This window comes from Phocoena phocoena, chromosome 7, assembly GCF_963924675.1.
Source record: "Phocoena phocoena chromosome 7, mPhoPho1.1, whole genome shotgun sequence".
NCBI lineage: Eukaryota > Metazoa > Chordata > Mammalia > Artiodactyla > Phocoenidae > Phocoena > Phocoena phocoena.
In genome coordinates, this window is record NC_089225.1 from 49,094,964 (window position 1) to 49,218,919 (window position 123,956).

The window sequence follows — 123,956 nt, forward strand, 5'->3', positions numbered from 1 at the left end:
ATACCAGGAGAATCCCCAGCAAACTAGGATGATTGGCTGCCCTACACATCAGGTGAACTACAAGTAACTAAGTGGTTAGGAAAAGACATGGCTAGGCCTACCACACTGAAAATTTGAGAACACTCCATGGCAGCAAGCATTGCTTTGTTACTAGGGTAGTTTTTTGAGTTTCAACTTAGATTGCCACCGATCCTTAGACCAGACAGATCTCATTCCTTGTATGATCTGTGAAACCATCAAAATTTGAACATGCTTCTATGCCCCCGTGAGGTTTAAAGGGCAGAATTCACATTTATCTCATATAATACCTTAATTGTATTATAGAGGAAACAAACCTGGAGAGGGCAAATTGCTTGACCGAGGTGCCATTTAACTTGACTTCTATAAATTACCTTGGAAGTGAAAGGAATAGGAATAGATTGTTTATCCTCTAAATTAAATATTCTTAATACCTGGTCTAGGTTCAAAGGGTGAACTGTCAAGAATATAAGAGCATAGGTCTCTTTCGAGAAGAAAGAGAGAATATTTCAAATCGGTGGTACTGAATGAAGAAATACATAATCTATAATGTGTGCTTACTACCTTGTTTCAGAATACTTAATTAAGCTATAGAAGACGAGAAGACAAATGGGATGGATAAAACTCAGAAGATGATTAAGCATAGATTAAGTAAATAGTAACCTGTGAGATATGTTAAATACAAATAGGGTAAATAGAGCATGTGCATTGAATATAGATAGAAAGGAATGGAAGGACAAAGTGACATTAGCTATACATCATACACTAAATATATCTGAGTTGTGTGAGGCACCAAATAGTCACATTACACAAAGTATATGATTTACCAGGGTAAGCACTCAGAAGAGTAGCTCTTAAACCAGATGTGAAAGGGAGAGTTCCTATAAGGGCTGATACCTGAACTGAATTATAAAGGCTCAGAGGAGGTGCAGTGGAGAGGGGCATTCAGACAGAGACAATCAGTAGTTGGTTGAGTATATAGACCCAGTTTTAGTTGATTCTATGGAAATAATCAATGTCAAGAGGAAAGCACAGACTAGGCAAGTACCCAGGGTGGAACTCAAGGGGCTCCCAGACTGCTGAGGAAATAGATAAGACAATATATAACCTTTGACTTGCTTATATTGAAAAGAGCTCAAAGCATATATGAACGCCATCAGTAATACTAGATCCAGGTTGGGCCTTGGGAATATATGTAGATTTGAACTTATCAGAAGAAATTAAAGTTCAAAAATGTTATGAATATGTTATCATAGATGTCTTTACTGAAGGTTCTAAGGAGTTTTCTTTTAATACAAATAGAGTAACTGGAAAGGGCAAAATCCTGACTAGTGCTTCTCAAATAGCTAATATTATCACCATTGTTCTAGTTGTCATCATCATTATATTATTTAAATGAATCTGCATTGCACTAAATAATTAACATGTATTATATTACCTATTAGGAAACACTGTAAGATAGGTATACTTAAATTCATCTTAACTGAAAATAAGGCTGAGAGAGTGAAATTTATACAGCTAACAAATGGCTAACCTGGTATAAGCCCTAGTGTTTCTGACTCCAAAACCTTACTGTGAAATACATTCTGGTAATGAATGTTTTAACAATTAGAGTTTAGTTCACATACATCAATAAAAAATTCGACAATGTTTGATAGTTACAGTTGTTATTGCAAGTGCTTTTCATTATTATATGACACTTTTACTTTCCTCACTAGCCACATGCAAGAGGTAAAAAATAATCTTAGTGCCAACCCTGCCCACAATGTTCGGTAGCCACAGGTTTTCTTTGATACTCCAAATTACCTATTATAGACTTACCTACCACCAATACCACTGTGAAAATTTATTTAGAATCTTCATGGTCTTTGCATTCTTCTCTATCAATATAACTCTTTGTTAAAAACTTCTAACTTCTCGCTCTGTGTATCCATTCTTCTCCGTAGTGCTTCGATCATCTTTAAGATCCCTACTCTGAACTCTTTCTCGGGGAGGTTACACTTCTCCACTTAGTTCTTCTTATGGGGTTTTATCTTGTTCCTTCATCTGGAACATATGCCTCTGCCACCTCATTTTGCCTAAGTTGCTGTTTGTATTTTTATGTACCAGGTAGGTTACATTTCCCAACTTTGGAGACGTGGCCTCCTGTAGGAGACATCCTACGCATCCCAGCAGTGCACTCCCCCTTGTCAGCTGAACTATATACTCATATAGCTTCCCCCTGTGAGAGCTCTCTTAGATTCTCTCTATGAAAGCTGTGTGGGTCCTTCTGTTGTGGCAGGCTAGGTGTGTGTGTGGGGGGGGTCTAGTAGGCTTGGTTGGCAAGCCCCCAGTCTGGTTGGTTGCCAAGCCCTGCCTTGTGCGGAGGCTTCCAGCTACTGGTTGGTGGGACTGCGTTGAGAGGCGGCTTGCTGCAGGACCCCAGTGGCTCCCTGGGGCTAGTGCTGACTCACTGGTGGGCAGACTCAGAGTCCAGAAGGATCCAGGGTTGTTGCCCACTTACTGGTGGGTGAAGCCAAATTCTGGTGTTAGTGCCAGACTAGTGGCAGGGAGAGCTGGGTCCTGGAGTCTGGTTGCAGAGTCCATGGATCCCAGAGCTGGTGTCAGATGGCTGGTTGGGGATGGGGAGGGGCAGCTCCTGACACAGTGGATCAGGGTCTGAAGTGTCCTGAAGCTCGTGTTGTCCTGCTAGTGGGCAGGGTCTGGCTTGTGGTTTTCTTGTATCTGGTGTCTGTCCTTTGGTGGGTGAGGCTGATCCAGTGGCTAGAACAGGCTTCTTGAGGACAGGGCTAGGGCCCAGGGGATTCTGTGGCTGGTGCCGGCCCACTGGTGAGTAGAGCTGGGTCCTGAGGGCTCTGAGGGCAGGGCCATGTCCAGAAATGGCTGTGGGTTCAGGAGGTCTTTAGGCAGCCTGTCTGATGATGGGAGGAGCTGTATCCCTGCCCTGTTAATTGCTTGGCCTCATTTGTCCCAGCACTAGTGCCTACAGGCTGTTGGGTGGGGCCAGGTGTTAACACTAGAGGCAAGATTTCAGAATGGCGTCCGCCAGCCCCAGCGTCCACAGCTCCGGCGTCCACGCTAGGATGAGCTCCCGAGAACGGCTGCTGCCAGTGTCTACGTCCCCAGTGTGAGCCACCGCTGACCCCACCTCTCCAGGAGACTCTCCAAGACCAGCAAGCAGGTCTGGCCCAAGTTTCATGTCAAATTATTGCTTTTGCCCTGGGTCCAGAAGCATGTGGGATTTTGTGTGGGCCTTTTAAGAGTGAAATCTCGATTTCCCCCAGTCCCGTGGGATTCCTGAAATTAAACCCCACTGGCCTTCAAAGTCAAATACTCGGGGGGCTCATCTTCGCTGTGCAAGACCCTTGGGCTGGGGAGCCCAACGTGGGGCTCAGAACTCTCCCTCTTTTGAGAGAGCTTCTGCCATATATTTGTTCTCCAGTTTATGAATCACCCACCTAGGGGTGTGGGGCTTGACTATATTGCCTGTCTGCCCCTCCTACCCATCTCATTGTAGTTTCTTCTTTATGTCGTTAGTCGTAGAGGATCTCTTCTGGTAGGTTCCGGTCTTTTTCATCAATGGTTCTGCAAACAGTTGTGATTTTGGTGTGCTCGTGAGAGGAAGTGAACTCAGGGTTTCCCTACTCTGTTACCTTGGTGAATCTCAGGGCTGGTTTTTGGAGCCAAATCTTTCCACTATCAATATTAGAAGGTAAAGATGATGATGTCAAACCTGCAACTTTTTTTTTTTTTTCTTTTTTTTTTGCGGTACGCGGGCCTCTCCCTGTTGTGGCCTCTGCCATTGCAGAGCACAGGCTCCGGACGCGCAGGCTCAGCGGCCACGGCTTACGGGCCCAGCTGCTCCGTGGCATGTGGGATATTCCCGGACCGGGGCACGAACCCGTGTCCCCTGCATTGGCAGGTGGACTCTCAACCACTGCGCCACAAGGGAAGCCCCAAACCTGCACCTTCTCTCCAGAGTAATCTATGTATCATTAAGTGGTAACACATTATATCAAAGGAATATATGCTTCCAGTATTGGAATTTTAATCATTGACAAATATCCTTAGGAGAGCTTTTGTGTTTTTCTCCCTTTTAAAGCAGAGAAGGGAGATAGGGATAGGATGACAGGCTGTTGAGGTAGAGAGTAGTTTGAAGGAAAGGAAATCAATCCTCTCTTGCCAAAGGCCTCCCACTTTATTTGTAGTTAATGACTCTACCTGTGGTTCAAGAGTTCTGTGGAAAAATTGTTAATGAGTGTGGATTGTTGTAAGTGAGAAAAATAGAAATTTACGAATCTTAACCTTTATCTATGTATCTACCTACACATATGTATGTGTGTGTTATAAATTTGCCACTAAAAATATCAAGCATCCATGGGGACGGTTATCTGTCTCACTAGGTAAGATATTACTATCTGTCAAGGCTAAGGGCCTGGAGTGCTGGGAAATGGAGTGGGGTGGCTTCATGGCATAGCAGGAGAACTCCCACGATTGATGAAGGGTCTTCAGCTGAGTCAATTCCCATAGCGCAACCACATTCAGTTGAGTGGTTGAAGCCCTTGAGTATGCCACCTGAGATTCGGCCGTTTCAAGGGCCAATTCCACTTAGAATGCCAAGAAAAATGCCTCTATATCTCGCTTACCTGCACAGAGCCCAAGGAGCTGCTCTAAATGAAAAGAAACATCTTCCTTTCCAACCTGAAAAGAGCTAGCTAAGAGTAGGCCAGTCATTCTCCCTACACTTGGTTTTCTCTCTTACTTCCTAATCAAAGGAAGTTGGAAAATCTAGGAGCACTAAAGACATTTTGTTTTCTCCTAGTCTTGGGATAAAATGATCTGCTATGGAGGAACGGTAAAAGGAATGAAACCTATTAAGGGCTTTAGAATGAAACCAAATATGTGAAAACTTCTTAGCACCAGCTGGTTATTCTTTCTGGGATTGGCCTGAAATTCAATTAATCTTTGAAGACAGAACTTCATTTGGTCTCCAGGATGAGAAAAATCTGGGCTCATTCATTTCTTTATTCAACATAATTCATTAATTATTTCAATAAATATTTACCGATGAACTTGGAGGTAGCACAGCACTTCCATGTCCTTTTGTTGCATGTTAGCTCAGAAAGTGAGTGGGAGACTAACTCTGACAATCCAGTGGCTGACACCAAGAAACTGGAAAATCGAAACAGAGATGGGATTTGGTTTTTGTTTCCTCCCAGTGTTTTGAGAAGTCCCTGTCCCTCCTGCCAGCTGAATTTCCAGATGAAGTTATAGAAGTTTCATTGTGCGACGACTAGGGAATTCCTGGGTCCTTAGACCTTTAGAAGAAATGATCAGGGCCATGGGTCACCGTGGTTCCCACATGCTTGTAGTAAAAAGCTTTGAGTGGGGAGGTTAGGGAACCATTTATTTCCTGAGCTTCAAGTTCCTCAGGTTTCAAATGGGCATCACAACAAAACAAAACCGACTTCATTTCACAAAGAGTTGTAGATACCTTCCACCAAGAACCTGTTTGTCACATGTGAGATAATACATCCAAAATCACTAGGTCAGAAACTTGAACCAAGTACTGTCTAGTTCAACTTATAAGGAATCAAAAGTGTCATATGATAGTGTCCAGCAAAATGTTTCACCAATTCACAGGGTGAGATGATTTGTTTCTCCCTGGAGCTCCCCACCACTCAGGGCCTATTGGAGGTGTTTTGAGAAATGATGTTACAACAGTAAAATCAGGTGGCTCAGCCTAGCCTTCTTCTTAGAGTCAAGCCCTAGAGATGCCCCTTAGTGTTTTTGCTGATGAGAAAGAAAAACAAGTTCATGGAGAATTAAAGCCTTACTCTCCTCTTTTGATAAAGACATTTGGCAAAAATCACCATACAGTTCCACAAGCATTAGTCATTGAGGGATCTAAATCACTGAAAAATGGGAAAACCTGTTGTTACAAGTTTCCTGACTTGGACTGACCAGTCTGGCTCTTCCACCTAATCTGGCTGCTGGTTCTCAAAGATGTAAATTTTCAGGGGTGTGCTTAGGTCATGTTTAGCTTTAAGCATATTGAACAGCCCCACCGTTTTGACAAAATTGAGGAAATGATTTGTATGCGTTTGTCTATTGTATCTAATGGGAAGAGAGACAGCAAGCTCCATGATAGCAAGAACTGTGTTGTGCCTGGTGCATCACAGGTGCTCAGTAAGTGAATAAATAAGTAAATGCCAGCAAAAACCTGAGACAAGATTAATGTGATTATATTTGGGGGATTTTTTTAACACCTTTATTGGAGTATAATTGCTTTACAGTGTTGTGATGGTTTCTGCTGTATAACAAAGTGAATCAGCTATATGTATACATATATCCCCATATCCCCTCCCTCTTGCATCTCCCTCCCACACTCCCTATCCCACCCCTCTAGGTGGTCACAAAGCACCGAGCTGATCTCCCCATGCCAGGCAGGTGCTTCCCACTAGCTAGCTATTTAACATTTGGTAGTGTATATATGTCAATGCTACTCTCTCACTTCGTCCCAGCTTACCCTTCCCCCTCCCTGTGTCCTCAAGTCCATTCTCTACGTCTTTATTCCTGTCCTGCCCCTAGGTTCATCAGAACCTTTTTTTTTTTAGATTCCATATATATGCATTAGCATATGGTATTTGTTTTACTCTTTCTGACTTACTTCACTCTGTATGACTGACTCTAAGTCCATCCACGTCACTACAAATAATTCAATTTCGTTTCTTTTTATGGCTGAGTAATATTCCATTGTATATATGTGCCACATCTTCTTTATCCATTCATCTGCCCATGGACACTTAGGTGCTTTCATGACCTGGCTATTGTAACTAGTGCTGCAGTGAACATTGTGGTACATGACTCTTTTTGAATTATGGTTTTCTCAGGGTATATGCCCAGTGGTGGGATTGCTGGGTCATATGGTAGCTCTACTTTTAGTTTTTTAAGGAACAGCCATACTGTTCTCCTGGACCGGGGCACGAACCCGTGTCCCCTGCATCGGCAGGCAGACTCTCCACCACTGCGCCACCAGGGAAGCCCCAATTTAACATATCTCTTGAACATCTTTCCATGGCAATACATATCCATCTATCTCATTTTTAAACACCTTCTAGGAAGTCATTTAAACGTTTTTACTAATTAATTATTGTAAAATTATTTGTAAAACAAAGGAGATTGTCCTTAAAATAATAGTAGAAGCAACTTCTTGACATTGTGAGGATCCATTAGATAATTCAGGAAAGTGCTTAGCAATACGTCTGCCACACAGTGAGTGATCAATAACTACAAATATTAGCTGTTAAGAATTGATAATAATGTAATTAAAGTTGACCATGTTTTGGACCTCAGTCTCAATAAATTGCTATTGTCAGAAAAGTGGTTTTATATATATATATATTACTCACTATATATAATATTACTATAAAATATTACTCACTATATATAATATTCTTCATCTTATACTTTCATTTTAAAGACCCCACCTGGGCTCCATTTTATGGAGGAAGTGGGCGTCATGTTCTGGAAGGATTCTCAGACTCTCCAGGATCGGCCCAGCCGTGACTACCCAGTTCAGTGCCAAAACTGAACAAAAAACACAGTCCATCCATCTGCCAGCTGGTGAGGCAGCGAAGAAGGCATTTAGCTTCTAGGGCATTTGGGAACTTGAATGCTTGTAGGAAGGAGAGACGCCTGCTGGGTGGAGCTCACTGGGCCTTTGAGACCGTTGGGGATTTAAATAAGTCAAATTACTCCTGGATAGCTACCAGGCAACCAGTGACACAGCCTGACCTGGGGAGATAAATCACAGGGGTATCTGGGCTTTCAAGAAGGGGATTGACTGCTGATGGAGGGCTCTGGGGCAGAGGAAGGGCTGTGACAGGAGCTATCAGTCAGAAGAGGAAAATGATAAATTTACCTCAATAGATGGTAGGCTTCTCCTTGTAAATCTGATAATTTTGCCAGTCCCCAAATGTTTTAAGTGTAATTACATCAGAGCCTGAAAAAAGACTAGGTAAGGGGAAAAAATGAAATAGAAATATTTGAAAATATACAAATGTATAATCCTACTTTCAAAAATGTTAGGTGCTCAGGTAAATTAAAATAAAATAAATCCAAGAGCACCTTACTTCCTATACTGGAGCGCTCAGGAATTTACATGGATCTGAGGTGGGTTGTGACAGCAAACAAATCACCGCCTCATCCTCTTCCACCACATTTCTGATATCTTGTGAAGCTGGAGCTTTGAATGGTCCTAACTGGATCAGAAATAACACCAGACTCAGTACCATCGTATACTTTTTCCTCTCTGTCCGAGGGCATCTGAGGCCCTGAATCCAACCCTCACTGCTCTTGAAAAGCACTTGTGCCTTGAAGAAAAGACACCTTTCTGTAAAGCATCCACCAGAAGGGGGAGCCTTTTAATAATTCACACAAAGATTTTGCTAGTGGAGGTCTTACCTGGATTGGCTGGCTGACCTGGGCTTGGATCTCAGCTAAAGTGTCCTCCAGCACCATCATTTCTGTTTATGTAATGCCATTCTCAATCATAGAATCATGGAATTTAGAAACAGTTAAACATCTTAGAAATGATAATCTCCAACTCATTTTATAAATGAGAGAAATGAGCCATAGAGAAGTCAAGAGTTCTAAGTTTAGATAGCTAATAGTAATTTTTATTCAACAACATTATAATCTTTTATGAGTTTGTTCATAAACTCATTTTTACTGATGCATTGCTAAAACTTAGGTACTTAATTTTTAAAAAATTTTATTGGCGTATAGTTGATTTACAATGTTGTGTTAGTTTCATGTGTACAGCAAAGTGATTCAGTTATATATATATATATATATATTCATTCTTTTTCAGCTTCTTTGCTCATATAGGTTATCACAGAATATTAAGTAGATTTCCCTGTACTATACAGAAGGTCCTTGTTGGTTATCTATCTTATATATTGTAGTGTGTGTATGTTAATCCCAAGCTCCTGATTTATCCCTCCCCGCCCCACATTTCCTTTTTGGTAACCATGAGTTTGTTTTTAATATCTGTGAGTCTGTTTCTGTTTTGTAAATAAGTTCATTTGTATCATTTTTTTAAAAGTAGATTCCACATAGGAGTGATATCATATGATATTTGTCTTTCTCTTTCTGCCTTACTTAGTATGATAACCTCTAGGCCCATCCATGTTGCTGCAAATGACATTATTTTGTTCTTTTTTAGGGCTGAGTAATATTCCATTGTATATATGTACCACATCTTCTTTATCATTCCTCTGTTGAGGAATATTTAGGTTGCTTCCATGTCTTGGCTATTGTAAATAGTGTTGCGATGAACATTGGGGTGCATGTATCTTTTCGAATTATGGTTTTCTCCTGATATATGCCCAGGAATGGGATTGCTGAATCATATGGTAGTTCTATTTTTAGTTTTTTCTAATGTACTTAATTGATTGAGGTTTAAGCTATAATTTCAAGCAGACAGGTGAAAATACAGTCAATTCTGCTTGCTGTTTAGGTCACAAAAAATGTTTGGTCCTTAGTATAGAGTTTTACATTCTGCTCTTTTACTACTATTCTAGGTTTTTAACTAAAATGTGGTCACTTCCTCTAAGAAGTTTTTCCTTTCCCCTCCAGAACAGTTTGGGTATTCCTCCTACATGCCTGCCCATCACCTTGGGCTTTCTGGCTGATAATATATGTGACACTATATTATAGTTGTCATTTATAATTTTGGTTCCCTGTAATCTGTAAGCTCTGTGAAGATGACTTACTGGGTATTTCTTTACACCATTGTATCCCCAGTATTTAAAATAGTTTTTGGAACTATAAAGAGGGCTAAATAAACATCTGCAGAATGAAAGAGGAAAGGAAGCAGAAACAGAGGAACTCATGTAGAAATTGGGATGAAAAAATGGAATTTATAAAAAGTATGTTTAGGAATAAGAGTTAGAGGTAAATATAAATGTAAAGAAAAAAATAGTTTCCTAATTTGCTGGCTTGTTGAAATAAGCCAAGGGCAAGCCCATATGGCAAGGAGTTGCAAGTGGCCTCTAGGAATCGGGGTGGCTGCTAGGAGTTGAGGGCAACCCCCAGCCAACACTCAACAAGGAGCCAGGACCCTCAGTCCTACAACTGCAAGGAGATGGATTCTGCCAACAACTTGAATGAACTTAGCAGTTCTTTCCTAGTTTAGCCTCCAGCTGAGAATTCAGCCCAGCTGACATCTTGCTTGCAGCCTTGTGAGACCCTAAGCAAAAGACCCAACTAAGGCATGCCCAGACTCCAGACTCACAGAAGCTGTGAGATAATAAATGTGTGCTGTTTTATTAAGACATTAAGTTTATGATGATTCATGACACAGCAAGAAATATATAAGTTGTTTGTTAGGTTATAAAGAAGCTATAAAAATAATTAATCCCCCACTGGGAGGGAGGGAGGAGGGAGGGAAGGAATATAGCCTTAGTTAAACTTCTGGATTTTATTTTTTGACTTAATTTGGTGATTTTAAAATCTGTGTAGAAAACATCCAAAGAAATTATCTTGTAAGATTTTTTTTAAATTGCAAACATCAAATATTCATCTGACCTGAGAGGGAATGTAAGAAATCTGACAACTCATTGCCACTAAGGTTTAAGCAAATTTATATGTGTGAATTCTATGAACACATAGGACTGGAAAAGAGCTTAAGAAGACAGGTGATCCAGTCAGAAAGAGAAAAACAAATACTGTATGCTAACACATATATATGGAATCTAAAAAAAAAAATTGGTTCTGAAGAACCTAGGAACAGGAATAAAGATGCAGAAGTAGAAAATGGACTTGAGGACACAGGGAGGGGGAAGGGTAAACTTGGACAAAGTGAGAGAGTGGCATGGACATATATACACTACCAAATGTAAAATAGCTAGTGGGAAGCAGCTGCATAGCACAGGGAGATCAGCTCGGTGCTTTGTGACCACCTAGAGGGGTGGGATAAGGAGGGTGGGAGGGAGACGCAAGAGGGAGGGCATATGGGGATATATGTATACATATAGCTGATTCACTTGGTTATACAGCAGAAACTAACATAACATTGTAAAGCAATTTTACTCTAATAAAGATGTTTAAAAAAAGACAGGTGATCTATATTTATCTTTAGATAAGGCTTTTCCTAAACTCTCCCAATATACAATGATGATGATGGCATGAATACTATGTCAATAAAATTCTCAATAAATGAGAATTTATAATGAATATATGAGAAATTTTCTCAATAAATAAAAACATGAATGAAATAAATAATATTCTCAATAATAAACTCAATAAGTGGGCTTCCATTTATTGAGTTCCTCATATATGTCAGACAGAATAGGAAGAAACTGACCTTATGGAGCACCTACAATAGTCCATGTACAGTACCACAAACTTTATATAAATGATCCTAAATTAAGAACAATAGGCCTTTCATAATAGGCCACAAGTATTATTTCTCCTATTTTACACACACACACACATGCACAGACACACACACACACACACCCATACACTTGCAACCAGAGACATACAGAGATAGAGTAACGTTCTCCAAGTCAGCTAGCAATTAAGTTGTGAAATTGTGATTGAGACCCATATTTAACAGTTCGCACTATCTGGAAATTCTCCCAAACAATCTGATTTCCAACTTTCATGCAATATTTTAAGCCCAAGGATATACAGGCAACTATCCCAATTCACTCCTATCATTTTGTATTAGAAAAAAACACTGAATATGCTATGTTGTAAAACAAATTTAAATATTGGGAAAAGATGTGAAAAGGCAATTCACAGATGAGAACTCCAAATGGTTAATAAGTATGCAGTAGAATGGTCATCCTCACTAGTAATCAGAGAAGCACAAATCAGAATGAGATGTCCCTTTATACTCATCAGATTTGTAAAAATTAGAACCTTCAAAAATACCAAGTGCTAGGTAGACGTGGGAAACTTTGTACAAGGTTAGTAATTGTTTAGAATTGATGAGATCAGTCTGCAGTATTTGGAGAAATTTAGCCCTTGTATACCCAAGACCCAGCACTAGATTCTACTACATAGTCTGTAGGAGCTGGGAGCTAGGTGTCAATCTAGATCTATTGTTAGGGGAATGGGTAAGTAAAATGTGTTGGATACATACTGTGGAATAATACGCAGTGATTAGAAGCAATGAATTGGTACATATAGCACCATCTTAAAATACATAGCATTGAGTGAATAAAAAAACATAGCATTGAGTGAATAAATTGGCAGAGAATGGGGTCTGTTGTTACAGTACCACTTATGTAGATTAAAACATGCATACACATAACAAATTTATTTTTCAAAGATATTTACATATTTAATGATATATATCAAACTCATTAAAATGGCCATCTGTAGGGAGGGGAAAAATGGATGAGGGGGATGGGGGTGGAATGAACTGAAAAAACACGTAAAGGAAAACAAGCAACGGGCCTCGACCAGACTGATGATTGTTCATTATGAACTAAAGGGTATGTTTAACTCATCTCTCAGCCCTTGAGGTCCCCCAAAAGATAACTAAAATTGCTGTGGAATGAAGGTCTATTATTATTGGCTAAAGACCTTATGCCGACCTGAGATACTAAATAAGGGTACCCAACTTTTTATTGGGAGAGGAGACACATCAGGATAATGCACTCTCAAAAGCTGAGGGGACTGGAGGGAAATTGTTTCTAAAAATAAAATGGGTAATTTCTTAGGTTTGTATTTAGAGAAGACACAATGACTAATGTTTTGGCAAGGTATTAGAACTTGTGCATTAGTCTTGTCTTAATGGAAGGGAATCTGTTTGACAAAAATTTTCCATTTGAGCAGAGCAATCTTGTGGTAGATCATTACTCTGTATAAACAGCCAAAAGAGCCCTTCAGCCTGGATTTTATGGTGCATCCCACTCATATTCTCCAACCAAAGGCTATGGGACTGCGTACTCAGGTCTGTGTGGATACCCAGCTCAACAAGGCAGGGCAAACCGATGGAATTGTTTTGTTTTGTTTTATACTGGTCAGTCTGATTCCCCAAGGAATAAATTACTAGGAATCGTTGATATATTCCTTTCCAAACAATCATACACATTTGACATTATTTAGACATCAGGCTCAGAATATAATTTCAGTCTAGTGTTTCTAAAACACTAGACTGAAATTATAAATGAATTTCGACATGAATTGGAAATGATAAATGAATGAACAAACAAATGAAAGCAAACCAAACAGAAAAAAATAGGATATGTGTCCTTGCCTTAAATATAATTATCACACTTGGCTACAATTTGAGGAAATATGCCCCACAATAAATGTTATCATTTGGCTCAAAATATTTTTTGCCTATTTGTATAAGTAGCAGATAGATGGAGGAAAAAGAAAAAAATGAAGTGAATAAGAAATTACTTCATTTATCTGTTCCTTTAGGAAATGATGATAGCCCTAAACTTCTACATGTTTATAAACCCAATGCACCTTTTATTGGTATCTTCTCTCTCTGCCTTCTGTTACTTCTTTCTGCTATGATTTTTTTTTTTTAGCTGTTCCACCCTTCCTTGGCCATCCCCATGCCTGCTGCAGACACATCCTCTCCTATGGGAAAAAAATCCATGGGTTTCATGACAACCGTGGAGAGAAATTATTTTCTCCTTACTTCCAGGTATGGGGGTGTGTCTGGTGCACATACCCACATACCCAAGGGAAACTCTAAACGCTTAGTGGTATCCTTTCTGTTCAAAATTATTTAAATCAAAATGTCATGATTTTTATTAGGATTTTTCTATCTACATATGTATATATATATATATATATATATCCTATTTGGAGTTCATAGTTCATTTGGTTCTACAAGGTGATCAACCAAAAGTACTGGATAGAATTTTAGTAGTACCTATTTTATTGTGCAGTTCCTGTATTTTACTAATGAGTTCAAAGTAAATATTTTCTTTTCTCTCTTCTGCTGCTGCCAAAATTTTCAGAGACTAACAAAATCTGAATTTTATTTGCTCCTAGTTACAACAACAGCCAAGTTTAGCGTTGGAAATTACAAACATTACTTAATTGAAGAGATAGCAGTAGAACTTCCCAGGCATTTTTCTCATTAGAATGCTACTCTCCAGATATAGAGTAAGTGTCATGAATGAGACTATGTCCACAGACTCAGCAGAATTGTATCAAAATTACAGTGACCAACTTTTCTTTGGAGGTCCTCTAAAGTGGCACTATTAGCATGGCTGAGAGTATCTCAAAGTCAACCTGCAAACAGAAGCTTTTCATATACCAAATACAGTGCCCTCTTCCCTGTAGATAGTCTATAAATTGTAGAGCACAATATCCCTTCCCTTAATCTCTCCCCAAAAGCCTTAACTAGTAAACATTTTAATCTCATTTTTAAGAATGAAAGAAAAATAATAGTAATTACCATTTGGCCCCAGTTAGTCACTATGAAAGAAGATAGAACTGACTACCCAGGCTGGTCAACAGAAGCTCAGTGGTGAAACCATTTCTGCATTGGTCTGAATGCCCCCAACTTAGTCTCCCTTAAGCATCAGACACCATCCCTCTTTGCAGAAGTGCAACTATTAGAGTTGAGGAAGGGTTGAGTGGTCTGGGCTCTGCACCACATCATGCACTGCCCGTTCAAATGACCATCTGAACAGCACGAGGACCACTGAATGCCTCTGCGAGTGGTTCTCACTGTGTAAGCACAGTCAGAGGGGAAACAGGAGAGTGACACAAAGTCTAAAAAACATAAACCGCAATATGCTGGGCTGCTACAATCACTCTCTTCTAATCCAGTAATGTCCTAAACCAGTTTAATGGAAGGTCCTTTTTCAAGGGTTCACAGGTTATTTTTCCGAAAGGAATGAAAAATGCTGCAAGATTATCTTCCTACCTATTATAGGAATAGGTAGGAATTATAATTCCTACCTTCATTTATTTAATGTTACTAAATAATAATGTACAGTCAACTCTGATGTCATACTAAGACAATATTTTTGTGTAATTCTAACATATTCATTACACTCACAAGCCACAAATATTGTATCACAAATTTACATGTAATACATAGTTCCCCCCCACCCCCAAAAGAACCCCATTCCTTTAAAAGTGACAAAGCATTTAGGCATATTTCTGAGCTACATTCAGATAAGATTACCAACAAGTGATAGGTGATAATTTTCAAGGAAGAAAATTATCAAACATAATCGAATCAGTTTACTATTTGTGACAGAAATTAAGTAATCCATACTTGATGCATTTCGTAGTACCATAAAAGCTTTTCAATAATGGTACATGCGAAAATAAATGTATATCTAATTTTTTTCTTCTGGTATACATAGAAATTAGAAGGACTATAATGGTAATTAAAAATGTAATGTAACTTTAAAAACTTGATTTCAGAATGTCCAGTAGAAAGCCACTATTAAAGCATAATATGACAGTAATGAAAATATCTACAGTCCATTAAATTCAAAACATCATCCTTACATTTTCCACATTAAAGGTCAACAACTCATCTATGTTACCATAATTTATTTTGTAATTTATTTCAATTTAATACTTTCAAGATTAACTTGTCTAAAACTTCCCTTTAATATTTTAGGTCTCAAACTTATTCCCAGGTTTCTGAAAATATTGATATTTTCTCCCCCTTGATGTATAGAAGGAGTTGTTTTAAAAAAAATACATGTGAAATGTGAGTGGGCATTTAGTTATACACTATCTTAGTTTAAATTAGAAGGGTACGGAGGGAAAAATACAAAAAGATAACTATCATGCAGACTCTTTAGTTCATGGTGTATTCTCTTTTTTCCTTTCTAATGAACAAGAGGAAAATAAATCTTTGGAATTCCAAGGATGATTCTGAGGTGTAACCTCCATCAGATCATCTAGATACACAACTGTCTGACATTATAATAAAGGCAGTAAATAATGTTGTTCCAAAGACCAGCTGAAAAGCTGGAGTTTTCGTCAGTGACAGTGACGGAAGCTCATGATTTGGACACTATAGTTGAAACCTCAAAGACTTATGCACTGAGCAACAGTGACGATACTGTATAATCAACTAGGAGTACAGCAAAACACCACCACCAAAAAAAAAGTGCTTTCAGCTCATAAAAGAAATTATTATCATGAGGAAAGAGAAGTGACTGCTGGATTTAAAAGGCAATCAGGGAGAATTTTTTAAACTAAATATAAAGAATCACCACCTTACCCCAGAAGATGTTAAAACCACAGAGAAAACTGTCTAAGGGAAATAAAATAAGCTCACAGATGAAAAATCATTTACAGGATACATTTTAGGATGTACACTTTGCTAAATGATCCACAAAATTAGAAAAACGGATTCACTGTAGAGGTGCATTATCTGAAGAGGACACAGTGTCCAGAAATTCTGTTGCTGCTTTCATCACGATCAATGTGAGGTTTGCATTAGTAAGGATGCGAAGTTATTTAAAGAAGGAGAAGGCAAAAAAAAAAGCTACAGAACTAGTATCAAGTCAAGAAGCAAAAGGCAGTGTCAACAATGTTCATTTCCCAATGTGATGGGGAATTATTAAAATATAATAAAGTACCATTTTATCCTTCAGCTAATATATACAAATTTAAAACCTCAGTATGCTTGAAAAAAGGCTTTTTCTACAAATGAGGTGCTTTCTCAATACCATTCAATAGCTGTTGTTGAAATTTGGCTCGTGAAAAAGCTGCAGTTATATTTTTCATATACCTCTATGCATGTAAGTTAATTATGCAATGTTTTGCCACTGTTTTGTTTCATGTGCACTTGCGTCAACAGTTTGTAACACTGGTTCTTTACTTTTATGCTTCAGTACACCTGATGTAAATATTATTTTCCCATCAGTGACAGTGACTCGTTAAGTAATCATGAAATCTTTTGTAGGAGACAATGTTAAGTGTTAGAACCTCTCTCCAGTGGGAAGTTTTTTAAAAAAATTTTTATTTTATATTTCAGTATAGTTGATTAACAATGTGTTAGTTTCAGCTATACAGCAAAGTGATTCAGTTATACATATACATATATTCATTCTTTTTCAGATTCTTTTCTCATATAGGTTATCACAGAATATTGAGTAGAGTTCCCTGTGCTATACAGTTGGTCCTTGTTGGTTACCTATCTTATATATGGTAGTGTGTGTATGTTAATCCCAAACACCTGATTTATCCCTCCCCACCACGTTTCCCGTTTGGTAACCATAAGTTTGTTTTCAATATCTGTAGGTCTGTTTCTGTTTTGTAAATAAGTTCATTTGTATCACTTTTTAAAATTAAATTCCACAGATGAATGATATTTGACTTTCTCTGTCTGACTTACTTCACTTAGTATGATAATTTCTAGGTCCATTCATGTTGCTGCAAATGGCATTGTTTTGTTCTTTTTAATGGCTGAGTAATATCCCATTGTATATTATATATGTACCACATCTTCTTTATCCAGTCTTCTGTTGATGGACATTGAAGTGCTTCCATGTCTTGGCTATTGTAAACAGCATTGCAATGAACATTGGGATGCATGTATCCTTGTGAACCATGGTTTTCTGTAGATATATGCCCAGGAATGGTATTGCTGGATCATATGGTAGCTCTATTTTTAGTTTTTTAAAGAACCTCCATACTGTTCTATAGTGGCTGTATCAAGTTACATTCCCACCAACAGTGCAAGAGGGTTCCCTTTTCTTCACACCCTCTCCAGCATTTACTGTTTGTAGACTTTTTGATGACAGCCATTCTGACTGGTGTGAGATGATATCTCATTGTAGTTTTGATTTGCATTTCTCCAATAATTAGCAATGTTGATCATCTTTTCATGTGCCTCTTGGCCATCTGTATGTCTTCTTTGGAGAAATGTCTATTTAGGTCTTCTACCCGTTTTTTGACTGAGTTATTTGTTTTTCTGATATTGGGCTGTTTGTAGATTTTGGAGAATAACCCCTTGTCAGTAGCATCGTTTGCAAATATTTTCTCCCATTTTGTGGGCTGCCTTTTTGTTTTGTTTTGTTTATGGTTTCCTTTGCTGTGCAAAAGCTTTTGAGTTTAATTAGGTCCCATTTGTTTATTTTTGTTTTTATTTCCATTACTCTAGGACATGGATCCAAAAAGATATTTCTGTGAATTATGTCAAAGAGTGTTCTGCCTATGTTTTCCTCTAATAGTTTTACAGTGTCCAGTCTTACACTTAGATATTTAATTCATTTGAGTTTATTTTTGTATATGGTGTTAGAAAGTGTTCTAATTTCATTCTTTTACAGATAGCTGTACAGTTTTTCCAGTACCATTTACTGAAGAGACTGTCTTTTCTCCACTGTATAGTCTTGTCTCCTTTGTCATAGATTAATTGACCATAGGGGCATGGTTGTATTTCTGGACTTTCTGTCCTGTTCCATTGATCTATATCTCTGTTTTTGTGCCAGTACCATACTGTTTTGATGACTGTAGCTTTGTTGTATTGTCTGAAGTCAGGGAGCCTGATCCCTCCAGCTCCATTTTTCTTTCTGAAGATTGCTTTGGCTATTCGGGGTCTTTTGTGTGTCCATACAAATTTTTAAATATTTTGTTCTAGTTCTGTGAAAAATGTCATTGGTAATTCAATAGGGATTGCATTGAATCTGTAGATTGCCTTGGGTAGTATAGTCATTGTGACAATATTGATTATACCAATCCAAGAACATGGTATATCTTTCCATCTGTTTGGGTCATCTTCAATTTCTTTCATCAGCATCTTATAATTTTCAGAGTTACAGAACTTTTGCCTCCTTAGGTAGGTTTATTCCTAGGTATTTTATTCTTTTTGATGTGATGGTAAACGGGATTGTTTCTTTAATTTCTTCTTCTGATCTTTCATTGTTAGTGTATAGAAATTCAAGAGATTTCTGTGCGTTAATTTTGTCTCCTGCAACTTTACCAACTTCATTGATGAGCTCTAGTAGTTTTCTGGTAGCATCTTAAGGATTTTCTATGTATACTATCATGTCATCTGCAAAGAGTAACGGGTTTACTTCTTCTTTTCCAATTTGGATTCCTTCTGTTTCTTTTTCTTCTCTAATTGCTGTGTCTAGGATTCCAAAACTATGTTGAATAAAAGTGGTGAGAGTGGACATCCTTGTCTTGTTCCTGATCTTAGAGGAAATGCTTTCAGCTTTTCACCATTGAGTATGATGTTAGCTGTAGGTTTGTCATATATGGCCTATATTATGTTGAGGTAGGTTCCCTCTATGCCCACTTTCTGGAGAGTTTTTATCATAAATGGGTGTTGAATTTTGTTAAAAGCTTTTTCTGCATCTATTGAGATGATCATGTGGCTTTTATTCTTCAATTTTTTGTGCACCATGCTGATTGATTTGCAGATATTGAAGAATCCTTGCATCCCTGGGATCAATCCCACTTGATTATGGTGTATGATCCTTTTAATGTATTGTTGGATATAGCTTTTAGAATGAGTTTAGGAATGTTCCTTCCTCTGCAATTTTTGGGAATAGTTTCAGAAGGATAGGTGTTAAGTCTTCTCTAAATGTTTGATAGAATTTACCTGTGAAGCCATCTGGTCCTGGACTTTTGTTTGTTGGGAGTTTTAAAATCACAGTTTGTATTTCAATACTTGTGATTGGTCTGTTCATATTTTCTATTTCTTCCTATTTCAGTATTGGGAGATTGTATCTTTCTAAGAATTTGTTCATTTCTTCTAGGTTGTCCATTTTATTGGCATATAGTTGCTTGTAGTGGTTCCATATGATCCCTTTATTTCTGTGGTGTTTGTTGTAACTTCTCCTTTTTTATTTCTAATTTTGTTGATTTGAGCCCTCTCTTTTTTTTTCTTGATGAGTCTGGCTAAAGGTTTTTCAATTTTGTTTATCTTTTCAGAGAACCTCTTTTAGTTTCATTGATCTTTTGTATTGTTTTCTTCAACTCTATTTCATTTATTTCTGCTCTGACCTTTATGATTTCTTTCCTTCTACTAACTTTAGGTTTTGTTTGTTCTTCCTTCTCTAGTTGCTTTAGGTGTAGGTTAGGTTGTTTATTTGAGCTTTTTCTTGTTTCCTGTGGTAAGAATATATTGCTATACACTTCCCTCTTAGAACTGCTTTTGCTATGTCCCATAGGTTTTGGATCATTGTGCATTAGTTTTCATTTGTCTCTAGGTATTTTTGACTTCCTCTTTGATTTCTTTAGTGATCCATTGGTTGTTTAGTAGCATATTGTTTAGCCTCCCTATATTTGTGTTTTTTACAGTTTTTTTCTTGTAGTTAATTTCTAATCTCATAGTGCTGTGGTTGGAAAAGATCCTTGATATGATTTCCATTTTCTTAAATTTACCGAGGCTCGCTTTGTGGCCTAGCATGTGATCAATCCTTGAGAATGTTCCATTTGCACTTGAGAAGAATGTGTATTCTGCTGCTTTTGGGTGGACTGTTCTATAAATATCAATTAAGTCCATCTGGTCTAATGTGTCATTTAAGGCCTGTGTTTCCTTATTGATTTTCTGCCTGGATGATCTGTCCATTGATGAAAGTGGGGTCTTAAAGCCCCCCACTATTATTGTGTTGCTGTTGATTTCTCCTTTTATGGCTGTTAGTTCATTGGGAAGTTGAGAAGGGATGGTGGAGTTTAACACATTCTTCAGGGGATTCTGACACAACCCCCAGGGGTTATAAACCCCTTCCCATTTTGAAAATCAGTAATCTTTGAACAAAAAAAAGAATTTATATTTTTACTTCATGCCAGGCTAACAAGCTTCTAGAACATGGTGTGTATAGGCTAGATTCACCAAGGGCATTTATGATCCCACATTTGGTAGGGCTTGCACTTTGACTGATACCTGTATCTATATAATTGATATCTATATATTTTTTTCTTATAGCAATGAAGTAGTTATGCCTATCCACCACTTGGTTGTGATCACTAGCATAAGGAGGCTGTCTGGGAATAAGGGTCTAATCAGGCCATGGGATAGAAAAGTTTCACTTTAGCATATTTGCTCAGCAATTCTAACCAAAGCTAATAAACCATAAATCAAAGCCATATGTTGACAGTAGTATTAATGGCAGACTCAGGTCCAAGTAAATAATCTAGACCTTTCACTCACATGTTTGGCTGTCAGGAAGGTGGAAGGAAGAGGTCAGGCCAAGGTTTGGCTGTGACCACATTCACTAGCATCTGAAACAATTAGCTTTAGTAGCCACACAAGTGCTGCATGGCTATCTTTCTATCCCAATGAGGGAAAAACTATGTGACAAAGCAACCTCCTTATAGGTAGGCATCATCATCCTGCCAGTGGATGCTGTGGTAGGTCCCATCTCCCTATTCAGGATCAAGGTATTACTTTCCCCAGGGGCCAGTAGTGTTGGCTGCAGATGGCTTACAGCTTACAGCTAAGCCCCAGGAATGATCCTTGGCCTAAGATCGTCTCCCCTCCTGGAGGGAGGGGAGGGACAGCCTGCACACAACACATGGCCAGTAGGAGAGTGAAGCAAGTGAGGAATAGGCCTCAGTGCTAGATTTAAGGGAGTATCAAAAAACTCAAATCAAGATAAATAATATTTTAATGTACTATTTTTAAAAATCAAAAATGCAAATAGTTCATAATGCTCAAAATATCACAATTTTAAATAAAAACAATATCAGTAATGACCGATTCATCCTTTTGCTTGAGGATCATTTGTGACCCTGCACAGCACTCTTACTTATACTGTCTTTACTCAATATGTTCAGTATTTTGTTCATTGTGGAATTTTGCATTAACTTAGATTTTTAAAAATACTGCAATAAAATATCATTTATCTTGGTTACAGAGTTTTTGGCACCCCTAAATTTTGTCCTTGAGGCAAGTGCCTCCCTCTCCTCACCCTTGTCCCAGCCATGGCAGGTGGTAACAATGCCTGGCTCGTTTGCCCTACAGGGAGACAATGCTGAAGGGTCATCCCAGCAACAGAGTTCCTGTGGGACCAGCGGGAGGCTGTCTTATGACTTCATCCCAGTCCAATCCTGCTTCCCTCACTCCCTTACCAGTGTTACTCCCAAGAGCACTCATGTGGGCAAGTCTCTGTCTTGAGTCTGTTTCTCCTAAAACATCTCATAAAAGAGGTGACAATTGAAGCTCAGAGAGGCCAAGGGGCTTGCCCAAGTTCTCAGAGTTCCTAGGTGGTGGAGATGAAAACCCAGGTTAGTCTAACTGAAAGCCAGTGCTCCTCATTGTAAAACCCTATAGTCCAGGGCCAGGATTTGGGACTATAGTCAAGTAAGCCAAGGTCAAACCCAGACACCAACAATCCCCATGCACTCCTCTGACTGAAATTCCTAAGCATGGACTAGAAATCAGTCTTTCTGATTTCCAGGAAGTAAAGCCTCCAATTATGTCAGACCATGTGGCTGACAGAGAAATCCAACCCCCACTCTGCCAAGATATCAATATCCTAATCCTCAGAACCTATGAATGTGTTAACTTACATGGCAGAAGGGACTTTGCAGACATGATCAAGTTAAGGACCTTGAGATGCAGAGATTATATTGTATTTCCAGGTGGACCCAATATAATCACAAGGGTCCTTATTAGGGAAAGAGGGAGACAGGAAAGTCAGAGGAGATGTGATGATGGAAGCAGAGGTCAGTCATGTGACCATGGTCCAAAGAATGCATACAGCCTCTAGAAGCTGGGAGCATCGAGGAACAAATTCTCCCCTAGAGCCTCCAGAAGAAGCACAGCTCTACTGCCACCTTGATTTTCTCCCCGTATATGAGACCCATTTTAGACTTCTGGAAGCCAGAAGTCTAAGAAAATAAATTTGTGTTGTTTCAAGCCACTCAGTTTGTGATGATTTGTTACTACAGCAATAGGAAACTAATACTCCTAAGGCAGGGCTTTTTCCCTGACATCACGGCATCACTCACATCACTCTGAGTTGTCATGGATCCCTAACAGAAATCAGACAGAACCACCAGAGGAATTTGACAATGTCTTCTCAGTTGCATTATATTTGTTAAATTAAAAAAAACGTAACTTGGATGTGTGGAAGGATTGATGATCTGTTCTGACTCCAGATGGTCCTGTTCTGCTGATGACAGATAGAAGTCCAGGTCAGGCAACGCACATCTATCTACATGAAAGAAGGAGGGAAATGATTGATGTAGGAAGGCCAGCATGACACAGGAACTCTTCAAAGCACACTTTTTACTTTTCTGACTCTTTAGTAATATCTTTTGAATTGTAGATATTCCATTCCTGTTACAATTTTAATTCAGAACCAACTGTTCTGTTCTTCTTTCCTAACTTCACTCAACGAGTTGAGATTTTAAGCTGCTACTTGAGCAAAAGTAGACATTTTTTTGTTGTTCACGTCATTGATTAGATTTGGGGTCTGATGTGCCATCAAGGTTTAGTATTTAAAAAATCTGAATATTGAAGAGATTTTCTTTTTTAGATTAGTTATATGAAAGAGGACAAAATACTTTGGCTAGAAGCCAGAACAAGAGAATTTGGGGCATCAAGAAAATATCTTGAACAGAAACAGAAAAAAGCACAGGGCTTCACTCCAGGCAAGGAAGAGGTTCTAGGATGGGGACAGACAAGAAGAAGAGAGAGGAAAACACCATGTATAAATGAGTAGGGGGGTGAGGGAGAAGGGGCAATGGGTGGTGGCTATAACTATGCAGATGGGACCTTGGGCAACCTTGCAATATTCTTGCCCAAGTGTGTGCTGGCAAGATATGGTCCTACTCATAGGAGCAGAGATATCACTGTCTCTGCTCACTGAGCAGACCAGCCTTAAGTTTTATCCAAAAGAGCATCCCCTGCTCCTGGGGCTCAGTTAGCTGTACTTGCCTTCTGCTTCTCCTGAAGATTTCACTCCATCAGCTAACATCTTGTTTGGGTCCTTCCTGAAAAAATGATTCCTATCCATTTCCTTAAATTTTGCTTGGTTTCTAACTTACCCTCACCTCACAATGCCCCAGGACACATGTAAGCTCAAGAAACAGAAGGCAGGTAATGATGAAGTCTTTGGATTGTTCGTGTTAGCAATGTGTCTGGGCTTTCCCTGTCTACCAGTGGCACGGCACATTTTGAGTTGGCTGCAGCTATATGTTTGTTTTGGATAAACTGTGTGCAAGGGAGGTGATTTGGAGTTGGGGTTAAGAGCACAGGCTCTGGAGCCAGGCTGCCTTGGTCTTAACCCCAGTTCCATCCATTCCTACCTCTGTGGCCTTGGCTGAGTTACTTGCCCTCTCCTGACTCAGTTTCCTCAACTTCAAAATAGAGATCATAGCACCTACCTCACAGGGTTGTTTTGAGGATTAAAATGGTTAATACATGTAAATCTCTTAGAATAGTATACAGTTAGTACTACCCAAGTTGGACATTCTTAAAAAAAAAAAAAAAGAAACAGAAGGCAGGTAGGGGGAGAGAAGGGGGAGTCCTAGACACTTAATGGGATGGCATAACAAGGCATCCTACAGCACTTTATGGATCCAGCCTGATTTATTCCCCTCCCAGCATCTCCCTCTCTTTCAATGAGCTGGGATAATGGTTAATGGCTTCCTTTTACCTGATAATAATGTGTAAATTTAAGAGTCAACTTGCACAGAGGAAGGAATATAAAGGTCAAAAGTCTTGTTATATTATCAACATACTTTTTGAAATAGCTTACTAATCAATTTGGAGAAACACGGGTCTTTATGGAGCCTTTCTCCCTGATTTGGAAAAGTACTGGCCTAGGCAGTTACCAAGTTGTTGAGACTCTTGACAATACAGACTCCACTAATCTCCTGGTTAAACTGAAGTAGTACAGCCCTTTACATGTCCGGGTTTGGGTTTTTTAGACATCTGGTAGAAAGAAAACAGGTGGAAGAATGATTTTGAACGAATAATTTACCACATTGAAAATTATTTTATTAATGAAATTTATTTTCTCCATTTTTTAACTGAAATTTGTGCTTTTTTTGTGTAGTTGGTCAGCTATGCTAGTGCCTGGGTACTTTAAAAAAAAAAAAATACTGGCTTAAGTACTTTGGAGGGAGAGGTGCAAAGGGATCAGATGACATGCTTGTAGAGGAGCCTGTGGGATTGTCTGCCCAGCAACTTTCCATAGAGGTAGATCTGAGCGACTTGTTTCACTGGGTGCCCACCCTCCTCCCCAGAGTGAGGTGGGGTCCGGGCTAAGGGACTGTATACTTGAGTCACTGCATATGGCTAAATTTGTAACACGAATGGGAGCAGTGAAATATCTGTGAGAGCTGAAGAACACGTCTGCTCAGTGAGGGTTCAACGTCGGGCACAGAATCGGTCTTCAGTGAGTATTTGTTGAATGACCTGACTTAGTAAATGGGTGAACAGATGAATACAGAAATGCCCAAAGCAGCAGACATTCCAGCCCCTGGTTCCAGTTGCTTCCTGCCTCTTAGCTTCCGTGCAGATCTTAGTAAGCCTCCATGATCCTTGGGTTTTTACACATAACTCAGGCCATCTTATGTTGGTTTCTGTTACTTGCAAATTATAGTCACTATTAATAATGAGGAGCTTGGAATTGACTTTGAGATAAACAAGAAAAAAAATCTATAGAACTTATTCTCTCTTTATATATATGAGTGTATATTTATGAGTGTGTATGCACGTCTGTGTAGTGTCATGTGTGTATGTATTATGCATATATACACATATATCCATATGAACTGGATAAATCAATCAATGTCCCTGAGCTCCATTCCTTATGTCTAAAATAAAGGGGTTAGACTAATGATCTGAATTAAGAGGTTATACTTTTAGGAATTATGTCAATGATTTGTTAGTAAATCACCAGAAGATATATCGTTGCCAGAAAAGAGAGTCCAAGATAGGCACTTTGGGAGTTCACATACTTTCCATGTTGTTTCATTGCTGAAAACAGTTTGGCAGATCTTTTGGAAGTGCATTCTCTGGTGGTTGCCTGTTATTTTAACTCTGCCCTTGGAAGGTGATCTCCAGTCTATGGTGACTCAGGGTGCTGGTAACACCAGTTTGGGTAAAATAGCAAAATTTAACTGTAAAGTAGCAGTGAGACTTTTCCCCGTGAATTGGCCCTGGAGGTAAACCATGAGGAGTGCCACGTCAGTATGGACAGAATATTGGTGGGAATGATGTACTAAATTGAAGTGTCCACAGGGTGAGTAACCAGCAGTTGGCATCCCCAAACTTGGCTGCCTTCTTTTTGATGGGACCTCAATATCCCTCACACATAAAGCACAATGCTGGGTGTGGCCCAGGTGTTCAATAGTGACTGAACACTCACTGTGATTGATAAGCCAAGTTCATAACGTTAACCAGCTGTCATCAGTGTTTGAATCCTTATAAATGCCAACTGTTTTACATATTTTTTTACATGTATTTTCTTATTTCACACTGTCAACAATCCTCTTTTTAGTCCCATTTTAAATGTTAGGAAATCGGGACTTAGAGAATGAAAGGAACTTTCCCCAAATCACATTGCTGATAAGTGGCAGAGAATGCTAAGCCAGCTTGTCTGACTCCAAAGCTCACTATGCTATACTGCCTCTCTCTTCTCAACCATATTTGGAGGCAAGTGAGAATGGCACAAAGCATTTTGCCTTATACCTGATTTAACTATCAATTATAGACTCTTCACAGACCAATATGGATCTGAATCGTAATGTGCTCCTGAATAGCATTGGCTGCCTAGCAAATAAGTTCAGGGGGTCATAAACCGTTCAAAAATTGTACATCAGTGTTTTTACAATGTGGAAATACATGGATTTCTAGCTGTTATTTTTGCTGTGTATTTTCAGAATGTCTGAAAGGGCAGCTTATCTTCTATAGCACTCATCTCCACGTGGCTCAGCTGTTCACATGGACTCTACTAGCATGTGTCATTGTTCTCCCCTTTTCCTATATGCCCTAAGGTAGGGCACTTCTGCCACCACTGAAGTTCACTTCTAAAAAACTAACAGCTTTGGGGGAATAGCAGAGGGGTTATTTATTTTTTCAAGTTAGTGTGGAGAAAAAGGAATAGAGCAGATTCTTCCCAGATGCCTGATTTCTAGTCAGCATGCTGCTTGAGTCCCTGATTGAACACACTTCAGCCATCCTGTGCCTAAGGAGAAAAATACTCCTGCCTCACGTCGCTATGGTAACTGATGCTCAGCAGGCAGTTGCAGTTTCATTTAACATAACTGGCTTTTAGAACTTGAGGGGAAAGTATGCTTTCATGTAAGAAAAGGGATGACGAGAGATTTAATTAATGTGTTTCAGCTTAACGTAGGGATACAGGTCACTTCCACTGTTTGACCGTAGCGTGTATAGCTCCATTTTATATCTGTATCAGATCTAAGGCATCAAAAGGTGGACCATTTCTCTCATCATGTGTGAAGTGCACAAAGTGGGCAGAAACGGAGAGACAGGGGTTGTGCTGAAGCCTTTGCAAAAGGTTTTTCACTTTATAAAACCATCTCGGCTTGAGAGTGTATGGGAGAATTGCTTCCTCTTCTCGCATCCACAAAGGAGGCCTGAGTGATGGGTTGCTAGGCAACCTCACACTGAAGACTGGGGCACTTTGAAATTAACATAGCTGACCTCCCCATCATCTCTGCAGCTCTGCTCTTCAAAAGCATTTTGTGAGGCCATAGGACTCAAGAAAATAGATATAAGATGTAAATACAAAAATAAAGAATAGGGGAAATAAATCTGAATTTTTCAACGACCAGGATTCACTCAATGAAAAAAGGCAGCAGTTTGAAAAAGCAGGTTGAGGGTAAAATGGTGTTAGTTGCTATAAACCAGAAACTAGTATTTTGAATAATCTAAGAAGAAAATTTCCCTATGTTTTTAGAGACGTTTATAACTGCCATGTAAACTATCACAGCAAGGGGTCTGAAAATACCTAAGGGCAAACAAAAATAAATCCATTTATGATCATATATATCTGCTACATATTTTTTAAAAAATCTTAACTCTCAATCCTCAGCACATGATGTTTCGCTTAAGCTGCAGAGTTTCCGACTCTTTTTCTTGCTACTGCATCATTAATATGATACTGGTTGGTGTGGGAAGGGATGGTATTTATTTTGCAAGTAGATGAATATTTGGAAGGAAACTGCAAAGCTGGTCTATGGAGCAGACACACCCTCCTGTCATCAATAAATTATTTAGTTGGATTTTTAAAATATCTCATACCACTGGGAAAGGCTTATGGTAACATTTTAAAATATGCTGTTAAATTTGTAAACATCAAAATCAATCAAAATTGGTGGTACTGGGAAAAGTGGAAGACAAATCCTGAGTTCTTTTTGGTAGGTTTTTTTTTGTTGTGAGCATCTGGGTGAAGCAATTTTGAAACTATTTTAGATGGATTATAAGACTGAAGAAATGAACAAATATGATGAAGTTGTTGGGACTCAGGGTCTCATTGTGGAAGAAGGGACATGGGAACACAAGAAAGAACCCTATGGTGATAAACTGGATTTGGAGGAATTGGTGTAATTTTGTGATTTCTGAAACATGTTTCAGTATGTGTGTATTTACACCTGTGTATGCATGTATATGTGTGCACATATATATGTGTATATATGCATGTGAGTGCATATATACATGCATATGTTTTCTGTTTGCTGAAAGGGTTTAGAAACAATTCACCCTAGTGGCAGTGAGCACACTTTACACTAAGTTTTTGATCTCTAACACCTTTGCCCCACTAAAGGGAACCAGGGCTCCTCAGAGAAATGGCTGATTCCAGGGCTGGGACAGGGTAATTAGAAGTTGAACCTGGGATATTTTGTTATGCTAGGAATGTAGGAACATGCTAAAAAAAAAAAAAAAAAAAAGGAAAAGAGAGAAAGAAAAAGATAGGGGTAGTCACAAGGACACCAAAGGAGCCAACTTGAAGTGGTCCTGCTGGCCAAATCTGAAACCATTTGAGCACCAAAATAATTAAAGGCATTAATGAATTATGAACCAATGAAAAAATAGGAATTCATGAACACATATGATATTAAATAATAAATATGTAAAAAAAAGTAAAAATAATAATAAATAAGCAAAGGAGGGGCTCTTGTTTATAGTAAAATGCTAAGGGCTGACTGGTTGGAACATGTGGAGAAAGTGGTGACGTTAGAATATCATCATTTATAATCATCATGGTGAATATTAGATCAGGCAGGAATCAGGCTAATCTAGGGGAAATTTTTTTTTTTTTCTTGCGGTACACGGGCCTCTCACTGCTGTGGCCTCTCCTGTTGCTGAGCACAGGCTCTGGATGCTCAGGCTCAGCGGCCATGGCTCACGGGCCCAGCCGCTCCGTGGCATGTGGGATCTTCCCGGACCAGGGCACGAACCCGTGTCCCCTGCATCGGCAGGCCGACTCTCAACCACTGTGCCACCAGGGAAGCCCTAGGGGAAATTTCTGAAGGAGCAGAATATTTGTAAGATCTTAAAGTGTCTCCTCATAGATTGGTTATTAGTTGCAAGGGAAAAAATAACAATTATATGGTAGAAAAGTTTGACATGTGTAATCAAAATTAATGTCTCCAATGAGGGCAGGTGGACATTGTGTTTCCAGATGTGATACCATGAGGACACCACATCACTTATATAGTATTATGGCCAGAAACACTCAACTCAGATTGAATCTTAAGGAAATATCAGGCAAACCCAAAACAAAGGAACACTCAAATTAAAAAAAAAAAGGGGGGGGCAGAGGACTGTATTTTCAAAAATAGCTATTTTATAAAAGACAGAGGAAGGCTGTGGAAATGCTCTGGGTTAAACAAGACTAAAGACATGACAAGTAAATGCAATACCCAATCCTAGAATGGAACCCAACTGGAGGGAAAAGATGCTGTAGAGGATATTATTGGATCAGTTGGCGGTAAATAGTGGCAGATTAAAAGTTTTGTATCTATGTTAAATTAACTGATGGTCATAACTGTACCGTCATTAAACTGGAGAATATCCCTATTCTCATGAAATACACAATGAAGTACTTTGGAGTACAGAGGCATGTATGATGTATGCAACTTACTCTCAGAATGTTCAGAAAAAACATTTTACATATAGGTGTGTATATGTGTGTGTGTATAAATGTATATACAAAATTTGTATATACAAAGAGAAGATGCAAATGAGGTAAAATACTAACAATATTTTAGTATGTATCTGGGTAAATGGCATGTGGGTGCTCTTTGTACTTTTCTTATTCACGAAACTTCTTTAAGTTTGAAATGATTTCTAAATGAAAAATCAACCAAAAATTTAGTGTGTGGAAAAAACCCAATTTTTATTGGAACTAAAGCAATGAATATTTACATTTTAAGAAATCTGTGGAAACAGCAGTAAGCTAACTCACACAAAAAAGATACTACACTTCATAAGAGACAGTAGAGTTACTTGTTCAGCACAGAGAACTGATATCAGGACCCAGACACATCTCATTGGTCACATTTCTTCTCCTGAAATCTGTGTGGTCTGTGCTCCATCATTTTAACTTTGCTCTTGGGTGTTCTCAATATCCTGGACTTTCCCCAATCCCCGTGTCCCCCTCAAATTATCCTCTGCAATTTGTGACAATGTGAAAAATTGGCTGGAAACTTGTCAAGAAAGTATATGTCAGGGAGTTTTCATTCATTGACTAGAGCAACTTCAAGTATTTAACTTAAATTGTTTGAAAAGAGCATTGTTGTAACTCCTTAGCATTTTAGCACACTTTTTCCTCCAGTGTTCTTTAAGCTTAGGGTGTTTTCCAAAAAAAGTTTAATCTCTACCTGTGAAACAGGACCTATTACTCATGATAAGTGAGGATACTACTGAATACTTCACAGCCCTGTTCTTAGTGTTTCAAGTTTTTGTTTTTGTTTTTTAAGGTTCTTACATCATTTACCCATTAAAAATAAAACTAGCCTGCCTCTGGCGGAAACTGAAATAGTAATTACTTTCTTAAAATACACTTGTTTTTTTAAAACAGAGTTTCTATTACATTGCCAAAAGAATTTGTTTGAAGAAAGATAAAAATAACATACACACTATTTGAAAACAGCCTCGTTTAAAGGTTGCCATAGATTCTAAGGTTATACCACTAGAAGGAAGACATTTAGAAGCTGCTCATTCCTCAGCTTTCCTCATTTATGGGATCAAATTGTTTTATGGGCAGCGTGGCAGATTCATTTACGTGCACTGTAAGACAAATTGTAGAGTCAGGCATTTCTCTAGAAAACATCTGGTTCTTAAGAGTATTAAAAGGTGGGTAACACTTTTTTGCTCGTAACTATGATTTATGATGTTACAGTAACCCCCCTCTAATCTGGCAGGCAGACTTCCAGCAACCACAATCAGGAACCTGGAAGTAAGTGAAAATACTTCAGAGCTCAAGGAAAACAGACGCCCCCAAATTCCATGCATATGAAGGAGTGGTACTGCCTTTAGGTCAAAGTCCACTTCATTATAAAACTGATGGAGCAAATTAGCATAAGGGCTCCTAAGCCCACCTTTATATATCTAACACCTCTTTCTACAGTTACTTTGTTCCTTTACTCCCTTTACAGAAATCACACATCCCTCTCAACTCTAATTCTTTTAAACCATCCCCTGGACCCCCTTTCCTCCTCAGGCTTCCCCCTATACCTTCAGTATCTACTGACTTTTCCCCATAAATATTCCAAGATACTCAAGTAGCTCCTGTCTTGAAAAACAGAAAACAAAAACCCTTTCATAAACCTCTGTAGCCATCACTCTATTGCTCCCTTACCCTCAGCCCTATAGCCAAACATTTTTCTCTTCTGTCTCTAATTCCTCACCTTTCATTCAAACTTTGTTCCAATTAGTAAGGGATCCTCTTCCTCCAAGGGGGTGCAGTTGCATTTGTGAGACCCAGAGTGCTAGCTTCTGCTCCTCTGCTACCCCCTCGGGTGGGTCAATCTGTCCAGAGCTCACATGACACAACTACACGTTGTGGCCCTGTGTGATTTCGGGTATTTCCTCCGGCTTCTTATTAGTTACATTCGGTAGGATCATCATTAAAACTCGGTTACTAGTAACAGTGAACTCCTATTACTGTTGCTATTGCCATTCTCCTATTGCCATTTTCTGGCAGTCTTTTTCAATCTTCTACTTCCTGAATCTTTTTCTCTGACAACTGAAATAAACCAGATTACATTTTGTACAAACCATTAAAGTGTGGGTGTTAAGAGTTTTTCTATTCCTCTTTAAGAAAGCTATTCTTTTTTTTTTTAAAAAAAGGGAAAAACCCTTATTTTTAATGTGTGTTCCTTGCAGTTAACTTGAAAAATGGCAAAATTTTCATCACTCAGATATAACTACTGTTAAAAATTGGGTTAGTTTCGTTTAGTTGTGTATCTTACATATACATCTATTTATATTCTTTTGCAAATTAATGTTATATGAAGTTATGTTTCTTGTATTTTCACTTATTTTGTGAAAATCTTAGCAGTTAAAAATCTTTAAAATTTCTGTAAAAAATAGTAAAAAAAAGAAAAAATCTTTGAAAACAGTTTTTGATGACTACATAGTACTCCATTATTGGGTAAACTAATATATTTGACCACTTCATTTATGCTGAATGTTTTGGCAATAACCAAAAAACCCAAGCCTTTTGCTTCGACAGTGTTTTAAACCAAAAACCTTTGAGGAAATTTCTGAATGTCCCCTATGATAAATTTCTCTAAGTGGGATTACTTGGTCAAAGAACAGAATCTTAAATCCATACTTCCAAATTCCCTTCCGAAAGGATGAATGTGGTGGTTTTCTTGCACTGTTGCCAATCTTTCATTAAAAACGAAAAGCAAAATAAAACATACAAGCATTTGCTACTTTATCAGCACTAGCACTGTTAATATGATCCTGTTATAAGGCTCTTCACTTATCTCCAGACCCAAACTAGGAGAGTTCCTGTCGGTCTTAACTGGTCTTTTGGTTTCCATAGTGACTCTATTATCTGTTCTAGTGCAAAGTTAACCTAGCTTCCTCAGCTGTCCATACATAAAACCCTTCCAGAATTGCTCTAGCTTCTTGACTAATGGGAAAGAGAGCTGTTTCCTTTTGGGACCCAGTTCACCATACTAGCTGGCCTAAGGTCAAAGGGCATTGAACTTAAAAATGCTTCCTTACTATGAGGGTGGTGGTATTCAAACCCCAAATGCACAGAAAATTGATTCATGTTGTGTCCCTCCCTCCCCGTCCTCCGTGTGGGCCCCAAACTATCATTGAACATGCCATGGGCACTGATTCCTTCAAGCAGTTCAGTTTGAGTTCCAGCTTTCCTGGATGTACAGTCTTGGGCGTGTGCACAAGAAAAGCGTCAGAGATTAGTTAGTGCTAAATAGTGTAACAAGGGTGACAGGGTACAGACTGACGTGATGGCTACTTTAGAGTGTTGGCCTGGACATGGACAGGGCCTCTGAGAAGGTGATAATAAACTGGTACCTGAATGAAAGAATAAGCCTAGAGAGGGAAGCTTGGAGACACTAAGTGGGGATTAGGGGGAGAAATCCAGCAGAGGAGAGAAGGTCAAAAGTCTGTTCGAGATGAGGTGAGATTTATGCATGCAAAGCGTGCAACATAATTTCTGGTGGGGGAGGGGAGCGAGAGAGGGAAGGAGGGAGGGAGACAATGAATGAGAATCTTGACTCCTGTACGGCTGTGCTTCTAGGGGAACTGACTAGTCCTCTCCATCTCTGCTTTGCCTGCATTGTCTTTCTTCTGTGAAGGTTCTTCTCAACTGCAACTACTACTTGACCCTGTTCGGTTTATAGTAAGTAAGTAGAGCTACTATTTATTAAGAGCCCAAGTGAGTTAGATTCATTAGGTTTTATGTACGTTCTTTCACTTAATCCTTACAACAACCCGAGGAAGGTTATTATCCTGATACATTACTTTATGGCTAAGAAAAGCAAAATGAGGCTCAGAGAGCCTGTGTAACTTGAGAAAGTAGTAAAGCCAGACTTTAAACCTAAGCCGGTCTGACTTCAGAGCCGTGTTCTTTACTGCTACACTACACTGCTCCTCCCTTACACTTCTCGGTGGCAGCTGCCACATGTGTAAGAACGTTCATTCCACTCAGTTCTTCTTATTCCTCATTACCTAGCCACCTCTGTGACAGGACACTCAGTTTCATCTGCTAGCCACATGCAGATAAAAGAGTTTTTCTTATAGACAGTGTCTCTCTTAGTTATGGAAGGCATCTTAATATAGGAAAGGCTGGTGTGGAATCCAGGTTCTGAAAATTTTTCTCTGACCTTGGGCAAATCACTTAGTTGGAGCCTCATCTCATCATCTGAAAAAATACTATTTCTCTGGAGAGCTGACTGAGAAATAAAAGACCTAATTTAAAGAAAGTTTCTAGAATAGTATCTAACAAATGGCAGAATAAGTGGCTGCTTAAGAAACAAAAACAGGGCTTCCCTGGTGGTGCAGTGGTTGAGAGTCCGCCTGTTGATGCAGGGGACACGGGTTCGTGCCCCAGTCCGGGAAGATCTCACATGCCACGGAGCGGCTGGGCCCGTGAGCCATGGCCGCTGAGCCTGTGCGGAAAAAAGAAACAAAAACAAACTCCTCATTTTACAGATAGGAAAACTGATTTGGAAATGTCTTGCTAGGAGAAGAGATGTTCTACTTTCTCTATCCAATTTCCATGATTCTAGCATTCCATGATGCAGGCTCACTGGAACTACTAAGGGTATTCTGTTATATCACGTCTTTAACAATGTCCATTCAGGCTGAAAGGTTATAGCTAAAGAGATAATCTGTCACAGTGCCAGGACTGTAAAACAGGGATAATAATGTCTATATTATAGGACCGGGGAATAAATGTAATAAGACATGTGAAAGCATTTTAACAGGCATGACATGTTTCATAAATGCTCTACTTATTAAACATTTTCATGGAATACCATACATAAAAGAATGACTAGAATTTTATAACATATAATTGGAATTAAAAGGACTTTGGAAAATTGGAGAAGTGATCAGAAACTAGAATGTAGCTCAAAAGAAATAAACATGAGGTACTTAAGGAAAAGCAAGAGACTTGGAAAAATACTGTTTATTGAAAATGCAATTAAAACTGAAGACTGTTTATTGTATTTTTAAAGGCAACTGAAAAAGGTATAGATAACATACAAAAAATGATGTTAAGAATTGAGTTTATGAAGATTAGGTTAAATTCAGTGTAAAGAGTGAGTGCTCTCCCAGGGTGGTGGCAGGGATTCTAGGGAGAGCGGGGTCTGCAGCTGTGTTCACACGGTGTGCTTTGGGAGTCCCTACTGACCAGAAATATTCTCCACCAGATGTTACAGTGTCTAAAGTTACACCAAAAGACCTCGTCTTTGGGCTGAGGTTAAATATTGCTATAAAGGTTTACCTATTTAAACTAATTTCAGGTACTGGTTATTTCTTAAAAGGGATCACATAGGCATTGGGAGCAGGAAGAATCAGTTCAACAGAGAAGGGAAACACACGCACTCTATACTTTTCCACAAAGATTTTTCTAGGAAAGCCACATTTTCTGTAATACTACGCATTAACATGGGGAGCCTACCCTGATTTTGCAAAACTCACCATGTCTTTTGAGTTCCAAGAGGAATACAAATCATAAATTTATAAAATCTTTATTAAAAAATATATTTTCTTTTTCATAAATATTTACAGGGAAATTTACTCAAACCTTTGAAATAACAGAGACTATCAAAAAATGTTTAACAGAGAACAACAATTTTGTAAATGTATTTCCTGAAAGAAACAACTAATGTTCCTTAGAAAAAATATAGGATACTTAACTACCAAGATTTTAACAAAATATTTTTTATAGAAGTGGGTTATAATCTTTACCAGAGTCACCAAATCTGCACCTAATCAAGAGAGTCAATTAAATAAACCAGCTCTCATTCACCTTCTCCATCAGGAGACATCCATTTAACATAGTGTTTCTCTTTATATACAACAGCAGCCTCTGCTGGAGAAAGAAAATTATGCTTTCTATTACAAAGTATTAGCTTAAACCTATTTTGAACTGGAAGAACTCAGATTCTTTTCATTTCTTGCTTAAAAAAGCTAAAATAATTTTCAAGGTCTTAAAGATGTACGAGCCTTATCAAGTATATCTTTTCTGATTTTGGGGTAAGTTGGATGTGCTTCGAGAACCTGCAAAAACATACACACAAACAAAAAAACAAAATAAAACAAAAGCATAAGAACTTCTAATTCATTATCAAGAACTGCCGAGTCACAAAACTTACTAGAAACAGCATTACAGTTGAGATTTCATTATATTAAGACTACAAATTTAACAACACTTTTTAAAGGTGATATCTGAGATGCGTGTGACATGATGACTCATTTCTATTAACAGCAATTAAATGAAAAAGGTAGAATGTAATACTACATGTGGAAAATACAAATATAATTATTTCCTTAATAGATCAGTTACAGAAAACAATTATGTATCGATGATTTAAGATACTTTAAATAATTTAGCTATTTATGCATGATATTTAATAAACCCTTAGTTATTTTTACCCAGGAGCACACATCAGATTTACCTGGAATGATTTTGAAACATACAAATTTCCAGGTCTACTGAGTCTAGGAGTAGGGGAAATTCATTAAAACAAACAAAAAAAAAACCCTCCATAAATGATTCTAATGTATAACCTTACATTAATGTACAACCTTAACCTTAATGTGAAATGCTGCCTTACGCAGAGACTCAGTAATCAATAGCAGTCACTGGGGCCAAGTATTTACTATAATGATGCTCACACAGCTATCCGGGATAAGGCACATTACATGTGCCTCTGCTAAGGAGCTTTTCTTGGAGCTCCCAACAATGTTTAGTAAAATGCCTTATATGGAATATCAATGTGACAATGTACATAAAGAAACTGTAAATTCTAAAACTGCAACTTAAATATTTGTCATTTTAACAAGGGATCATTTAGTCAGGAATCAATTCCAGAAGTATAATTGAATGACTTCTAAATGACAAAAATACGTCTTCAATTTATAAATCTGAATCCTCTAATAACCAGAGACTTAGACACATACATAAGAACTTCTATTCAGAACAGTGATGTGGAGAATCTATAACAATCCTGAGATATCTTCTGACTTAAGGATTAAGTTTTATTTAACATGCTTCTCTAGCCTCTTTCTTTAAATTGACGTAAACATTTTATTATTTGAGCCCAATTAAAAACATATGTTTTTTCAATTTAAGTAAACTTTATTTTCTAAACTTTGAAAACTGGTAGTATCTCCCAGATATATGTGATGAGTCATTTAACCAAAATATGACATCTTCTATCTCTATTCATGTACATCTTGACATTAATTAAAAGTAGGAAATAGTGCATCTGAAAAATTTTAAGAAATCTAAATTTAAGTTTTACCTGGTGACATACGTCAATTGCATCCACAAATCTTTTTGCTTTTAAGTAATTAAATGCCAGTTTGTATCCTGTAAAGACAAAAAAACCAACGATGATATAGTACTATTTATAGAGCATACTGTTAATATTACCTTTTTTGGCCTCCTCCTTTGTTTGCTTACTCTAATATTAGAGAACTCTTAGTGGAGGCTGGTGACTGTACTATGATAGAAATGATAAGATAATAGAAGGTGGAGTGACATAAAAGGGAACAGGTAGGAAAGAAAATGGAGTTGTAACAAAGGACCACAGTTGGGTTAGAAGATGGCCGGCCATCCCACAAATGCGGTTTTGCAACTTACTAGAAAAGTCCCATTTGTTTCAGATTATGGTAAAAACTCATCATAGGGCAGTAAATGATAACACAGCTATTCATTTATACAGTACAGATTTACTTAACACGTCAGGCAAACTGGTTCCTTCAGTCACGAGGTTTACACTCCATTAGGAAAGAAAGTACCTTATTTAAGTAATTATGTAAGTATGTGAATAATTTCAAAACTGAGATAAATGCTGTGATATAAAGGTACAGGCCAAGAGCACTGTAATAAGAAACCTGGTTGGGGAGGGGGTGGGAGTCAGGCAAGGTCTGAAATCTGAAGGAAGAGGCATAAGGTAGACCAAGGGGGTGGGAAGCAAGAACACTGTTAGGCAAAAACTGCACACGGAAAGGCCAGTGGTAGAGGGAGACATAGCAACCAAATGGACCTGGAGTGCACGAGCCGAGCGCAGAGCAGGGGGGAGAGCGGCTCAGAAGACACTGGGTTAGTCATTAGATAGCCACATCAGCGATGAGTAACAAGCACCACAGTTGCTGATAGTGAAATGTCACATTTCAAATACTGACAATTTAGAGGAAAGTTTTAAGACATTCTTAACTGACTGTTGTTCTGTAACAATGCCGTAATAGTAAGCAAACTAAGGAAAAGGACAAAAAAAGTGGACTCAATAAATAAGATACAACACAATGTAAAATAATATGTAACTAATAAATGAAATATCTTGCTTTACCATTTAGAAATATGAAAAAGGGAAATCTGAATGTTGCTCTTAGGCCTTAATCAAAGTACCAAAGCAAGTTTTTAGAATTTCAGAACAATGTTTTAAAAGAATTGCTGGCTAATGCAATCATACGGTAGCAAAAAGGAAAAAGAATTATCTAAAATTCATTGCATTCGATACACACACACACACACACACAAATGAGAAATGTCCAAGATGAAAAAAATAAATGTCAGAGAGGTAAACTTGGTATCATTAGAAAATAATTATAAAACAGATTAATAAATAGAGTTTATTAGAGACCTGGACTCAAGTCATAGGTTTCTTTCAGTCTTAGTGTCACCTCAGAAGAGTTATCTGAAAACAAGCCTTCTGTACTTCAAATTAGTTGATTTGAAATAGTTAAGAATTGCTAATGATGTGTTTGCAAACATGTGAAGTAAATTGAATTTAATGTTGAATACTTTCAAGCATTCACCTAATAAAGCCACTGTTAAGCATTGAAAAAAAAAAAGGAACATTTAAAAGGACATTTAAAAAGGAAAACAACATAAGATGTCATGCCAAACATGGAAACTAGAGCCAAAAACACCTAGACTTAACTTTTGGTTTCTGGCTTCCTGACTAGCTTTGAGACCTTAGACAAGTCACCTGAGCTGTCAATCTCAAGTTTCCTCATCCAAAAATGGAAGGATAACTCTGCTCTTAGTGTAAGTTTAAAGATCAAATGAAATACCTGTTGTGAAATGCTTTTAAAAATTTGAGTACCACGCAAATATTAGCATTTTTTTTCTGTGTAAACACTAAATTAGAAGCACAAAGTTTTCATATTGAAAGAAACCTGATAGAATCATTTCCTTCAAAAAACTTTAGAGAGGAAATGAAGAGCTAGAAATGGCGAAGAACACGTGTACCGCAGCTGCATGATACCTGTCAGGCTTCTAAGAATTCAACTCTTTGTAATCAGGAAAAAAAACGGGGGAGAGAGAAAGAGTGCGCTCGTGAACACGAACCATGTGAACAGCCTAGTGACTGTCACGTAACCTGGGAATGACTGAAGGAGAAACATGACTGTGTTCTCCCCTCAGTGGATCTCAGTTCCTGGTGCCTTTCACAGTTACAGTACTCACGCCTGAATCCTATGAAAAGAACACAACCATGATTTGAAGGATTTCCTGACAAGTGAAAAAGTGAAATAAACGCATCATTAACTTGGCCAGGCAGGCTGCGGGTACTGGATGCAATGATAATCTTAAGGAAGAAACTGTGAGAATTAATTTAGAGCCTCAGAGAAATGCCAACTAAGGAGAAGTCAGAGGAACTGAAAAAATCACCTATAAAACACAAAGATAACACAGCGAAGGAACTACTGACTTGAAATCTCTTTATTTGCTGGTCTTCCAAGGAACAGAGTATTTAAATAACTGAGCTTCTAACTGTATTCCTTCTGGGGAAAAAAGCACCAAAATTAAATATATTTTAAGGATTTTAAGGAATGTTCATTTTACAAGCTGATTTTATTCTGTAAGACGCACAATACCTGAGAAGGAAGCGTTAGTTCCTGGGCTCTATACAAGTCTAGTAAAATAACAGACCTCAGAAAAATACAAGGTAGGGGAAGTCCTGAACTGACAGCAGTAAGTCTAAAGATGACCAATCTGACTGCATATTAAATCTGAGTCATCACTGTGCCACGGCTGCTAAAAAGACAGATGCCATCTTAGGTTGAACTATCAACTACTAAATGTCTAATTTAAAAACATAGCTTCGTTATACATACAATTCGTTCTTAAATCATACTTAAGAACTTGTCTATTTCTGGCACAACAGGTCAAGAGGGACATGGACAAATAAAATTGCCTTTTCGAAACCTATTCGGCCGTGGAACCTCATCTCCTCACGCTCAACTCTCTGTTTTTAAAGAAATAACTATTAATATCTCAGCCAGTATTCCAAAGCAAAGTTTGGGAAATACTATTTGAGAGTTTCCAGGAGACAGCAAGGAGGGTGAAAGACTTAAAAGCAAGAATGGACAAGCACCTGAGGATGGTTTGGAGAGAAACTGAGGAGAGACAATGACAGAGTTTGCAGTTAGAGGGCCATTATGCATAAGGGCGGAAGGACTCTGTGGGTTGCTCCAGAGAACAGACAGGGCAGTGTCAACGAAGCCTATTTCAGTGCAACACAAAGAAAGAGAGGCCTGGGGAGGAGCTCCCTCACACTGTGGGAGACAGGAGTCACTAAGTATATTCCAGATGCTGCCCATCTGTTACAGATACTGGAGACTAGCCTTCCTCAAACCAATGGGCTACCACTGGAACCAAATGATGTTTATAGATGCTCAAGAGAAAAAAAAAGTTCCGTAGTCAAACTACTGTGGGAAACATGTCCCCTCTGTGATATCCATCACAGTATATATAAGGGTTTAGAGGCTTTGAGAAGTTCTGCAGTAAAGAAACCAGGAGGACTTGATTTGATGCAATGTCTTCCCACTTCCTTCACAATGGAACACCTTCCCCCCACAGCATCACCATTCTGGAATTAGAGGGTGAAGGGAAAGAAAGGGCAGAATTAGATCGGATGTCCTTTAAGGCGACTGAGGTGGAGTTTGAATCTCAGGAAACTACACCTAATAACTTAGTAGCTAATAATCTATTATAAATATAAAATTTATTTTTCAGACGGTCCGACAAAGGATGTTGGCTCTTAATGTGTATTTTGTCCTTAAAGAGAAAAAACAAATGCATTTAAATGAAGATTTACATATAAAACCCACGTTTCCTGTGAAAACCTAGTGTCTAAATTTTAAACTCACCTACTGCTGGATTTGTCTGATTGCCATGTTTCCACGCCATCTCATAGTTTAAGGCAGCATCTGTATATGCTTGCTCTTTTTCCATAATGTATCCCATATATTCATAAGCTTTGCAGCAAGACTGAAGAAAAATGCAAGATGTATCAACAGATTATACTTGATATCACTAAGATTTTATGGAGTGCTTATGACTATAGAGGTCAACCATATCAACTCATTTAAATGGCACATAAAACAGTGGTTTTCAACCTTGGCTACGCAATCCAATCATCTATGGGACTTAGAAAAAGATTCTGATGCTGAGCCCCTATCTCAAACCTACAGAATCAGGATTTTTGGGTGAGAGGGAAGGAGATGTTTTATACATATACATGTACACTTTTTATTACAAATAATTCTAACACATATAGAAATTACAGTATGATGGACCCCCTGAACCCATGTCTTCAACGATGAACTCCTGACTGATACTGTTTCACTACTCCATACACTTGTCCTTCTGTATTATCAGATAAAAAACCCTCAGATACTACATCATTTCATCCATAAATATTTTAGTATGCCTTTTTGAAAATAAGGACTTTCTTTCAACATAACCACAAATTATCACACCTAAAATGTAACAACTCCTTGATATCACCAAATATCCAGTCACTATTCAAATTTCAAATAGTCTTAACATACTTTTTTGTTTGCATGTTAGGATGAGGATTCAAATAAGGGCCACACACTGTGACTGGTTGAAATGTCCCTAAACTTCCTTTTGATCTATAAGTCTCCTCTCTGTCTCTTTCCTTGCAATTAAATGTAGAAGAAACAAGAATGTTCATCCTAGAGTTTCTCACAGCCCAGATTTAGGTGAGTGCATCCTTATAGTGGTTATATAATATATTCCTATGTCACTGATATTTCCTGGAAATTGTATTAGATCTAGAGGTTTGTATCTGATTTTGACCTAAGGGGAAAGAGGTGAAACTACTTACTTCATAGATCAGTGCTCAACCGAGCCACACTGCTCCTTATGAAAAAGCAAAAATGCACAATGCTGTGTACATGTTTTTAGGTATTTTTTAATTGCTATTTTTTCCCAGAGTGTTAATTTTAAAAAATAGAAAAGTAGGTATATTAAAATTCACTGCGTTATTTTAAGTTTGAATATTTTTTCTCTTTATCATAATTTTACTTTCCTTATTTTAATGCAAGAAGATACATCACTAATATTTTCATGAAAACTATTAACCATTAAAAAATACACACAAACATGGATCAGGGCACACATTTTCCCTTTTTGCTTCAGGCTTCAATATAGCTCAGCACAGCACTGTAAGATCCTACCTGTTTTACCTTTTGATACTTTGTTAAAAAAATACTGCATTAAATGTCATTCATCCTGATCACTACATTGGACTGAGTGTTTATGTTCCCCCAAATTCATATGTTGAAATCCTAGCATCCAGTGTGATGGTATTAGGAGGTGAGGCTTTGGGGAGGTGAACAGGTCGTTTGGGTGGAGCCCTCCTGAATGGGATTAGTGACCTTATAAAAGAGACCCCAGAGAGCCCCCTTGCCCTCTTTTTCTGCCATGTGAGGACACAGTGAGAACTCATTAGTCTGCAACCAGGAAGAGGGTTATCACTACAACCCAACCATGCTGGCACCCTAATCTTAGACTTCCAGCATCTAGAACTGTGAGAAATATTGATAAATTTCTGGTGTTTATAAGCCACCCAGTCTATGGTACTTTGTTATAGCAGCATCAGTTAACTAAGATAATCACTGAGATTTAAAAAATATATATATATATATTTATTTATTTGGCTGTGCCGGGTCTTAGTTGCAGCACGTGGGATCTTCGTTGCTGGTGCGGGATATTCGTTGTGGCATGTGGGATCTTTTTAGCTGTGGCATGTGGGATCTTTTTAGCTGTGGCATGCGGGATCCTGTTTTTTTTTAGTTGCAGCATGTGAATTCTGAGTAGCAGCATGTGGGATCTAGTTCCCTGACCAGGGATCAAACCCAGGCCCCCTGCACTGGGAGCACGGAGCCTTAGCCATTGGACCACCAGGGAAGTCCCGATAATTACTGAGATTTTAAGTGCTCCTTTAAATTTCGGACCTGGAGTGAGTGTTTCACCTGTGTCACCCCACTCTGACCCTCTCATAGATGGTGTGTTCTTCCATCACGTGACACATAATGTCTTGTGATGTTATACCCATTCATTAATTCATCATGGTTGGAAAATAGTGACATTCTATCACTCTTTCTTCATTTATTAGCTGGGAAACATCTATAATGAGAAACACCTCCTTTTCCACTATTTTGTTTCCCAGCAGTATTGTTCATACAGAAAAGGCAGGATAGATGCTTAATTCTTTCCCTTTATTTGCCAGCTTTAGAAATAAGTCAGTTTATTAGCATATTTCAGTGGTGACAATTAGGGTTGTTTTTTTTTTTGGATCTTTGTAAACTCATGGACTTAGACATATTTGGTGTGTTCCAACTCAATGCAGTTATTACTGATATCTAAAGTGTCTCAACTTTGGCTAGTGGGAGTGTCCTCAAGTTGGCTCTTGAGTCCCTGACATGACTCCAATTATCACTGATAGCTTCCTTGCCATCTGGTATGACAAGATGGTCTAGTGTCATCTTGCACATTTCCTGCCCCAGATCTGGATGATCTCCATTTTTTAATTATATAATTCAAAGTTTCTAAGCTCTGGTTCCTGAATTTCATGCTTCCACTACTGTCATGCCTCAGCAGTAGGGCTGACGCCTCTAAAGCAACCGTCATGTTCAATCATGCAATGTATTGCTGTCTGCATTCTGGCAAATTGAAATTCTATCTGCACTGAAACCTTAATTCCCATGAAATCTTGCTTAATCCTAGATTAGGCATGTAAGGGTTAGTTATTTGGCAGTTTAGATTTTTCAGAGCCTATTAATAAGTATTCTGTTTTTTAAGGCCAATGTAACTTAAATTACATGTATAATTACATAAATTGATAAATGGCTTGATATTTTAGGTTTTTAAAGTCCCCAAGAAAATAACTTAATAGTATTAGACGATCATGACTCCTCTTTGAAAAACAAATGATCTATTTTGTAATCTAACTGGCTCAAAGGGAATAAAACATAGATTTGCTGTGATTAAGATTTTGAAGTAACTGGTAAGTCTCTATAAAGATAAATATCCTCAAGTTTCTAAGTTGAGCACAATTATTTCTCAATAAATAGTAACAAATTCTTAACTTAAAACATGTTATAAAAAGACATCCTTTTCTGGGCAATTAAATACCAAAATGCACTGTTAGTAAAGAGCCTTAAATTCTAAGGACTTGAAGATTTTCAGTTTTCTACCTAAGATACACACTTTTCTACCTAAGATACACACTTTTCATTAAACAAATCAAATTAAATGCTTAAAACACTTTTCCCTACAAAATATATTATGCAGAGTGGATTCTAATAATGAGAAAACAACACGCAGCTGCAGTCAGTTCATCAGGAGTATTTAACAGGAGGGACAGACGTCTGCAATTAATGCTCTTCTGCAACTTTCATTAGCTCTGGGATGAGATGGATAATCACAGGCAAACGCTTGACATTCCAAAACACTTTCTGTAAGTAGGGCAAACCACAGCTGAAACCTGAAACTGCCATCTCTCTTTCTTTATTTTCAAAGGCAAATGGCTTCTTTTTTATTACTAATATTTATTTCCTGATTGTGGTAAAAACAAACATTTAATTCTCTAAAAACACACAGAAATCCCTAGAAATGGACCAACACTCTATAAACACTTATATAGAGGGCTTCCCTGGTGGCACAGTGGTTGAGAGTCCGCCTGCCGATGCAGGGGACACGGGTTCGTGCCCCGGTCCGGGAAGATCCCACATGCCACGGAGCGGCTGGGCCCGTGAGCCATGGCCGCTGAGCCTGCGCTCCGCAACGGGAGAGGCCACAACAGTGAGAGGCCCACGCGCGCAAAAAAAAAAAAAAAAAAAAAAAGCCTATATAGAAAGCTTATACAACAAAGGCTACCAATTATTTTTCACTCCTCAGTCACCTACCCTATTATGACGCAGGCACCTTTTTAACAGCTCTTCTGCCATGTCGTACTTTGCTGATTGAATATAAATGTCAGCCAGCAGCAGCCAACTCCTCTCAAAGTCCTCAGCATCAATAGGATTCCAGTTCATTTTTGCAATCCTTTTCAGCTGGTTTCGGGCTCGTGGAGTTTGTTTCAAGATCATATAAGCTGTTGCCATTCCCAAAAGTGCTGGAATATGATCCTTCTATAAGGAAACAAGAGTTGAGACCCCCAGATACACAAACATAAATGTGCCATGTTTAAAAGAAAAACACATGGAAAGTAGCAAGTGCTACATAATATAAGGACCGGCCTGTGGATTCTATTGCTGGCTTCACTTAAATACTGCGATATGGTCATTATGTAACACATCCAGTAACCTCAGGCTACCAGGAGGAACCATCTGGTCCAGGTAGTTCAGTAAGAATGCAGGTGCGGTAACCACGCAATTCCAGACAATTAGGAAAACTTCTTTAGTGAGACTGACTGGTTGTTTTGGTTTTGTACAGAAACAGAAAAAATAAAATTCTATCTCATTGTAGTCCTAATTGAACATTTATGTTTCAGATTCAGCATTCTGGCTCCTTAGTTCTTTCACCTATAAAACAGGACTTAACAGAATGATTTACCTGCAAATGATATTCCTTATCTATACTGACTTCTATTGCTCTTTTCCTCCTCCCTTTTCATTTTATTCAAAAGTCTCTTCTCCCAATAAAGTTTGGTCAATGAAATGTTATAAATAAGGCATGCAATTAATTAATCATTTGGAAACTATATGAAATAAACTCATGCCTTAAAATATGCTTTTAGATTTGGAGTCTGCAGCTCCTTGATAGTAACTATAAAAGATGATATTCTTTTAGACAGAGCTCAGAGTCAGAAAATGTCACTCTGCGAAACCAACAAGCTATTAAGAATTGGTATAAAATGGAGACCATTAGCAGTCTATCCAGAAAACTAACATACCTAAGCAGTTGTGTGTATGAATCTGATAAAGTGCTTCTCAAATTTCAGCAGAGGGACCGTGATGCGTTTATAAAGAGAAAGACTTCCATTTAAAATATAAATAAAAGATGAGAAACTGTGATGTAGAAATTATAATATCATGACTATAATAAAGGTGCACTGTAAGACAGCAAGTTTCAGTAACTAATAACGAACAGAAGGAGAGCGGAGTGTTAAAAAGTTCGATGTCCAACACTGATCATGGTTGGAAGTCAGAAATAACCCTGGAATAGAGAAGGGCAATTCACTAGAGTCTGATGAACATGGTTTGTAGGAATATAAAACTTCCTTGGGTCTAATTTTATGTCTATCAGTCAACTCCCAATATGTAATTTGTTCTCCTGATTAAGGAATGGCAGAAAGTTTTTTATTTGAACGCCAAATACCACCAATTTGGTAGTAGATTTTGAAGATGTGTGGGATATTATTAATTATTGAACAGTATCCCCCATCCCAGGAGGGCTAGGGAGGAAAGAAAATACAGACCTACTATGCATTTGTCAGCCAGATCCTAGGACAGCCCAAGAAGAGAAGGGTCCTGGAAAAATGTCCAGACCTATTCACATACTAAAAATATCCCACACTATACCTTTAAAAATAAACTCTCTGATTTAAAAATCACACACTTTGAGTTTGATTAGAATGAATCAACTCCTCACAGCTTGAAATCACGCCTGAGTGAACTGAAGAATGCTTTCTAAAACTGCAGACTTGCATTCTAGCCCCCGCACTAGGCCCATGATGCCTTTTCTGGTGCAGACATCCTAAGATGTTCAGCCAGCTTTTCTCTCTCTGTCCCTCTGAACTGCAACAACTTTACATCACAAAAGACAATACAGCTCTATTATAAACAGTGTACCTTTATGGTTCAAGGTGAGGGGAAGAAAGGAAGGGGAAACATTTTAGCTTGGGTTTAATGCTTCTTCCACTGGTTCCTCCCATGTCTTCCTGTCATTTTTCAATCAATGTGAAGGCCACATAGTGCTGTGAATCTACCCTATGCTTCGATGCCTCCCTGCCTTTGTTCACATTTTCCCCTTAACTTAGAATGCATTTCCTCCAACTCTGCCTGTGAAAATGCAATTTACCCTGGTTCTTCTTAAATCATACCTTCTTCCATGGAAGGGGTCTCTCAGCTCTCCTTATACTATCTCCTACAGCAGTGATCCCCCAACCTTTCTGGCACCAGGGACCAGTTTCGTGGAAGTCAATTTTTCCACGGGCGGGGGGCAGGCGGGGGGATGGTTCAGGAAGTCACGCGAGCCACGGGGAGCAGCAGATGAAGCTTCGCTCGCTTGCCCGCTGCTCCCCTCCTGCTGGCTGGTCCAGTTCCTAACAGGCCCCGGACGGTCCGCGGCCTGGGGGTTAGGAGCCCCTGTCCTACAGCACTGTTATTTGCAACTTTAGGACAGAATGTAACAGATTTTGCTTTGCATTACACTCAGTATCTGTGTCTCATCTTCCCTAGACTACGAGAAACTTGAAGAAAGGGTCTATATGTGGTTTATCTTTGTGATTCTGACTATGCTCAGCACCCACCGGTTACTTAATGAATATTCATTATATTTAATATATGCAGCCTAGGAGTTAAAAGGGAAAAATGCAAGATAAAATTCACTTACTAAACTTCAACTCATACATCAGTCTTTGGACAGTATGGCCAGTAAACAGATTTGAGGACCGTATATTACTAATCACATATGTAAGAATGATAAGAAAAATAATGTAGTCTCAGCAAAACAAAGAACTGGCACAGTCTCTCTAGGAAACAGCTGTGATGTCACTTACTGCTTTTAGTGTTCTCTCTCAAACCTCACAGTTTAAACTCTCCTTACATGATAGAATGTTACCTCCCAACATTAGGGAGCTATGACACCTTACTTGCAATGGTGCTTTATCATGTTTTACAGATTTTCTTAGACTTACAGGACAGTCCTATTTCTGGTTCTGTCAGCTGCTGTCATCCATCTGCTGCTGCAGTCAATTCAACTGAGCACTGCTTCAATGTCAGCAGAGGGGCTCTGATTGAGGATGGAACTGGGCCGCTGCTGCCTTGCTGTTTTGTCCCCAGGGCGGCTTACAGTGGTGGTTAAGTGCCACCTTGGATACTTGCACCCAAACAACAACAGGAGTTGCAGGTTTTCCAAAGCCCTCCAGGGTCCTGGGAGGCAGGGGGGAGGGGTCACTGTAGGAGGTTTTGGTCATTTACTGCTGCTGCTGTGACCTCTGAACCACAAGAAAACACAGCAAAATTCTGTACATCCTGTGAGAGGCCCCACATGAGTCTCCCATGGCTTACAACACCAGTGAGTAGAAGAACATGAAATCCCAAGTGCGTGCTTAGAACTAGCTACTACCAACTGTTGATGGGATGGGTACCTAGAATTCCTTCCTTAATAACAAGTAATTGGAGAAATACAGCACTGTGTGAGGGAAGGAGAAATAAAAGGCCCAGAGGGTGAGAAGGGCAGTGGATCTGAATGGGCTGAAAAGAGGAGAAAGCCTTTGATCTAATAGTAATAAAATAATTTATTATTATTTAATATTTATTCCTATTATCACAGGGGGTGATTTCAGTGTCACTAAAGAACATCATTATCTGCATGACTGAATTATAAGTTGTCACTACTGATCTCACTTAGCTCTAGAGCTGGAAAAATTTCAAGTTCACGTAAGTGAAAAGGTGAGATATCAAGGCAGCCAGGTGTTTGTTTTCACTTAGTAAGTTAACCTAGGCTACACTTAACAATACAGAGGATAAAGCCATTCCCTTGAGAATTAATTTATGCCCTCTTGCAGAATTTCCCTTCTCTAGAACTCACTGTTCTAATAGAGATAAACATAACAACACGTCAACATGTAACAATGTCTCCTCTGAAAACAAAGGTACATGATGTAAAATCATACCAAACTATATATCTAATTTTTAATAATAGTAAATAATGAAGTCAATCTTCAGAAAACAAATAACTAATTAAGTACATATTTCAACACAACCAAGGAAAGCTAACATGAAGTTGAAAAAGAAAATCTACTAACCTCTGATGTTGCTATTTCAGTGAAGGTATTCAATGCCTGCTCGACATTAGATTTCTGTTTGGTAGCCATTAGGCAACAGTTTTCCATTATGCGAAGCTGCACGTGACCCTGAACAGTCTGAGGTTTTAGTTCCTTAAGGAGCTTTTCTGCTGTTCTCACTGCTAACTGCACAGACTCTTGCTTCTCAGTTGAATTACTGTATACAATACAAAATAAATCTATGTCTATCACTCATTAAGTAAAATTCATTGAGATTAGGGTACATTGGTTTCTATTTTTCTCACCAATTTAAAAGTAATCCTACTGAAGAATGTCACTCATGCTCTTCTAATACAAAGTAAAGCACAGTTACAGTTTTAAAAACAAAACTAACATAGCTTCAATAAAACACCATTAAACATTTATTCATTTTAGACTGAAAACAAAAATTGGATACCGTCCACCTGTGGTAAATGTGTTCATTTTAGCTAATATAAAACTAGAATTCAGGGTAAGTAGAATTATACAATTATCAAATAGCATACCTACTCAGAAAACGAAAGAAAGAAGGGAGACTATAAAATACTGTAAATCAACTATATACTTCAGTTAAAAAATAATTAATTAAAAAAAAGGAGGGAGCAGAAAGTAACTAACTGTGTTAAAGCACTTCCTACGTGCCAAGCACTGTGTTATTTCATTCAGTGTATGTTGAATCCATTTTACATATGAGAAAACCAAGGCTCCAACAGATAAAGTAATTTGCCAAAGATCACATAGCTAATAGATTTGAATCTAAGTTTGCCAGACATATAAAGTATACTAATGTTCCTCACCCAGTTGCCTATTAGGTTCTCAGAAAAGAAATTCTTTACTTGTCAAGAGGTTATAAATTTTAAGTGCAATAATTTGAATGTGTAATAGCAATTTTCTTATATACATACCCACACCCAGATATAATGTATACATAAATCAATTAATGAAAGGAAATTAAATTCTTAAAGCCTAATCACTAAAGCTATTGATCTTCTCCTCAGGCTTTTACCTTCTCTAAAACATTTTACACTGTTGGTAATCTTCTTTCAAGCTCCCCTCCTTTTGTTTCTTCTGTAAGATTACGGTTTTCCTTCTCTTTCCACCAGTCATTGCCCTATCCTTACCTCCCTTCCTCCGATCTCCTTAAATGTCAGCACACCCCAAATTTAGTTCTCAGACTTCCGTCACTACATTCTACTCGAAAAGAGGCCATTCATGGGGTTCCAACTACCCACTCTGAGCACCTATCCCCCAAATCTGTATCTCAAGCTGTGACCTCCCTTCTGAGTTCTATATTCCAAATTTGGTGTTTTCAACCTATTGCTGAAGATTTCCATGGGGACAGCCTATAGTTGCAAAACAGAATGTTTCCTTAACCTTTCTAAAACAAACAAAAATTAAAAATGCCTCTCCCCCGCTCTAAATCTTTCAATGGTCTCTGTAATCCAAGCCTTCAGGACTGCCACTGAAACCTCTCAGCAGTCAGGTTTTCATTTCTCCCAGTCCTCTATGCAGCTCCCCCTGACTGCTCTGCACTATGTTTTCTATGAATTCCTGCAACACTTAATAACAATTTAACTCACTTCTGTTTTGTTGCAAGATTGAATGGCTTCAGACACTGTCTTGCCGACCAGGTAAATTGCATGCATGCTCCTGGGGGCAGAAATGACCTCTCCTACTCCCCTTACACCCTTATACACTCCCCAACCTGCCTTCCCTGACTCTGAGGAGAGGGTGAGCAACAAGTGCAGCCTGACAGAAGTACAACGACTTACCCGCAGTGCACCACAGTGGCCAACAGCTGGCGCTCTGAGGCCAGGGAGGACTCAGTCTAAATCTTGCCTCCACCATTTTCTAACTCCATCACGTTAGGTTAACTTGGAGCTTTTTCACACATTGTTAAAGGGAATAAATAAGGCAATGCATATACAGTATACAGCCAAGATCTGGCAGAGAGCCATCTGTGAAGAAGTTATTATTATGCGGACAATTTTTGCCAAGGTAATCACACACTACGATTCATTCTATTTTCCACAGAGCAATTAGGGGAGTGTCTTCAATAGCATGTCTGTTCTGATTTAGAAAACCTTCTAAAAGTATGTCATGCTTGTTTCAGAGAACAGTTATTCCCAGCTATGATTTATTCGCTAAACTGCCATTAGTGCTATCCTGGAATTTAGTTCTCTTTTATAAGATATCCTTGATTATCCGCAACAAGTGTTTATGGAAAAAAGAGTAACTTGTCAAATACTACTCACCCCAGGTCTCCATCCAGATTTTCAAATACTTCACCTCCAACAGTTTCATTATCTGGATTCAAACAGATTTCTATCATATTATAAAGGGCATTTTGGCCCCAGTCACTGTCTTTCCGAGCCTTATTAAAATGTCGAAGGGCATCATTTGGTTCTCCAGTATACCTTGTTAGATGTTTAAAAAAAATTACTTATTGCAATCACTAAACTACAAACTTTAAGTCGTTTATAATTTGTTTTGTAAATAAAACTATTATATTTTAAAATATAGAATTTTTAAAATTCAAAGTGTATTCTACTTTAGTCACAATGAGGAAAATAACCTATTATGTAGAATTTATTTGCCAATAAATTTACCAAAGATATAATCCTTTACAGTACTGAAATCCTGGCTCCAGTTTTGCTCTGGAGTTACGTTTCTCAGCCATTAAGAAAAATCTTGGAACATCCTCAAGTTTTCCACATCTTCTTAGGAGATCAATTAAACGAGATAATGTCATATAATTATCTAGAAACAAAGAACATTTCAGTTATGGACATTTTATAGCTTTTGCTTTGATGGTTAAAATCCTACTTCATTAAAGTATACTTTGCTTCAAATGAAGTGCAATTTAAATATAAATTTAAATTTAGTGCCTTAGAGGTTGTAAGTCTCTAAAGAGACTGCACAGACAATGGATGATTTATCAAATGATAAGGGATGGGTTGGTCTGGTCACAGTGAGAGAATGTTCAATATAGGCAAATCTATAAAAATGTACATTTGTTGTGTCTTACTTTTCAATGGTCATTCCTGGGACCCAAACCTAGAAACAGCCTCTGTATAATCTAAACTCTTTAATGTAAAATTCAGGAGGATCAATTTGATTGCACAGGAGAAGTCTACCTCTGAGACCTGCTTCCCTACTTACTGCAGCTAGGAAGCGGGTGAGAACAGTACACGTTGATGATAATGTTTAGGGTGGGCAATAATTTTACTCCAGACTTGCCTTAAGGTGTACATGTACCTAACACACTCGATACCAGCTTACCCTATTATAACCTTAACATACTAGTCCCAGTATTTTAATCCTATTTTATCTTCTAAGGAAAAAGAACTAGTTATTTAGTCCCAGGTATAATTTCCTGCCAGGTTTCTAGAATGGCTTCTTCTAATTCTATTCAGTTCTTTCTCATCACTAAGATACTAAATTTTGAGAATCATGTTAATACATTTTAAGATAGTGAAAATAATGTATGGACACTTTAGAAAATTTGGAAAAGTACAGAAAAGTATAAAGGAGAAAAAAAACCACTCATATTCCCACCAATTAGAGATTACCATATTTTGGTACTTTTCCTGTCATATATTTATGAGTAAAAAAATCAATCTATAAATATTTAAATGTAAACAGTGAAATACGTTGCTTACATATATACAAAGTTGGAGTCACACTTGGGGTTCTGATTTTGATTCAACATTATATAGTAAACATTTCCCAACTGTCATTAAATGGACTTCAAAAACACTTTAGTGACTGCACAATATTCTATTATATTGATGGCTCACATTTTATTTCTCTATAGTTGTGTTTTTTATGTATTAATGTTTGGGCTCACAAGTTTCAATTAGCATAGGACTCATAGTAGGGAATTTATAAAAATCCTTATTTATATAAGCTATTTGATTCACTTTGATAGGGTGAATTCCTAGAATTAAAACAAACACACTAACAAAAACTTTTAAAAGAAATTTATCCTGTTTCTATTTTCCAAGAAAAGAGAAGATACCATATAATCCAGCACTTCCACTTCTGGGTATATACCCCCAAGAACTGAAAGCAGGCACCTAATCAAATATTTGTATACCAGTGTTCACAGCAGCATTATTCACAGTAGCCAAAGGTGGAAACAACCCAAATGTCCACCAATGGACGCATGGATAAACAAAACATGATATATACATAAATGGCATATTATTCAACTTGAAAAGGAAATTCTGACACGCTACAACATGGATAACCCTTTGAAGACATTATATGAAGTGAAATAAGCCAGACAAAAGAGGACAATACTGTATGATTCCACTTGTATAAAGTATCTAGAGGAATCAAATTCATAGAGGCAGAAAGTAGCTGGTGGTTGCCAGGGCCTACAGGGAATGGTGAGTTAGTGTACAGAATTTCAGTTTGGAATGATGAAAAAGTTCTTGAGATGGATCATGGTGATGGTTACACAAAAATGTGAATGTACTTAATGCCACTGAACAATACACTTAAGAATGGCTAACGTGGCAAATTTTACATATGTTTTAGCAAAATATCATTAAAAAAGGAACCTCTGTAAGCTTTGCATCTACTCTTTTACATGATGTCAAAATAATCCAGGTTGACATCACCATTTGCCTTTTAAAAAATTTTTGTTGATGTATATAGTTGATTTACAATGTTGTGTGAATTTCTGCTGTACAGAAAAGTGATTCAGTTACACGTATATATACTTTTTAAAATATTCTTTTCCATTGTGATTAATCACAGGATACTAAATATAGTTCTTTGTGCTATACAGTAAGACACTGCTGTTTATTCATTCCACATATAATAGCTTACCTCTACTGACCCCAACCTCCCACTCCATCCCTCCTCCAGCGCCCTCCACCATGGCAACCACAAATCTGTTCTCTACGTCCTTGAGTCTGTTTTGTAGATAGTTTCGTTTGAGTCATATTTTAGATTCCACATATAAGTGATATTATATGGTATTTGTCTTTCTCTTTCTGACTTACTTCGCTTAGTATGATAATCTCTAGTTGCATCCCTGTTGCTGCAAATGGCATTATTTCATTTTTTATGGCTAAGTAGTATTCCATTGTATATATGTACCATATCTTCTTTATCCATTCCTCTATCAATGGACATTTAAGTTGTTTCCCTGTTTTGGCTACTGTGAATAGTGCTGCTATGAACACAGGGGTGCATGTTTCTTTTTGGATTAGAGTTTTGTCTGGATATATACCCAGGAGTGGGATTGCTGGATCATAAAACGTAATTCTATTTTTAATTTTCTCAGGAACCTCCATACTGTTTTCCGTAGTGTCTGTACTAACTTACATTCCCACCAAAAGTGCAGGAGGGTTCCCTTTTCTCCACATCCTCTTCAGCATTTGTTATTTACAGATTTCTTAATGATGGACATTCTGACCAGTGTGAGGTGGTACTTCATTGTAGTTTTGATTTGCATTTCTCTAATAATTAGCGATGTTGAACATTTTTTCACGTGGCTATTGGCTATTTGTATTTAGTCTTTGGAAAAATGTCTATTTAGGTCTTCTATCCATTTTTCAATTGGGTTGTATTTTTATTGTTGAGTTGTATGAGCTGTTTGTATATTTTGGAAATTAAGCCCTTGTTAGTTGTATCATTTGCAAATATTTTCCTCCTTTCTGTGGGCTGTCCTTTTGTTTATGGTTTCCTTTCCTGTGCAGAAGCTTTACCCTTTCGAAGAACCAGCTCTTGGTTTTACTGATATTTTCTATCTCTTTAATCTCTATCTTATTTCCTTTATGATCTTTATTATTTCCTTCCTTCTGCTGAGTTCAGGTTTTGTTTGTTCTTTTTCTAATTCTTTTAAGTGGTATATTCGGCTGTTTAAGATTTTTCTTGTCTTTTGAGGAAGGCCTATATTGCTATAACCTTCCCTCTAAGAAATGCTTTTGCCATACACCATAGATTTTGTATGGTTGTGTTTTCATTGTCATTTGTCTCCAGGTATTTTTTAATTTCCTCTTTGATTTCATTGTTTACCCATTGGTTTTTTAGCAGCATGTTGTTTAGTCTCCATGAAACCGTTTTTTTCTCATTTCTGTGATTTCTAGTTTTATGCCATTGTTGTCAGAAAAGGTGCTTGAGATAATTTCTAGACCCTTAAATTTGTTGAGGCCTGTCTTGTGCCCTAATATGTGGTCAATCCTAGAGAATGTTCCATGTGCACCTGAGAAGAATGTGTAGTTTTTTTGGATGTAATGTCCTGAACATATCAAGTAAGTCTGACTGTTTGACTATATCACTTAGGATCTGTTGCCTTAGTGATTTTCTGTCCAGAAGACCTGTCCATTGATGTGAGTGGGGTGTAAATGTCTCCTACTATTATTGTATTCTTGTCAATTTCTCCCTTTAGTATGTTTTATGTATTTGGGTGCTCCTATATTAAGTACATATATGTTGATGAGTATAAAATCCTCTTCTTGTATTGTTCCTTTTATCATTATATAGTGTCCTTCTTTATCTTTATGGTCTTTGTTCTAATGTCTATTTTGTCTGATATGAGCAATGACACTCCTGATTTCTTTTTATTTCCATTTGCATGAAATATCTTTTTACATCCCCTCACTTTCAATCTATGTGTGTCCTTTGCCCTAAAGTGGGTCTCTTGTAGGCAGCATATTGTAGGCTCTTGTTTTCTTTATCCAATCTGCTACTGTGTCTATCGATTGGAGCACTTCCTCCAACTGTGCTCTATCGATTGGAGCACTTCCTCCAACTACATACATAGTTATTGATACGTACTTATTGCATTTTAACCTTGTTTTCCCATTCATTTTATATTTCTGCTTGGTCCCTTTTTTTTTTTTTTTTTCCTTTTGTGGTTTGATTATTTTCTTTTGTATTATACTTATGTTCTCTTCTTTTTGGTTTCTGTGAATCTAGTGCATGTTTTTGACTTGTGGTTACCTTGTTTTTCAAGTATGTTAACCCCATCCTATATCTACTTGCCTTAGACTGGTAGTCATATATGCTCAAACACATTCTAGGAAATGAAAAAAAAAATCCACTTTTTCTTACTCTCCTCACCCATCTTTTTACATCTTCATGTTGTTCCTTTTGCTGTTCATTGTGGTTATCATCACTTTCACAGAAATTTTCTGATTTTTTTTTTTTAAATCTGTGTACTGGCTTATTCAGGTGATTTGCTTTCCAGCTGTGTTTTTCTCTTTCCTATATATTCTTACTTCTTTTCTATTTAGAGAAGACTTTTCAATATTTCCTTAAGGAAAGGTTTAGTATTGCTGTATTCTTTTAGTTTTTGCTTGTCTGAGAGATTTTTTTTTTTTTACATATCAATAAAGCTGTTTTTATATATATATTTTTTAATTTTTATTTTATATTGGAGTACAGTCAAGTGTTCAGCAAAGTTGATTCAGTTATACATACACATGTATCTTTTCCCATTTAGGTTATTAGAGAATACTGAGCAGAGTTCCCTGTGCTATACAGTAGGTCCTTATCTATTTTAAATATAGTAGTGTGTATGTATCAATCCCAAACTCCCAATTTATCCCTTCCCCCCAACCTTTCCCCTTTGGTAACCATAAGTTTGTTTTCTAAGTCTGTGAGTCTGTTTCTGCTTTGTAAATAAGTTCATTTGTATCATTTTTTTTTGGATTCCGCATACAGTGACATCATATTTGTCTGTTTGACTTACTTCACTTAGTATGATAATCTCCAGGTCCATCCATGCTGCTGCAAATGGCATTACTTTGTTCTTTTTATTGGCTGAGTAATATTCCATTGGATATATGTACTACATCTTCTTTATCCATTCATCTGTTGATGGATGTTTAGGTTGCTTCCATGTCTTGGGTACTGTAAACAGTGCTGCAGTGAACATTGGGAAGCATGTATCTTTTTGAATTATGGTTTTCTCTGGATATATGCCCAGGAGTGGGACTGCCGGATCATATATATGGTAGCTCTATTTTTAGTTTTTTAAGGAACCTCCATACTATTCTCCATAGTGACTGTATCAATTTACATTGCCACCAACAGTGCAGGAGGGTTCCCTTTCCTCCACACCCTCTCCAGCATTTATTGTTTACAGACTTTTTGATGATGGCCCTTCTGACTGGTGTAAGGTGATTCCTCATTGTAGTTTTGATTTGCATTTCTCTAATAATTAGTGGTGCTGAGCATCTTTTCACGTGCCTTGTGGCCATCTAAATGTCTTCTTTGGAGAAATGTCTATTTAGGTCTTCTGCCCAATTTTTTGATTGGGTTGTTTGTTTTTTTGCTATTGAGCTGCATGAGGTGTTTGTAGATTTTGGAGATTAATCCCTTGTTAGTCACATCATTTGCAAATATTTTCTCTCATTCTGTGGGTTGTCTTTTTGTCTTGTTTATGGTTTCCTTTGCTGTGCAACAGCTTTTGAGTTTAATTAGGTCCCATTTACTTGTTTTTATTTTCATTACTCTAAGGAGGTGGATGAAAAAGATATTGCTCATATTATGCTGAAGAGTGTTCTGCTTGTTTTCCTTGAAGAGTTTTATAGCATCAGGCCTTATATTTAGGTCTTTAACACATTTTAAGTTTATTTTTCAAAAGGGTATTACATGTACCAAAATGTTCACTGAAACTCTATTTACAACAGCCAGGACAAGGAAGCAACCTAAGTGTCCACCAACAGATGAATGGATAAAGAAGATGTGGCACATATATACAATGGAATATCACTCAGCCATAAAAAGAAACGAAATTGAGTTATTTGTAGTGAAGTGGATGGACCTAGAGTCTGTCATACAGAGTGAAGTAAGTCAGAAAGAGAAAAACAAATACCATATGCTAACACATATATATGGAATCTAAAAAAAAAAAAAAAAAAAAACGGTCATGAAGAACCTAGGGGCAAGATGGCAATAAAAACACAGACCTACTAGAGAATGCACTTGAGGATATGGGGAGGGGGAAAGAGTACGCTGGGACAAAGTGAGAGAGTGGCATGGACATATATACACTACCAAACGTAAAATAACTAGCTAGTGGGAAGCAGCCGCATAGCACTGGGAGATCAGCTTGGTGCTTTGTAACGACCTAGAGGGGTGGGATAGGGAGGGTGGGAGGGAGGGAGACACAAGAGAGAAGAGATATGGGGACATATGCATATGTATAACTGATTCACTTTGTTATAAAGCAGACACTAACACACCATTGTAAAGCAATTATACTCCAATAAAGATGTAAAAGAGAGGGCGTTAAAGAATGTTCTAAGTTCATTCTTTTACATCTAACTGTCCAGTTTTCCCAGCACAATTTACTAAAGAGATGTCTTTTCACCATTGTACAGTCTTGCCTCTTTTGTCATAAGATTAATTGACCATAGGTGCATGGTGTTATTTCTGGGCTTTCTATCCTGATCCATTGATCTATATGTTTTTGTGCCAGTACCAAACTGTCTTGATGACTGTAGCTTTGTAGAATAGTCTGAAGTCAGGGAACCTGGTTCCGCCAGCTCCATTTTTCTTTCTGAAGATTACTTTGGCTATTTGGGGTCTTTTGTGTCTCCATACAAATTTAAAATGTTTTGTTCTGTGAAAGATGCCATTGGTAATCTGCTAGGGATTGCAGTGAATCTGTCAACTGCCTTGGGGAGTATAGTCATTGTGATAATATTGTGATCCTTCCAATCCAAGAATATGTTATATCTTTCCATCTGTTTGTGTCATCATTGATTTCTTTCATTGGTGTCTTATAGTTTTCAGAATTACAGGTGTTTTGTCTTCTTAGGTAGGTTCATTCCTACTTTAATATTTTTGATGTGATGGTAAATGGGATTGTTTCTTCAATTTCTCTTTCTGATCTTTCGTTTTTAGTGTATAGGAATTCAAGAGATTTCTGTGTATTAATTTTGTATCCTGCAACTGAATTCATTGATGGATTCCAGTAGTTTTCTTGTAGTATCTTTAGAATTTTCTACGTAGAGCATCATGTCATCTGGAAACAGTGAGTTTTACTTCTTTTCCAATTTGCTTCTCTGATTGCCACAGCTAGGACTTCCAAAACTATGTTGAATAAAAGTGGCTAGAGAGGACATCCTTATCTTGTTCCTGATCTTAGAGGAAATGCTTCCAGCTTTTCACCATTGAGTATGATGTTAGCTGTGGGTCTGTCATATATGGCCTTTATTATGTTGAGGTATGTTCCCTCTATTCCCACTTTCTGGAGAGTTTTTATCATAAATCGGTGTTGAATTTTGTCAAAAGCTTTTTCTGCATTTATTGAGACGATGATAATGGTTTTTACTCATTTGTTGACATGGTGTATCACGCTGACTGATTTGCGGACACTGAAAAATGTTTGCATCCCTGCGATAAATCCCACTTGATCATAGTGCATGATCCTTTTAATATATTCTTGGATTTGGTTTGCTAGTATTTTGTTAAGTGTTTTTGCATCTGTGTTCATCACTAATACTGGCCTGCAGTTTTCTTTTTCTTCTAGTGTCTTTGTCTGGTTTTGGTATCAGGATGATGGCAGCCTCATAAAATGAGTTTGGGAGCATTCCTTCCTCTGCAGTATTTTGGAATACTTTCAGAAGGATAGATGTTAAGTCTTCTCTAAATGCTTGATAGAATTCACCTGTGAAGCCATCTGGTCCTGCACTTTTGTTTGTTGGAAGTTTTTTGATCACAACTTCAATTTCAGTACTTGTGTTTGGTCTATTCATATTTGCAATTTCTTCCTGATTCAGTATTGGGGGATTGTATCTTTCTAAGAGTTTATCATTTCTTCCAGGTTGTCCATTTTGTTGGCATATAGTTGCTTGTAGTGTCTCTAATGATCCTTTGTATTTCTATGGTGTCCGTTGTAATTTCTCCTTTTTCATTTCTAATTTTATTGATTTGCATCCTCTCCCTTTTTTTCTTAATGAGTCTGGCTAAAGGTTTATCAATTTTGTTTATCCTTTCAGAGAACCATCTTTTAGTTTCATTGATCTTTTCTATTATTTTCTTCAACTCTATTTCATTTATTTCTGCTCTGATCTTTATGATTTCTTTCCTTCTACTAACTTTAGGTTTTGTTTGCTCTTCTTTCTCTAGTTGCTTTAGATGTAAGGTTAGGTTGTTTATTTGAGCTTTTTCTTGTTTCCTGAGGTAAGCTTGCATTGCTATGACTTCCCTCTTAGAACTGCTTTTTCTGTGTCCCATAGGTTTTGGATCACTGTGCTTTTGTTGATATTTGTCTCTAGGTATTTCTTGATTTCCTCTTTGATTTCTTCAGTGATCCACTGCTTCTTTAGTAGCATATTGTTTAAGCTCCATGTGTTTTTGTTTTTTACAGTTTTTTCTTGTAGTTGATTTCTAATCTCATAGCATTGTGGTTGAAAAGATGCTTGATATGATTTCCATTTTCTTAAATTAACCGTGGCTTGCTTTGAGGCCCAGCATGTGATCAGTCCTGGAGAATGTTCCATGTGCACTTGAGAAGAGTGTGTATTCTGCTGCTTTTGGATGTAATGCTCTATAAATATAAGTTCACCTGGTCTAATGTGTCATTTAAGGCCTGTGTTTCCTTGTTGATTTTTTTGTCTGGATGATCTGTCCACTGATGAAAGTTGGGTGTTAAAGTCCCCCACTATTATTGTGTTACTGTCAATTTCTCCTTTTATGGCTGTTACTATTTGCCTTATATATTGCAGTGCTTCTATGTTGGGTGCATATATATTTAAAATTGTTGCATCTTTTTCTTGGATTGATCCCTTGATCATTATGTAATGTCCTTCTCTGTTTCTTGTAACAGTCTTTATTTTAAAGTCTATTTTGTCTGATATGAGTATTGCTACTCCAGCTTTCTTTAAATTTCCATTTGTATGGAATACCTTCTTCCATCCCCTCACTTTCAGTCTGTATGTGTCTCTAGACCTGAAGTGGGTCTCTTGTAGACAGCATATACATACAGGTCTTGTTTTTGTACACAGCCAGTCTATGTCTTTCATTTACATTTAAGGTAATTATCGATATATATGTCCTGTTACCATTTTGTTAACTGATTTGGATTTGTTTTTGTAGGTCTTTTTTTCTTCCCTTCCTCTTTTGTTCTCTTGTGATTTGATGACTAACTTTAAGTGCTGTGTTTGGATTCCTTTTCCTTTTCTGTGTATCTATTGTAGATTTTCAGTATGTGGTTACCATGAAGTGTTTTTTTTTTCTTTAAAGATTTTTTGATGTGGACCAATTTTAAAGTCTTTATTGAATTTTGTTAACATTGCTTCTGTTTTATATTTTGATCTTTTGGCCCCAAGGCATCTGGGATCTCAGCTCCCCGACCAGGGATCAAACCTGCACCCCCTGCATTGGAAGGCAAAGTCTTAATCACTGTACCACCAGAGGGAAGTCCCTATCATGAGGTTTTGATATAGCAGTCTATGTATAAATAAGATTGTTTTAAGTTGCTGGTCTTTTAATTTTAAATGCATTTTCAGTATCCTGTGTTTGTACTCTCCTCTTCTCATGATTGCTGGTTTTGATGTCATATTTATGTGTGGATGATTTTCTACCTCTGTGCTTCCTGTACTGGGTTATCTGTTTCCTTCTTTAGGTTTGGGAAGTTTTCTGCCATAATTTCTTCAAATGCATTTTCCATCCCCTATTCTCTTTCTTCCCCTCCTGGAATCCCTATTATGCATAAATTTGCATGGTTTATATTATTCCATAGGTCTCATATTGTTTTCATTTTTTTTCATTTGACTTTCTGTCTTCTGTCCTGATTGGGTGATTTCCATTACTCTATCTTCCAGGTCACTTATTCATTCTTCTGCATTATTTCTTCTGCTATTCACTGCCTTTAGTTCAGTCTTTGTCTTGACAAATGAGTTTTCTAATTTTTCTTGGTTCCTCTTTATAGTTTCTAGTTCCTTTTTACAATACTCTGCATTTCTTTCGATAGCCTTTCTTAATTCCTTCAGTATTTTCATTATCTCCTTTTTGAAACTGGTGTCTATTAGACTGAAGAGATCTGCTTCATTGTTTGTTCTTTCAGGGGAATTCTCTTGGTCTTTTAACTGGGAGTGGTTCCTCTGCTTCTTCATTTTATTTATATTATTTCTCTTATTCTGTGAGTTTAGGAGAAACAGTTGTCTATTATGGTCTTGGAGGGCTATTTATACGTGGGAGCATCCCTGCGTAGCTCGTGTGGGTTTAATATTTTTGGTGCAAGGGCTGTTTTTAGTATGGATGCCTGTCGCCGCTTTCCTCAGTATGTGCTGGTCATTATCCCCTTGAAGGGGGTGCACAGATGCAGCAGCTGGTGCCTGGGCTGTGGGGTTTTCAGCAGTGGTGACAGCTCACGTGCATCCCTGGAGCACACAACGGCAGCAGAGGGGGCTCACGACTGCTCCTGGAGTCCAGCAGGGTGGAGTTGGTGGCTTGAGACCACTCCTCAAGTACAGGGGCGGTAGTGGCTCACAGTTGGTCCTGAAGCCTAGGGGACAGTGGTGGCTCACAATTGCTTTTGGAGCTCATGCGGGCTGTGTCTTGCCACCTGAGAGCTCACACAGGAAAAAAAGCTGTAATGGCAGGCCCTACCCCTCCCCTTGCACACCACCTACACAATGGCGCCTGGCCTCTAAGGCAGCCCAGGCTTCCTGTGCGTACGCCCGCGGGTGCAGCTGCACCAGACTCCAGCCTCTTCAGGGAGTTTCCACGCAGCCCACCCCAGTCCTCTCCCCGGGTCTGATCTCCGAAGCCTGAGGTTCCGCACCCAGCCCCCACCAGCACCAGAAGATGTGTGTTTCAGGCTGGGGAGTGCAGAGTGGTGGCACTGACAATCTGTGCAGGTCTCTCTCCATTCTAGCTGCTGCAAACCGGTTGCTGCATTCTCCTCTGAGGCTCAGAAGCACCCCCTCTGTAACTGCTGATCTCTCCATCAGGGGACTTTCCTGGGTGCAGGAACCTTTCCTCTTTCATAGCTCCCTCCCAGGGGAGCAGGTCCCATCCCCAATTCCTTTCTCACTTTCTTTTTTTCTTCCTTTTTAATTTTGTCCTACCCGGTTATGTGGAGATTTTCTTGCCCTTTCAGAGGTCTGAGGTCTTCTGCTAGCATGCAGCAGATATTCAGTGAGAGTCATTCCACATGTAGAGGTATTTTTGATGCATTCGTGGGAGGAGATGAGCTTCACATTCTACTACTCCACCATCTTGATCACTCCCCCCCACCATTTGCCTTTCTTGACCCATAATCTTGGGTTTCAAAATGTTGTTCTGTCTGCCTTCTGGTATCACTAAAAAGAGGAGCGCGATCAGAGTATGGTTTCAGAAAGAGGATTCGAATATTGGTCTTTTATGCGAATTCCAGCACATTACTCAAATTCTCTGAGTCTAGAATCACTTACTTTCTTAAAACAGGATTATAATGTTGACCTTCAGAGTGCCATGGAAACCAAATAAAAGCATGAAAGAGCTTTAAAACTATAAACGTCAATAGTAATATCTATAATGCCAAATATTTTGTTAAGAACTAGGATGACTACCCTATAATGAAGCCACAGAATCTAGAAGCTAAATTGGATTAGACAGGAAGTAAAGGTTGAAATTTCTGGCCCCCAGTTGTTTGTATGATTTTGCTAATGTGTGTGATATATAATATTACTGATATTATCTAAAGTCAACCTTGGGAGGCCAGTTTCTTGAATAATTATCACCTTACAATATTACTGAAATGCATTCATTATTAGTTGAAGTTATAATTACCACTGATAGGTTAGATTACATTAACTTGTCTTTTGGTTAACCATGAAATCTGACAGAAGGCAAATTTCTGCACTTAAGAAATGTGTCGAAAGCTAAAATGTATTATATTCTGAAAAGTTAGTTCATGTTTATTAATGAACAGTGAGAAAACATCAAGAAAAACCATAATGTGATGTGATTAGGCATGAAGTGCTATGGAATTACAATGCACAGAATTCCTAACTTTGCCTGGGGGAGGCAGAAGAGGTTTCACAGAGGATCAGACTTTTGAGTCTTGTTAGGCAGACAAAGGCATTCCAAGGGCAGGTGGCATGTGCAAAGACAGGGCTGAGAAGAGCATGGAGAGTGCTAGATGCTGAAGTAGAGGAAGAGGGATAAGAAATATGGATGGAAGGGTAATCCTGGGGTGTATTATTATCAAAATAATGCTGTAGTTTAGACTTTACCCTGGAAAGTCATCCTGAATTTTAAGCAGAGGGCTAGTTTTCGATTTTTTAGAATTAATATGATAGTTCCTACAATGGCCTGGAACAGCAAGAGACTAGAGGCTGGAAGATCAGCTGGGAAACTGCACTAGTCCGGGTGAGAGGTAATAAAGTTCTTCATTAGAGTGGTAAGCTAGGAGAAGATGGACAGGATGTGATAGTTAGTTATTCAGCAGAGAGAACTGATAGGACTTGTTAACCAATTAGTGTGAGGGAAGGGGAGAACTCAGGATGATTTGAAGATTCTGAGAGAAAAGGTTTGTAATCTGTCAAGAGAGCAGTAATTAGATCTATATGGAGAATTTTCTACTAGCTAGGTTAAGTCAAATTAGATAGTACATTTCTGAAGTAAGCTCAAACACAGCTTTAAAGTATAAGATGTGCTACTGAGGATGACCTATATAACACATGACAAAGTAAGTATAGATGCACAGATTTTAGAATAATTCTGAAAAAATTGACTAGTGGGTAAGTTTATAAAATCCTATTAGGAATAAAGCATAGAATGCAAGATTAAATACAAAATATCACACAGACAATAAAAATGTACTTAAAACTTTGTATTTTTAAACAACTTGGTATTTCACAGTCATTCATTGAGCCATCCAACCAGTAAACAATTACTTTGCACCATCTATGTACCTGGAAATATACCTGATGCTGGTGGTTGTATGTTGTTTGGTATTTCTGGAGTACTAGGTCGTTCTACTGAATTTATAAATAAATAATTCACTTTATATTTGTTTTTAAGTAGACAGTCCAGAGCACCACTATTATGTATTTGGAAAAAGTGCTGGGGCCAAGTAACCTGGGTGATACAAAAGTCACGTGACAGATGAGGGGCTTCCTCAAATCTTACATGCAAGGGCACTGTTGACACCAATGGCTTAAACATATTCACAAGGAAAGAGGTCTGTTTTTTAAAGAAACCAGGTTGGATCACTGACTCAGAGGGAAATGCTGCAATACGGGAACAGCTTGAGATAGTCAGAATGAAAATATTACATGCATTACCTTAAACAGTAGTTCAGAGAAGGAAAAAAAAACAAAACAAGAGTATAGAAACCAAGAGAGAACCCATGGCAGGAAGACAACTTAGGCCTGAAGAAAGTATGAGTAAGGTTTGGGCAAATGAAGTGGGAGGATGGCCCATATTTTAGACTTGGAGTAAGCAGAAAAGGTAAGAAGTTAAAGGAATTAAGAGCAGTCTTTCAAATAACATCTGAATATGAGCTGGAGCAGACAGTGTGAGAAACGACATGACCTGAGGAAGTCCAAAGGTGGGAGACAATCTTAAAAGATGATAAAAATAATGAGAAATTTAAAGTGTTGACATCACCATAAGAACAAGACTTTTTCCTTCTAATCTTTGCCCTAACTAGGAATTAGGAATGTTTTATTTGTAAGCAGAAGGGACTGTTCTATAAATTCAAACCTTCAGCGAGTGACAGCATTAGTAAGTGGAACAAGTCGAGTGCATCTGGTTCTCTGAGCTGTCCTCCTTGAGGCATGCCCACCTCTGTGTGCACGCTGCCCCACCCAGGCAGCTCTGACTGCCCATGGCATCATCCCGAGACAAGGCACAGGGGTTGGAAGAACTGAACGACAGCTTGAGGACTTCCTCTGAGATCACAAACTCTTCTCAGCCAGTACTTTGACACATAAGTAACATATATTCCCTTCCCTTCCCCCTTTCTCCCATCTCCCTTTTTTCCTTTTCTCCTCCCACTCTTCTATTCATCCAATATTTATACTCAGCCAGATACTGTTCTGCATCTTCATAGCAGTGAAGACCCAGGTCCTGGCCACTTGATGCTTATGATCTATTATTTACAATTTTTGTTTTGCTTTCTTTTACAAATGCAATATAAAACAAAGGACTGAGAACACGATAAGAGGATGGAGGGCAATGAGGTGTTATTGACATAGGATGGCTGGGGAAGGGCACCCTCAGGAAGAGGCAGCATGAGAGCAAAGTTCTGAGTGGAATAAAGCAGGACATACTCCAGGAAGAGGGAACAGCAACTGGAGCGTCTCAAGGAACTAACCTGCCTGGGCTGTTGCTTACCTAATATCTACTATCCCTTCCTTTTTCACTATCAGAGTTCTGATTTTATTCTACGTGGCACTGTGTTCAGCTAGAAGATGACATTTCCCACTCTGTTTTGCAGCTACAGAGGTGCTTCTAGAAAGGGTTTTTTTTTTTTTTTTTTTTTTAAAGAAAGAAAAGATGACTCACTGAGGAGGTATGCCCTTTGGCCCACCTCCACCTTCCCCATCCAGGAACATCAATGCCTAGAGCTACAGCAGTCATCTTGGACGTGATACTTAAAATGGAAGTTTGGCTAATGATGGTAGAAGAAAAAGACAGAAGGACTCAGACTTCCTGATGATACCGTGGAATCTCTGGGCCATTCCCAGCACAATCTACTTTTAAATTTCTTTAACATAAGAGAAAAATAAAAGCCATAATTATTTAGGCCACTAGAGTATGGGGGGGAGGATAACCACTACTTTCAGCTGAAAGCATTTCTAAACTATTTGGAGGCAAGGCATAGAAACAGGGGTGAGTTGTGAGAATACTGCAGTAATCTGTGTGAGAAATGACCAGGGTGGCAGCAGTAGAGGTGGTAAAAGTGATGGGATTCTAGACATATTTTGAAGGTAGAGCTAACAGGAATTTGCTGACAGACTGGACGTGGTATATGAGAAGAAAGATGAGACAAAGGTAACTAGAAGGTTTGGGACTGGAGTAAATGGATAAATGGTAATGCCATTTACTGAAATGAGAAAAAGAGAAGGAGTAGATCTGGAGGGAAGGAAAAGATCCAGTATTGTGTTTTGGACAGGTTAAGCTGGACAGCCTCCTAGGCAGCTGAGTGGGAATGCAAATAGGCAGTGGTGTAGATGAGTCGGGACTGGACACTGGACGTAAAGCTGGGGGCCTGGATGAAGTCACCTAGAGCAGTGAAGGTATTAAAGGGGAAAACGTTTGAGAAATGGTGTCTAGAACACTCTGACATTTAAAGGTCATAAAGAGAAGACAGATCTAACAAAGAAGAGTGAAACAGAGCGGTCAGCTGGGAAAACACCAGGTAAGCCCAGCATCCCGGAAGACAAGTCAAGGACATCTTTCATGAAGGAGGAGGTAAGCTGTGCTAAGTACACTGTCAGGCCCAGAAAGCAGAGAACTGAGAATCAGACCTGGGTCTGGCAGCACGGAGGGCACTGGCCACCCTGCAGAAGCAGCCTCCCTGGAGTGCAGGAGTGGAGGAGACAGTGAAGACAGCAGACAGAAATCCTTCAGAGGAAATTTGCTACAGTGGAAAATGGAGCTGTAATTGGAAGGGGAGAGTAACTGGAGACTTAAGAGCTGGGTTTTATTTACTAATGTCTTTTAAGTGGGCAGGTGTCACAGCATATTTATATGCTGACTGGGAAGAAGATGATGGTACAGGAGAGACAGAACAGCAGAAGTAAAGCCCTTCAGGAGGGGAGGGGAGGGATCCAGTGCCCACAGGGAGCAGCTGTTGCAGGTGGGGTGGCAGACCTGGGGAGCAGGCCGACCTGGGGACAGGAAGAGGGAGACGTTCTCTTCCAGGTGCTCACGTTTTCTCAATGAGGTAGGAGGCAAGGTTTCTAGCTGAGGACAAGAAGAGGGGAAAGGGTGTCAGAGGTTTGTGGAGAGGAGAAAGTATAAAAGGGGGATGGAGTGAGTGAATTCATTAGACAAGTACAGTAGGATTGCCAGGCAGAATCTGAGGGCCCATCTGGGGTCTCTGGTCATGATTTAAAGTGAGACCAGTCACTTTAATGACCAGTCATTTTTCTTATAACCATTTCAGCTGCTCAAGGGCAGGTGTGGAATAAGCAGCATACCAAAAAGAAGAGAAAGGGAGTTGATCGCATTACAAGGTATAATCAGTGGATATTTACCTGGTTTTCGTTCTAAAAGCTGTTGTAAATGAAACACGGCTTGTTCGTAGTCCTGTTTTCTGAACATGAGATCTGCCATCATCTATAAAGGTAAACGTTGGTTCTAAAAATATTGCCATATATTTTACAAAGCATAGTATTCCTATCAAGATTGGTTGCTATGAAAACACATATGAGAAACATAAGGAGGGCAAAGTTTTATAAAACGGAGCCATTTAAAAGTCAAGTTCAAGTACACCTTAAGCAGATTAGCACTGAGATCAGTATAACAGAAGATAATCAAGGATGTGAAACATTTCTGTTTGCAAAAACTGTATTTTTAGCATAAAATATGTTTCAAGTAGTTATTCTAAAAACAGAAACTTGAAGGGAACTGCACACTCTCTGTCTCACTTGGCTAAAATAACGAGATTTTAAAAGAAAACGCAGAACATTCTGAAACCTTAAGTATTTCAAAGGAATTTAAAATGAGCAAGTGCTTTAAAAGGGGGAGGTCTTATATTTCTTCTCAGTTACACTGACTCATTTGTAAAATTATTAAATGAACCTCACAAACTGTCATCTATGTAGCTGTTTGAAAAGCTACCAAAAACCTCAACCCAGGTAAAAATGAGAAAGAAAAGCAAAACTCTATTTAATAAACACACACCTTAAAATGATACATGAAGAATTTTTTCTGTAACTCAAACTGGTAACAGTTAGTCTTTAGCAAATTAGAGCTTTACCACATGAACTCCTCCTGACCAAGCATAAGGAAAAATTAACTAGGCCCAAAAAAGGCAAGCAAAAACCTGACCTAAGTTCACCATTCTCATAAAATAAAGAGAGTCTTGGTGTTTATTGGTAAAATATACTAATAATGTTAAAAGTGTTATTTCTTCCAAAAGCCAACATGAGCCAGGCATCTCATCTACTATTTTATCAGTTAAAATTTGAAACTGCCCCATGGAATAAATATAAAACACAACTGCCTTTACAGCAGTGAAGGCTCCTGGACTAACCATGGTGGCAGCTTCATTGTCCTGGTCACTCTGGAGAAGCAGAGCACAGTGCCGCAGGCAGGCGTCAGGGTCATCTTGTGCCAGGTATAATCGTGCCAGCTCTAGCATTATCTACAGAGAAGAAGGGCAAGATTAGTCAGAAAATGTTTGGAATAAAAAGTGAAACAAGAAAATGTGTAGGCACAGATGAAACTTTATTTGACCAAAAGTTATTGCAATAAAAAGGCCAAGCATGATAAGCAGGAAAACTATAGGTTTGCTCATCTCTAGTTTCACTTATACTGGAAAAAAAAAAAAAAAGGAAAAACAGGCTGTGCCTCACTTGAAAAGTACAGAGACACAAAGCATTGTGAAAAGAACACTGGTCTTAAATTAGGAGCTATGATTCTAGTCCAAGCTTCTCCATGATGGGGCCCTTTACCTCTCTAAACCTGTTTCCTCATTTGTAAAATAAAACGCTTGAAGCAGGTATGCTCCAGATGTACAACTATGATTCCAGTTACTTCAGTCACCACTGAACAAGGTACCTATTTCGTTATGACTTAATAAATATTATCTTTGCCTTACATCTGAAAGAGTTGTATTATTTCAAAACGTCTAACCTTAAACTTTAAATTCTAGAACACGGTTGTCTCATGTTCTACATCACTTATTTAAATATTTAGCCATTTACTAGCGTATTGTTTTAAAATGTTGATCATCTATCAAGATCTGAGAGTAATAACATTTTAGTTTATAAAACTGGCCATGACAACCAGTGGATCACTGAAGAAATCAAAGAGGAAATCAAAAATTACCTAGAGACAAATGACAATGAAAACATCATGATCCAAAACATATGGGATGCAGAGAAAGCAGTTCTAAGAGAAGTTTACAGAAATACAATCCTACCTCAGGAAATAAGACAACTCTCAAATCAACAACCTAACCTTACACCTAAAGCAACTAGAGAAAGAAAAACAAAGAAAACCCAAAGTTAGTAGACGGAAAGAAGTCATAAAGATCAGAGCAGAAATAAATGAAATAGAGACTAAAAAAAATAGAAAAGATCAATGAGACTAAAAGCTAGTTCTCTGAAAACATAAACAAAATTGATAAACCTATAGCCAGACTCTTCAAGAAAAAAAGGGAGAGGGCAAAAATCAATAAAATTAGAAATGAAAACGGAGAAGTTACAACGGACACCACAGAAATACAAAGGATCGTAAGAGACACTACAAGCAACTATATGCCAACAAAATGGACAATCTGGAAGAAATGACAAATTCTTAGAAAGATACAATCTCCCCATACTGAATCAGGAAGAAATTGCAAATATGAACAGACCAATCACAAGTACTGAAATTGTGATAAAAAAAAACTTCCAACAAACAAAACTGCAACACCAGATGACTTCACAGGTAAATTCTACCAAACATTTAGAGAAGAGTTAATACCTATCCTTCTGAAAGTATTCCAAAATACTGCAGAGGAAGGAATACTCCCCCAAACTCATTTTATGAGGCCACCATCATCCTGATACCAAAACCAGACAGAGATACCAGAAGAAAAGAAAACTACAGGCCAATATTACTGATGAATACAGACGCAAAAACACTCAACAAAATACTGGCAAACCAAATCCAACAATACATTAAAAGGATCATACACCATGATCAAGTGGGATTTATCCCAGGGATGTAAGGATTCTTCAGTATCTGCAGATCAATCAGTGTGATATACCATATCAACAAACTGAATAAAAACCATATCATCATCTCAACAGATGCAGAAAAAGCTTTTGACAAAATTCAACACCGATTTATGATAAAAACTCTATAGAAAGTAGGAATAGAGGGAACATACCTCAACATAATATAGACCATATATGACAAACCTACAGCTAACATCATACTCAATGGTGAAAAGCTGAAAGCATTTCCTCTAAGATCAGGAACAAGACAAGGATGTCCCCTCTTGCCACTCTTACTCAACATAGTTTTGGAAGTCCTAGCCCTGGCAATCAGAGAAGAAAAAGAAATAAAAGGAATCCAAATTGGCAAAGAAGGAGTAAAACTGTCACTGTTTCCAGATGACATGATGATACTATACATAGAAAATCCTTAAGATGCTACCAGAAAACTACTAGAGCCCGTCAATGAAATCAGTAAAGTTGCAGGATACAAAATTTAATACACAGAAATCTCTTGCATTCCTACACACTAACAATGAAAGATCAGAAAGAGAAATTAAAGAAACAATCCCATTTACCATCAGATCAAAAAGAATAAAATACCTAGAAATAAACCTACCTAAGGAGGCAAAAGACCTGTAATTCTGAAAACTATAAGACACCAATGAAAGAAATCAATGATGACACAAACAGATGGAAAGATATAACATGTTCTTGGATTGGAAGAATCAACACTGTCACAATGACTATACTCCCCAAGGCAATCGACAGATTCACTGCAATCCCTAGCAGATTACCAATGGCATTTTTCACAGACCTAGAACAAAAAATTTTTAATTTGTACAGAGACACAAAAGACCCCAAATAGCCAAAGCAATCTTCAGAAAGAAAAACGGAGCTGGAGGAATCAGGCTCCCTGACTTCAGACTATTCTATAAATCTACAGTCATCAAAACAGTATGTTACTGGCCCAAAAACGGAAATATAGATCCATGGAACAGGATAGAATGCCCAGAAATAAACCCACGCCCCTATGGTCAATTAATCTACAACAAAGGAGTCAAGACTATGCAATGGAGAAAAGACAGTCTCTTCAATAAATTGTGCTGGGAAAACTGGACAGCTACATGTAAATGAATGAAATTACAACATTCTCTAACACCATACACAAAAATAAACTCAAAATGGATCAAAGACCTACATGTAAGCCCAGACACTATAAAACTCTTAGAGGAAAACATAGGCAGAACATTCTCTGACATAGATTGCAGCAATATCTTTTTGGATCCACCTCCTAGAGTAATGGAAAAAAAAAACCAAAAACAGATGGGACCGAATTAAACTTAAAAGTGTCTGCACAGCAAATGAAACCATAAACAAAAAGACAACCCACAGAATGGGAGAAAATATTTGCAAACAATGCAAATGACAAGGGATTAACCTCCAAAATTTACAAACAGCTCATGAAGCTCAACGTTAAAAAAGCAAACAACCGAACCAAAAAATGGGCAAAAGATCTAGACATTTCTCCAAAGACATACAGACGGCCAAAAAAGCACATGAGAAGATGCTCAACATCACTAATCATTAGAGAAACGCAAATCAAAACCACAATGAGTTATCACCTCAAACTGGTCAGAATGGCCATCATCAAAAATTCTACAAACAGAAACAGATGCTGGAAAGGGTGTGGAGAAAGGGGAACCCTCCTACACTGTTTGTGGGAATGTAAATTGGTACAACCACTATGGAGAACAGTGTGGAGTTTCCTTAGAAAAAAACTAAAAATAGAACTATTGTATGATCCAGCAATCACATTCCTGGGTGTATATCCAGAGAAAACCATAATTCGAAATGATACATGCATCTCACTGTTCACTGCAGCACTGTTTACAATAGCCAAGACATGGAAGCAACCTAAATGTCCATCGACAGAGGAATGGATAAAGAAGATGTGGTACATATACACAATGGAGTACTACTCAGCTATTAAAATAATGAAATAATCCCATTTGCAGCAGCATGGATGGACCTAGAGATTATCATACTAAGTGAAGTAAGTCAGAAAGAGAAAAACAAATATCATATCATATCACTCACATGTGGACTCTAAGTTTTTAAAAAATGAAACAAATGAACTTATTTACAAAACAGAAATAGACTCACAGATATTGAAAACAAACTTATGGTTACCAAAGGGGAAACGTGGTGGGGGAGGGATAAATCAGGAGTTTGGGATTAACATACACACACTACTATACACAAGACAGGTAACCAACAAGTACCAACCAGGACCTACATAGCATAGCACAGGGAACTCTACTCAACATTCTGTGATAACCTACATGAGAAAAGAATCTGATAAAGAATGAATATATGTATATGTATAACTGAATCACTTTGCTGTATACCTGAAACTAATACAACATTGTAAATCAACTATACACTCCAATATAATTAAAATAAAATAAAATTTTCAAAAAAATTAAACTGGCCATGTGTATAAATTTTCTATACTATTATCTTTACATTTATTCTCACGCTGTGCCATTTGAAGTTAAGAGATTCAATCTAGTTGCTTCTGTATATCCAGCACCAAACAGCAATGAAAATACAATAGCTGTTTAGTAAACTGAATCGAATCCTCTAGATTCAGATATTTATTTGAATTTGAGAATTGTTTTAAAGTAATTATTAAAACACAGATGAATATAAAAAGAGCTTACAGATTTACTTTATATCACTTCATAATAATTTTAGACTAACATTATTAGGGCATCATGTACTTTGAAGTATTTCTGAAACCAATATTAATATTTTAACTTGCATTTTTATTACATTTCTTTTCAAATCTTTATAAATAAGCTGTTAAGAAGTTTACATTTGGGGAAATTAGATGACATCTGGAATATAAGGTGCTTAAAATCTGATAAAAGTACTGACCTTATTATCTGTTTCACAATGAACAAGAGCCTCTCTATAAAATTTAATTGCTTTTTCATAGTCTCGCTGAGCAACAGAATGTTTTGCAATCTCTGCACAAATTTCAGCTGCTAAATGTTTCTGTGCAGGAACTGCATCTGGCTGTTCCATCTGAACACGTTTTAGTACCCGAGCTTGTAATTCTCGAGCCTAGAAAAATATAAGGATAAAAAGGAATTTTAAAAAGAAATTAAACAATTCTCAGTAACTCACATGTAGCATAATTTTACAGATTTAAGCATTAATGGCCCTCAATCTAACAAAGCCTGATCCAAAGAAAATGTCTTAACTGAGGTTTTTAAAAGGTACTTGTTTGCAAATAAGCCAGTATGCACTTATCTTTGCAACTAAAGTGCTATAAAAGTACTGAATCTTTTCCCACTGTTATAAGAATATGCACAGGAAACTCACTAAGAGGAAATGCAACCATGAAACAAATATTTAGAAAAGATGTCTACATGTTGTAATTAAAAAAATGAAAACTGTAAATGTTTATTAAATTAATAAAATAGTATCTAAAAGTTATTGAATCAAATACTGGCATGTTTCAGGGAGTAAGTACATCCACATATTGTCAATGGCATATAAATCAGTCCCGTCTTTCTGGGGAGCACCCTCGTAAAACATACTAACTCCCTAAAATTAACACACTATTGAACTTAGCTGTTTCATTCTTGGGAAGGTATTAAGGACATCACTTAGAAGGAAAAAAGGAAACATGTTATTTGTTATTAAAAAAAATGGCCTGTTGTAAAAACAAAACAACAACAACAAAACAAAAACAAATCTGGAAGCAACCCAAATGTCTGATGATAAGGAAATGCCTAACCAATTGATGGTGTATATACCTGGTCCCACACTATGCACAGACACTCCTAAGGAGGTAGAGTAATTTGCTAAATTGGAGGAGTATCAGCCTTCCCGCCCACAAGTCTGGTTTCTGAAACATCGAGACCTTCCTTTAACAAGTGACAGAGAACTCCTAGGCGTTAGGCCTTTACAATAAACTTTAACTTTGAGCTAATCATTCACTCATGCATTCATGCATTCATTTAATGAACAATAAATGCCCACCATCTGCCATACATTATGCTACACACAACAAGCCCTTCTGGGGACTCCTGTCAAAACGTTGGTTGACAACTGGTATTTGATGAAGATGGTCTAAAGCTGATTATTTTGGGGAACCACAGGTCATAATATTTTAGGGTATCATGATAAGCATTCTTTTGGAAATGAAAGAGAAAGGATTAAAAAATACTATATATATAGCATGTGGTAAAGGTTAACACTGTTTCATGAAATTTTAATTTTGGTTATATTAATGTGTGTTTATAAGTATAGAGGTATGTGCACGTTTGTGTATTTGATGTTTTATATTATGCATGTACCAGTGTGCACGGTTTTGCATATGTGCACACACACACACACTCACAAAGAACTCTGAAACAACTGGTCTAAATGGGGCAGTACCCTTTTATACCTGTTGTGCCAGCTTAATTATTAATTCTTCTTTCTTTTTCAAAAGTATTCTGGCTTGAATGATAAATTATATGGTTGCACTAGGTTAAAAGATATGCACTTCTTTCTCTAGACAGTGTGAGTTTTATCTCTGCATCAACTAAATCTCTAAATGTCAAATAGGTGGACCTCATGAGCTTAACTTCCTAGAGAAAAACCTTTATAAGTTAGGCTTTGTGATACCTTGCAATTTTCTTATAAATAATTGGGGGGTTGGGAGGGGGTGGATCTTGAGCAAAAGTTTTTTTCATTTTTTATTAAAGATATCATAAAACAATGCTCAATTTCTCTAAGTATAATCATTAAAAAACATTTTCACATAGAATAAAATTTTCTTGAAGAATTGATACCATTCCCTATACTTTTCCTTGCTTTTATCAGAAATAAATTTCATGGTCTTTTACAATAAGCATATTAACCCTGATCTGTCAACACCATTACTTTTCCTTCCCCCTTCCTTTATTATAATATTCTTCTAAATTCCATCAAACCCTTGGGTAGAAGAAAGTATATATATAAACATCTTATTTCAAAGAATTCTTAATTTTCCCTTTTTATTTCAATAGCCTTATTGTATCTTACTGAAGACCACATCAAAGCAAAATATGCCAATAAAATCAGAATATCACATTACTTTTTATATGATGAAGATGGAGCTATACTGGAAAAATCCATACAAATGAATGTTAAGTGAAGGAAGCAAACACAAGTATAATCTGTACATATTAACTAAAACTATATCAAGTTATAATGTCCTAAAATTGTTAGTGTTTTATGGCACATAGGTTTTTTATTTCTAGTTTAGATTTTATTTTCACAGAAAAGATAATGCCTACACTAAAGTGATTTTTCCTTTAACTGTTCCTGCAATTAATTAAAATAATCTATGATTTCCTTTCAGCCATTCAACAAAAATTTCAAGGTCCTATCATGGTGATCCATGTGAAGATGGATCCCATGATTTTCACTTCTATTGTTCAATAAGAGGATGGGGATCAGTTAGGAGGAGTCTGGGCTAAAAGATAATAATAGATAAGGCTAAAAGATGACAGAGAGGGATGAAGAAATGTGGAGTTATTTTGGAAGTCTGAAACATATTTCATGTTTAGCAACTATGCAAAAATATTATGATGCAACTCCCAAGTTCCATAATGTGGAGAATTAAGCTCAATAAATGGTTGCTGAATAAATGAATTTAAAATATCAAACACTTTGATTACACTATTTGAATTGTATTGTAATTCTATATTCAAATTCATATTGTTTGTATTGTACCTCAAAAAGATTTACTTTTTCAGAGATCAGAATGCAAAGAATATTATAGCTGAAAAGAACGTTATAGCTCTTCAAATTTTATGAAAGGTGAAAAATCCCTGTGCTATAACATATAAACTTAAAATGAATTTGATTTTGGTTTGTTGGCATTGTCTAACCACAGTTTGTCTTTTAGTGTTATTCAATGTGTCTGCTCATAGAACACAGAAGCTCATGCAACCAGTCACTGAGACTAATGCTATTCATAATGGAATGAAATATGCCAAATTCACTTCTAAAATGTTTTGAAAGTCTAAATTTATGAAAATTACACTTTCCTTTTAGCTAATGGTAGCTAACCTCAGGTTAAGTGCCATTCCTTTATCACATAATTCAGAAAACAGGGATAAAACATACCAACAATTAAGGGTAAGATATTACATTGCTGAAGATTACATATCTTAATGAAATCATAAGCTTACATGGGGTTCACAGAAATCTAACAGTGTGAGCTCCATTCATTCACAATTTGAACAAAAAAATATTATTGGACATCGCCTGAAACACACACATTTTGTGTGTTGAAATCTAGAGATATTGAATCTATTAATAAAAATCTTGTCAAAGAAACCTCAAGGTCTCAAAGGTGCTAATACTGAATTGTTCCAAACATTAAAGAAATAGCATGTCTTAGAGACCAACCTTTCTAATGAACATAATATATGCACAAACCTTGAACAAAATATTAGGAACTATCTTTAAATTCCAGCAATGTCTTTTGAAAAATCACAACAGTGACATTTATTTCAGTACTGTAAGGATGGTTTAACATTCAAAAATCAATCAATTTAATAAACAGGAAAAAAAATTGGAGAAAAGTCACATGACCATTTTGATAGATGCAGAGTGTATGAGACAAAACTGTTAGCTAACTAGAAATTGAAAAATCATCAAAACACATCAGCCACTTAGGAATACATCTAAGGAAATGAGTACAAAACCTCTACATTGAAAACCACAAAACATTAAAGGAAATTAAAGAAGATATAAATAAGTGGAAGAAAAAAATGAGTTCAACTCCTGCCTATGACACTAGTCATGTGACTCTTCACACAAGTTATTAAACCGAGCTCCCTCAGCTATAAAACAGGATTAAAAATATCAACCTTCCCTAATTGTTAATAATTAGCAACAATACATTTAAACAGTACAATCCACTGGCATTCAATCATTATTTCTATTTGACTTATTTTCTATGACAGTTGGGCCAAAAGATTGTCTTCCTTTTACGTGTGGCACATTTCCTTCTGAGACCATCACCCACCCTTAACCCCTTACAAACAAAGGCATTTGTTTACCTGTTGTAATGAAGCAACTGCATCACCAGGTCTGTCCACTTTACTATAAACTTTTGCTAGAAGAACTTGAGAACGTCCATCCTCTGTGAGAGCTGACAGTTCATTTACTATGAAAGAATAAAATATAATGGGAAAAAATAATAATTCATTTTAAATAAATCTTTACATTTTTCTATAAGTTTTTATACTTGACTTTGAAAAATAGTGAATAAAGTTTAAAAAGGTTCAGTAAATTAACTGAAGAATGGCCAAATTGGAAAAAAAAAAGATTTAGGATAAAAACTGGCTGGAAGAAAAGTTAAAGAACTGGAGGCTTTTCTTAGACATACAAGAGGTAACAATACAACAACACAGAGAAGAGTTTCAATTTCCATTCTTTTTTTTTTTTTTAAAGATTTAATTAATTAATTAGTTTATTTGTTTATCTGTCTTTGTTGCTGCGCATGGGCTTTCTCTAGTTGTGGTGAGCAGGGGCTGCTCTTTGTTGCGGTGCATGGGTTCCTCATTGCAGTGGCTTCTCTTGTTGAGGAGCATGGGCTCTAGGCATGTGGGCTCTAGAGTGCACAGGCCTCAGTAGTTGCGGCGTGTGGGGCTCAGTAGTTGCGGTGCATGGGCTCTAGGGTACACGGGCTCAGTAGTTGTGGCGCATGAGCTTAGTTGCTCCTCAGCATGTGGGATCTTCCCAGATCAGAGATCGAACCTGTGTTCCCGGCATTGGCAGGTGGATTCTTAACCACTGCACCACTAGGAAAGTCCTCAATTTCCATTCTTAAGTGTATAAGCACCTCTGTTTATTGAAGTCATTTAAAAACAAGATGGGGTAGTTAGTATATGCAATTAAGAAGATAACTGCTATTTATTTTTAAATAACAGAACTTAATAAAGTATACATATATATACATACATATATACATAATAAACACTGACTTTGATGCCAACCTGTCTGGTTTTAAATCTAGGCTTTATCACTTTCTAGTTAACAAGGGCCTAGTCAAACAAGGTAGTTATCTATTCTGTGCCTCCCTTTCATCTGTAAAATAGGAGAAATAACTACCTATCTCATAAGATTACTGTAAAATTTAAAAAGTTAGTAAATTATTAAATAAGCTAATATATGCAAAGCAATTAAAGTCTTGTACATGTCAAGTGCTATTTAAGTATTTGGTATTATTATTTTGTAATCTAAGAGTAATAAAAGAACCCTAGATAATTAACAAAAAGATGTTTCTTCTACCATTTATCGACAGCATGGCCTGAGCCATATTCTGTTTGAATACATCATTATTTATTTAAAATCTCAACCTGAGAAGTAGGTTTTGTTATTGCTATTTTACAGGTAAGAAAAGCTCTAAGGTGGTACAAGGAACAAGGGAGCCGTGACAATGGTGAGAGCAGGCTGGAAGGAGAGGTCAGAGGAGCAACAGCATGCATGTGTGAAGGCCATGTAAGCCACTGTAAGACTTTGGTTAACTCAGAGAAATGGGAGACATGGGGGAGCTTGAGCAGGTGTGATCAAACTTTGGTTGTTTAAAAGGTCCAATAGTGCTGCTGGGTTGGGAAAGGCTGTGTCCAGCTGTGGGGTTGAGGATTGGGTAACAGAGAGACCAGGTGTAGGCTACTGCTTTCATCCACCTAAGAGACGATGTAGCTAGGACAGGGTGACAGTAGTGGAAATAATGAGACACAGGAGAATTCTGAAAGTATCTAGAAGGCAGAACCAAGAGGATTTCCTATGGGCAAGGGTGAAGGCAAGGATTTTGGTTCTTCAAAACTACAAAGAAGGCTGAAGTTATTGAGATAGAGAAGGCTGCACGTAGAACAGATGGGGGAGGCAGATAAGGAATTCACTTTCAAACATGCTAAGTTTAAGATGTTTCTTAGAACCCTGGTGCTACTATATCAGCTAGGTGAACCTGGATAACTCAAGAAAATTGAGTATTAGATGCTAATTTAAAAATGTAGATAATTTTATTTGTCTCAAAAACTAATGTGAGCATTAATAACATATAATGTAATGCACATGAAGGCATCTAAGTACACCATTGGATGTGCTCAGCAAATTATTAAATGAAAGTATTTATACTGCATAAATGTAATATACTTATGCCCATATAAGTAAAACATACTACTTGAATCTCTCCTCCTCTACAACCTTTTAAAAAATGCATATCCACATTTAGGCCATCTGTAGTGTTTCAAGCAAGGTCTGACAAGACTCATGCAAGTATTTTTATGGAATAAGTAAATGCATTCAGATTAGAATTTAAGCATCAACTTCAAAGCTAAATTAAAAGACCATTTTAGACATATTAGAAAATTTAGAGTTGGCTTGCCTTATCTATGTATCCAAACATATTTTAAAATCACAGAAAACATGGTATTGGCAAAAATAAAAATGGGAGGGGAGAAGGAAGGAACTCAAAACAAAAATTCCCAGAATCAGAGTGAAATGTATAAAAAAGCTTATAATATGATAAAGGTGGCATTTCAATAAATGACACTGAGATATAATTGGCTATCCCTTTGGGAAACTATATAGTAAAAATTGTATGTGAATTAAAGTTCTTCATTATAAAAATTAAAATTCTCCATTACACAAATTAAAATTACAAAAGCCCCAGAAAAATATAAGAAAACTTTTTTCAATGTTAGGATTAGGGAAGCTTTTTCTGAGCATGACAAGAAATTCAAAAGTCAAAAAGAGAAAAGACTGGTAGGTATTATATATGATAGTTAAATATTCTATTTGACCAATGAAATGATAAAGTAATTTGATAAAGAAAGGACAGCCTGGGAGAAAATATCTGTAACATGAATAATAGGTAAAAGATTAATGAATAATAGGTAAAGGATTAAGACAAAGGATATGAATGAAATAGTGAAAATACGATCTATAGATATAATACTTAACCTTATCAATCATCAAAGAAATGTAAATTAGAAGTTTGTTTTCTCTATAATTAATACTACATAATGTTGGGACATTTTTACCTTTAAGAAAAAACAATGGAGCAAGATTCAATTCTAGGAAGTACATAGTGCTATATAAACAAGGATTCTATCTCAGTAATGTTTTCTTCTATCTAAATGTCTATCAATAGGGGAGTCATCAAATAAATTAAGATACTAACAAACAGTAAAATACACTACCTATGTTAAAAATTTTTAAAGTGCTATATCTGCCAAAATGAAGAGAGGCTATTAAATGAAAAATGCATACTGCAGACCTATAGGTATAATATGACTCCTTTTTGGTAGAAAAAAGTGTTATGTAATAGTGTGTGAGAGATAGGGGCAGGGAGATTGATCAGGACGTGGTTTTCTCTGGAGAGTGGGAGAGTGACACAACTTTCATTCACTTCTATGATCCTCAAATTTTTCCAATGAACAAGCACTAGATTTTATTTTAAAAGTACAGATCTTTAAAAAGTAAATTTGTATGAACTTTTAAGAAGGCAATTTGATAGTATCCAATTAAAATTTAAGTACACATACCCTTTAACATAGCATCTTGCTCTTAAGAAATATAAGCAAGTGTATGCCAAAGAATGAGATACAAGGATATTCATTTTAACATGGTTTATAACATCAAAAGACTGGAAGACTAACTGGGGAAAAGTTAAATAGCTTACGGAGTTATACAATATTGTGAGTCTATTAGATAGAATAATATGGATGTACTGACATCAAACTATATCTGCAACATATTGTATGTGAAAAAAATTGCTGAATAGGAAGAATGATGCATTTTGAAAAGAACAATATGCATACTACACTTAGATATTTACATAAATATATATAAAATATACACTAAAACACAAAAATGGTTACCTCTAGGGAGGTCTGAGAACAGGGCAAGTAGAATTCACAGGAGAAACTGGAGACTTGTACATTATACTCTTTAATAATGCTGAATTTTTTTTAAAAAACAACTTTAAAAAACGATTATAAAAATGTTTACTTGTTTAAACACCGGTTGTAGTTACAATTTATAGGAAACTTCCAACAAAGCTACAGTAATCAAAACACAATGGTACTGGCACAAAAAAAGAAATATAAATCAATGGAACAGGATAGAAAGCCCAGAAACAAACCCACGGACCTCTGGTCAATTAATCTATGACAAAGGAGGCAAGGATATACAATAGAGAAAAGACAGTCTCTTCAATAAGTGGTGCTGGGAAAACTAGACAGTTACATAAAAAAGAATGAAATTAGAACATTCTCTAACACCATACACAAAAACAAACTCAAAATGGATTGAAGACCTAAACCTAAGACCAGATACTATAAAACTCTTAGAGGAAAACATAGGGAGAACACTCTATGACAGTAAATTGCAGCAACATCCATTGCTGGATTTTTTCAATCCACCTCCTAGAGTAATGAAAATAAAAACAAAAATAAGCAAATGGGACCTAATTAAACTTCAAAGCTTTTGCACAGCAAAGGAAACCATAAACAAAATGAAAAGACAACCCACTTCAGAATGGGAGAAAATATTTGCAAATGAAGTGACTGAAAAGGGATTCATCACCAAAATATACAAACAGCTCATGAATCTCAATATCAAAAATATAAACAACCCAATCAAAAAACGGGCAGAAGATCTAAAAAGACATTTCTCCAAAGAAGACATACAGATGGCAAAAAACACACGAAAAGATCGCTAATAATCAGAGAAATGCAAATCAAAACTACAGTGAGGTATCACCTCACACTGGTCAGAATGGCCATCATTAAAAAATCTACAAACAATAAATGCTGGAGAGGGCATGGAGAAAAGGGAACCCTCCTACATTGTTGGTGGTAATGTGAATTGGTACAGTCACTATGGAGAACAGTATGGAGGTCCCTTAAAAAACTAAAAATAGAGCTACCATATGATCCAGCAATCCCACTCCTAAGCATATATCCAGAGGAAACAGTAATTCAAAAAGATACATGGGGCTTCCCTGGTGGTGCAGTGGTTGAGAGTCTGCCTGCCAATGCAGGGGACACGGGTTCGTGCCCCAGTCCGGGAAGATCCTACGTGCCGTGGAGCGGCTGGGCCCGTGAGCCATGGCCGCTGGGCCTGCGTGTCTGGAGCCTGTGCTCTGCAATGGGAGAGGCCACAGCAGTGAGAGGCCCGTGTACCACAAAAAAAACAAAACAAAACAAAAACAAAACAAAAAAGATACATCTACCCCAATGTTCACTGCAGCACTATTTACAATAGCCAGGACATGGAAGCAGCCTAAGTGTTCATCGACAGAGGAGTGGATAAAGAAGATGTGGTACATGTATACAATGGAATATTACTCAGCCATTAAAAAGAATGAAATAATGCCATTTGCAGCAACATGAATGGACCTAGAGATTATCATATAAAGTGAAGTAAATCAGAGACAGACAAATATCATGATATTACTTATATATGGAATCTAAAAAAATGATACAAATGAACTTATTTACAAAACAGAAACAGACTCACAGAGTTTGAAAACAAACTTATGGTTACAAAAGGGGAGAGGTGGGAGGGAGGGATAAATTAGGAGTTTGGGACCAACAAATACACACTACTACATATAAAATAGATAATCAACAAGGACCTATTGTACAGCACAGGGAACACCACTCAGTAATCTATAATAACCTATATGGGAAAAGAATGTATACATATATATATGTATAACTGAATCACTTTGCTGTACAGCTGAAACTAATATAACATTGTAAATCAACTATAACACAAAATAAAAATTAAAGAAAAAACTAAAGGGAATTTTATGTCACTTTGGAAAGTAGTTTTCTATAACACAAACTGTTTCACAAATCTGTTTTAAGATTTTTAAAATATCTTATTTTAGTAGAGTGACATTCTGACAAATGAAAGAACCAACCTCACATACACTAACAATACAAATACATACTAATATAAAAATAAAAGAATCAGATATATTAGGTATACTTTTTCAAATAAGAAAGATTTTCATACCAAGTTCATGAGCTAGTGCATGTTGAAGAACTTTTTCTGCTTTGTCATACCATTTCAGTTTTAATAAGAGCTCAGCCAAGTCATAGAAAAGATAATTTTGTTGTCCATTTTTCAGAGCAGCTTCATAATAAGTGATTGCCTAAACAAAATCCATTTCAGTTAGGGGAAAAAAAGGCAATGAGAATGGCATTCAAGCATAGATCCTACACACATTATGACTTAAAGCAATTGGAAGTAACCTAAAAGCAGCTTATGCATGGACTTGCACGATTGATTAAGTGTGACATTTTTCTTACAGAATCCAGTATTACACAAGACAACTAGCATTTCTTACAACAAGTAACTAAAGCAAAGTACTTTGTTAAAATTTTTTCCAGTTTTATTCCAAACGTTAGCGAATGCAAATACTTTGCTAGCTGTTGTATATATGTTCAACAGTTACCAGGAATAGGGCAAGAATATAACTAAAGGAAAATCTATTATCCTTACTACAAAACAAACAAAAAAACCCCTCAAAGCACATGGCTTACCAAAACTGGTTCAATGGAAAGGACATCTATTATGCTTTGTCATATGATAAAAGAGATGTAACAACAGTAAGTTTATCATAATTTATTTCATGGCAGAATTTTGCTATAAGGTGAAACCTGAAGTAAACTTTAGGGTCCAAAAAGTCTTTGCAAAATGCAGCAGAGAAGAATCTGAGACACTGAGAAAGTCTTTAACACAAATTCCAGTTTGTAAAGACAAATTTGGAGTTTCCAACCATTAAGATACAAACAGTGCTTGCTGAAGATCTTTCACAGAGCAGGGTTTGCAGATTTGTTAAAACAGATACATTTCAAAATATAAAGTATTTACCTTTGAGTAGTTGTGAGTTTTGACAAGAGCTTTCCCAATTTTGCTTGCCAATGCTCCATCCTTTGGGTTCTGATTTAATGCTTGCTCATATGCTACTATGGCTTCTTCAGGCTAATGTTGGCAGATAAAAAATGAAGCAATAAAATAACAGCTTAGGTGGCTCCCATTAAATGGCAACACTTCTATAATTAAGGTCTACATTTGGAATACTTACTAAGATTAATAAAGCACATACTAAGTCCAGAAACCTTAATAATTTCAGAGAGCTGATAATCACTAGTGCAGGTGTAACTCACTAGTATAATCCCACCCATGTTACTTAGGTCCACATCCTCATAAATAGTCATATGAGAACTAAGAGACAGCTTCTTGACAGCTTTTCATCTGGCATCATTATAAAAGCCAGAACCAGAGGTCAGAGGATTGCTTCCCTTTGAAGAAAACACCACCTTAGCCAGTAGCTCTTTTCATCCTTTTGTTTAAAGGTGACTCACCTTACTCCTGGTATCATCTCTATTTCAAATGATAGTGCTGAATAACTGGATCTCAATTTGAAAAATAACTATAACTTTTTTTTATGCGGGCATCCCACTGTTGCAGTGCCTCCCGCCGTGGAGCACAGGCTCCAGACGCGCAGGCCCAGAGGCCATGGCTCACGGGCCCAGCCAGTCTGCAGCATGTGGGATCTTCCCGGACTGGGGCACGAATCCGTGTCCCTGGCATTGGCAGGCGGACTCTCAACCGCTGCGCCACCAGGGAAGCCCTGAAAAATAACTATAACTTTTTAATTGTAATGGTTGTCTCCCTTTTTATTGTGATGACTGGATCTTTGACAATTAAGTAAACGTTATTAAAATGAGGGGAGGGGATTTGGATGAAGGTGGTTAAAAGGTACAAGCTTCCAGTTACAAGATAAGTATTAGGGATGTAATGTACAACATGAAAATTAACACTGCTGTACATTATACGTGAAAGCTGTTGAAAGTAAATCCTGAGAGTTCTCATTACAAGGGAAAAATATTTTTTTTCTATTTCTTTAATTTTAAGCTATATAAGATGATGGATATTCACTGAACTTACTGTGATAATCATTGCATGATGTATTTAAGTTAAATTGTTATGCTATACCTTAAACTTACACAGTGCTGCATGTCAACTGTATCTCAGTAAGACTGGAAGAAAAAAACCCAAATTCCTTTCAGTAGAATGTTATACTAATCACAAAGAAGAATTTTTGGTTTTTGTTTTGTTTTTAAATCTAAGTTCAGTAGTATCAGAAACTTTACCTCTTGAATATTCATGTATGCATCACCAAGGAGAATAAAAGAACGAGGGCTAGGCATCCTTTCAGCAATTTCTCTGGAAATCAGACGAACTCTACTTAGTGTATTGAATATAAATTTCTTCTTCTAAACCAATTAAATAAAAGATAAGCTTATTTTTTCAATGAACTAATAGCCTTCAGAGTGCCTTCTTTATATCCAACAGGGTAATATTGTTTAAAAACCCCAGCCATACCCACACTCAGATTGTTTATGCTAAGTTAACGATTTTTTTCATTAAATTTTTCTATTTCCTGAAATGCAGGTAAAAGTATACAGACAGATAGTAAACATATAAGCTCTCATTATCCAGAAATACGTGATGTGGGAATGAAGTTGCAAAATATGACAAACACTTATCATCCTCCGTGCATCCTGAGCTCTGATATTCATGGCGTAAGTCACATACAACGGGTTACCTTAAAAAATATAAAACATTCTATTTCAACATTTGCTGCTTATTTTTGACCTGCAAAAGGTAAACTACTAAAGGTCAAAATACCAAGGTTGCTCACATAATGTGGCGCTAAGTCTTTAATGTACAATATCTCACTTAATTGGTCCAAAAACTCTGAGAAAAGAAAATTGTTACAATTATATAGATAATGCTGAGTTTACTATAGCTAATGTGTCAGATCTACTTGAAAAAAAAAAACCCTATGATTTTAGCTACTATACTACAGTGCATCCAAACACATCAACCCTATTTTATATATACATACATATACGCACTACCAAATGTCAAATAGCTAGCTAGTGGGAAGCAGCCGCATAGCACAGGGAGATCAGCTCGCTGCTTTGTGATGACCTAGAGGGGTGGGATAGGGAGGGTGGGAGGGAGATGCAAGAGGGAGGGGATATGGGGATATATGTATACGTATAGCTGATTCACTTTGTAATAAAGCAGAAACTAACACACCATTGTAAAGCAATTATACTCCAATAAAGATGTTAAAAAAAAAATAATAGAATAAAAGGTGTGAAGAGTGAAAAAAAATTGTCATATCATTAGAGATGATAGTGCCGATATTTCAGAAACATCATAGAAAATATAATCTAGGAAACTCCAGTCCATCCATCTATACAGGGGGTGCTGCTCAGTTTCTTTGAATCACTCAGTACCTACAACGAATCTGAGCAGCTTTCTGGGCTTTGATATTTACAAAATATAGATGAACCAATATGACTTAATTCATCAACATTTTACTATTCTCAAGGATAAAACATTAATTTTCTCTCACATGGAATGTGTGCTTGTATCTTTATCTTTTTGTTTGGGGAGAAGTGTAAGAGCAACCTGTGTGTGCATGTGTGCACCCATGTCTCGTGTGAGAGTGTGTGTGTGTGCATGTTTTGTGTATCCCAGTAACTCCCAAGGGCATCAGTGTATGACACTTTTTAAACCCCTGCCACTTCTGTAATCCATACCTTAGTGTGGTATATACTAAGCCATAATTTTCTTCTGCTATAACTATGATACTGAGTGTTAAATATGACTATATAGCCCCTGAATTGTTACATTACATAATGCTTTTAAGCTATTAGAATACATGTAATTGTAGCTCCTTCAAAGTCCAAAAATAACATCTGATGAGAGAGGAGAGCTAAGAAACTAAAGTAAGCCACAGGTTGAAATAAATCATAATTACCATGATTTACATTTTAGGGAGAGTAACTTGGTTAGAGTTACTGTGTTTGGTGGTAGTAGAAGGAAGCAAGAATACATTAAGGAAGGGATCTATAAAGTATCTGAAAAGCAGTTAAAAGAAAGAAATCTGGGGATTAATTTTAGGAGATAAATGTCAAAATATAATGGGTTGAAAGAACCATTTACCTGTAACAAGTGATATATAACATCTTCTCTTTTCTGTGCTTCAGATATATATCTGCCATTTTTTCTTTGGTCTCTATGAAATAAGGCTGCTCAGATGTAACATTCCGAAGCATGCTTAAAGCCCGTTCCACATCTCCCTGGGCCAGAGCTAGGTCTGCGTTAGCAATAGTGACACGCAATTCTTCAGATGTCCCGGAAAATTCATGGATGGCATCTTGTAAAACTTTGGCCGCCTCATGCTGTAAAGGTGAAATTAAAGTAACATTCAAAATTTCAACAAATTACACTACAAACTAAGGTTTTCTACTAATACAGAATGAACAATAAATGCTAGCACAGTTATGATATTTGTGAAATAATGATAGATTTTTTTTTGAAAAGTACAAAAATTTAAAACCAAACTCAGAGACCAAATTAAGATGACATTATAAATATTTGTTAGCTGTAAAGTGTTCTCATAACTAGGACAACAGCAGTTGCTATCTAAGACTTGTTGCTACTATAATTTAATAAAACATTTACTTTGCACCCAGCATTGTAAATATTAACCCATTTAATTCTCACAAAAATCCTCTAAGGTAGTTACTATAATTACCCCCCACTTTGCAGTAAGTAAAATGAGATTCAGACAGTTAACAAATGATAGAACCAGCCTGACTCCAAAGCCTAAATTCTTAGCCATGTTCATTACTGCATCTTGGATGGGATCCAGTCCACAGTCACCCTCTGTACCCGATGGCTCTACATTCATTACCTAGCAGATTACGTTATTCCCTACACTAGGATGTCATTTTTGTTATACCCCAGGTGAATATATTTCCTAATTTCCAAATCTGTACCTCAATGAATCTAAAATGTCATTGATTTTAATTCATCTCAGCTTTAGAGATTTTAAAACATTCTGATTTAAGAAACGTTAAAATGTGAAAAAAACTGCATTTCAGAATCAACTATCTATAGTAGAATTGGTTCTTCTTATTAAGTGCATTTTACATTAATTTATTAGTGAACTGGAAATTCTTTGAGATTGGGCAAGTATCTGGACACAGTCTTCTTAATTTCCACTAAAATATGAAATAATGAAGTAACTGATTAGCAACAGCTACAACTTAAAAAACAAATATAAATGATGTTAAGTTCCTCATTTTCTACAAGGTTCTAATTCTCAGAATTACATTTTTGTTTGCCTTCTTTCTACCCATCTATCCATCTACCTATCTATATTATTCTTTAAGTATTTGATTTTATGATCTATCTATCTGTATTTTTTAAAGTATTTGATTTTATGATTGTCCTGTTAGTTTAACAAAGCTGTATTTTCTCAGCTATTAGAATTTCAGATTGGTACTTTAATTTTATTCCAGTAGTACATTTGTGTGTGTGTGTGTTTCTGTGTATATGTGTGTGAACCCTTTTAGGAATTCACAGAATTATAACTATATTATATTATTACATTTCATGATAGCCGAAGTAATCATACATATTATTATATACATTGTATTAATACATACTACAGTACATCATATTACATTATATTATTACTCATATTACACATACAGTATATATCTAGTATTACATCTCATGGTAGCCAATGTAAGTACACTGATACATAAAGTCATCCCAGTACAAACTATGTCTAAATTCAGGGGCTATAGAAAGTAACATGATCTGGTGCTAAGTGATGAGAAATAAATTTTCTAAACTTTACCACTTGGTCAAGCGAATAATTTTAGCTTTTTCATTTCCTATGACTCTATATACTTGAATAACAAAGTTCAGATCTGAGCCACTGAAGTACACTTGACCTACCTGTTCTCCATTTAAGCGGTGAACCTCTACCAACTCAAGAAAGACCGATAAACGATGGCTTGCATCGACTTCAGTTTTTCTGTATTTTGACTTTGAGGAAGTTCCAGCTCTCCTCATTCCTGGTAAACTCATTGCTATATGCAGGGTTTTAATTGCTTCTGCTATTTCTCCCGTTTTCTTTTGTGACTGAGCTTTTATCAAATGATATAAAGGATATTCTCTCACCTGAAAAAATAATATTCAGAAATACTTCCTTGGAGTGTTTACAACATCAATACATAGTTTACAATCCATCAAATGTTATAATAATAGAATCTTTGAGGACAGTCTACCCTGTGATTGTATGCATGAGGTCTATTTCTGTCCTCTTACTCATGTTCTGATCATTTATTATATTAAATCAGAATTCAGGTAACCTGACACTACCTAGTGTTCCGTTGGTTAACAAACAAGTTAAGTACTTCTACTATGAGAGGAAAGAAATTGCACACAAAGTTTATAAGGCTAGCAAATATATTCTAAGAAATTATTTTAGTTTTCAGGAAATGAATTCCTTTACCTCAGACTTCTCATACTGAGATAAAGTTATCAGATTTCTACACAGTTTCTTGTCTTTTCTTTATTTTCTAATTTTAAGATTAAAAATTTCAGGGCTTCCCTGGTGGCACAGTGGTTAAGAATCCACCTGTCAATGCAGGGGACACGAGTTTGAGGCCTGGTCCGGGAAGATCCCACATGCCGCACAGCAACTAAGCCCGTGTGCCACAACTACTGAGCCTGCGCTCTAGAGCCTGCAAGCCACAACTACTGAAGGCCGTGTTCTGCAACAAGAGAAGCCACCGCACCGCAACGAAGAGTAGCCCCCTTGCTGCAACTAGAGAAAGCCCGCGCGCAGCAACAAAGACCCAATGCAGCCCAAAGTAAATAAATTAAATAAACAAATAAATAAATAATTTAAGATTAAAAATTTCAGGACACGTTAATCAAACATTGGTTTTACCCTTTGATACTACTCTGAAACACGTAGTAATGAATCTCCTGTCTTTATTTTGGGTATCAACAGCATATACAGAAAAAATAAAGAGAATGACAAAAGATGAGGAAGGAGTCAAAGGGAAGAAGATGGTCCAGAATGAGATGATGTGGCAGCCATCTAACCTCCAGGATGGCTACAGTCCTCCTAATGCTGGGTTCTGAGCCGTAGCTAGGCACCGTGTTTACCTGTGGGCCTTGTGTAAATAATCATGCTTACGCTCTTCTCTCAGAGATTCTGATTCACTGGCTAGGGCACTGGCACTGGGGTCACAATGCACCACCAGTCTTGAGAACTACCGTCCTAAGAAGCAGGCATTACCTTCTGCAAACCTTGCCTGGAACTTGAATTCTCCAGTGCACTAAAGTGTTCTCACATCGAAGGGCTCAAGACACTGCCAACCAAAGCAAAAGTATGAGGAGCTCCTCCTTGATTCCAGGTTGCTCAGGAAGCCCCTGAACCTAGGACTTTCCATAATGCTCAGGGATATGAGATGTTCACACAGAATACCTTGGATAGAAATCTAGTGTGTTTATATCCTCAAACCACATACCAACTTTCAAAATGACTAGCTGTTCTCTGATGATGTATCTAAAAAGAAGTTATTAAACACCAAGGTCCAAGAAACAGGCAATAAAATAAAATCCTTATACATAAAAATATTTGGCACAATGCTCTACAGTGTACAATTATCTCTACATATTCATATTGCATTTAATGTTCACTATAATTGTAGGGTATTATTATATAAGTGTTCTAGAAAAGAAAACTGAGGTTCAGAGAGAGACAGGTGAAAAGACCAGACACTATCTCCAGGTCTTTTGTTGCCAAGTCCATATAGTTGTTTAACTACACCACAGGTGCCTCCATTTTTTTCTCCTACTGCTAATGAGTTCAAAATATTTTCCATTATCGGCTTCCCTGGTGGCGTAGTGGTTGAGAGTCCGCCTGCCGATGCAGGGGACACGGGTTCGTGCCCCGGTCCGGGAGGATCCCACATGCCACGGAGCAGCTGGGCCCGTGAGCCATGGCCGCTGAGCCTGCGCGTCCGGAGCCTGTGCTCCGCAACGGGAGCGGCCACAACAGTGAGAGGCCCGCGTACCGCAAAAAAAAAAAAAAAATTCCATTAATAATGCATTTATTAGCAAAATATTACAGGCTAAGAAACAAAATAGTTGAATATGTAAACATTTGCTAAAGGTTCAAGGAGGGCGATATGTCTTATCCACTTGAGTCTGGAACACTTACCTTAAAATTATAGCTCAGACAAAGTTCAAGAGACTGAGAACACAATTTGAATTTTTCCTGAGACAAATAAACCTGAGCCATCAGGAGATGAGCATCTGCATAGGAAGGACTGTGTTCTAGGCAATGCTGTAGATTATTATAAGCTGCTTCAATATCACCTAATGAGGAAACAAAGCACTATTATAATACAAAATGATCAAGAGGAAACCTGAGAGAACAGGGAGAAAAGTATTTAGTCTATGGATAGTTCTGGTGTTTGAACTTAAAAGTTCTCTGTTCGTACGGCCTTAGCTTAACCTCTACCTGCACTAGTCAGTTTCTTTTTAATATGCATGAAAGAATATATCTAAAGCCAGGCCATCCCTTGGTCATAAGGAGCAAATAAGGAAAAGTATGTGAAAAAATCTGAAGCCCTTTAAATGTACCTGTATTCTCCTTGTCAAAAAAATTTTTTTAATTTACAATTTCATTAAAATAAGTTATGTAAGACATAGAAATTTAAGCAGAATGTTATAGTGCCACATCTAGGCTAGAAACTTTACTACTGTACAAAAAATAACCAAAAAAGGCATAAGGATATATTCCAGGGGGTTAGAAATGTGAGTTACAGATTTAAAATGCCTTTAAATACTAACTGAAACATCAGATGTTTTGGAACCACAGGTATTGTACATCTGGAAGACTTTTTCTTTTATTGTAGTTGGTTTGCAATACTGTGTTAGTTTCAGGTATACAGCATAATGATTCAACATTTTTGCAGATTATATTCCATTATAGGTTAGTAAGTACATCTGGGAATCTTAAAATAGAAGGATATGATCAAGATGAAAGTGAACAGAATATTGGAATCTACCTTGGGCTGACAGATAAGGTAGAAGAGGCTCTTCAGAGAAACAACAGCACAGACTCTAGGTGCTAGAAGTTTCGTGATGTCACCCACACTGATTTGCATTTAGCCGTCTCATAAACTGGCCTTAAGTAGGTGTAGCTAGGCCAGCTCCCCATGTAACTCTGCTAAGGTATCCGTTCAATTACTCTCTGTAACCTTATCTAACACCTTAACAGACAAAGTAAGGCTAACAGTCAGGCCTTCAGTTCCCAAACGCTCAACTTTCTTCTAACAGAAATCCATTTAAACAGAAAACGCTTTCTTAGAGACAGAGGATTAATGAACAATAATTTAGCTGGGGTAGCACAATAACTTATTAAAACGTGTCGCAATTTGTCAGTTAACCATCAAGCATAATAAACATTAGATTCTTTTTCACTGTGATACAATCCAACACTCAGACATGTGCAGACAAAAAAAGAAGGGAAGATTAAGCATAATAAATTTGCATGCAAATTACCACCCCCATATTCTTTTAGGGAGGAGGATGATTAAGGAGATAACTTGAAAAAAGAGGTTATTACTAAGTGGAGAGTACATAGAAAAGAATTAGGGTTTGCAAATAAGAGACTGGAAAAAACAATGAGGACTGTATGAATAACTGAAATCATCATCTTTTTTGTTTCTTCTAAAGATAAGGAGGAAGAATATGTCCGGTTAGCTTCAAGAGGCCACTAAGTATTTCAAAATGGAGAAACGGGTCATCACTGTTGGGAAAAAACAGGCCATAAAAACAAAGATCACATCAATATCACATTCTTATCGCTAAGAGCGGCCCAATTTCTCGAGAGAAAAATGGAAGAAATTTCTGTCCTGCAGTTCTGCCTTTGTCAGGTCCTATGTAATAAAGAATTTGGCTGGCCTTTATCCCAGGGAGACAGTTCCCAGGAGACAGTCTCTAAATCTTGGAATTTCCCAAGCAATAGGAGAATCTTTGTTATTCATGGTGGGCCCTGAGCGCTTACGCTAATGATGTGACTCAGGATGGTGGCTGGCCATGCCAGAAAGACCAACCCTGTGAAGAAAAGGGTAGGGCTTTGAGCCACCTATAATCAGCCTAACCTAGGGAGAGGGGAGCTGGAGACTGACTTCAATCACATGGCCAAAGATTCAGTCCGTCTATGTAATAAAACCCTAATAAAACTCTGGATACCGAACCTTGGGTGAGTTCTCTTGGTTCCTAATGTTCCACAGGTGTCGTCATACATTGATGTGTCGGAAAGTTGATGTGTCCTGACTCCACAGGGAGAGGACAATGGAAGCTTCACATCTGGGACCCTCCCAGACCTCACCCTCAGCATCTCTTCCTTTTGCTGGTTTGGATGACTTTCAAATTTCAGTTTGCTATCGTAACACTCTAATCCTAGATATAGTGCTTTTCTGAGTTCTGTGAGTCTTTCTAGTGAATTATCGAACCTGAAGGGAATCATAAGAACCCTTAAATTAGTAGCAAGCTAGTCAGAAGTGCAGGAGGCCCTGGGAACCCTGAACTTGTGGCTGCTATCTAAAATGAGGGCAGTATGATGGAGAATTGTGCCCTTAACCTATGAAGTTTAGCCCAACTCCAGGTAGTTGGTGCCAGAAGTCACTGCAGTTGGCAATTTAGCAAGAATACTGCTATTCAGACCGTGCCACCACTGTTTCACATTATTTCAGGCTGCTCTTTCTAAAAATGGGGTTAATATAGAAGAGTTTCCTTCCTAAGACTTTGGCAATTAACTATTACTATATTGAAACTGATTTGTATCAAAATTCAAAATAAATAATGAGTGTTTACAAATTAATCACAGAACTCAAAGTCCCAGTTTGATCACCTAGTAGGTGATACCGGTTCTAACTGGGAAGAAAGTAGAAATATGATGTGGCTCAACAGAACTCAATCAGAGAAGGTAATAGAGAGTCACTTCTTACAACTAGAGTATTTTAGAAGTGAAACAAGCTTTTGTGATCATTTGGTTCTCTTTTTAAAACAGTTTAAGGGACTTCCCTTGTGGCACAGTGGTTAAGAATCTGCCTGCCAATGCAGGGGTCACGGGTTCAAGTACTGGTGCGGGAAGATCCCACATGCCCTGGAGCAACCAAGCCCATGCGCCATAACTACTGAAGGCCGAGGGCCTAGAGCCCATGCCCCGCAACAAGAGAAGTCACCACAATGAGAAGCCCGCACACCACAACGAAGAGTAGGTCCCGCTCTCTGCAACCAGAGAAAACCCGCGCACAGCAGCGAAGACCCAATGCAGCCAAAAATAAATAAATAAATAAATTTATTTTTTAAAAACCCCAAAAGCAGTTAAAACAAATCCAAAAAATTAGTAAGGTCAAACTCTTAACTCGTTCCATTATGTACAAGAAGTAACTGTTAACGATAATGAACACCTTGAAGTTGGTTTCTGTCCTATAGGACTTTACAAACTTAACTTACTTTGCATAGCATTCAGCCAGCAAAGATACAAACATAAGTACCATATGATGGTCTATTTTTATATATATTGTCATACATATGTTTGTGTCCTAAAAATCTAAGGTTATAACTGAGGATATTTTTTTAAAACTATGTATAACCAATCACAGAAACTAAATAGAAATTAATCAATGAATTTCTTAAGGGCCTGAAACCTGGTGAACATCACATTTGGTCATGCCAATGAGTCAACCATTATAATCTGTTCAAAGGAGAGATTAAAGACTATAAATTATACTGCCAGGACCTAGTACCACCTGATGGACATTTTTTAAGTGGTAGAACTGTATTTTCCCAGAAATTCACTTAAACCACAGAAGTTTATAGTAATTTTTTAAAGAATTAAATAGTAAAGAAAGTTATGCAGTTTTATTTTGGATAAAAATTACTTATCTGTGCACACGTAAAAGGTACATTTTATGTGACTATTCTATGAAGGCTATTCTTTGTGACTATTTTATGTTACTATTCATATGAGGAGTTCTTAGTTTGTTTATACTAGTTCTTATCAACATCAGAATATAAAGGTTATTTTAAGATTCTAATGTATATCTTACCTGACAAATATTTCACTTTTGCTATTAGGAAGACAGCTTGCAGAAGACCGGGAACAGTTCTTACTATAGTCTCCAGGATTGAGGTACAACGTCTGAGAAGTGGAGAAAGAGGTTGCCCAGGACTTGCAGGCTAAACAAATCAGCAGATCATTTTTTATAGGTTTATAATAGTATTTAGCTAAAAATAAACACATATTAATTGTAATGTGAAGAGCAAAAATCACATATTTCTAAAATTTGTCTTATTCTATTTATTGCCCAATATTTTTACTATGACTGGACTAATACTAATTTATCTCCCTGGGATCTATGAACGGACTATATAAATGATGGCTTTTGCTCAGCAAAATAACTGTGAAATTATTATACAGTTACTAATTTGATAACATATGAAATGAACATATCTGTTTAAAAACTCTGTCGAGAAAACATATCTGTTCAAAGGAATGATAACAAGAGGTAGTTTCTTGCTGGAATTGAGAGTCAAGGCAATGTGAGTTCTAACTCTAAACCTGCCTTGTGATTTACTCAGTTGAGTAACTTGCACCACCCCCTAAAATACTGTAAGGTCAGTTTTTAGAGAATTCAGATTTCACCATTCTAGTAAAAATCCGAAGGTTGAACACTCACGTATACTACACCAAATGTCTCATACCTTCATATTCCCCACTTTTCCGCCTGGCATGTTGTAGGCCCTCAAATTTTTTTTCTCCTTTTATTAATAGTGAATACGATAACTAAAGCAGTACTAGACGACTTTTTAAAATTCTTTTAATGGCTGCCTATTCAACCCACCTTTATCCAGTGGTTATTCACTCACAATTTAGAAATGTGATATTAGAGTTTAAATATCAAATGTTCATTCTCCCTGCTTTGCCTTACTAATGCTTTCTTTATCTGAAGGATGATCCTCCCATCCCCCCAATCTTACACTCCACATACACAGATTCTTAACTGGAGCACCACCTCTTACTGACAGTCACTCCTACGAAGAGCCATTGTTACTAACAAGAAAGTGTGGTATCTTCTCACTATGTTGCGGCATCAAAAAAATGTGTGCTCAAAAGGATTTTCAGAGTATAAAACTATTGATGCCTAGAATACTTCAACTTCTTGAAATTTCTATAGTGCTTATAATCTATATAATAATTCAGCATTCTTTGTCTTATACAGTTCTATAGTAGTTTCATATTTAGTTTTGCCTCTCTTATAGGGCTAAGGGTCTTTACGTGTCTCAAAGATCAGACTTTTTTTTTTTGGCATTTGATCCATTTTATTTATTTATTTATTTTTAAACATCTTTATTGGAGTATAATTGCTTTACAATGTTGTGTTAGTTTCTGCTTTATAACAAAGCGCATCAGTTATACACCTCTTCCCTCTTGCGTCTCCCTCCCACCCTCCCTATCCCACCCCTCTAGGTGGTCACAAAGCTCGGAGCTGATCTCCCTGTGCTATGCGGCTGCTTCCCACTAGCTATCTATTTTACGTTTGGTAGTGTATATATGTCAATGTCACTCTCTCACTTTGTCACAGCTTACCCTTTGCCCTCCCCATATCCTCAAGTCCATTCTCTAGTAGGTCTGTGTCTTTATTCCCATCTTACCCCAGGTTCTTCATGACCTTTTTTTTTTCTTAGATTCCATATATATGTGTTAGCATATGGTATTTGTTTTTCTCTTTCTGACTTACTTCACTCTGTATGACAGACTCACACAGTAATGGGTACAGAGTATATTCTTAAAACATTTATTTCTTCAGTGTAACTGAAAATAATGAAAGCATAGGTAAAAGGGTGAAGTTCTGATAATGTTCTCTGCCAACTGCTAAGAATTACTCATTGTTTTTTACTGTAATTTCACAGTGAATCATAGAAAAAAACCAGGACTTATATGGACAATCTCTAAGATAATATGTTTGATTTTAGAAAGTATATATATAAAAGGGCCAAAGTAGAAACGGAGCTGGAGAGACAGGTCTGCCTTCCTGATATTTCCCCAGGAAAACAGCATTTTAAATGCTATTTAGATTCTTATCATGCTGATGAAGGTTATATTATGGAAAAATAGGATGTCTGTGGACTAGGGACCCAACTACCATTTAACACGTTATTTTTTGCTCCTTGTACAGTTTACTCTCGGCAGAGCTGCCAGAAGACTCCTTTTAAAATGCTGAACTGGATCATGCTGGACACCTTCTGGTGGCTCCCCACTGTACTCAGAACTGAAGCCAGAGGAGTTACCACACTGGTCTCTGTGCTGAGACCTCACAGTGACTACTCCCCAACTCCTCACACTGTCCTGGGCACACTCATCTCTGTGTCCCTTTGGGCCACCTGCACAACAGCTCCCTTTGCCTGAAACACTCTATACCATATTCCCACAACCTTCAAGTTTTTGTTCAAATTTTCCCATCTTAATGAGGCCTACCCAGACCACCTTATCTAAAATTACTACCCCCTCTGCCCTGTTCTGTTATTTTCTTCTGTGATATCTAACACGCTACATGATTGACTTAATTATATTACGTCTCCTCCTGCTAGTACTCATGTTTCAAGAAGGCAAGGGTTGTAGTTTGTTTTTACAAACTATTTCCCCAGCTCTGAGCAACACACTGGTGCAGGCATTTGTTGAATGAAATCTAAATACTGCATGAGTACTGAAAAATGCTTTCCAACTCCTTAGCAACTGAAAACAGATCATGACTGAGACTGAGATCAATCCCAGGTGTGATTCCAGACGGATTAGTTGAAAAAAAATAGGTCATCGAAGTCTGGAAAAGGACATGATGGTCAATGAAAGGCAGCATGAGTTCCCTAAGGGAAGGTCATGAAGAGTTATTGAAGTTCATTTACAGTTACCGAAGCTGTAAATCAGAGAGAATGCTAAAAACTATGCTTTTAGGAATGAAATATTTGCTAGTGCCCATCACGATATCCCTGTGTCGAGTTGTGAGTTGAGTATAATAAAGTCAAGTCATCTGCTTACTGTCTGTAGTGAGAGTGTTGACTAATGGATCCACATTAACTGGGAATGAACTCCCTGGCAATACAACAGAGGGCTCCATTCTTTGTTCTACTCAGAGCTAGACAGGCAGATGACAATCAGGATCCAAAAGGACAAGGTAATCTGGAATTATGGGATAAATCTGGAGAGAGAAAATTTCACAGGGATAAATGTAGAGTCCTACACTTGGGTCCAAAGTTATAGTGAATAACCAATGTAAGGACTTCAGTTAACAGTTAATTCAATAGGGGTCGATAATGTAATGTGATTCACAAAAAGGAAGCTAGATGGACATCCAGAATTTGGGAGCAAAGAATCTCTTCTAAGTCTTGCAGTCCAAATCCATATTTGGAAGAGTGAGCTTAATGAGGCACTGATCAAATGAAAAACATCCTCAGGCTTACAACCAGCGTGCTCAAACTATGTCATGAATAAAGAAATGGCTGGAAACCTGGAATTGTTTAGAGGAACATGAAAACTAATTTCCAAAATCTGAAAGTGTGTTTTATGAATGAGGAATGGTCCTTGCCTAGACTAAGTAGCTGGACTTGCTCCATGTCACTCCAGAGCAGAAGAAGGACCGATAAATGGCTGAATTTTGTAATATAAAGCGAAGTCTGACTTAACATAGGAAATACAGTCTAATAATCACAGTTATACAATACGAACTGCATCTCTGAGTGCATCCAGAGATGGGATGGGCACTTAATGAGGATGTTGTGGAGTAGATTAGAATACCAGGTGGGTGTCTGAATTAAATGACTTCTAATACTTTGTTTAAATTTAAGATTTTAAGATTTTATGAATTACAAATGAATGTTTGTAAACCAACACATTTATTAGTTGATAGTAGTCATTACTGTAAATAGTTTCATTAAAAATTATTTCACCTAATATAGATACAAATACTTCCATTTTAAGATGCCGATTATAGTCTAACATGTAGAACATAATTTATTAGCATCTTTTATAAAACACCATGTAAATGCATCCTTGAAAATAAGTCCCAGAATTACTTACCTGCAATGGACAGAAATTCAGATATTCTGTAATAATTTCTAGCAAGAAATCAGGATTTAACTTCTCAAAATACTGTATTCCAAGAGGTAAATCTTCTAAGTGTGAAAAATGAGTGTCTAGGACATCATTTAACAAATTAATAACTTCTTCTTGTCGTTTATTTTTCTTCATAGCAAGAACTGCATGTAAATAGGTTAATTCCTGGAAAATAGGTGGTTTTCATAAATTACTCCATGCAGTTATAAAGCCATTTATTTCTACTTAGATTTCAAAAGTATATGAAGTGCTGTTTATGTACAGTATTTGTTCAAACTTAAATATTAGCTTGGATGGATTTTTAGAATCTTAAGTCTAATTATGCACAGAGGTAAATTAATAAATGTAATTACATATTAAAATTAATGTACAATAGTCTTCTAAAACCATTACTAAATATTAAGACATTAAAAATTTCATATTTTATAAATAGTAGTTAGGATCTACCATCTGATAAAATAAAATACTATACCGCCGATTTTCCAATAGACTGCTGAATTTCACTAAGGAATTCTAACTGCTGATCTGCCTCTTGTAGTTGCCCTTCTATTAATTGACATTGGATAAATCCTAAAAAAATAAAATAAACAAAAATGGTAAAAATCCACATCATTTCACGCACGTACACTTCAAGCTAATGCAAACAAAATTAAACAAGATTTTTTTTGCCATAATACATCTAGGTTTTAGATTTAAAAACAAAGACAGAAGAAGAAAAAGAGTGAAAGCAAAGAAAATGGGTAGCTTTGTACCCACAGAAAATCAGTTACTACAGTATTCATAATTTATGTGAATTATCTCATAAAAATCTATTCTTTTAAGATAGTATTTAAGAAGTAAAAATTTTATTCTTAAAGGTACATTTTTTTTTTCTGTTGTAGACAGTGGTGAACAGTTTAATTTTAGAAAACCATAAAATATGTCTTTTCTTCTTTAATGGCAGGTATGAAAAGCAATCATTACTTGCATCTGTATGAGGATCACTCAAAGATATGGTTGTCATACCAATTAGTGCAGAGACACTGGTTTCATCTAGTGTCATGGCAGTCTTATACCACTTCAATGCCTCTTTAACTTTCCCCTGTAAAATCATTTGGTATCCAAGTTCTGTAGCAAATTCTGATTGCTGAGGAGTTAAACTAAAAGCTCTCTCTAGTAATGTTTGGGTTTTTTGAAGAATCAGTTGACTACGTCCACACTAAAAAGAAAAAAAAAATTTAAGTTAGATTAAAACACTTCTACTCGGAAGAATTCATTTTTTCTAAATGTACATATAAATAATTTTTATTTCACAGATTCAGAATGTAGGAAGAATATAAAATAATTTCATAAAGAAAAATAAAACTACTCCATTTACTATCTAGACAGTGCAGCAAGAGTTCATATCCTATCAGAACTTAACCTTATGAGTAATGCTTTTAAAAAACAGCTATCTTGAAAAGTTTACTGCTTCTAATGATGCTGCACAAGCAAAATTTTCAGAGGTCTTTTTTCAAACTGTCTCATGATTGTCCTATAATCAGAAAAGAAAATCATTACTTTAAGGTTTTATATATATTTATGTGTGTGTATATATATATGTGTGTGCATATCTAGAGTAATATAGAGAAACATATATATTTTATTGAATATATATATTTTTATTGAATCAAAAGCTAGGACAAGGATCTGCTTTACCCCTAAAGACAAGTATACCACCAGTGAGAACCACGCCTTAGAATCTTCTTGAAAAAAAGCCTTCAAAAATATTTCAAGAAATGGCAATGCTGTCAGAATGAGTATATACTTTTTGAACATAACAAGTTTGAAGAGTTGTTACTTACTGAATTGTTTGATTTGTTGTAAAGTAATAAAAACCATGTGTCTGGCAGTAGGTAAATAAAAAAGGTAAATACCCCCCCCTTAACTCAAACTTCCACAATAGTGGGGCGGCGGGGCAGGGACAGTTCCTCTAAATTTCACATGATCTGACAATGTTTGTTTTTAAATAAGAGAATTCAGTTTATTCATGTCATTTAACAATTAATATCCTTGATTATCTTCTTTCAACTTTATTTTAATAATTATTTTACTTACTCTGTGTCTCCTTTCCTTATTTATATTTTTCTAGTTTAGTTAACTTTTCAATCCTCTCATTTCTTGTACTGATTTTAAAATTCTGCTGTATTTTTCTTTTCCATTCCCAATTACCTTTTTACTGGGTGCTTGTAATAAAATCATTTCTTTATTATTATAAAAAAATAAGATAGCAACCACTTCCCCCACCCAAACAGCCTATTACCCACTTCACAACGTTCAAAAAATAGTTTTAAAAACATAAAACAAAGAACAACCCTAGTCGTAAATCCTACACTCTGATTCCCATTTCCTTTGTCTGGAAGGCACTTCCCTATCCTTAAAGGATTCACGGGTACCACTTCCTCCATGATGGCTTCTGATATCTGGAAACTGTATCTCCTCTGAACTACCTTAAGAATGTATCACATATTTATAGACACATCACATTTTCACTCCAGGTCATGTGCTTTTTGGTGCCTCAACATTTGTGACTAATTTTATATTTCCAGCTACAAATAACAGAGCTCTGTTGGCACTCTTACAGTTCTGCTGAAGGCTATTGTGATATTATAAAAAAGTTGAGCATTCTGTGGTTCCATGGCATCTAGTGCATTTCCTAAGTTTTCCAGCTTGGTGGCAGCCTAAAACAAAAAGTATTCAGTATTATTTAAAAATAAACTAAGAATAAAAGAACATAAATACATGACATGTACACTAATAAATATTATTATTAATATTTAAAAAGATCTTTGCTTTTATAAAGTCCCCTTCTTCCAATGAAATCTTATATGTTGCAAGAGGATAAAAGGCCCTTTTCTAAAAAGTTGAATAATTATAAATAAATAACTGCATTTTAAAATGTGTTTCCTTAATAATTGTTATTGAATGGAAACCTTAGGGTTTCCTAAGGGTGGGTAAAGATACCCATAATATTCAATTAACTATACATGCCAAGCTCCCTCTCCAATAATTAATTCATAACACATGAGATATGAATGATAACATATTTACAAACATTACTATAATATGAGATCAGTCCTTGGATAACCTATATAGCCTGGTTTATATTTAAAATGGTTTATATTTAAAATATTTTCTAGAACAGAAAAATCAGATACTTGACATAAATAATTTCAATGCCTGGAAAATTTACTGAAGAGTTGCTCTTCTAAGATTCTTCTAGTATTTACTGAAGTATTTACTAGGTACTATCATATTATCCAATTTAACCAGACTAAATACCAGTCTAAATCTATCACTTGTTATAATACTATTTACTTCAGACTGGATTTTGGCATTCCATAATCTAGTGTACAGTCAATGTGTTCACTAGCAGAGAAAACATGTGCTTTATAAGGTCCAATGGGATTTCATCCTAAGCCCATTTAACTTATGCAAACTCAATAAAATTGTAAAAGTACTATGAATTATATTTTGTGTACGTTCTCTTCCATACCCAGCATCACTTGTTACATTAATCATATATATTACTGCACATGAGTTTTACATAGAAACAGCACGTGCTGTAGTTAATAATTTTAAAAGTTTTCATAGGTAATTTTAACTATATGATATTTTTGCTTTACTAGGTGATTTAACAAACCCACCTCTTTGTTAAGGTATATTTCTAGGAATCAACTAAAAACTACCATGTCATACATTCTAAAACAGCACTTCAAGGCTCTTTTGTATGTGCATGTGTGTGTGTAACTAAATACATATTTAGTATAGGAAACATAAATATAATAGTACAATACAACTTACCTTCTCTGTATCCCCCTCCCTACACAAATAGTAAAGGGCCATCATTCTTAGTGCTTCCACATTTTGATTATCTTGCAGCATTAACCTGCAAAAAAAATTTCAGTTAATGTTATGTATTTTTATTTGATGCCTTGAAAACTTGGTTTGCTTATTATTCCACTGTTTAAATAAGTAATTTTAATTAGTAAAGTGACATCTCCTTTATGAAAATTATCAATCTCATTATTTAAACCCCAAAGAATCTCTGGACCTTAATTTTGATATGTTTACAGTATTTTTAAAAGAATAATTCACCCTGACCACACAGATTTATTACAAGAATTCCAGGAATGTAAAGATGGACTGAATATCAAAAACTCTATTAATAGAATTCACATTACAATAGATCCAATGTGGTAAAAATAAATTAGAAAATGTTATTAAAAAATCCTTTTAATAATAGGAACAAAAACAAAACTTAGTAAGAAATATGCAAAAGCTACAGAAATTCCTATAAAACTTTATCAAGGGTATTCAGAAACGGAACTGAATAAATGGGGTAACACACTAGGTTTCTTATCATGCACGGTGTGCCATGTTGAATTATTAGCTCCAGCTTTTTCACTCTCCCTGATTACATGCTTTCTGCCATGTAACTGAGCAGTTCCCCCTACAAATGCTGGCTTGTGCCTCACTGCCCCCAACTATAAACATGGACATTTTTCTTGGCCAATGGGATGTGGACAGGAATGGCGGTGTGCCACGCCTGTTTCAGAGGCATCGCGTATTTCTGCTTGTCCTCTGCAACTCTGCTGTCACCATAAGAAGGGCTTCCTCTAGGTAGCTGGTGTTCTTTGGCTGGAGCCCAGTGAAGAACACCCTTCGAGTGGACCAGAATCCAAACTGCAATGAGGTGCCACGCCCTCCCAGCTGGATCTGAAACTTGAAGCAGAGTCCCAGACACACATCTGGACCGGGTCAGTGACCCTAGATGACCCACACCAAAGTACAAATTAGGGCACAGTATCACATGCCCTGAGATGTGTGGTTGTTTCCTGTAGATCAATAGCTGCCTAATGATAATACTCATTTGGGGTTAAAAAAATTCTCCCCAAATAATCTACAGACTTAATGCAGTTCAACCCAGTATCTTATAGTTTTTTGTTATTTTTAAACAAGTTATTCTGATAGTCAACTGCAAAAGAAGGGCCAAAAAAGCTATCAAAAAAGAAACATGATGGAGAACTTCCCCTAAAAGATGTAAAAATCCATTAGAAATATAGGAAAGAACAGATCCCGTTAAAAAGAAAAAAAGAACCAGTCAATATACAGAAAAAAAAATAGCTTTTAGCATAAAAAAGATGCTCAATGGCAACATGATCAAGGAAATGAAAATAAAAATAAGTTACCATTCTTATTCTACCAGATTGTTTAAAAAACAAATAAAAAACCCCGCATTGACAACAGCCAGAATTGGTAAGGATGGGGGTGGGCATGCAATAGACTACTAATGAGAATCTTAGTATAATTTCTTACAAGAACAATTTGGCAGCGTTTATCAAAATGTCAAATGTGTATACCTGAGGCAGAGGCTGCAATCTCTCCTCAAGTCCACCCTCCCCTTATTTGCTTGGGCTCAGGGCTAGCCAGCACTTCCCAGCCATCTCCGCAGGTAGCCATGGCCAATGTGAGAGGAAGCAGTTTATGGCATTTCTGGGCCTGGGCTTTTGAGAAAAGTGGAATGACTCCTCTACACTCTTTCCCCTCTTACCAGCTGGACACCGACGTCATGAGGTTTTAGGAAATGGCAGAGTTGCAAGATGGAGAGCTTGGGTCCCTTGAAGACAGTGTGGAAGAAGGCTGCCTGATCAAATCTTACACCCATTCAAAACAGTTACATGTGACCAAAAAACAAGCTCACTGTGTTAAAACATATGTTTGGATCTACTTTTTATAGGAGCTTAGCTTACCCTAAAAAAATATAATTCCCTTTAAATTAGTAATCCCTCATTTGGGAAACCATCCTTCAGAAATACTCCTATATATGTATAAAGGTGTGTGTGTGTGTGTGTGTGTGTGTTCACTGCAAATATTTAGAACAGCAAAAAATTAGAAACATGCCTACCAATGGAGAAAGATAAAATAAACTATATTTATCTTCACTTTATAGATGCTATTCATTGTTAATAAACATAAAAGGGTATCCATGAAATACTAAGTTAAAGAAAAATCAAGTTTAAAAGCTATATAACAAGTCTATTTTTCATTTTTTAAATGCCCCCCAAGATATATGCATATATTTATACATTATGTGGATACCTCCCACTCCCACCCCCCCCCCACACAGTGCCTAGAGAGGAAATCTGGAAAAATATAAACATCAGAAAGTTACTTATACCCAAATTGTGGTCTCCAAATACCATTTCTCAGTAAAAGGAATTAGATTGCCCTGGACCATGGCTGATACCTGAACAGGGCAGTAAATACACAAAATAACCCTGGTATATCTTGTCATACCAAATAGTAAGGAAACTATCAAAGACTACTAGGGTCATGTCAAAAAAGACTCAAGAACTAACTTGAAGAAGCTACTAATGGCCAAAGATAACTCAATCTGAGCAATTATAATAACCAAAATGGTTAGAAACACTCAAGTTTAATCCATGTCATATAAACAAACAAACCCAAACCACTATCAATCACCAATGGAGAATGCTAGGGATGCTAGGGGCCTTTTTTGTTTGTTTCTGAAACCTGGAAATAAGGGAAAAGACTCAAGCATTTATCCAACTTTTCTTACATGAACTATAACACTAGATAACCAATCAGCAGGCTGGAAGTTTTTCTTTATAGGAGGATTCTAGCTAAGAAATGCAGAAAGAATGACATAACCATACTGTAATCCTAAACCAAGTACCCAGGTATTGAGCTCGAATTGCTGCTAATACCACAAAAAAGAGAGACAAGCCTAGATTATGTCTCTGATGGAAGAACACATCAGCACTTATGAATTAACTGCCAAACAAAGAAACAGTGAATGTGAATCTAACCAAGTCTCTAGATCCATCACCGATTTATTAAATACTGAGAATACGCAATAAGCTGCATAGTTATGGCATACAATCAATACAATTCATATCATTCAAAACCTGCAGGATTAAAATACTGGTTTCTTTAACTTATTTATTAGCAAGAACAAAAAGAGGAGGAGGTTGTTGGGGAGAAAGAGGAACAAAGCAGGAAGGGAAGAAGGGAGACAGGGAACCCTCCAATGCCTTCACACTTAAGAAAACCCAAAATCTTTACCATGACCAACAAGACCCTGTGCTCTGACGTCACCGCCTAGTCATCTTGCTCCTTCCCATCCTTAACCATACGACACGTACTCTTGCCTCAAGGTCTCTGCACTTGCATTTGCTTCTTACTGCAGTCTTCCCTGGGATGTCTGCAAGCTGGCTCCCTCTGTCAAATGCCATCTTCTCACAGGCCTTCCCTGACAACCCATAAAATTGAAGCCCCTCCCCTCGGTCCCTAGTTCACTTTCCGGCTTTATTTTTTCTCCATGGCACTTATAACTTTTTAACATACTACATAATTTCTTACTTGTTCTGCTTATTATATAAGCTTCACGAGGTCAGGGATATTTGTCTTTCTGCATATAAGAGTCTTTTAGAATAGCTACCCAGATATTTACGTAAATCTATAAATTCAGCCTTTAAAAACAATGCAACGTTAAGGTTTTCCTCGATGCTATATTGTTTGAAAAATTCAAATTAAAAAAACCTTATAAGAAAAAAATACACATAGATTTTCTTTTTTCTCAAAATTACAACCAGATCCAAAGATACTTGTGACATCTTTTTCTACTTAACCTCTGTGCTGTCTCAACCGTCTGGTCCCAATCCTGCAAGGCTAGCTGTAGTTTCATTTTCTTTACAAAAGCAGGAAGGAAACTTGGAAAGTTCATGATTATCTGGTTCACAGTCTCCAGAGCACCTGAATAATTCTGGCGCATCTCAAGGCACTGTGCCTAATGGGAGAAAAAAGAAAAAAGTGACATCAAAACTGTGATCATATATACTAAGGTTCTCACAGCAGTTACCCTGGAAGAGGTAGAATTCTAGTATTTAACATTTTTTATATTTTTATTTTCTGACCTTTCTGTAAGAAATAGTTTTCACTTTTATAACCAGAAAAACAAAATAAGTCTTAATCAAACAAAATTTTAAAACATCACAGAATAAAAATATTTTATAAGTGACTGTTTTAAAATCCACTTTTGGGGCTTCCCTGGTGGCGCAGTGGTTGGGAGTCCGCCTGCCAATGCAGGGGACGCCGGTTCATGCCGCGGTCGGGGGGATCCCACGTGCCGCGGAGCGGCTGGGCCCGTGGACCGTGGCCAATTGGCCTGCGCTCCGTGGCAGGAGAGGCCGCAGAAGTGAGGGGCCAGCGTGCCGCGAAAAAAAGAAAAACAAAAATCCACTTTTAAATAACTGAGAAATATAACTACAGGATGAAAATTCTGAAATATTTTTAGAAACATCATAAGGAATGCTTCTATTTATAACAGAAAAATTACCTTTTAGAATAAAATATTTCCAGGATATTTGCAAGTAGCATTTAAAACTAATAGATATTGTATCTTTTTTTTTGATATTGTATCTTTTTTAAAAAATTACTTTCAGGCTAAAGAAGGTAAGATTTTAAAGAATCAGCAAAATAAAGTACAAAACTACCTCAATATTTTCACTCCTATGAATTATCTTAAGGACATAAATGGATAAGACCAAAAAGAAGCATATTTATGGCAGAACTATTTATAATAGAAAAAATTAAAATAACCGGAAATGGCCACCTAGGATTAAATGATAGCATATTTACTTCATAAAATTTTAGGTGGCCATTAAAACTCATTATGTTAATTTGTAGATCGATATTTACTGACACGAAGAGATGTCATTTACAATATAATAGTTTAGCTGGTTATCTCCAATGGTGATATTTATTTTTAATTCAGATATTACTGTATTCTAAAATTTTTCTACAATGTACATGTATTACTTTCATAGTCAGAAAATATAAATCTATAAATATAGTAAGTGCTTTAAGAACAGATGATGAGGCATATTTATCATATGTCAGATTTTTTAAAATGTGTTTCTGAATATCCTTTAGGAATAAATTTAGTCCTAGAATATCTCAGTTCAAAATGAACATCCAGCCTCAACAGATGTACAGTAAAACCGCAATATATTCCCGAAATCAGTTTGAGATTATGTTCCCATATAATTAAAGGAAAGTATGAGAACCACCCAAAGATGCCACTATGTCAAAATAAATTATTATTTAAATTTCTCAATAGTGGACAATAATAGCAAAAAAGATTAATGCAGATAATTTTTAAAAATATATATGCCTTTGCAATCTGCCTAAATAGCTAGTAACATAAAATAACAAAATCATGCAAATAGACCACATCTAATACTTCCTTAGACCATCACCTCCCATATAAATGCAACATACTATATTAAATGAAACTAAATTTGCTATATAATTGGTTCATATCATTCCTAGTTGGAATTCAACTAATGCAAGCCTCTTGCTGAATGAACTGAAAAATAAATACATAATTGGAATGGGTTATATAAGAAAAAGAATTTAAACCAGTCTAAAGTATTAGAGGAAAAAGGTCAATCCTTCCTAAGCTGCTTATATTGACACTTGAAATAGCCCTACCTTAGATTACCTACTAGCTTTTCTTTAAGGAAGAGGGGAGCAGAAATGATCAAGAAAAACTTCTTTAAAAATTTGCTAAATTCCCATAACCTCTAGCAGTGCCATTAGGCAAAACCTGAGTCCAAGCAGCACGAATACTAGTTGTACTGGTGGCAAACATCTGAACAAGCTCACTAGCCAGGGAAATTGACAAGAGCAATATAGGGACATTGGCAATAGCCAAGACACCAATAATCCTCTCTTTCTTTTTTATCCCCCCACACCAGATTACTGCTAATTTAATAGACTGTTTTCCTAATATAAATTTAATTCTTTTTGCTGAAATAAAAAATGATCTTTTTTTAATTTAAGGCATTCAGATGGCATCCATGGAATTGAAGAAAAAGTCCAAATTAAACATTTCTACCCACCAATGATTTCTAATGACACTGCCACTTGGTCATCCCTCTCAATCTAAGTTAGATCATGTTATTTCTCTTTTCATTGGCTGCCCATCTATCTGGTTCAAAGCAAAAGCCAAGGGCTCTACAGAATCAGCCAGTCTCTCCTCATTCCCCCCCCCATGCCCACCTGCCCTGACACTCACCTTCTCTCCCTCTAGCCTTCACTTTTCTCCCCTTCACTCATTCTGCTTTAGTCTCCAGGCCTCCTAGCAATGCCTTCAACATGCTTAACGTATATAAACTCTCTACTCCCCTATTTGTAATGCATGCTCTCCCCAGGTGCCCACAGGGCTTTAACCCTCACCTCCTACATGTCTTTGCTCAAATGTCACTTTCTCTGACCATTTAAAACTGCAAGTTCATACCCCAGTTGTACTTCTCCTTCTTTCCTTGCTTTATCTTTCCATTGTACTTACCACCTTCTAATATACCATACAATTCACTTACTTTTATTATCTGTCTCCACCAGTAGAACATAAGCTCCATAAAAGCAAGAGGTTTTATTTTGCTTAGGGTATCCCTAGTATGTAGAGGGATGCCTCACACATATTAGATACATCATAGATGTTTGGTGAGTAAATAATATAGGAACCACCACAACTGCCAATAGCAACAACAAAAAGAATTAAAACTGATCCAGGATTCAGGAATTTGGCAGGGAGTACTTTTCTCTAGCTTACGTTCATCGTCCCATACAAACGCAAGTCCCTCCTGCAGTTGAGAGTTGATAAAAGTAACATAAAACCTATCTTTTTGAGCTACTTGGTTTTGTTGGGTTTCATATATTACAAATAAATTTTAAAACATCATTTTATTAATCTGACACCAACTCACCTTACCCAGCAGAGCAAAAATATCATTTCCATCTTGTAATCCCTCTTCAAAATACCTTAGTGCTTTCTTAGTGTAAGGTTCTTTTCCTCTTGTAATATCAAGCCATGCTCTCAAAACCTGTCCCTGTAAAATGAATAATTCTAAATTTTCATTTTTTTGGAAATGAAAGAAATAAATGTTGATGAAGAAGTTAAACTAAGCATCATTCTTATTTGTAATTAGTAACAAAAATCAGTCTATCAAATAATGTTATGAAAAATAAGACTGCAATAAAATCACTTTTAAACCCTTGCTAGCCTACAGTCTTGGAACTATTATGAATTTCAGCCTTTAAGATTACTACTGTGGTTAATATTAAGAAGCTTGTAAAATATTCCCTTAGTACTAAATAACCAATATTCTTACATGGGGCTTTGCTAATAAATTACTAATAACTACTAAACATGTAATTCAATACATAAATAAGAATTTGTTACCTCTTTTTGGGGAAATATACCAAATGAACTAAGATGGGAAAAAAGAAGTGTTTTGCTTCACATTTATTAAAAATTAAGATAATTTGGCAACTATCTCAATCTCTTTGACTAGTCCAGTGAGCTTCAAATGAAAGGATAAAATGGCCTCAGAAATTAAAAAATGAAGAAACCATGAATGTTTACCTTCAGAAATGTTAGTGAGCCAACGGACTGTAAGGTTTATAGGATTAGAAAGAAGATGAATACATGTTGATTATTTTTCTTTTTAATGCCAAATAAAAAATTATGAAATCTGCTCGTCTGTCAAAAAATTTCTAGGTTAATTAACAAACCTTATAAATCTTTAACTAAGATCATACTTACTTCCCTATATTTCACCTGAAAGGACAGGTAAGAATACCTAAACAGGGTTTCCCTGGTGGCGCAGTGGTTGGGAGTCCACCTGCCGATGCGGGGGATGTGGGTTCGTGCCCAGGTCCGGGAAGATCCCACATGCCACGGAGTGGCTGGGCCCGTGAGCCATGGCCGCTGAGCCTGCGCGTCCGGAGCCTGTGCTCCGCAACGGGAGAGGCCACAACAGTGAGAGGCCCACGTACCGCGAAAAATAAAAAAAAAACCTAAACAATGTTATTTCTCCTCATTAGATCACTGTACTTTCTTGAATCATTTCAACTGTGTGGATGATTCCCAACCTTTATTTCTAGTCCAATACCTTTTCTAATTTTTTCTCTTCTTTTTCTAGAAGCTCATCTACTGTCTCCATCTCACTGTTCTGTCAGAGCCTGAAATATAGAATGTCTAAAACCAAACACATCACCTCCCTCCAAGATTACCTTCTCATCCCAAAGTATTTTCTAGTCACATTAACTGGTCTCTGAATTGTCCAGGCTTAAAACCTCAGAGACATCCTTGATATCTGACACCTCAATATCTTTCCCCCCAATATTTATAATAAGTTGAAAAGTCCTGTGGGTATTTGATAATTCTCAAATTCTTACCTGAATTTGATACACTGAATAGTATTTTAGTGTAGGCCCTTAAAGCCTTCTGCCAGAAAGTACTATCTTTGGGGGCCTACATTCTGGTTTCTTCCCAGGTCAGTTCATCCTATAAACCTTTGCTAAATTCACCTTCTGAATTTGCACTTTAATAACATCACTGACATGATTAAAACTCTTCAATGACCCTCAGTGCATATTAAATTAGATACAAGTATTTGTACCTAGCCATCAAGATCCTTCAATTTGTCCCAACCCACTTTTCCAACCTTTTCTTCCACCCTCTTCTTCTCTGTACCCTGTATTCCCATCAGGTGTGAGGTTCTCACTGTACCCAGACCTACATGTCTCCTTGTTCTTCTCCTTTCTATCTATTATCTCCCACCTTGGGAGTACCTACTTCCCTTTTCCATAATCTTTGCCTGTGGAAACTGTATCCATCTTTCAGGTTTTAGGTCAAATGCTACTTCCTTCAAGAAATTCTTCATTTGCCTAACAGTTATCGATGTGATCTCTCCTTGAGTACATAAAATAGTGCCTAGCACGAAGTAAATGATCAATAAATGTTAACTATTATTTTCCTGCACATTTTAATCACACTTCTCTCATTCCATTTGTCCATTTTCTCACAATGTTAATTGGGTGTGTGCTCTATAACCCTGCTAGATGATCCATTCATGAAAGTAAAGTTTATGTATTTTTTATCTTTCTGTTATTAACAGTGCAAATAATGGTGCCTTGTACCCAGAGCAGTTCAATAAGGAGAGTGGGAGGGAAGGAAGGAAAAAGAAAAGGAGGGAAGGGAGGGAAGGAACCAGGGAGAGCTCTTGTCAAGAGTTAATAAATAACATTAAAAAAAAACAAGCTTAGAGAACCAATTTTATAAAATAATAAAATATTAAAATAAGGCTGTTATTTATAAAATGAGAATAGAGTGGGCAATAACAAAGCTTTTATATAAATAACATAAGCTTCCTTTAATGTTAGTATTTTAAAATAAGAAAACCAGCTACCTCTTTACTACCATTTGACATTTTGATCATTCGGTCAACATATTCTCTCGCCTTATCGTGACGACCAATGTGCCACAAAAATAAGCCTGCATGGTACAAAGCTTTTGGTCCAGCTCCTTTACGCTGCTCCTTCACTCTGGCGTCTGATTCCTGAATAGCTTCTCTATCTGGGAGAAGGAAAAAAAGACATTAAGTGAAAATTAAATTCTAGATTTAGAGTTTATAATAGGTCAGATAACTAAGAGCAGAGAATATAGTTCTTCTCTCTACAGCAGCGCTAATAAAAATAAAATGCAAGCCACATATGTAATTTAAAATTTCCTAGTAGCCACACCAAAGAAGTAGAAACAAGTAAAATTCACATTAATAATATATTTTATTTAACCCAATATATCCAAATGATCATTTCAACACATAATTGATTTGAAAATTATTAAGAAGATACTTTTCTTTTTTTTCGTCTTACTAAATCTTTAAAATCTGGGGTGCACTTTACACAAAGCACATCTCAATTAAGATGTGAAATTTTCTTCAGCAAATCTTTATAGGAGATTTCATAAAATTTATTTTGGAAAAAGCAGAATCATATACTTGTTCTAAACATAATTTTTCCAACTGAATCAAGCATCAGTTTTAAATTTTAAAGTAAATTAATTAGAATTAAAATTTAAAACTCATGTCCTCAAACGAGACACATTTCAATGTGCTCTACAGCCACCTGTGGCTAATGACCACTGTGACCACACTACAGTTCTATAGTTCATGTCATTCTCAAGACATAAAGCCTATATATGCAAATATTTTTTTAAATAGTAAGATGAAAAAGTTGGCAATGATTCTAAAATGAGACAATTATTAGGGGCAAATTCAGAACTAGGAGTCAAATTACCCTACTTCCTAATCCAATTCTAAAATATATAACCAAGCCAGGCTGCTGTCACGGGTTAATGAAAGGTAGTATAATTACTACTTATATAGTTAATACTGACTGCTTGACTGCTCCCTTAAAAAGATGGTCTACGCCTAGAACTCTAATCACTTCTATTTAACCTGTTATGTAAATGCTTGGGACACAACTGTCAGTTAGATCCAAATCCCAGGTCGAATCAAAATGTGGATCAGCTAGCCAACAGAAAGAAGAAATGTCAAAGTTGAGGACTGAGATTCTAACAGACTACCTTTCTGGTAATGGCTACCAAGGAAAGGTACGTGACTCCTCCTTTTAACTCTAAGGATACAAATTTAAATTTAAATGTGGAATTACCAAGGTACAACTTTACGAGTTTAGGAAACAAAATTGTACTCTGGAGGGCTAGAGATTGCTTGGCAAGGGACCCCTTCTGCCCTGCCTACAGCACACCCACGGCAACACCTTCAGAAGTTCTCACTAAATAGGCATGATACAGAAACAGAACTTATGAGGCAGGAGCAGGCATTGTACCTTCCTGCCCAGTCAAGTCCCTAGTGGGGCATCAGCTAGCTGTGATAGTCTACATAAAACTAGTTCTTTCCAGATATCAGCTCAAGTTCTTAATGCATCACAGCTCTTTAATAAACAGGGCTTACATTAGCATTCAGGAAGAATGTACGAGAACAATGTAGGCTCTTCCTAGGCGAGACAGACAGACATCTGGGCCTCTCCTGAACTCAAGCGCACTCAGCATTATTATGGAGGAAAGTCGAGTGACTACTCAGGTGTCTCTAAACAATCCCGGAAATCACATTCTCTAGCAGAACCAGTACTCTTGGGAGTAACCAATTAAATAAAAACTTGATTCTAGGAAGAAAACAGTTTGTTAATTTCTCTCTCTCTTTTTTTTTTCTTTTTTTTAAGGCTTACTGACTACAGCTCTCCTACACCAATTCTCTGCTCCAGCTACACACACCCCTGCTGGAACATAAAGGAAGGGGATCCAGAGATGAACCTAATCCTGAACCATTTCCACATATTTGCCCATCGAGTTCTCCTGTCTGAGAAGATCAAGTCCCCATTTCCACAGTCTTCCCAGCCTACTCCTATGGATAAACAGTACATGCCATTTCCCCACACTTTCTTAAAAGTTTTAGAAAGCATTTAGTCGTAGATTTGTTTATGAACTAAACATATTAGTGTTTTAAGTAACTTTTTATTTATTTGTACAAGTATATGTGGGTGAAGGATGTGATACTTTGCTTAAGAAAAAACTGTTTTTAATATTTAAAAAAATTTATGACATTTGGTAATTGTTTAATTATTTTTACAATGCTATTAGCTGTTACTGGATATATATGGATGAATACAATACAATTTCTTTTTTATTACCTATAATTCCAATGCTGTTCTGCCTCAGCCATTAAGATATGCTATGTATTAAGACAGTTCACACAATTTTAACTGCTGGTTTATGTATAAAGTTCCTTCTTTAATTTAATCATATTTCCCAACCTACTACTGGATAAAAATTTACTGAATGTCTTCCAAAGAGCTAGCCCCCCTGGGGGATGTAAAGGCTTTTAAGAACCTCAAGATATAGTAGAAGAGAGAAACTGCATGTAGCTATATATGCACAAAACAAGTGGTAAAGTTGGTTGCTACAGAGTAATTTATGTATATACCTGTTTTGAGCTGTCCTTTCTTGGTTTAACCATTGCTAATATTTATTCACCTTTACATTAATTCAAACAATCCCTACATACTAATGAAACTTCTGCCATAGGATATAAGGAATATGAAAGCAACAGAAGACCCATATTTCTCATGCTTGATAAACTTAGTCTTGTCAGGAAGATAAAACAACTATGACAAATAGTATCTACAGGTAATACATAATACAGTATGATTAGACTGAATGTTAAGGTAATTGAGAAAAATCAAAATGAATTGAGTAGAAAAAACTGTCTAAGCATTGTACTTAAATACTGTACCTGGATTGGGACTCATTTTATGAGTGTATATTAGTGCAATTAGAGAACAAAGTGATACATCTTGTTTATTTTTAATAGCCTCAAATTCTCGAAGAGCTTCTTGAGTTTTACCTGAAAATCAAAATTACAAAGTGAAAATTGTTCTTTGTGCAAAACAAGAATTTAAAACTTACGGAAATGTTTAATAATTAGCACATACCTTCCATTAATGTACCATAGGCATAATAAAACCTGAAGACGGGATCACTGCCATACCTCTTAGTTCCCTCACTGGCAGCAAGTAACACATGATGGAAATATCTCTCTTGACAATAGTAATTAATCAAAGTCTAAGAGGAAATAAAGACTACATGTTAAAAGAGATTCTGATGTTCTGAAATACTCTAAGCAGATATTAACCTAAGATCTTGAATAATCTAAAACTTTGATAACGTATTTTTTCTTCCAACTTCCTTAAATACTGTTAAAGGCTAGCACTTAAGGAATGTAGAACACAGTGAACACAAAATTACTGAAATAACTCAATGTTTTCTAATAATTTCAATCTTTTTTTTCCTAAACTATTTCTTAACAATACTGAAGTCAGGGTATTTTCACCTCTTTCCTTTCCCCACATTTTCTTAAGGTTTTAGAAAATGGGAAAGCAGACAAAAAGCAGGAATTAAAAAAAAAAAAGACAAGAGGCTTCCACTGCCAGACCAGGTTTCTTTTAAAAACAAAAACCCTTCTATTTTGTTTTTATAGCATCACAAAGTAATGACCAATTAAACTCAGCAACTGATTGTCAAAGGTTATCTTGTTTTCTGAGTTCCACAACAAATAACTGTCAGTAAAACAAAGGATCTATTTTTTAATGGAAATCACTATCACTAGGCTTTTTTCAAAATTATATTATTTATACATGAAGCAGAAAACTAGTATCAGGAGATACAAAGTTCTGATTAATTGGATCTACACTTTTCACCATTTTTCTCAGGATCACGTCTAAGGCTTAGTTGCTAACCTAATCAAAGAGGGAAGCCATATTCACCATCACCGTGATATACCTGATTCACTCCCACAAACCAATTCGGGACATCCCATACCTCCCTAGTCTGACTCTTCAGCTGGTTCAGCAGGAGCAAGAAATATAGATGAAGCACTGATTGACAGGATTAAAATGAGTGTCTGAGCAGCTTTTTTTTTTTTTTTTTTACAGTCCATTGTTTCTGGAGGGCTACAGTCCATGTGCTTCTCTAGAACAGTCTGGCAAACATCCTCCAACTTTTACTCTGCTTCCCTCCTGTGGTTACTGTTCTCCAGTCCCTTCTCAGCCACTGTTTCTTCAAAGTGTGATCTGGACACCAATTCCAAGACCCCCGCAGCACACCTCAGGAAAGTGCAGTTTTCCTCCAGAGCCCTTTCCCTAAGGTTGCAAATGACTTCTTAATTTGCCACAACTAAGGACACTTTTAATATGATCTTACTTGACTTCTGTCCAGCGTTTAGTATCACTAAGCACCTCTAACTCTCCTAAAAGGCAGTGGCATGGTATCATAAAAAGGACATGGATTTTAAGACCTGTTTTCAAATTTCCTGTCCATCTTATAGCCGCTCAATTTTGCTCTTTTGTAAAATGCTGGTAGTCATTTGTAGGTCATTGTAAGGATTAATTGAGATATCATACTGTAAAACTCCTATTTCAAAAAAGAAAAAGTTCCTCCAAACCCCAGATGTTGATGATATATAAAAAAAAAAACACGTGTCCAGCCAAGACTTCTCATCGCAGCTCCAGATTCCTATTTCAATTTCCCCAAAACCCAAGCCAGACATCGCGTCAGGAATCCTCTCTTCCTGTTTGCACAGTCCCCATAAGTCTAACCAGTCAGTAGGTTCTTCTGTTGTTCTAGTCTGCTTCCCACTCCCTGCACCTATTTCCACTGCCTTGGTTCAGGTTAGGTTGTTGAATCCAACAAACATTTACTGACTGCTACGAGTGCCAAGCACTGGGCTAGGTACGGTGAACATGAAGATGAATAAGATACGATTCCTGTCCCAGAAAAGCTTAAAATTTTCAACTGAGACTAGAATCTAAAGACTATTTGAACCCACGCACCTACGGTCAATTAATCTTCCACAAAGGAGGTAAGAATATACAATAGAGAAAAGACAGTCTCTTCAGCAAGTGATGCTGGGAAAGCTGGACAGCCACATGTAAATCAATGAAGTTAGAACACATCCTCACACCATACACAAAAATAAACTCTAAATGGCTTAAAGACTTAAATATTAAGACATGACACCATAAAACTCCTAGAAGAGAGCATAAGGCAAAACATTCTCTGACAGAAATCGTACCAATGTTTTATTATGTCAGTTTCCCAAGGTAATAGAATTAAAAGCAAAAATAAACAAATGGTACCTAATCAAACTTAAAAGCTTATGTACAGCAAAGGAAACCACAAACAAAATGAAAAAAACCTATGGAGTGAGAGAAAATATTTGCAAATGATGTAACTGACAAGGGTTTAATTTTCAAAATATACAAACAGCTCAAACAACTCAGGAAAAGAAAAAAAAGCCCAACAACCCAATCAAAAAATGGGCAGAAGACCTAAATAGACACTTCTCAAAAGTAGACATACAGATGGCCAAAGTGCACATGAAAAGATGCTCAACATCGTTATTAGAGAAATGCAAATCAAAACTACAATGAGGTATCACCTCACACCGGTCAGAATGGCCATCGTTAAAAAATCTACAAATAACAAATGCTGGAGAGGGTGTGGAGAAAAGGGAACCCTCCTACACCGTCGGTGGGAATAAAATTGGTGCAGCCATTATGGAAAACCATATGGAGGTTCCTCAAAAAACTAAAAATAGAGTTGCCATATGATCCCACAATCCCACTCCTGGGCATATATCCGGAGAAAATTCAAAAAGATACATGCATCCCAATGTTCACAGCAGCACTATTTACAATAGCCAAGACATGTAAACAACCTAAATGTCTATTGACAGATGAATGGATAAAGAAGATGTGGTGTGTGTGTACACACACACACACACACACACACACACACACACACACACACAGACAATGGAATACTATTCGGCCATAAAAATGAATGAAATAATGCCATACGCATCAACATGGATGCAACTAGAAATTATCATACTAAGTGAAGAAAGAAATACCGTAGGATATCACTTATACGTGGAATCTAAAGTATGACACAAATGAACTTATCTATGACACAAAAACAGACTAAGACACAGAGAAGAGACTGATGGTTGCCAAGGGGGAGGGGGGGTGGGGTAGGGAGGGATTGGGAATTTGGGGTTAACAGATGCAAACTATTATATAGATAATGGATAAACAACAAGTTCCTACTGTATAGCACAGGGAGCTATATTCAAATAATTCAAATTTCAGTGTCCGTAAGTAAAGTTTTATTGGAACAAAGCCATGCTTAAGTATTGTCTATAGCTGCTTTCATGATACGATGGCAGATTCGATGCCACAGAGACCCTATGGCCCATAAAGCTTGAATATGTAACACCTGGTCCTTTAAAGTTTGCTGTTCTACTTAAGGCTTCTGTTCTAGAACGTTAAGTAGAACAGGGATTATTGGATAACAAGGTTAGAAGAAAGCCAGGGTCAAGAAGGGCCTCCTATTGAGTTGATCCTCTAAGAGATGAGGAGTTAAATCACAGTTTTTAGCATGAAAGCGTTTTTATTAAAAAGTTCATTTGGGTGGCAGTACAAAGGATAAATTTAAGGGGATGAAAATACTTAAGGGGATGAGGGAAGGTTTCACAGGAAGATCACGTAAAACTTCAGGCAAAAAAGCAAAAGACACTCCAGCACCCCCATCACTGCCAAACTGTCCTCCAACCACTCATCACCAGCTAACATGGTACACATTGCATTTACCTGTTTACCAACTGACTCCCCCTCCTCAAATGTAGAAAGGTTTGGGAGGGTTTTTCTTAGCTTTATTATTGCAGGTCTTATTATCTTCACGCTTAGAATAGTGCCAGACACATGGGAGGCACTCAGTAAACATTTGTTGAATTAATTTAATTAAGGTTTTCGCCAACATTAGATTATAAATTCACAGTCCCTGTGAAGGCGGGGACTGTTTCGTTCTGTTCATCACTATCTCCAGCTCCAGTGGACAAACAGTGAGCCCTCCATCAATGTGTTGAACAAGGGAATCAGTGAACAAATGAATGGAGAAGATAATCATCCTAAAAAGTAACTTCTTTTACTTTCAAGTCTCATGTCTTTGTTTTCATATCATTTCTTACGTGGACCATCATTAAATATTTGCTGAACGTATGCATCAGTGATAAACAGAGAAGACCATCACCCTAAAATACTCCTCCATTTTCAAGCCTATGTCTTTAACTGATTTCGTATCATCTTGCCGTGCTCCTTTTACCGTCTCACGGGGGCAGCTGGCACTAGTTTGCTGTAAGTCCTTAAAAATTGCACCCGGGAGACGCACTAGGTGTCCTATGTTGACCAAACCTTCCGAGCAAACAGGGTACAAAAGTAAAAGTAAACACGACCAACAGGGTGAGAAAAGCACACTAACAGCAATTCGGAAAGCAGCGCGCGGGGAAGGCTGCCCAGACCTCAAGATTCCAAAGCAGGGCCCGCGGAGGGAGAGCAGGTGATGTAGGTTACAAGCCCGCACCCCAGGCGGGGGCACCTAGCCAGCCGAGGCGGCAGGTACCGCAGGGTAACAACGGCCTAGCTAGGTCGGCCCGCGAGCTCCCCACGCCCCCCGGCCCCTTGCAACCCCGGCACCCCCCACGGCAACACACTGCCAGCTCCTGCCCCCTCACCTTCAGCCCCTGCGAGTCCATGGCTTCCGAGGCCGAGCCGCGTGCCTCCTGGGCGCGCGCCCGCCGAACCCCAGCAGAAGAGCCAAGGGTCTCAGGGTCTCGCAGCCCAGGCCCAAACCAGCTCGGGCCGCGGCGGGAGGGGCGGGACGGGGCGGGGCCGCGCCGCCATTGGCTGCCGGCGGAGGGGGCGGGCCCTCGCGGCAGGGATTGCGGGGGTCGAGGCGCGGGCAGGGACCCCGAGGGAGGGCGGCGGGTGGGGAAGGAGGAGCGACCAACCGGATGCTGGGTGAGGCGGAGGTCAAACAGCGAAAAGAACCTAGGGGCACCGTGGGTGGGCGGGCCTGAGGATTAGGAATTAAAGAATGAAGGAAATGGGGGAGGACGTTGGAAAAAGGGCAAGTTTGTTTCCCATCTCCGGCTACAAAGCAAGACACCATTTTCTACACGTTTGTGTAGAGGCGGCTTCCCGCAATGCGGCTATTTAGAAGGCCTGACCAGCTCAGAGAAAAGCCTTGAACTTTCACATGTAGTGGTTGCATTATGGCCACAAGGTGGAGCAGAAAAATCACAAGTTATTAACAGAAAGGGATGAGCTTCTTCCGCCCACCTTTGCAGGCAGTGCTGCAATCCCGTGTGTTTTGTTAGAAAGCACGTTAAATTAGTCTTTTTTTTTTTTTACCAGCCCTGATAATGCGAGGAACCAATGAAGTAAACCTATTTTTTCAGTTAAAAAAAATAATAACACTGCTGATTTTAAACTGAGAATAAAATTAATCCCTACGCAAACGTTTATGTTTGCACCGATCAGGCAACTGTCGGTTGCTCGTAGATTTCTTCAGTTATTTAGTGAATTGAATTGAAATAGAATGAACAAAGAGATTTCCTATTTCTGCTTAAAGATATTTTTAAAATAAGATTTGAGGTTTAAGTAATCTTTGTGGAATCTTTTACATGGATCCCAAATTTCAATCCTAGTTCTAAGTATCTTACTTTAGTTGATGTGATTCATAGTTGCCTTAATCAGATTTTAAGTTTGTTAAGCAGTCAACGAACATTAACCTTTTTTCCATGCCAGTAGGTTAGGTAATGACAATCTTGAGGGAAAGGGTGAGTATGACTACAGACTTCAGTGCTAGGCAATATTTCTCACTGGTTTCCCTTAAAAGTGCATTCTACCCAGAGAGGCACATATTATTTTCATGAGATTGCTTTTGTTTGTTTCCATCATTCATAGTCAAGCTAAATAGTTGTGATAATGGACAGCTGGTAATACCTGTTGGTCTGATTTTCAAAGCCTGTGGATTAATCTGCACTTGGTATGCAGCAGAGAATATCAGAAACTAAGATGTTCATCTGAGTATATAATCTTAACCTGTATACTTTGGGTTTCAAGTGAAGAGTTCATCCAGAAGAAAATTTCTGAGGATCATAGTTAAAGGAAGAGATGATCAAGCTACCTTTCTGAGATCTTTAAAGTCTAAACTTCGGCTGTCAGACTACTGGAAGGCTGTACACTTGGGCCTTATTAATTTAGCCCTTTATAAAATTTCCTTCGTTGAATTTTGTTCTAAGGTTAAAGTATTTAGCACAAAACACCATGCCTGGCACTCTATGAGTGTTTGTTGGATTAAAACTACTTTGGGAATTTGCTTTGACACTCCTGGTAAAATTGTTCCCTGCATAAAGCCTCACGTGAGTAGTTTCTTTTGGATCTCAGGCCAGGAAAAACTCTGTCTTCCCTGAAAAACTGAGGTGTTCTTTAGCTCAAGCATTTCTACTGGCTCACTTTTACCTACTAACATTTCAGTCTGCCATCTAAGACCTTTCATCATCTTTGAAGCCTTATCTCCTACTTCTTCATTCATAGAGCCTTTATTCCAGGCAAATGGGACAACCATTCCTTCTTCTGAGTGCCTTCCCTTACATTGCTCTGAGCTCTTTCTCCATCTGAAAAAACAAACCTACTCTTTTTTTCAGAGTTCATCTCAAATCTCATTGTGTATGAAGCCTTTAGGGATGGCCATAACCGATTGGATGTGTGAGATTGCCTGGTGCAGTAGCAAGAATATGGTCTCTCAGACGTGAGATGGAACTCCCGGCATGCTATTATCTTTGTGACTCGGGCAAGTAATTTCCTGAGCTTAATTTTCCATATTTACTAAAGAAATTAAACACCTAACCACATACGAAAAGTTCCTGACACATAACAGACATAACCATTAATTTCCATGAAACACATAGTGCTCTGTAAGACTTAACACACCTTTACATTTTTTGCATTATAGCTATGGTGTATTTTTTGTTTGTTTAATCTTTTCTACTAAATGAGGAGTACCTTAAAGCCACCCAATATAGTGAGGTGGGTAACAGCTTGGTCCCTGGAGCTAGGCCATCTGCAATCAAATCCTGATACCACCATTCCCAAGTTGTTTACTTAGAAAAACTACTTAACATCTCTGTGCTTCA

At 37.2% G+C, this 123,956-nt stretch overlaps 1 protein-coding gene across 1 annotated transcript; it reads right to left on the bottom strand.

Annotated features, from left to right (window-relative positions):
* Window positions 1-35,633: 35,633 nt before the first annotated feature.
* On the bottom strand, window positions 35,634-121,530 carry TTC21B (tetratricopeptide repeat domain 21B). The gene is made up of 29 exons (XM_065880289.1): window positions 121,491-121,530; window positions 116,854-116,983; window positions 116,655-116,765; window positions 113,751-113,917; window positions 111,264-111,386; window positions 108,123-108,280; window positions 104,272-104,356; window positions 103,050-103,148; window positions 101,455-101,647; window positions 100,922-101,019; window positions 100,414-100,614; window positions 96,389-96,518; window positions 92,482-92,639; window positions 90,201-90,425; window positions 88,392-88,630; window positions 86,522-86,594; window positions 85,236-85,346; window positions 84,375-84,513; window positions 78,398-78,504; window positions 74,226-74,414; window positions 69,611-69,721; window positions 68,610-68,691; window positions 52,050-52,200; window positions 51,696-51,857; window positions 49,423-49,618; window positions 45,356-45,580; window positions 41,288-41,408; window positions 37,432-37,499; window positions 35,634-36,184 (listed from the first exon to the last, which is right to left on the bottom strand). Exons 1-29 carry the CDS (start codon window positions 121,509-121,511, stop codon window positions 36,107-36,109), a joined length of 3,951 nt encoding a protein of 1,316 aa, XP_065736361.1. The 5' UTR covers window positions 121,512-121,530; the 3' UTR covers window positions 35,634-36,106.
* Window positions 121,531-123,956: the final 2,426 nt, after the last annotated feature.

Coding starts and splice junctions, on each gene's coding strand:
- TTC21B (XM_065880289.1), bottom strand. CDS start 121,511: ATGGACTCGCAGGGGCTGAAG. Junction 113,918..116,654: donor TAAAATGAGTCCCAATCCAG/GTACAGTATTTA, acceptor TCCTTCTCCCAG/ATAGAGAAGCTATTCAGGAA. Junction 51,858..52,049: donor TGTAAAGGATTATATCTTTG/GTAAATTTATTG, acceptor ACATCTAACAAG/GTATACTGGAGAACCAAATG.